The sequence below is a fragment of the Oncorhynchus mykiss genome, chromosome 8 (genome assembly GCF_057628025.1).
Source record: "Oncorhynchus mykiss isolate SJ-2025 chromosome 8, ASM5762802v1, whole genome shotgun sequence".
Lineage (NCBI taxonomy): Eukaryota > Metazoa > Chordata > Actinopteri > Salmoniformes > Salmonidae > Oncorhynchus > Oncorhynchus mykiss.
Genome location: NC_143029.1, coordinates 44,910,531 through 45,054,709, shown reverse-complemented (window position 1 = coordinate 45,054,709; position 144,179 = coordinate 44,910,531). Strand labels below are relative to the sequence as shown.

General features: G+C 43.8%; 1 protein-coding gene and 1 pseudogene across 4 annotated transcripts; both read right to left on the bottom strand.

The window, feature by feature from the left end:
* Positions 1 to 36,174: 36,174 nt before the first annotated feature.
* On the bottom strand, positions 36,175 to 112,185 carry dnaaf11 (dynein axonemal assembly factor 11). 4 transcript variants are annotated; one of them, XM_021612596.3, is made up of 12 exons: positions 112,030 to 112,185; positions 111,551 to 111,718; positions 111,300 to 111,377; positions 110,939 to 111,042; positions 109,163 to 109,407; positions 108,804 to 108,977; positions 85,240 to 85,317; positions 79,459 to 79,524; positions 79,273 to 79,342; positions 76,682 to 76,777; positions 74,684 to 74,763; positions 36,175 to 38,839 (listed from the first exon to the last, which is right to left on the bottom strand). In XM_021612596.3, exons 1-12 carry the CDS (start codon positions 112,037 to 112,039, stop codon positions 38,686 to 38,688), a joined length of 1,323 nt encoding a protein of 440 aa, XP_021468271.2. In that variant the 5' UTR covers positions 112,040 to 112,185; the 3' UTR covers positions 36,175 to 38,685. The 4 variants fall into 4 exon arrangements, with proteins under 4 accessions (XP_021468271.2, XP_021468270.2, XP_021468272.1 ...); XM_021612595.3 differs by having other exon boundaries at positions 110,870 to 111,042; positions 112,030 to 112,154; XM_021612597.3 differs by lacking the exon at positions 74,684 to 74,763 and having other exon boundaries at positions 110,870 to 111,042; positions 112,030 to 112,154.
* A 20,029-nt stretch (positions 112,186 to 132,214) lies between these two features.
* Positions 132,215 to 132,958, bottom strand: LOC110530922 (E3 ubiquitin-protein ligase RNF170 pseudogene; annotated as a pseudogene).
* Between the last annotated feature and the right edge of the window lie 11,221 nt (positions 132,959 to 144,179).

The window sequence follows — 144,179 nt, the reverse complement described above, 5'->3', positions numbered from 1 at the left end:
GAGATCTGGGGAAGGGTACCAAAACATGTCTTCTACATTGAAGGTCCCCAAGAACACAGTGGCCTCCATCATTCTTAAATGGAAGAAGTTTGTAACCACCAAAACTCTTCCAAGAGCTGGCCGCCCGGCCAAACTCTGACAGAGTACCAGAGTTCCTTTGTGGAGATGGGAGAACCTTCCAGAAGTACAATCATCACTGCAGCACTCCACCAATCAGGTCTTTATGGTAGAGTGGCCAGATGGAATCCCCTCCTCAGTAAAAGGCACATGACAGCCCGCTTGGAGTTTACCAAAAGGCACCTAAAGGCTTCTCAGACCATAAGAAACAAGATTTTCTGGTCTGATGAAACCAAGACTGAACTTTTTGTCTTGAATGCCAAGAGTCACGTCTGGAGGAAACCTGGCAACATCCCTACGGTGAAGAATTGTGGTGTCAGCATCATGCTGTGTGATGCTTTTCAGCAGCAGGGACTGGGAGACTAGTCAGGAAAGGGAAAGATGAATGGAGCAAAGTACAGAAAGATTCTTAATGAAAACCTGCTCCAGAGTGAAGGTTCAGCTTCCAACAAGACAACGACCCGAAGTACATAGCCAAGACAACACAGGAGTGGCTTCCGGACAAGTCTCTGAATGTCCTTGAGTGGCCCAGCCAGAGCCCGGACTTGAACCCGATCTAACTTCTCTGGAAAGACCTGAAAATAGCTGTGCATCGACACTCCCCATCCAACCTGACAGTGCTTGAGAGGATCTGCAGAGAAGAGTGGGAGAAACTCTCCAAATACAGATGTGCCAAGCTTGTAGCATCATACCCAAGAAGACTCAAGGCTGTAATCGCTGCCAAAGGTGCTTCAACAAAGTACTGAGTAAAGGGTCTGAATACTTATGTAAATGTGAATGGACTCCATTCAAGTTGTATAAACATTAGTCAAGGGTTCCGAATACTTTCCTAATGCATTGTACATACGTTTTCACACCTCTGAGTCAATACTTTGTAGAAGCACCTGTGGCAGCAATTACAGCTGTGAGTATTTATGGATAAGTCTCTAAGGGCTTTCCTGGATTTTGCAAAATTTTTTATAAATGTTTCAAGCTCTGTCAAATTGGTTGTTGATCATTGCTAGACAACCCCTTTCGTGTCTTGCCTTAGATTTTCAAGTAGATTTAAGTCAAAACTGTAACTCTGCCACTCAGCAAAATTCACTGTCTTCTTGGTAAACAACTACAGTGTAGATTTGGCCATGTGTTTTAGGTTATTTGCCAAATGGAGGGCGAAGGACCTTGTGTTCTGTTTCCTTGTGTTCTTGAAAGTAGCCCTGTCTTTCATTTTTGTTAATTGATTTCATCTGTTAGTTACTCACCTGGTCTCATCAGCTCCTTATTTAGTTCAGTTCATCCTGTTTGTGCCTTTGTGAGGTATTGTTTGTTTTGACTCTCTAAGCCTTTTCCTAGCTTGTTTGTCAGAACCAGTTTTAGCCTTCAGTCCTAGTTTTGATTCACCTGCCTGTTTGCCTACCTGTGTATGACCATTGCCTGCCTGTGATCACGATTCCTGCCTTCTGAGAAGGCAAATTAACCACCTGCCGCGCTCTGCACGTGAATCTACACATTTTTCTCCCTGCATATTTATTACAGTAATCTAGAGTTTTTTTTCCTCTAGTTGCACCTGTGACATGCTGGTAGGAATGAGCTAAAAACGTGTTTAAATTTTCCTGCATTAAAGTCCCAAACCACTGGATGAGCATTTTCTTATTTTCTTTTGGCCTTATACAACTCGTTGAGTGCAGTCTTAGTTGCCAGCATTGGTTTGTGGTGGTAAATAGACAGCTATGAAGAAGATAGATGACAACTCTCTAGGTAAATAGTGTGGTCTACATCTAATCATGAGGTAATCTAACTCAGGTGAGCAAAACCTTGAGACGTCCTTAATATTAGAGATTGTGCACTAGCTGTTGTTGACATAGAGACACACACCACTAACACCCCCACCCCCTAATCTAACCAGTGGCTGCTATTCTGTCTTGCCGATGAACAGAAAACCCAGCTAACTGTATATTATCCATGTCATTGATCAGCCAAGATTTTGCAGTTATTAATGCCCCGTTGATAGGATCATCTCAAACAGAGCTCCAGTTTATTCACCAATGACTACATGTTCGCCAGTAAAATGTAGGGTAAAGGCGAATTATCCACTTGACAACGCAGTCTCGCCAGGCACTCGGCTCATAGACCTCTGTAATGGCATCTCTTCTTCATATGAATGGAGGCTCTGACAATTGTCGGATGTGGCAGGGCTTGCAAACTAACACGGATTATAGGGAAACCCAGCCACGAGCTGCCCAGCGACGCAAGCCAACCAAATTACCTAAATGCCTTCTATGTAAGCAACACTGAACCATGCATGAGAGCACAAGCTGTTCCAGAAGACTGTGTGATCATGCTCTCCATAACTGATGTGAGTAAGACTAAACAGGTTAACATTCAGACTGATTACCAGGACGTGTACTCAGAGCATTTTCTGACCAACTGGCAAGTGTCTTCACTGATATTTTCAACTTCTCCCTGACTCAGTCTGTAATACCTACATGTTTCAAGCAGACCACCATAGTCCTGGTGCCCAAGAATGCCAAGGTAACCTGTCTAAATGCTTTGAAAGGCCGGTGTGGTAAACCATGGGGTGTTGGGTTGAGCGTGCAGAGATTAACACAGAGACAGAGGTTTTAGACCACAAACACAACTTTACTAGGCCATAAAATAAACGTAACAAAGAAAATCACGTAGGTTTGGCTCGGTCTTTCTTCTCAGCTTTGGCTATGTGTCGGTCTCTCCTGGTTCTCTCTCGCGGTGTCACAGTGCTCCTTTTATGTGGCCTCCACGGCTGGTTGGCACTTTCCCCTAATTACCTCCATTTGGAGCCATCCATGTCAGGGTGCCCAGCTCATGTACTCCTAGCAGAGGGAGCCAACGTCGCATCATGTACCTCCCCTCTATTACCACCCCCCGGGGTAGACCTCCTGGGATACCACACTGTTCATGGATCACATCAACACCATCAACCCAGAAACTCTGCACCTACTCCAATTCACATACCGCCCCAACAGATCCACCGATGACGCAATCTCTATTGCCCTCCACACTGCCCTTTCCCACCTGGACAAAAGGAACACCTTAGAGTTAACTCTCGTTCCATTGCTTTTCTACAGACAATGGAATTCTCCGGTTGAAACATTATTGAAGATTTATGTTAAAAACATCCTAAAGATTGATTCTCTACTTAGTTTGGCATGTTTCTACGACCTGTAATATAACTTTTTGAACTTTTCGTCCGACGTTCGGCTGGATCTGAACGCGCGTTTGGATTTGTTTACCAAACGCCCTAACAAAAGAGGCTATTTGGACATAAATTATGGACGTTATCGAACAAATCAAACATTTATGGTGGAACTGGGATTCCTGGGAGTGCATTCTGATGAAGATCATCAAAGATAAGTAAATATTTATAATGCTATTTCTGACTAATGTTGACTACCCAATATGGCAGATATCTTTTAGGCTGCTTTGTTGTCTGAACGCTGTACTCAGATTATTGCATGGTTTGCTTTTTCCGTAAAGCTTTTTTGAAATCTGACACAGCGGTTGCATTAACCTGTTGCGACGAGCAAACCCGTATCCGGGAGCGTAATTATAGCCTCAAGCTCATTACCATAACGCAACGTTAACTATTCATGAAAATTGCAAATGAAATGAAATAAATGTATTAGCTCACAAGCTTAGCCTTTTGTTAACAACACTGTCATCTCAGATTTTCAAAAAATGCTTTTCAACCAGCGCTACACAAGCATTTGTGTAAGAGTATTGATAGCTAGCATAGCATTAAGCCTAGCATTCAGCAGGCAACATTTTCACAAAAACAAGAAAAGCATTCAAATAAAATGATTTACCTTTGAAGAACTTCGGATGTTTTCAATGAGGAGACTCTCAGTTAGATAGCAAATGTTCAGTTTTTCCAAAAAGATTATTTGTTTAGGAGAAATCGCTCCGTTTTGTTCATCACGTTTGGCTGAGAAAAAAACCCGAAAATTCAGTCATTACAACGCATTACGCATTACAACATAGCAAACGTTGTTTAGAATCAATCCTCAAGGTGTTTTCACATATCTATTCGATGATAAATCACTCGAGGCAGTTTGGTTTCTCCTCTGAACCAAATTGAAAAATGCACGCACCTGGAGATTACGCAATAGTTTCGACGGAGGACACCGAGCGGACACCTGGTAAATGTAGTCTCTTATGGTCAATTTTCCAATGATATGCCTACAAATATGTCACAATGCTGCAGACACCTTGGGGAAACGACAGAAAGTGTAGGCTCATTCCTTGCGCATTCACAGCCATATAAGGAGACATTGGAACACAGCGCATTCAAAATCTGGCTCATTTCTCAATTATATGCATAGTCGAGCATCTTTTCGTGACAAAATATCTTGTTTAAAATGGGAACGTTTTTCATCCAAAAACGAAATACTGCCCCCAGAGGTTCAAGAGGTTAAGGAGAAGTATATCTCTAATTCCATGTGTAACACTTGAGTTTTTATCAACATTTATGATGAGTATTTCTGTAACTTGATGTGGCTCTCTGCAAAATCAATGCATGTTTCAGAACTACTGAACATAAAAGCGGCAATGTAAAATTACATTTTTTGATATAAATATGCACTTTAGCGAACAAAACATACATGTATTGTGTAACATGAAGTCCTATGAGTGTCATCTGATGAAGATCATCAAAGGTTAGTGAATCATTTTATCTCTATTTGTGCTTTTTGTGACTCTTTGGCTGGAAAAATGGCTGTTTTGTTCGATAATGTCCATCATCTATGTCCAGATAACTCATTTTTGTAACTAGCAGCAGACAAAAAGTTCCGTTACAGTCCATAGAAACATGTCAAACGATAAATAGAATCATTCTTTATGATGTTTTTAACATAAATTTTTAATAATGTTCCAACCGGAGAATTCCTTTGTCTGTAGAAAAGCAATGGAACAGAGCTCACTCTCACGTGAACGCGCGAGACTGAGCTTGTGGCTGCTGGCAGACTTCTGACTCATTCCCCTCTAATTCGGCCCCACTTCACAGCAGATGCATAAAACAAGGTTCTAAAGACTGTTGACATCTAGTGGAAGCCTTAGGAAGTGCAACATGACCCCATAGACACTGTGTATTTGATAGTGCAAGAGTTGAAAAACGACAAACCTCAGATTTCCCACTTCCTGGTTGGATTTTCTCTCGGGTTTTTGCCTGCCATATGAGTTCTGTTATACTCACAGACACCATTCAAACAGTTTTAGAAACTTCAGAGTGTTTTCTATCCAAATCGACTAATTATATGCATATTCTAGCTTTTATGGCTAAGTAGCAGGCAGTTTAATTTGGGCATGCTTTTCATCCAAAATTCCCAATGCTTCCCCGTACCCTAGAGAAGTTAAGGCACAGTCAACTTAGTGTATGTAAACTTCTGATCCACTGGAATTGTGATACAGTGAGTTATAAGTGAAATAATCTGTCTGTAAACAATTGTTGGAAAAATTACTTGTGTAATGCACAAAGTAAATGTCCTAACCGACTTGCCAAAACTATAGTTTGTTAACAGTAAATTTGTGAAGTGGCTGAAAAACTAGTTTTAATGATTCCAACCTAAGTGTATGTAAACTTCCGACTTCAACTGTAGATGAGAATGCTTTTCACTGACTACAGCTCAGTGTTCAACACCATACTGCCCTCCAAGCTCATCACTAAGCTAAGGACCCTGGGACTGAACACCTCCCCCTGAAACTGATCGCTGGACTTCCTGACGGGCCGCCCCCAGGTGGTGAGGGTAGGCAACAACACATCTGCAATGCTGACCCTCAGGGGTGCGTGCTTGTTCCCCTCCTGTACTCCCTGTTCACCTATGACTGCGTGGCTGCACACGACTCCAACACCATCATTAAGTTGGCAGATGACCACCAACGACTATGAAACAGCGTGTGGTGCCAGGACAATAACCTCTCCCTCAATGTGAAAAAGACAAAGGATCTGATTGTGGACTACAGGAAAAGGAGGGCCGAGCACGCCCTCCATTCACATCAACAGGGCTGCAGTGGAGCAAGTTTCTTGGTGTCCACATCACTAAGGAAGGACCTGTTATGGTCCAAACACACCAACACAGTCATGAAGAGGGCACAACAATGCCTACTCCCCCTCAGGAGGCTGAAAAGATTTGGCATGGGACCTCAGATCATCAAAAAGTTATACAGCTGCACAATCGAGGGCATCCTAACTGGTTGCATCACCGCTTGGTATGGCAACGTCTTGGCATCCAGGTGGCATCAGAGGAAGGCCATAAAACTAGTCAAAGACTCCAGCCACCCAAGTCCTAGACTGTTCTCTCTATGACCACGCGGTAAGCTGTACCGGAGCGCCTAGTCTGGGTCCAAAAGGCTCCAACATCTTAGCGCACAAATCCCGTTATCGGGATCAAACTCGAGAACATCCGATGAAGCTGAAGTGTGCCAAATTCAAACTACAAAATCATAACATTAAACATTCATGAGCATACAAGTGTCCTACATCATTTAAAAGCTTAACTTCTTGTTAATCCAGCCACTTTGTCAGATTTCAAAAAGGCTTTACGGCAAAAGCATACCATGCGATTATCTGACGACAGTGCCCACACACAAAAGCATTAAAAACATTTTCAAACCAGCACAGGTGTCACAAAAGTCAGAAATAGCGATAAAATAAATCACTTACCTTTGAAGATGTTTGCAATCCCAAGGGTACCAGCTACACATAAAATGGTTGTTTTGTTCGATAAAGTCCTTCTTTATAGCCTAAAGAAGTCAGTTTAGTTGCCGTGTTTGATTCAGTAATCCACCCGTTCCACTAGTTCAACATGCATACAAAGGAATCACAAAAGTTACCAATAAACCTCATCCAAACAAGTCAAACAACGTTTCTAATCAATCCTCAGGTACCCTAATATGTAAATAAACTATAAAATTTAAGACGGAGAATAGTGTGTTCATTACCGGAGATAAATAATGATGTGCACGCCCTCATCCACGCGCGCCACAAGACTACAGTCCAAATGACAGCCACTTTGAAAAACTACAAATTCTAGCTCATTTTTCAAAAAACAAGCCTGAAACCCTTTCGAAAGACTGTTGACATCTAGTGGAAGCCATAGGAACTGCAATCTGGGAGGTATTCCTTTGAATCTCCCATAAACAAGGATCTCAATGGGTGGTCACCTAAAAAACAAACATTCTGGATGGATATCCCTCGGGTTTATGCCTGCCATATCAGTTCTGTTATACTCACAGACATTATTGTAACAGTTTTAGAAACTTCAGAGTGTGTTCTACCAAGTAGCATATCCTAGCTTCTGGGCCTGAGTAACAGGCAGTTTACTTTGAGCACATCAGTCATCCGAATTTCTGAACACAGCCCCCAGCCCTTAAGAAGTTAACTGCTTCTATCTCCAAGCCATAAGACTGCTGAACAGTTAATCAAATGGCTTCCTGGACTATTTGCATTGACCACCCCTATTATATTTTATCTTATTTCTTGCACAGGCTCAATGTACACTCATCACACACTCACACATACTACACGGACACTCTAACACACACACACACGCAGGCACACACAAAAACACATACATGCCTATTGACACCACACTCACAGAGATTCACATTCCTTCACACTCTTTGCTCTCTGTTTATTATCTATGCATAGTCACTTTACCCCTATCTACATGTACTGTACATATTACCTGAATTACCTTGACTAACCTGTAATCCTGCAAATTGACTCGGTACCTGTACCCCTTATATATAGCCTTGTTATTGTTATTTTATCGCAATACAATTTTTCCTTTCAGTTTATTTAGCAAAGTTCTTACCTAATTTTTTAAACTCCATTTTAGCAAATGTTTACTTTAAAAAAAATGTATTGTTGGTTAAAGGCTTGTATTAAGCATTTCACAGTAAGGTCTACACCTGTATTCGGTGTATGTGACAAATACAATTTGATTATCCTGCTGAAAGGTGAATTCACCTCCCCGTGTCTGGTGGAAAGCAGATTCAATCAGGTTTTCCTCTAGGATTTTGCCTGTGATTAGCTCCATTCCATTTATTTTTTATCCTAGAAAACTCCCCAGTACTTATCAATTACAAGCATACCTATAACATGATGCAGCCACCACTATGCTTGGAAATATGGAGAATGGTACTCAGTAATGTGTTGTGTTAGACTTGAATTGTATTCAGGACAAAAAGTGAATTGCTTTGCCAAATTTTGTTGCAGTTGCAATATTTGTGAAGAGGCGACTCCGGGGTGCTGGCCTTCTAGGCAGAGTTGCAAAGAAAAATACAAATGATCAGACTGGCCAATAAAAATTAAAGATAAAGATGGGCAAAAGAACACAGACACTGGGCAGAGGAACTCTGCCTAGAAGGCCAGCATCCCGGAGTCGCCTCTTCACTGTTAACTTCTTGGTGACAGGGGGCAGTATTTTCACATCCGGATGAAATGCATGCCCAAATTCAACTGCCTGCTGCTCAATCCCAGAAGATAAGATTAGCATATTATTAGTAGATTTGGATAGAAAACACTCTGAAGTTTCTAACACTGTTTGAATCATGTCTGTGAGTATAACAGAACTTATTTAGCAGGCGAAACCCAGAGGACAAACTATTCAGATTTTTTCTGTCAAGGGGTTTCATTGGGAATCCAGATTTCTAAGGAATCCAGATTTCCTATCGCTTCCACTGGATGTCAGCAGTCTTTAGAAATTGGTTGAGGTTTTTCCTTTGTGTAATGAAGAAGTACGGCCATCTGGAACGAGGGTCACTTGAAGTGTACTGTTAGTTAGAGGCGCGTGACCAGAAAGCTAGCTACAGTTTGTTTTCCTCCTGTATTGAACACAGATCATCCCGTCTTCAATTTGATCGATTATTTACGTTAAAAAATACCTAAAGTTGTATTACAAAATTAGTTTGAAATGTTTTGGCAAAGTATACAGGTAACTTTTGAGATATTTTGTAGTCACGTTGCGCAAGTTGGAACCTGTGTTTTTCTGGATCAAATGCGCCAAATAAATGGACATTTTGGATATATATCGACGGAATTAATCGAACAAAAGGACCATTTGTGATATTTATGGGACATATTGGAGTGCCAACAAAAGAAGCTTGTCAAAGGTAAGGCATGAATTATACTTTTATTTCTGCGTTTTGTGTCGCGCCTGCAGGTTTGAAATATGCCTAACAGATAATTGTGTGTGGGGTACAGAGGTAGTAATTAAAAAATCATGTTCAACACAGAGTGAGTCCATGCAACTTATTATCTAACTTGTTAAGAATATTTTTACTGCTGAACATATTTAGGGTTGCCATAACAAAGGGGTTGAATACTTATTTATTCAAGACATTTCAGCTTTTCATTTTTAATAAATTTTCATAATTTATTTGGGAAAACATTATGGGGTATTGTGTGTTGGCGAGTGACGAAACATCTCAATTGAATACATTTTAAATTCAGGCTGTAACACAAGAAAATGTTTTGGAATACTTTCTGAAGGCATACAGGATGAAAAAGATTGGACTTTTATATGTGGAATTTTCAATGCAATCTCCACGTATCCATAGTTCTGATGATTATGTTTCAATTAGATTGATGTATCAACCTGTCAGTTTAACTCCAGGTATTTAAGTTGAAGTTTTACCCTATTTTCAATGTTTATAACGCTGGTGTAACGGTTGTCGTCGGGAGAAAGAGAGGACCAAGGTGCAGCGTGGTAAGTATTCATTGTAATTTAATAAAGAATGAATACTGAAACAAAAACAATACACGACAAACGGTGCAAAACACAGAACAGAAAATAAACACCCACAACTCAAAAGTGAAACCAGGCAACCTAAGTATGATTCTCAATCAGGGACAACGATTGACAGCTGCCTCTGATTGAGAACCATACCAGGCCGAACACAGAACATCCCAAATTATAGAAAAAATAACATAGACAACCCACCCAACTCACGCCCTGACCATACTAAAACAAAGACAAAACAAAGGAACTAAGGGCAGAACGTGACAGATGGTTAAAATGAGTTAAACAGTACTGGTTGATGACCTTTTTTAAATTGAATGTATATTCAACGTTGAGTCCACGTCACAATACGTTGACAAAATGACGTTGAAAAAACTTTGATTCAACCAGCGTGCGCCCAGTGGGCACTGTTTATCCAGTCGTGACTCATGTGTGCCTATATCTCTGAATGAGTAGACATGGCCTATGACAACATTTCTCATTTAGGCTAATTTACAAAATCTACATTCTTATATCATTATTTCCTTTGGTTGTGTAATTGTATTATACAAACGATATGAAATATGTTTTAAAATGTTTGTAGCCAATTAAACCCCATGGAATTCCCAAGCCAGTCCAAGTCCATACTATGCCTCTCTTTGAGTGAACGATTGAACTCTGGAGAGGAGCTCTCTCACAGTTTGTCCACCTCACATTAAATATAGTTCACTATGAGCACTTCATGGGTAGTCATTGAAGTCTGTTATGCAGGTGCACGACACAAACGGACTGGCCATTGGGCAGTACAGCTTTTCGGGCGAATGTCAGGTGAGCTGTTACATCTTTAGCCCAGTGGAACAGGTTGCTAGACAGATGAGTGACATAGGGACATGTTGCGATGGACCAGTGGTTTATATTTGAGTAATAGTAAGTACATGTTCTACTGCAGCTCTTATACAATAACATTTCTAACAGGCTTCTAAAGTAGAATTAAGATAAGTACCTGCACCTTTTTCATTCCACTTCATGCAATGGAGAAGGGTGTAACATGGCTCAGGTTTCTATGGACAGGGGTGTAACACAGGTCAGGTTGCTATGGATAATGGACTGATAAGGGACTGGTTGCTATGGAGTATACAGAATAAATTGGTCGGGATGGCAGGTTGCTATGACAGCACAAGTCTCAGACAGTGCATAAAAATGGCCAGGGCAGAACGGAGGAGTGGCAGAATGGGAAGGATAAGAATAGAAAAGATATCTATGTATCCATTTGCACAGAAATTCTATTACTATTGCTACATATTTTAGTGATAGTATACTGTATAGTAACATATATAATATTGCTGATATGGTACCCAACCTGACATGACATACACACACACGTAGGCTCGGCCCTAGTTTATGTGCTGTCTGACACCTGGAGTTGGAAGACAATGCCAAAGGACTAGTCAGCCCTTCCCCCCTCTGAGTTTTTCACTGTTACAGTATTCAGAGGACTGCCTATTTAATGTGATGGAATAATACTATTGTATCCATGTTTGGTACCTACAGTTCCAGTTAAATGTTTGGACACACCTAGGTTTGACTATTTTCTACATTGTAGAATAACAGTGAAGACATCAAAACTATGAAATAACACATGTAATAATCAAAAAATTGTTAAACAAATCAAAATATATTTGATATTAATAGACTCTTCAAAGTAGCCACCCTTTGCCTTGATGACAGTTTTGCACACTCTTACATGTGTGTGTGTATATCATGTCAGGTTTGGTACCGTATTCACTGAGGATAACTCTGATGCTATCTATGTATATGGATGTATTATCTCTGTGGTTACATTTATCTCTATAGGTTGAACTCCAAATTACTAAATACAAAAATATTTTATGGTTCTCTCAGGAATTAAGTCGTATTTATACTGGTCTCATCCCCCACACAAGCATTTAAATGCTGTGACACCCTGTTTAGATTGGGCCTTGTGGTCAGGTTACACTGTAAACTTGGTGTTGCTTGATTGGTCAAAGGTGGTATGTTTTGCGTTAAAAGGTTACACCTTCAGATGTTCTCTCTCTTATCCTGCTTCATTCTATAGCTAAAGGACTCCTGATATCGCCAGGAGTAAGAAGTATACTTCTTTTGTCTTAATCTGTTGTCGTCTAGTACTGTCTTTCTGCTAGCTAGGGAAATCTACTTTAGGTGCTGCCTGCCTTTCAAGTAGCCTACTTGGTGGGTGAACTGCTGACTGCTCATAATTTGCAGATAGTTGACACATTAATTAACCAGGATCAAGGAGGAGAGCAACTTGTGACTTGTGTTGGTAATCAGTGGCTGTATTAGAGGGGGAGTGGTTTCACCTCTCCTAGGCAATCAGCAATTAGTACAGGGAGGTGTGCTCTCCACCTCTGTTTGGCAATTAGAAATTTGTGTTAGTTCTTCAGTCTCCACTCGTTTCTTAGTCTCAGCTGTAAGCGAAGGTCTTGTTCGTTGGCGGTTTTGTCGCAAAACGAAGACTGCCGCCGAAACAGACGGTTCTGCGCAGTTGTTCGAGGAAGGGTCCACACCACTCTCTCACTTGAGTAACTTACCTAGTAATTTACAGATTCTCATTTTGCAGGTTTGTCAACTATGTCTGTGTTTTCTATACCTGTCCGCACCTCTCCCTGTACCCTTTACAGATGCTCCCCACCCCCTTCGCTGCAACCCTTCCAATTTAGTGTACCCTGCAGGCACAACCCATGTGGAATTCCAGGTCTCTGGCAGCGTTTGAATCTGCCGACCTGTGGTCAAGAACGACGTGTTCATTTCAGCCTATGCTGTCCTTCAATCCCTTGACTTTTTCGACTTGAAGGAGACATGAATCACCCCAGAGAACACCGCTACTCCAGCGGCTCTTTCTTCATCTGACTGTTTTCTCTCATAGTCTGAAAGCATCTGTTTGTTGTAATCACACCCTTTCCCAATCCCCTTCAAATCACAAGGCAGTCAATATGCTTGACCTCATCTTTATCTCATCTCCAAGTCTCTGACCAATACTTTGCTTCCCTTTCCTCCAACCCTAACCACTCAGCCCCTACCCAGATGGTCATGTGCCGTCGCAATATTCTCTCCTCTTCTATCCTATCATCTCCCCCTTCTTCTAAATCCCTCTCTCTCCTGATTCTTCCTCTTCAACCCTACTCTCCTCCCTTTCCGCATCCTATTGGGGCAGCAGGTAGCGTAGTGCTACCTGCTGTAGTGCTATCTGCTGGGCGTTGTTCTCAGATAATCGCATGGTATGCTTTCACCATAAAGCCTTTTTGAAATCTGACACCGTGGTTGGATTAACAAGAAGTTAATCTATGAAACCGATGTATAACACTTGTATGTTTTATGAATTTTTGAGTATTTCTGTTTTTCACTGGATGTTGGCCAGGTGGGACGCTAGCGTACCACGTACCCTAGTGAGGTTTTAACTGACTTGCCTAGTTAAATAAAATCTTATGACTTGCACTGAGCTGGCCGGGAGGAAAGGGGACAATCTTCCCCTCCTGCTGCGTGAATGAGTGACTCATTGCGAGCTTACAGAACGGGGCTGCAGGCAGCTGAGCAAAAATTGAGGAAAACTAAACTGATGGAGGACCTATCATCCTTTCACTCCCTCCTCTCTACCTTCTTTCTCTGTATCTGTTGCTAAAGCCACTTTCTATCACTCTAAATTTCAAGCTTCTGCCTCTAACCCTAGGAAACTATTTTCCACCTTCTCCCTCTCTGGACAACTTTGTCAACCAATATGAAAAAAAGGTTGACAACATCAACTACTCATTCACTCAGCCTATTGAGTCCACTGGTCTCAGTCACACAGAACCTCCCTACACCTTGACTTCTCTCTCCAGATGACATCCTGCGACTAGTGAAGTCTGGCCGCCCGGCAACCTGCCCTCTCGACCCCATTCCCTTCTCTAGACCATCTCCGGAGACCTTCTCACTTCCCTCAATTCATCCCTGCATGCCCTCTGACTTCAAAATGGCCAGACTTGCTACAATAAATGTGGCCTCAGGATTTGTGGTTTCCAGTGTAGTTCCTTGAGGGCTGTCATGGTATCAGCTTGAGGGGGAATGTACACGTCTGACTATAACCGAAAATAATTATCTTGGGAGGTAATACAGTCCAGACTTGATTGAGGTATTCTAGGTCGGGTGAAGAAAAGGACTTGATTTTCTGTTTATCACAATCACACCATGAGTAGTTAATCATGAAGCATACACCCCCACCTTTCTTATTCCTGGAGAGTTCTTTATTCCTGTCTGTGCCATGTACTGAGAACCCAGATGGCTGTATGGACAGGGAAAGTATATCGCGAGAGCACCTTCTCTGTGTCATGGAGGCTATACGCACTGCCAAGCAGACTCTTTCTCCTCTTATCATCCTCCTAGATTTGCTGCCTTTGACACCGTGAACCATCAGATCCTCCACTCCACCCTCCCAGGGCTGGACATCTCAGGCTATGCACACTCTTGGATTGCATCCTACCTGGCAGGCCGCTCCTACCAGGTGACGTCTGTCTGTTCCATGTACTTGCACTACTGGTGTCCCCCAAGGCTCGGTTCAAGGCCCTCTTCTCACTATACTATCACTTGGGTTTGTCATATCTTCACATGTTCTCTCCTATCATTGCTATGCAGATGACCCTCAACTAGTTCTCCCCCCCCCTTCTGACACCCAGGTGTTGACACGTATCACGGTGTGCCTGGCAGATATCTCAACTTGGATGTCGGCCCACCACCTCAAGCTAAACAAGTCGGAACTGCTCTTCCTCCTGGGGAAGGCCTGCCCACTCAAAGATCTTTCCATCACTGTTGACGAGTCCAGTGTCGCCCTCCCAGAGTACAAAGAACCTTGCCATGACCCTGGACAACACCCTGTTCTCTGCAAACATCAAAGCATTGTCCCACTCCTGCAGGTTCATGCTCTATAACATCCGTAGAGTACGACCCTACCTCACAGGAAGTGGCACAGTTCCTAATCCGGGAACTTGTTCTCTCCTGTCTGGACTACTGCAACTCACAGTTGGCTGGGCTCCCTGCTTGTGCCTTCAAACCCCTACAACTTATCCAGAACGCAGCAGCAGCCTGGTTTTCAACCTTCCCAAGCTCTCTCGTCACCGACTCCTCCGCACAATCCACTGGCTTCCAGTTTAAGCTCGCATCCACTACAAGACCATGGTGCTTACCTACTGAACAGCAAGAGGAACTGCCCCTTCCTACTTCAGGCTATGCTCAAACCCTACACCTCAACCCGAGCACTCTTATATCACTTTAGGTCTCTTGGCACTCCCACCTCTACCATTGTTCCTGTCCCAATAAAGCTAAGGAAACTGAGCTAAATTATCTATCGCCCCGAAGCACTCCTGTCATCATGAAGTGCTTTGAGAGACTAGTCAAGGATCATATCACCTCCACCCTACCTGATACCCTAGACCCACTTTGCCTACCACCCCATCAGGTCCACAGACGACGCAATCACAATCCCACTGCACACTGCCCTAACCCATCTGGACAAGAGGAATAGCTATGTAAGAATGCTGTTCATTGACTAGAGCTCAGCATTTAACACCATAGAACCCCCCGAACTCGTCATTACCCCGCCCTGTGAAATTGGGCTCTGGACATTCTGATAGGCCGCCCCCAGGTGGTGAGGGTAGGAAACAACATCTCCAGCCCGCTGATCCTCAACACTGGGGCCCCACAAGGGTGCGTTCTCAGCCCTCTCCTGTACTCCCTGTTCACCCATGACTGAGTGGCCATGCACGCCTCCAACTCAATTATCAAGTTTGCAGACGACACTACAGTGGTAGGCTTGATTACCAACAACGATGAGACTGTCTACAGGGAGTAGGTGAGTGCCCTCGGAGTGTGGTGTCGGGAAAATAACCTCTCCCTCAACGTCACCTAGACAAAGGAGATGAGTGGACTTCAGGAAACAGCAGAGGGAGCAATCCCCTATCCACATCAACGGGACATTGGTGGAGAAGGTGGAAAGCTACTCGGCGTACACATCACGGACAAACTGAAATGGTCCAACCACACAGACAGCGTGGTGAAGAAGGCGCAACAGCAACTCTTCAACCTTAGGAGGCTGAAGAAATTAGGCTTGTCACCAAAAACACTCACAAACTTTCACAGATGTACAATCGAGAGCATCCTGTCGGGCTGTATTACCGCCTGGTACGGCAACTGCTCCGCTCTCCAGAGGGTAGTGCGGTCTGCGTCCATGACACCTACAGCACCCAATGTCACAGGAAGGCCAAAAAGATCATCAAGGACAACAACCACCCGAGCCACTGCCTGTCCACCCCGCTATCATCCAGAAGGCGCGGTCAGTACAGGTGCGTCAGAGCTGGGACCGAGAGACTGAAAAACAGCTTCTATCTCAAGGCCATCAGACTGTTAAACAGCCATCACTAACTTTGAGTGGCTGCTGCCAACATACTGACTAAAATCTCTAGCCACTTTAATAGTTAATAATTGGATGTAATACATGTATCACTAGTCACTTTAAACAATGCCACTTTATATAATGATTACATACCCTAAATTACTCATCTAATATGTATATACTGTACTCTATACCATCTACTGCATCTTGCCTATGCCGCCCAGCCATCGCTTATCCATATATTTATACTATGTACATATTCTTATTCATCCCTTTACACTTTGTGTGTGTATGTATAAGGTAATTGTTGTGAAATTGTTAGATATTACCGCACTGTAGGAACTAGAAGCACACGCATTTTGCTAACCATGTGTATGTGACCATTAACATTTGATTTGAAGCTCTTCTCTATCCTGGCACCCCAATGGTGGAATCAGCTTCCCCCTGAAGCTAGGACAGCAGCCCTTGCTCATCTTCTGAAAACATCTGAAACCCTACCTTTTCAAGCAGTATTTTAAATAATCCTCCTCAACCCCCCCCCCCCCCCCCCCCCCAAAAAAAAGTTTAATAATGACTATAAAAATAACAGTTAAACAACACTTGCACTAAATTTGAACCAGCAACCCTCCAGTTATTCGCCCACCTCTCTCTCAGGCTACTGCCACCAAAATAGAAAAGACAGGGCAGGTGGCAGGCCCACATAACCTCAACCAAACGTTTTCTGTAGTGGATCAGACCTGCACCGCTATCAGGAGGAAGTTTGGACCATTCCCCTTGTAGCGGTATTTATTTGAGAGGGGTAAAGATAAAGATTTTGTTCGGGCGCCAGGCAGGTATTAAACATGCTGAAAGGAAAAGAGTAGAATAGAGAGAGTACCACTACCAGACCCACACACATCAGCAGAAGAGACTGCCTAGAGTGTAGCCTGTTTACCAGATAGCCAGTGTAGAGAAAAGAGAATACACACATCACAGCACAGGGGTAACCCCACCAAGAATACTACCTCATACAATAATAATAATAAATGGCAGTGCAATTGAACAGCAAATTCATACAAGAAAGAACCCAGTCAACAACAGAGGATTTACAATAATATGTATTATCTTCCAGTGGAGGAGTGCAGAGGGTATGAATGTGGGGGGTGTTCATAGCCACAACAAAGGCCTTAAAAATGTCCACAATCTTCTCGGCCATGTCATTAGTACACCCCACCTAAATACAGTTCAAATAACAATACACAACTTACAAGCAACCTCACTTTTAACTAAAATGTCCACCCAAGTACTTCTGGCAGGGCAATAATAGTCCAGCTCTAATGAACTTCAATGGGAAGTGCATTTGAAAAATAGAAAGTCTGGTTGCAGGGTAAAGCCTTCCCCAGGAGAACAAGAGAGATCTTCAGGCGTGCAGGTGTACTGTCTGACCATCCGATGGTTTGTTGGTTTGTATGTCAAAGCTTCGCAACAATGTTGCTACTAATCCATGCGATCCATAACCGGCGCGGTCCCAAACGATAACCACCACGACCTAGAACTGTCACACCGATGATTGACTTCATAAACTACACATGCTGAAAATAAACCAAACTTCTGCAGCATAGCACACACAATCAAACTGTCACGCCAACCAAGAGCTCCTCCCCAAAGAGCTGAAAAAGCGGTCTTTATTTCCTCCTTACTTAGTGCCAATGCTCTCTTAAAGTGGCAGCGCACGGTGAAGGCTCCGTGCAGGATTTCGCCACACCCTTAGCAAAACTGTTTCAGTTCCACAATATTCCTGGGATGTTGAGGTTATGCAACAGCATCTCAATCGGGTTGAGGTCAGGACTTTTCTTTTGAAGCCATTCTGTTGATTTACTTCTGTCTTTTGGGTTGTTGTCCTGTTGCATCACCTAACTTCTGTTGAGCTTCAATTGGCGGACACAGCCTTACATTCTCCTGCAAAATGTCTTGATAAACTTGGGAATTCATTTTTCTGTTGACGATAGCAAGCTGTCCAGGCCCTGAGGCAGCAAAGCAACCCCAAACCATGATGCTCCCTCCACCTGTCAACCCTGCTCTTTCCCCCCCTGGCGCTTGAGGGCGCCAGGCTGCCCTGCATTACGCACTCCTGCCACCATAATTTACACACATCTGCCTTCCCTCGTCACGCATGTCAGCGGTATTGGACTCACCTGGACTCACCAAATCACCTGTTTACCTCCCCTATATTTGTCTGTTCTCCACTGCTGCATTGTTTGTCATTTGTCTTTATGTTTCCCGGTTCTGACGTTGTTCCTGTCCTGTTGCATGTCCTTTACTAATTAATGTCAACTCCCCATACCTAATTCTCTTCTCCAGCGTCATTCCTTACACCACCTTAGTTTATAGTTGGGATGAGGTTTTGTTGATGGTGTGCTGTGACTTTTGTTTCTCCACACATAGTGTTGTGTGTTCCTTCCAAACAACAGAACTAGAGTTTCATCTTGCCAGAAGCGCTGTGGAACATCCAGATGCTATTTTTGCGAACTTCAGATGTGCAGCAATGGTTTTTTTTTGGACAGCAGTGGCTTCTTCCATGGTGTCCTCCCATTGAACACCATTCTTGTTTAGTGTTTTACGTATCGTAGACTCGTCAACAGAGATGTTAGCATCTTACAGAAATTTCTGGAAGTCTTTAGCTGACACTCTAGGACTCTTCTTAACCTCATTGAGCATTCTGCGCTGTGCTCTTGCAGTCATCTTTGCAGGACGGCCAGTCCTAGGGAGAGTAGCAACAGTGCTGAAATTTTCTCCATTTATAGACAATTTGTCTTACCTTGGACTGACTTTTAGCGATACTTTTGTAACCCTTTCCAGCTTTATGCAAGGCAAAAACATCTTAGGACTGCTGAGATCTCTTTTGTTCGAGGCATAGTTCACATCAGGCAATGCTTCTTGTGAATAGCACTCAAAAGCTCCAACCAACATCTCCAATCTCGTCTCAATGATTATCCTCCAGGTTAGCTGACTCCTGAAACCAATTAGCTTTTGGAGAAGTCATTAGCCTTGGGGTTCACATACTTTTTCTAACATAATGATGTATTCAATATAGAGAAATACAATGTGTTATTAGAATAGTGTGTTTGTCTATGTAAAATGTATGCAGGAATACAGGTAATTCCAAAGGGTTCACATACTTGCCACTGTAGATGAAGGACATCCACAAATTGACAGGTTTCATTAAAAGGAGGGTTTGAAAGGGAGACAAGGATTCTGAGAATTTATTCCAAGGCCAGTTATGTGCTTTACACTAGGCCATCTTCTCTGTTGACAGCTTAAAGAGCACAGGCTGTAACTTCTGTCTGCATGTCTGTCCAGGTCAAGGAACATTGTGTTCACACACAAGCACGCTTGCACACACTTAAGCCCCAGAGAATAGGGCAATTATCCTGCTGTCAAACAATGGAAGTGCTAATGAATTTACCTGCAAAAAAGCAGAGAACCATTCACACATTTTGGTTACAGGGTCTGTGAAAATGCAGGAATCATGACTAGGTGTTTTGTATGAAAGGGGTATTTAATTTCCCTGGATGCCCTCTTGAGTACAATAGATGCTGCACTAAAGTGTCGCAGAGGAAAAATACCCTCCATTTCTAACAATGTTAAATAGGCAGTGTTTAATTTCTGTGACCCTTTTCCTTAGTATTTTCTCAGTAGCCACTATATTATTGACAAAGGACAGAAATAATTATGAGCATCTAATTAGGTAAATATGAGATATTAATATGAATGTCATGGTTAATAGTTCTGGAAAAGTACTATGAAATAAAACAAACAGCTTGTATTCCCATAATTACAACACCATCCTATTCAATAAATGAAAAATGTAGGCTACAGAGAAGTAGGCTACTTCTTAATCAGTAGCATACTATAACCATTCGAGAGGTAATTACCTAACTATACTCCCTCATCTTCTAGCTATTAAACCATAATAGCAATAGTGTGATATAGAAGGATAATGAATAAGATGCATTTTTGTACTTGTCAGCTGGCTCCACTCAGCGGTAGTGTTTTCCGTCATTAATATTTTACCTGGAGGCAGCGCTGCAGAGTGGTCACTTGCTGGCACACACTTTGGCATTTGTTGTCATGAATCTTGTCCTGGACACAGAACCGAGCGATTTCCCCTTAGATAGGCCAGCTGCAAAGTCAAAATTGGCTATAATGTAACAATTAATGAAAACAAATTAGCTTTATTGTCTTAATTTAAGGTTACGGTTAGGCATTAGTGTTAGCAATGTGGTTAAGATTAGCTAAGGTTTCTAAAATCAGATGCGCCAGCTAGTGACCATTCTGCAAAGCTGCCTCCAGAAGAAGATTGATTTACAGGATAAATCTAAATGTGTGGAAAATCTTCTATCTGCCCATGGATCAACTATTACACACACACAGCCCTGGGGGTCCTCCAAACAGGATTTACTAAGAATAACATTAATCGTTCTAAGAATAAATTGATTCTGGCTCGATGCACTAATTATTTATACTTAATCATCGGCGGTGGGCGTATTTGACTAATCATTTGGATGAAAACTGTCACACCCTGATCTGTTTCACCTGTCTTTGTGCTTTTCTCCACCCTCCTCCAGGTGTTGTCCATTATCCCCAGTGTACTTTAACCTGTGTTCTCTGTCTGTTGCGAGTTCGGTTTGTTTCGTCAAGCCTTCAAGCAGTTTCCCCGTGCTCCTGTTTTGTCTCTTTCTTGTTTTTTAGTTTTTGACCATTCTGCCTGCCTTGACCCTGAGCCTGCCTGTCGTTCAGTACCTTGTTATACCACCCTGGATTACTGACCTCTGCCTGCCCTGACACTGAGCCTGCCTGCAATTCTGTACTTTTCGGACTCTGCTCTGGACTACTGATCTCTGCCTGCCCTTGACCTGTCGTTTGCCTGCTTGTTTTTGTAATAAACTTTTGTTACTTTGAAACTGCATCTGGGTCTTCTCCTGAGCCTTGACAGTACGACCTGGCAATGACAGAACCAGCAGACTCGGACCAGCTCCGCAACGACGTCTCCTCCCAAGGAGCCACGCCAAGTTGCCTCGTGGTCTTATGAAAGTGTTCCAGACCTTGGCTATTTGCTATGACCGAATTGCTGGAGCAATTCCGTGGGTTGTCTGTCAGACAGCCTACCACGACGGTAACCTCCCAGCCCCTCAGTAACCCAGCTGTTAGCAGTGCGGCCTCCCCGGCCACCCTGGTTTCCCAAGAGCCTGCTTCGCTGGAGAGTCGAGAACCTGTCGGAAGTTTCTCGAGCAGTATTTTCTCATCAATGAGCTGCAACCCTCTCCCTTCCCCTCGGACCGCTCGACGATAGCGTACCTCATCACGATGATGTCTGGGGGGGGAGGGGGGGCTTTCGCCTGGGCTACGGCCGTGTGGGAACAACAGTCGGTTGTATGCTTCAGGCTGGAGGAGTTTGTGGAGGCGAAGCCCGGAAGCCCGGAAGTTACTACAGCTTCGGCAAGCTTTCTGCACGTTGGCAGCTGAGTGCCTGGAACCCGGAATCACTGTTTCGACACGTTCCAAGTATTGGAGGTTAAGGACGAACTAGCAGCCCAGGAACTCCAGACGGATCTCGCTCATTCATTGCCTTGACCACCCAGATTGATGGGCGGCTACGGGAACGTAGGAAGGAGAGGTTCGATTCCACTCGCCCTCCCAAGGATTCCATTTCATCTCTGAGGAATCCCGGAAGCCCCCGACCTCTCCATTGCCAAGAGGACCCAAGGCTACCCGAAGTCTGCCGATTCACTTCAGCCGATGCAGCTAGGCAGAGCTAGGCTATCCCTAGCCAAACATCTACACCAGCTTCACATGAAGAGTTAGCTGTATTCCGGGACTACTGGTCATTTTGTGTCCTCCTGTCCACTAAAAGACCATGCTCACCAGTAGGGCTGAGTACTCTGGTAGGCCATACAGAGAACTTTTCCTCTCCTCTTACTCGCACCCCTTTTATATGCCATCCTGCTGTGGGGAAACCAGTCAATCTCTCCGAGTAGTCATCGACTCTGGTACCGATGAGAGCTTTATGGACGCTACCCTGCCGCTCGAACTGGGCATCCCCACTCAGCCCCTCTCCATTCCCATGGATGTTAGAGTGCTAGATGCGCGCTTTATAGGCTGGGTCACCAACAATACCACTCCCATCAACCTACGTGTGTCAAGGAACCACAGCTAGGCTATCCAATTCATGCTGATTAAGTCTCCTCAGGTTCCCGTGGTATTGGCATTCTCTTGGCTCCGTCGACATAATCCCCTTATTGGCTGGACTGCTGGTGCCCGTTCTGCCACGCACATTGCCTGAAGTCAGCGCAGCCTGCCCCGAGAATGTCGGAAGTTGCCCCGGACCTCTCCGCCATTCCCGTGGAGGACCAGGACCTCCGGGAGGATTTCAGTAAGGACCGGGCTACTTCACTTCAATTCTGGACCGGGCCACTTCACTGCGGGACCGACCTTCTCCCAAGTACCACACCGCTCTGGGGACCACTGTACTATCTGTCGGGTCCGGAGACCAAGGCTATGGAGACCTACATAGAGGACTCCCTAGCTGCAGGGCGTATCCGTACTTTCGCCGGCGCAGGGTTCTTCTTTGTGGAGAAAAACAAAACCATGTGCCCGTGTATCAACTACTGGGGCCTCAATGACATCCCTGTGAAAACCGCTACCTGTCATCACCTCAGCATTTGAGCCGCTCCAGGGGGCCACCGTTTTTCTCCAAGTTGGAGATGATGAACGCCTACCACCTGGTGTGGATACAGGACGGGGATGAGTAGAAGACTGCCTTCAACATGACCAGCGGTCACTTCAAATATCTGGTCATGCCTCGGCAAGCTCCGTTTGGTCTCCTTCAACCACTGCCTGTCCCTCACCGTCCCTGGTCTCACATATCCCTGGACTTTGTCACGGGTCTTCCCCTGTCTGATGGCAACACCGCCATCCTGACACTAGTGGACAGATTTTTTTTCTAAAGCCGCCCACTTTATTCTTCTCCCCAAGTTACCCTCTGCCAAAGAGCTGGCCCAGCTCATGGTGCAGTATGTCTTCCGGATCCATGGACTCCCGGTCGACATGGTCTCCGACTGGAGTCTTCAGTTCTCGTTCTGGAAGGCGTTTTGCACTCTTTGGGTCATCGGCCAGCCTGTCCTACGGGATCCACCCTCGGTCCAATGGTCAGTCGAAGAGAGCCAATCAAGACCTGGAGACGACTCTTTGCTGCCTTGTCTCTGCCAACCCCACCACCTGGAGCCATCTTCCCCATGATCTGTCTTTGCCGTTTTTTTTCGTCAGCATTTTATTTTATTTATTTCAAAAATAATGTTGCTCCTGCGTGTATATAGTTCCTGTTTTCCTGCTTTCCCGGTTTTTGACCATTCTGTCTGCCTTGACCCTGAGCCTGCCTGTCGTTCTATACCTTGTTACACCACCCTGGAATACTGACCTCTGCTTGCCCTTGACCTGTCATTTGCCTGCCTCCCTGTTTTTGTAATAAACTTTTGTTACTTCGAAACTGTCCCCATCCAGGTCTTCTCCTGGGCCTTGACAGAACTGTATGTACAACCCTGTAATTGAAAAGGCAATCATTTGACTTACCATGTCCACAGTACTATAGGCCCTCTCTCCCATTCACATTTGTGCTCTGCCAAAATTGGACAGTCTTATGGGAGTTGGCCCTACCATACATTTTCAAATGACTGTTTAAACCTTTTACTGCAGTGAGCTAAATCAGGGTAACACAGTGTTTCTTGGTAGTCTTAAACAAATCTACTTTGGAACAAAAGCATACACCACACACACATGATTATGGGCTTTAAAAACCTGTACCATGTTGAGTTGGTCTTCCAATAATACACCTTATATTTAACACATCAACACAGAAGACTGAAATATAACAAAACCGTTTGACATAGAAACAACAGATTTTCTGCAATAAAAGTTTATTAATGATGAAAAATATGAATAACATTCCACTAATGAGGCCACTAGAGGGCATGTTGGTCATTCGATTGCAGGAAAGGGGTACAGGAAGGATAGCAGATTTAGCTTTGATTCTTCAAACTAAAAGTACTATTAAGACATATGTTTGTATTTTAGGATTTTAAATTCTGATGGAAAAGCATTCGTAAAAGTGACAAAGAGGAGCACTACACGAGCAGGAGTGAAGCCATTGGCCACATAAAGGATATTTTTTCAGAAGAATCTACCAAAATGGATACCATTGCTACAAAGGGAGGAAGATTGAAATTCAACAAGCACACCAAATCTAGGGTGGCAATAATAACCGTGGCCATCCCTGCACCCTTATATTCTGCCTGTTAAGATACGAGGACCGAGTGGATATTCTGCGGGGAACCAGAGCCCTCGAGAACCTACCGAGACATGGGAGATCCAATCTGGCATTCTACCCAGACTACAGCAACGAAACCAGACTGAAGAGGAAATCCTTCGAACAAGTCAAACGACAGCAAGAGGACTTCCCACGTTCCTGATATACCCAGCCATCTTGAAGATCGGGAAAAATGGAACAGTCCAATAATTCCATACTGTGGAGGAAGCAAAGGCATGCCTTGCAGCTGAGGACAACTACAAGAGATGCCCAATCATCGCCCCCCATTCCTCCAGAGTCTCCCCACTGCAGACGGAAGAAACAGACAACTACGGCCCCCTTCTTTCCTTGGATACCCCATCGCATGAAGGCCCATCTTAATTAACTAGTGAGATGGACACAAATAATGCTAAGCTAACTAGCAAACGTCACACATGGATATTTGTTATTCAGCGACATAATGTAGTTAATTTGGTACGAGGGGCATGGTGAATGTGTTAACTTGGCGGTTAGCATTCTGGCTATATGACTAATATGCAGCTGGCTGGCACGTGGCTAGCTAGCCGATTTGGCTGGCTGGTTAGGTTAGCTGGCTGGATAAGTATTTGGGTCAGGCTGCAAATGTTAGCTGGCTAAAATATTTCGCTGTCAGTAAAGCAGTCCTGTGATAGGGCAAACACTATGAGGATTTACATACAGAGAGCTCAGCTTGCTATGAACGTGTTCTGTCAAAAGTAATGTTGCCACCTATTCATGTCATGTTGGATAAAAACAAGTGGGACTTGACGTGGGACGTGCGTCGCTGTTTGGGAGCCTCCTGATGTCAGTGAATTTGAGGTCCTACCAGCCAAAGAGAGGGGTTGAAGCTATAGACTTCCTCTCTTGCGGGTGGTTACTGTTTTTGTTTCTATTGTTAAAACCCACCTGTCAGAGTTTGTTCACAAATACGGTTGTAAATCACACTAAGATGTGTTTAGCCTCAATCTACTGTCTAAACCTACCTGATTCTAATTTCCTTAGTTCTATCTCAAAAAGACTATTAGATCATTCAGAATACCAACTTGTTGTGGGAGGAGATTTTAAATCAGGTAAGTAATTCTCAGATAGGTCTCATGTTTCATCGCACTCTCAAACTGATCAGGCCTCTGGTGATCTCATTTGCAGCAGAGCTTAATATTTTAGATGCCTGGAAGGAATTTGACCGTCAAAGACAATACTTTATTTTCTTCAAGACATAATAAATTTTCACGGATAGACTACATATTTGTCTCTCCATATATAAACAGGTGTATTCACACAACCGAGCTGCTCCCCATAGTCATATCTGACCATGGAGCGGTCATTTATAGTATCTGGCTTGACAGCTTCAAACAGAAAGGTGCCAGAAGATGGCGCTTTAACACAACATTGCTACTGAATATGGATTTTTTGACACAACTTTCATCAAATTTGAAATAATTTTAGTTTAATACAAAGACAGCTACATTCCCTCAGTCACTGTGGGAGGTGGCAAACTGTTTTTTTGAGGGGAAACTGTGCCTCGTTTGCCTCACATCTTAATTCAACTTGCAGTAAAAAAGTAGTAGACCTGGAAAAACAGATTGCTCTTGTTGAAAATGAGCAGAAACAAAAATGTACAGAGCAAAAGGGGAAGATTTTAACAGCATTAAAACATGAGTTTAACACTTCACTACAATATAAAGCAGAATTCATAATGCATCGCACAAGAGTAACATACCATTCTGAAGGGGAGAAAGCTAGTAGACTTTTGGCTGCAAGGCTTAAGCAAAATGAGGCCTTTTCTTGTATCAATACAATTCAAACACCATCTGGTAAGATATCACATGACCTGTCAGACATTAAAGATACGTTTAGGCAGTTTTATTCTCAATTACATACGACAGAGGCGAACCCTGGTCATAGTAAGATGACACACTTCTTATCATCATTGGACCTTCCAACATGACAATCTGGATTCCTTGGCTCCCAACTTACTTTTGAAAAACTCAGGAGTACATTAATAACATCTATGAAAAGAGGTAAATCACCAGGACTTGGTGGTTTCCCTCCTGAGCTGTTTCTTGAAATACGGGATATTGTCGTGCCACTAATTCATGGTTCTATCAATCATGCATTAAAACATGGAGAATTTCATAGAGACCAAAACACCTCACTGATTACAGTTTTGTTAAAGGGTAAATCTCCCCTGGAATTTAAAAGTCATAGGCCCTTAAGCCTTATTACAACAGAGCTCAAGCTGTTTGCAAAGGTACTTACCATCAAACTGGAACTGCTTGTCCGAAATCTATTTAGCGATGATCAAACTGGGTTTATAAAGGGTCGTTTAGCCTCAGACAATTTTAGATTGTTTATTCCATATCATAAATGAGTCCGAAAACGACTCAGACAGTTTACAATCCAAGTTAACACCAACTAACTTAATCTCCTCAACTTGTTCAACAGCCACACCATTCATTACCAGATTCAGCTGAGGTCTAGAACTTAGGGAATGATCTGTACCAAATTCAATGCTCTTAGTTTTAGAGATGTTCAGGACCAGTTTATTACTGGCCACCCAATCCAAAACAGACTGCAACTCTTTTTTAAGGGTTTCAGTGACTTCATTAGATGTGGTTGCTGATGCATATATGGTTTAATCATCAACATACATGGACACATATGCTTTGTTTAATGCCAGTGGCAAGTCATTGGTAAAAATAGAAAAGAGTAGAGGGCTTATAGAGTTGCCCTGTGGTACACCACACTTTACATGTTTGACATTAGAGAAGCTTCCATTAAAGAAAACCCTTTGAGTTCTATTAGATAGATAGCTCTGAATCCACAATATGGCAGAGGTTGGAAAGCCATAACACACAGGTTTTTTCAACAACAGGTTATGGTCAATAATATCAAAGCTGCACTAAAATCTAGCACTACCGCTCCCGCAATCTTCTCATTATCAATTTCTTTCAACCAATCAGTAATTTGTGTCAGTACAGCACATGTTGAGTGCCCTTCTCTAGAAGCATGCTGAAAGTCTGTTGTTTACAGGAAAGTAGCAATGTATTTGGTCAAACACAATTTTTTCCAACAGTTTGCTAAGAGCTGGCAGCAAGTTTATAGGTCTGCTGTTAGAACCAGTAAAGGCCGCTTTACCACTCTTGGGTAGCGGAATTACTTTGGCTTCCCTCCAGGCCCGAGGACAAAGACTTTCCTCTAGGCTCAGATTAAAAAATATGACAGGAGTGGCTATAGAGTCAGCCACCATCCTCAGTAGCTTTCCATCTAAGTTGTCAATGCCAGGAGGTTTGTCATTATTGATCGATAACAATAATTATTCCACCTCTCCTACACTAGCTTTAAAAAATTCTAACTAATGCTTTTCTTTCATTATTAGTTTTGTAATGCATGAATACAATTGCTCACTGTTCATTGTTGGCATTTCCTGCCTAAGTTCGTCCAATTTGCCAATGAAATAATTGGCAACATCAAATGGTTTTGCAATGAATAAGCCATCTGATTCGATGAAAGATGGAGTTGAATTCTTCTTTCTGCTCATAATGTCACTTAAAGTACTCAAGTTTTTTTGCCATCATTATTTATATCATTGATCTTGGCTTCATAATACAGTTTCTTCCTCTTTTTGTTGAGTTTAGTCACATAATTTCTCAATTTGCAGAAAGTCAGATGTGCAGCCAGACTTATTAGCCACTCCTTTTGCCCTATTTCTTTCAACCATACAGTTTTTAAATTCCTGTCACGCCCTGACCACAGTTTGCTTTGTATGTTTATATGTTTTGTTAGGTCAGGGTGTGATCTGAGTGGGCATTCTATGTTGTATGTCTAGTTTGTCTGTTTCTGTGTTTGGCCTGATATGGTTCTCAATCAGAGGCAGGTGTTAGTCATTGTCTCTGATTGGGAACCATATTTAGGTAGCCTGTTTTGTCATTGTGGGTGGTGGGTGATTATCTATGTCTACTTGCTTGTATGTACAGTGGTTCATTAGCTTGACGGTTGTCACTTTGTGATTCTGTCACTCTGCCGTGACAGAATCACCCACCAACCAAGGACCAAGCGGCGTGGTAACTGACAGCGGCAGCAGCAGCGGCCGAAATTTCAGGACTCCTGGACATGGGAGGAGATTTTAAACGGAGAAGGACCCTGGGCACAGGCTGGGGAATATCGCCGCCCCAAAGCAGAGCTGAGCGGCGGCGATATGAGGAGGCAGCACGACAGCGCAACAGGTACGAGAGGCAGCCCCAAACATTTTTTGGGGGGAAGCACACGGGGAGTGTGGCTAAGCCAGGTAGCAGACCTGAGCTCACTCCTCGTGCTTATTATAAGCAGCGCGTTACTGGTCAGGCACCGTGTTATGCGGTTAAGCGCACAGTGTCGCCAGTACGTGCCCATAGCCCGGTGCGCTATAGGGCAGCCCCCCGAGAGTGTGGGCACCCAGCCAGGGCGTATGGTGCCTGCTCAGCATGTCTGTTCGCTGGTACGCCGTTTCGGTCCAGGGTATCCTGCGCCGGCTCTGCGTGCTGTGTCTCCAGGGCGCTGGGAGGGTGCAGTGCGTCCTATGCCTGCGCTCCGCTCGTGCTGGGCAAATGTGGGAGTGGAGCCTAAGGGAGAGGTGCGCATAGTAGGCACTAGATCTCCAGTGCTTACCCACAGCCCGGTTCAACCTGTGCCTGCACTCTGGAGGGTCCGGGCTAGAGTAGTTATCCAGCCTGGGGGAGTGGTGCCAAGGCTGCGCTCCAGTGCTCCCCCACAGCCCGGTCCTTCAGGTGCCTCCTAACACCAAGCATCCTGGAGGTCTCCCCAGCCTGGTGGGTCCTGTGGCAGCCCCACGTACAAGGTTGTCTCTGTCTCCTCCCTACAGGTGCTCCCGTCTGTCCAGCGCCGCCAGAGCAGCCCGTCTGTCCAGAGCCGCCCGTCTGTCCAGCGCCGCCAGAGCCGCCCGTCTGTCCAGAGCCGTCAGCCAGTCCGGAGCTGCCCCACAGTCCGGAGCTGCCCCTCAGTCCGGAGCTGCCCCTCAGTCCGGAGCTGCCCCTCAGTCCAGTGGGGCCCTTTAGGGTTGCCAGTACTAGGTTGGCAGCGAGGGTCGCCGTTCCTAGGAGGCCACAGAAGCAGACTAAGACTATGGTGGAGTGGGGTCCACGTCCAGCGCCAGAGCCGCCACCGCGGACAGATACCCACCCAGACCCTCCCCTATAGGTTCAAGTTTTGTGGCCGGAGTCCGCACCTTGGGGGGGGAGGGGGGGTTACTGTCACGCCCTGACCATAGTTTGCTTTGTATGTTTTGTTTGGTCAGGGTGTGATCTGAGTGGGCATTCTATGTTGTATGTCTAGTTTGTCTGTTTCTGTGTTTGGCCTGATATGGTTCTCAATCAGAGGCAGATGTTAGTCATTGTCTCTGATTGGGAACCATATTTAGGTAGCCTGTTTTGTCATTGTGGGTGGTGGGTGATTGTCTATGTCTAGTTGCATGTTAGCTCTGTTTCATTAGCAGTCACGTTCGTTTGTTTTGTTAGTTAGTTCAGTTTACTTCGTGTTTTTCGTCATCCATTAAAATTATGCATTCACACCACGCTGCGCTTTGGTCCGCTTCTTACGACGATCGTGACAATTCCTCATCAATCCATGGAGCCTTAACAGTTCTAACAGTCAGTTTCTTAACAGGTGCATGTTTATCAATAATTGGAAGAAGCAATTTCATAAATTCATTAAGTGCAGCGTCTGGATGCTCCTCATTAATCACATCAGACCAACAAATATTTTTAACATCATCCACATAAGAGTCACAGCAAAATCCTTTCTATGATCTCTTATACACTATTTTAGGCCCAGCTGTTGGAACTTTGGCTTTCCTGAATATAGCCACTATATTGTGAACACTGAATCCAATGGGTCCAGTATACAGCTTCAGAACAAAGTTCAACAGTATTAGTAAATATGTGATCGATACATGTGGCTGGTCTTGTTCCTGTAGTGTTTGTAACATCCTGGTAGGTTGATTAATAACTTGAACCAGATTACAGGCACTGAGAAGCTTTGTCTTGAGCGGACATCTTGATGAAAACCAGTCAATATTCAGGTACCCAAGAAAGTAGACCTCTGTTTACATCACATACACAATCAAGCATTTCACACATATTATTTAGATTCTGACTGTTAGCACTTGGTGGCCTATAGCAACACCCCAAAAGAAAAGGCTTTAGATGTGCAAAGTGAACCTGCAACCACAACACTTCAATAACACTTGACATAAGATCTTCTCTAAGAATTACAGGGATATGGCTCTGAATATATATACAGTAACACCTCCCCCATAAGCATTTCTGTCTCTTCTATAGATGTTATATCCTTGTATTATTACTGCTGTATCATCAAATTAATTATCTAAGTGAGTCTCAGAAATGGCTAATATATGAATGTTATCTGATGTTAGCAAGTTATTGATTTCATTAACCTTGTTTCTAAGGCTACTTATATTAATATGGGCTATTTCCAGCCCTTTGCTGGGTAGCTGATCAGAGATAGACATAATACTGAAAAGAGCAAACAAAGCCAGATTAAAAAAATATACATTCAGCAGTCCATTAATCAATTGTTCCTCCAGACAGGTCAGGTCACAGGGAAGATTGAAAACAACAAACAGCAGGGATCTAGACAGCCACAAACCCGGGATAATCCGGGGTCCCAGCCACAATGGCTAACCGCGTCACAGGCTGCGCTCAAGAAAACCCAGCTAGCTTGATATGGGAGGGCCGAGCACAGGAAGTAGCTATTTCAGTAGTTTAGTTGGAATAGGGTCCAGTATGCAGCTTGACGGTTCAGAGGCCATGACTCTTTTCATGAATGTGTCAAAAGATACAGGATTTCAAAACTTGAGTGTCTCTGTTGATCCTGAAGTGAAAACTATCCTTCCTTGTTGAATGGGTGCTTTTAGTTAGCTTTGCAACAGTATAAAAAAAGTGGATTGTTCTTATTCTCCTCAGTTAGGTTGGAAAAATAGGATGATCGAGCAGCAGTGAGGGCTCTTTGATATTGCACGGTACTGTCTGTCCAAGCTAGTCGGAAGATTTCCAGTTTGGTGGAAGCTTACAATACTTTTTGTTTTTAGAGATGTGACTGCATCTAGAGTATTACGCAAGGGAAAATGTATATCCTCAGTTAGGTGGTTAACTGATTTTTGTGCTTTGACGTCCTTGGGTTGGTAGAGGGAGTCTGGAAGGGCATCTAGGAATCTTTGGGTTGCCCGAGAATTTATATTGCGGCTTTTAATGATCCTTGGTAGGGGTCTGAGCAGATTATTTTTTGTGATTGCCAACGTAATAAAATGGTGGTCCGATAGTCCAGGATTATGAGGAAAACCATTTTGATCCACAATATTTATTCCACGAGACAAAACTAGATCCAGGGTATGACTGTGGCAATGAGTAGGTCCAGAGACATGTTGGAGAAAACCCACTGAGTCAATGATGGCTCCGAAAGCCTTCTGTGCTTTTCCATCACCACCTGCCATGACTACAAGGTCCGATAGGAATTCAGGGTACTCCGTGAAGAAGGCTGTAGAGCTCATCACTCCCCCTAACTGAGAGGGCGCCAGATAATATTACTCGATGCCGACATCTTTTTAGCTGATTTACATGCTAGATTTACATGCGCTTGGTGACCTCTGACTGCTCATCCTAACATCATTGGTGCCGATGTGGATAACAACATCCCTGTACTCTCTACACTCGCTAGTTTTAGCCTTAGCCAGCACCATCTTCAGATTAGCCTATACGTCGGTAGCCCTGCCCCGTGGTAAAACAGTGTATGGTCGCTGGATGATTCTTTTTAAGTATAATATTGAGGGTAATGGAGTCGCCAATGACTAGGGTTCTCAATTTGTCAGAGCTAATGGTGGGAGGCTTCGGCGGCTCAGACCCAGGCAACAGCTCTGGTGGACATTTCTGCAGTCAGCATGCCAATTGCACGTTCCCTCAAAACTTGAGAATTCCATGGAATGTGTTGTGTGACAAAACTGCACATTTTAGAGTGGTCTTTTATTGTCCCCAGCACAAGGTGCACCTTTGTAATGATCATGCTATTTAATCAGCTTCTTGATATGCCCACACCTGTCAGGTAGATGGATTATCTTGGCAAAGGAGAAATGCTCACTAACAGGAATGTAAACAAATTTGTGCATTTTTTGAGAGTTAACCATTTTGTGCCTATGGAACATTTCAGGGATTTGTTTTTTCAGCTCATGAAACATTTTACAAGTTGCGTTTATTTTTTTTCATTATATGAAATTGTACCAAAACGTCCTTTTTCCATCACAGCTGTCATAATTTTTTTTATGGGGTATGACTTTACTCGCACAAAAACAGTGGAAGGAAACATGTTAAGTGACATAGTTTAAATTGTGATGGTGTGAAAAAAATGTTTTTGGATTCAACCTAATTTTAATATTCTGTCATAAAGAGCACATGTTGAAGTTCATACAAAACCTATTTTCCCATCTCAATATATATTTTTTACCTCTCTTCAGAAATCGGGCACTACGCTGTTCATTATTATATTTTATTTTTTATCGATTAAAACAAAAACATTGTTCAAAGCTCCCAATATGTCAAAGTGTAGGTCCATGTCTTGTGCTTCCATTGAGTGGTATTATACGGCAGATGGTTAGCGGTGTTATGGTGCATTCGTAAGCAAGTGGTAATTTACCACATATGGGAGAAAAATTCACTTGAATGGGCCTCCAACTGATAATTACTTGTCATCTATGAATCCCATTGTGAAAGGGTGAATGGAAGCTTGTTGTGTGCAACAGGGAGGGGCAATTGAATGCAAGATTCACAACAAATTTAAAATCTTAAAATATTTCTAGCCTGCTTAGTTTCTCACCACAAAACATCAGAAAATGTCCAAAAAGAGTAGAACCAGCTCACCCACGTTTACACTATGGTTTGACTATTAGATGTTCAATGTTTCTTTTGAAATTAATATGTAAAGGAAGAGTTTCACCACGTTAAAACGAGAGTTCAGTTCACATAACAGGGATGACCTTAAAATGAGTGACAGACGTAAATTAATCACAAAACATTTTGGGGTATTTTTGGGGGTTAGTGAATTAAAATCAGATGTATTGAATTCTCCATGTTGTCTATATTAAAAGGCACAGGCGTTAAAATTCTGTATTGAAGCATAATTTCTACTTTTCTACATATAATTTTGTGGAATGACCCAGTACACACAAGTTCTGCCCGTTGGATGTTGGTTGCAATGCTCTTGTCAAGTTCGTTTATATATTTGTCATATGCACATGAAAGACATGGAGTCACTACATGACCGATAATGCATTGTTTGTAGTTTAAAAAAAATATGCATGTGTCACGCCCTGACCTGAGTATTCTTTGTTTTCTTTATATATTTTGGTTAGGTCAGGGTGTGACATGGGTGATGTATGTGTTTTTGTACTGTCTAGGGGTTTTATAGGTTTATGGGGTTGTTTACCTACTAGGTATTTATGTATGTCTATGGTGGCCTAGATTGGTTCTCAATTAGAGGCAGCTGTTTATCGTTGTCTCTGATTGGGAACCATATTTAGGCAGCCATCTTCTTTGGGTATTTCGTTGGGATATTGTCTATGTGATGTTGCATGTTAGCACTCTGTTTCTATAGCGGTCACGTTCGTCTGGTTAGTTTGTTTGCTTGTTTTAGTGTATTTAGTGTTTTTTCCATCTTTCATTAAATAATGCATTCACACCACGCTGTGCTTTGGTCCGCTTCTTACGACGATCGTGACAGCATGTTAGTAATTTTGGTATGTGTCAAGTACAATAAAACATTATTTTGATAAAATATATTGTAGTGGCGGCTGCCTATTAGAAGACTTGGAGGCGTGGCTTGTTGGGGCATGGCTTTGTTTCAGTGCTTTATGGCCTCATGAGAAGGCCTGTCATGCCAGTTCATTTGTTCTGATGTGTTCTGTAATTAAACCAAAGAGTTAATTTGAACAAATGATCAAATAAAAATGTATATTTAAATATATATTTTACATGAATTGTTTTCCTGTATTGGTTCTGCGATACAGTTTGAGTCGAGCCCTTAGAGTAAATTAAATGGCAAAATGGAGTGAGTTGGGATGAAAACCTACTGTACATGGGGTTTTGAGTTGCCTTTGGGAGCCTTTGCTTAAAAACAATAGTCACTGAATCTTTTCCCAAAGTTGACAAAGTAGATGCAGCATAACACTTAGGGTTAAATTAGTTCCTAAATATCACTAATTAAGACGTGGGTGCCTTAGATAGCAAATGAAGCGGTGTGGGCATATTTCAAATGTAATCGTCATTGTTTTGTCTCCCTCATTAGATTGTAAACTATTTCAGGAAAATAACTACGTACAGGCAACACGTGCTATTTTAATAGACCTGCCATATCAAAAGAGGGTTCCCATTACTTAGAAATAAATAATATGGCTCCATTAAGCTCCATTTTGCAAAGGGCATGTTTTTTTCTTCATGAACAGCAGTTCAGAAATCAATTGTGGAAGTCTGGTGTTTTCAACAAACATTACAGACATTTTTCTGTTAAAGCTACAATCTGGGATTCAAACAATAACAAAACCGTCAACCCCGCTACTTGTTTTGGTAAACAGTTGCGGGTTGGGGATGGAGAAATATAACCACTCTCAAATTTAAAGACGGTGCTATAGATGCAAGGACAGACCATGAAATCTAAATTATAGTTATAACAATGTTTCTAAGCTAGACAGTGTTTGTTCACAACTACATTGTTTTATAGAATGGAGTAAAATAAGATTCTAATAGGGGTTCTGATAGAATAGTTGAACTAAGCTCATGAGGCATTTAAAAGTTGTATTCTTCAAGAATCAGTGGCTGAAATTCTAAAATGTTTACCCAATTTCAGTTTGACATTTAAAACCTTCAAAACCAATTAAATATATTTTCAATAACCAAAAAGATTGTATTTTCAGGGGTTTGATACTGGTATACATAACTGAAAGTAAAAAAGACGCAAAAGCTAAACTTGTAACGTGTAAACTTGTAAATATAACGTGTGCGCTGGAAGTCGAGAAGCAAGTTCAGGGAGTGAAGAATTTAATAAATAAACAAAACATAATATGAAACACGAACAACGCACAGACATGAAACAGAAACATCTGGAGAAGGTACCAAAGGGAGTGACATATAGGGAAGGTAATCAGGCAGGTGATGGAGTTCAGGTGAGTCTGATGAGGCACTGGTGCGCATAACGATGGTGACAGGTGTGTGTAATAATGAGCAGCCTGGTGACCTAGAGCACCAGAGGGAGTACGTGACACTTAAGGATAGGAAGAATAGAGCTACCATGTATCACACTTGTATTTCATGAGAATGACCGACCTATAACTCATATTTATTTCTATATCGTATCAGACTCGCTTTTGATAAGAATGAGAGATCTATAAGTCATATTTCTATCTGAATTATGTCAGGTCGCGCAAAACATAATTCAGCTTTAACAGTACAAAAATGAATGTACCAATTGAAGTAAAAGAAAAGAGGGACTTTATTGGGGTTACAGAGGAACAAAATAAATCCCCCGAAAATCTTTATTTAGTTTGGACAGCATTCACTGTGAAGAAAAATGTGCTTTGGTAGGCAACTGAGGGATGGATCACATGAAACAATACTATAGTGCAGTGCATTCGGAAAAGTATTCCGACCCCTTGACTTGTTCCACATTTTGTTACGTTACAGCCTTATTCTAAAATTGATTAAATTGTTTTACCCCCTCATCAATCTACACACAATACCCCATTATGACAAAGCAAAAACAGGTTTCTATACATTTTTACTCAGTACTTTGTTGAAGCACCTTTGGCAGCGATTACAGCTGCCAAAGGTGTGACACTATAAGCTTGGCACACCTGTATTTGGGGAGTTTCTCCCATTCTTCTCTGCAGATCCTCTCAAGCTCTGTCAGGTTGGATGGAGAGCGTTAATGCACAGCTATTTCCAGGTGTCTCCAGAGATGATCGATCAGGTTGAAGTCTGGGCTCTGGCTGGGCCACTCAAGGACATTCAGAGACTTGTCCCGAAGCCACTCCTGCATTGTCTTGGCTGTGTGCTTAGGGTTGTTGTACTGCTGGAAGGTGAACATTCGCCCCAGTCCGAGGTCCTGAATACTATGGAACAGGTTTTCATCAAGGATCTCTCTGTACTTTGCTCCATTCATCTTTCCCTCGATCCTGACTAGTCTCCCATTCCCTGCCGCTGAAAAACATCCTCACAGCATGATGCTGCCACCACCATGCTTCCCGGTAGGGATGTTGCCAGGTTTCCTCCAGACATGATGCTTGGAATTCAATCTTGATTTCGTCAAAACCAGAGAAGCTTGTTTCTCATGGTCTGAGAGTCCTTTAGGTGCCTTTTGGCTAACTCTAAGCGGGCTGTCATGTGCATTTTAGTTGCTTCCGTCTAACCACTACCAAAAAGGCCTGATTGGTGGAGTGCTGCAGAGATGGTTGTCCTTCTGGAAGATTCTCCCATCTCCACAGAGAAATTCTGAAACTCTGTCAGAATGACCATCGGGTTCTTGGTCACCTCCCTGACCAAGGCCCTTATCCCTCGATTGCTCAGTTTTGGCCAGGCGGCCAGCTCTAGGAAGAGTCTTGGTGGTTCCAATCTTCTTCCATTAAAGCATGATGGAGGTTACTGTGTTCTTGGGGACCTTCAATGCTGCAGAATTTTTTGGTACCCTTCTCCAGATCTGTGCCTTGACACAATACTATCTTGGAGCTCTACGGACAATTCCTTTGACCTCATGGCTTGGTTTTTGCTCTGACAAACTGTCAACGGTGGGACCTTTATATAGACAGGTGTGTGCCTTTCCCAAATAGAGTCCAATCAATTTAATTTACCACAGGTGGACTCAAATCAAGTTGTAGAAACAAGGATGATCAATGGATACAGGATGCACCTGATCTCAATTTCGAGTCTCATAGCAAAGGGCTTGAATACTTATGTAAATAAGGTATTTCTGATTTTATTTTTTATGGGGTATTGTGTGCAGACTGATGAGTTTTTAGAATAAGGCTTAAAAATGTTTTTTTTTTTAATGTAAAAAGTGAAGGGGTCTGAATACTTTTCCGAATGCACTGTGTACTATAGTATACTATGGTATAAATAATATAGTATTTACTATAGTGTTTTTGCTGACTTTACTGTAGTTTTCTATAGTATTTTCAGTTAACTATAGTATAAATACTGTAGTAAAAGAAAACTGTAGTATATACTATAGTAATTAATGTCATATTTTTGCAGATTGTAGTATACTGTAGTATTTACTGTAGTGTTTGTAAGGACTGTACTATTTACTGAAGTGTTTTTGTTTTATCTTTAACATACTGTAGAAGTAGAGGCTTTCTCCTTTAGAAAACCTACTGGAGAAATAATAAAAACACATTTTTGATAACATGTAACCTGTAAGTAAGACTGGACTCTGAACAGCACTTCTGCTCTTTTCTACAACCTGTCTGGAACACAATACTTGGTGTGTAGGTTTCTTACTCATGGGTGGCACAAATTGCAATATGGGGGACGGGAATGGGCAGGGTATATACAAACTAAATAATGTAGTATTTACTATAGTGTTTTTTTGTATGCAGATAATACTGTAGTATTTAATAAAGTATTCTACAGTATACAACACTATTCTATAGTAAGTACTACAAATAAATCGAGAGATACTACAGTGTGTACTAAACTATATAATTTTTTTATGTGGGGAACATCACCAATGTAAACAGGAAAGGATATAACTCAGTTCAAATAAAAATGGACTACAGAGTAAATAAACACACGTTCAGGAGGGTTTCTTGTACGACCACCATAACAATACACAATGATATACTGTACTGACATCTATGAGAATCTCTCACTTGCACAACATTCAAAAAGATCTGCTGGATAGACAAATCTTGCATTTACTGTATTAAATATGTTTTACATTGATGTCAGATGATATGAAGATTTATGTGTTCATAAATTTGTCAGACCGATTTTTGATTTTCACTCTCACATCAAAGGGGGAACGTCTGGGTCGTCCACAAAGTTATCATAAAAGATGGTCTGCTCTCCAGCCCTGTTCTCTCGTGGGACAATGTTGGCCAAGTCGACCCCCAAGTGTTTACTGGGATCCACCTCCAACCTCTGCCGGTTGTTACCTTTTCTATAATGGGAACAAATACCAAGTTAACCAAGCCATATGGAAAGGATTTATACAAATTGTATGTCACTTATATGATTATGGCTGGCTTCCTTAAAATAAATATTTCCTTCCTTCCAAATGAGTACATCAAATACTTTCATTATACTGCTGCTCTTGACTGGTACCAGGGAACCAAATGTAATAATCAGGGAAAGTGCTAAATAATGCATGTGTGTTATTTATAAAGTATGCACAGTTTATAATACTACACATAATCCATATTACAAACACAAAGACTACATTACACACACAGAAATACTCCACGGCAGGACACACATCACTTTATGGACAGCAGATAGCCTCAAGTTATTTGTATTTATTAAGGATCTCCATGGGGTCCACCAACATTAAGGCAGTTATATAAAATTACAAATATTACATTTCATAACACATTTCACAACACACTAAGTTGTGTTTTCCCTGAGGCCACTACCCTACTACCACATATCTACAATACAAAATCCATGTGTGTAGAGTGTGTGTGTTTAGCATGTGCATTTGTATGTGTGTCTGTGCCTTTGTGTGTGTCTCTTCACAGTCCCTGCTGTTCCATAAGTTGTATTTTTATTATTATTATTTTTGTATCTTTGTTTTTGTTGCATCAGTTACCTGATGTGGAATATAGTTCCATGTAGTCACAGCTCTATGTAGTACTATGCGCCTCCCATAGTCTGTTCTGGACTTGGGGACTGTGAAGAGACCTCTGGTGGCATGTCTAATGGGGTGCATATGCATGGGTGCTAGTAGTTTAAAAACAGACAGCTCGGTGCATTCAGCATGTTACTACTTCTTACAAAAACAAGTGGTGGTGATGAATTCAATCTCTCCTCTACTTTGAGCCATGAGAGATTGACATGCATACATTTAAGGGCCACCCTTACTGCCCTGCAATGTTCTGAGCAAATTGTTATTTTCCTTGATCCTTCTTTGTGGCACCTGACCAAATGACTGGACAGTAGTCCAATTGCGACAAAACTAGGGCCTGTAAGACCTGCCTTGTTGATAATGTTGCTAAGAAGGCAGAGGACGGCTTTATTATGGACAGACTTTTCCCCATCTTAGCTCCTACTGCATCGACATGTTTTTACCATGACAGTTTACAATCCAGGGTTACTCCAGCAGTTTAGTCACCACAACTTGCTCTATTCATTACAATATTTAGTTGAGGTTCAGGGTTTAGTGAATGATTTGTCCCAAAAACAATGCATTTAGTTTTTAAAATATTTAGTACTAATTTATTCCTTGCCACCCATTCTGAAACTAACTGCAGCTCTTTGTTAAGTGTTGCAGTAATTTCACTCACTGTAGTAGCTGACATGTATAGTGTTGAGTCATCCTCATACATAGACATACTGGCTTTACTCAAAGCTAGTGCCATGACATTAGTAAAGATTCTTTTTTTCAAAGGGCCTAGACAGCTGCTCTGGGGAATTCCTGATTCTACCTGGAATTTGTTGGTGAGGCTTCCATTAAAGTACACCCTCTGTGTTCTGTTAGACAGGTAACTCTTGTCATGATGTGCCCCGGGGGGCAGTTTTATGGTTTTCCGACGGGTCATACATACCTGGTAGAAACTTCCATGCCGTTTTGAGGGAGAGAGTCTAACAGAACAAAGAGCTTCTCTTAGTTCAAAACTCCTAATCCCATTTTGGGAGAACTAAACAATATTTCAACTTTTGAGAATGTGTGAATGGTCCGTGGACACTTAAGTGACAGTAATGTTGAGTGTGTTTCATTTGGTGATTTCATGAAAGACAGGAATAACACATAACTGTATCTCTTCAAGTGTACATTTCCCAGCTGTCAGGTTTACATGTAAATATTGTGAAACGTACAGTGCCTTGCGAAAGTATTCGGCCCCCTTGAACTTTGCGACCTTTTGCCACATTTCAGGCTTCAAACATAAAGATATAAAACTGTATTTTTTTGTGAAGAATCAACAACAAGTGGGACACAATCATTTATTGGATATTTCAAACTTTTTTAACAAATCAAAAACTGAAAAATTGGGCGTGCAAAATTATTCAGCCCCTTTACTTTCAGTGCAGCAAACTCTCTCCAGAAATTCAGTGAAGAGCGCGGAATGATCCAATGTTGACCTAAATGACTAATGATGATAAATACAATCCACCTGTGTGTAATCAAGTCTCCGTATAAATGCACCTGCACTGTGATAGTCTCAGAGGTCCGTTAAAAGCGCAGAGAGCATCATGAAGAACAAGGAACACACCAGGCAGGTCCGAGATACTGTTGTGAAGAAGTTTAAAGCCGGATTTGGATACAAAGAGATTTCCCAAGCTTTAAACATCCCAAGGAGCACTGTGCAAGCGATAATATTGAAATGGAAGGAGTATCAGACCACTGCAAATCTACCAAGACCTGGCCGTCCCTCTAAACTTTCAGCTCATACAAGGAGAAGACTGATCAGAGATGCAGCCAAGAGGCCCATGACCACTCTGGATGAACTGCAGAGATCTACAGCTGAGGTGGGAGACTCTGTCCATAGGACAACAATCAGTCGTATATTGCACAAATCTGGCCTTTATAGAAGAGTGGCAAGAAGAAAGCCATTTCTTAAAGATATCCATAAAAAGTGTTGTTTAAAGTTTGCCACAAGCCATCTGGGAGACACACCAAACATGTGGAAGAATGTGCTCTGGTCAGATGAAACCAAAATTGAACTTTTTGGCAACAATGCAAAACGTTATGTTTGGCATAAAAGCAACACAGCTCATCACCCTGAACACACCATACCCACTGTCAAACATGGTGATGGCAGCATCATGGTTTGGGCCTGCTTTTCTTCAGCAGGGACAGGGAAGATGGTTAAAATTGATGGGAAGATGGATGGAGCCAAATACAGGACCATTCTGGAAGAAAACCTGATGGAGTCTGCAAAAGACCTGAGACTGGGACGGAGATTTGTCTTCCAACAAGACAATGATCCAAAACATAAAGCAAAATCTACAATGGAATGGTTCAAAAATAAACATATCCAGGTGTTAGAATGGCCAAGTCAAAGTCCAGACCTGAATCCAATCGAGAATCTGTGGAAAGAACTGAAAACTGCTGTTCACAAATGCTCTCCATCCAACCTCACTGAGCTCGAGCTGTTTTGCAAGGAGGAATGGGGAAAAATTTCAGTCTCTCGATGTGCAAAACTGATAGAGACATACCCCAAGCGATTTACAGCTGTAATCGCAGCAAAGGGTGGCGCTACAAAGTATTAACTTAAGGGGGCTGAATAATTTTGCACACCCAATTTTTCAGTTTTTGATTTGTTAAAAAAGTTTGAAATATCCAATAAATGTCGTTCCACTTCATGATTGTGTCCCACTTGTTGTTGATTCTTCAAAAAAAAAATACAGTTTTATATCTTTATGTTTGAAGCCTGAAATGTGGCAAAAGGTCGCAAAGTTCAAGGGGGCCGAATACTTTCGCAAGGCACTGTACGTGATTAAATATGAAACTGTTCGTGAAAAGATGCCATGTGATGTTAACCTTCTAAATGAGAGTATGGATTTTCAAATAAAGATGACCTAGTCAGTGGCCACGCCCATGTGAGCATAGACATTACGTTGGGGTCATGTAACCCCCTTTTTTACTCCAGAGTATATAACCTCCCGTTACGAAATGTAAATTTCATGCCAAAGAGACCCACGGTAAGCCAGACATCTCGAATGGTTAAGAAGTCAGAGAATGATGGGACAGGAGTCCCCACATTGGAATGGCAACAATTCTATAGGCCACGGAGACCATACAGCTGTAGTTTTGGCTACATAGCTGGAAATGGTTAAACTCTGAGACTAATCGATCACTACAGAATAAGGGCAAATTCTTGACGACACAAATTATTAGTCTGCAGCTAGAAATTACATAAACCTAGAACAAGAATATCAATAACTGCCGAAGCATCTATTCTATTAGAACATTTCCGAATGGTACTCTGAAGTACAACCACGAAAGACATTGTGACTTCTGGGAAAGTTAACCAGAGACTCTGATGAAATCTACAGGAAGATCGAGGATTCCAACAGAGAAGACAATAACGACAAACAGGCGTAAATATATAAATTGCAATTATTCTCGAATGAGCGGTCATTCATGTGCAAAGGATTAGCAATTCAATGAATATAATTATAGACTATGTGTAGTGAATCCATTTAGTCTTTCCCGCTCTTTCTCAGTCCCCACCCCTTTTCTTTGTCTACCAAACAATCATATCGGCTTAGACCACTAGGGACTTTTCTATCATTGTTAGTAACCAACATCTACTGTTTGTTTTATGCATTTCTGTGATTATTTAGTTAGTTAGGAAATAAATAATTAAGCCAATTTGTATATTGTTGATTCATTATGGAAACTAGGGTTCGTGCAGATAACCAATAATTTTATGACGTTTGGAATGAGACTAATGAGGAAACACATTAAGAATTTGTTGATAGAGTTATATTTGGAAAATTATAACTTTGTAATCAACATTTTCCGTGGTGCCCCGACTTCTTAGTTAATTCATGTTTCCATGATTAGTTTAATCATGTAATAATTAAACCTAGAGAAATTATTTTATATAAATAAGTCTTCACATTTAACGATAGTCCAGACACAACACTCTTTATCCACACTATAGCAGGTGTGTAAAGCCATAGCACATACGTTTTTCCAGAAGCAGACTATGATCCATGATGTCAAAGGCCGCACTGAAGTTTAACCTGTTGAATCTATGGGGGCGCTATTTCATTATTGGATAAAAAAACGTGCCCGTTTTAAGCGCAATATTTTGTCACGAAAAGATGCTCGACTATGCATATAATTGACAGCTTTGTAAAGAAAACAGGCTAACGTTTCCAAAACTGCAAAGATATTATCTGTGAGTGCCACAGAACTCATGCTACATGCGAAACCAAGATGAAACTTCAAACAGGAAATGAGCAGAATTTCTGAAGCTCTGTTTTCCAATGTCTCCTTATATGGCTGTGAATGCAGCAGGAACGAGCCTGCGCTTTCTGTCGTTTCTTCAAGATGTCTGCAGCATTGTGACGTATTTGTAGGCATATCATTGGAAGATTGGCCATAAGAGACTACATTTTCCAGGGGTCCGCCCGGTGTCCTTTGTCTAAATTGGTGCGTAATCTTCAATTGCGGGCATTTTCTCCTGGGATTCAGGACAGAAAGCACACTTCCACGAAGGATATATCATCGAAGAGATATGTGAAAAACACCTTGAGGATTGGTTCTAAACAACGTTTGCCATGTTTCAGTCGATATTATGGAGTTCATTTGGAAAAAGGTTCGGCGTATTGATGACTGGATTTTCGGATTTTTTTGGTAGCCAAACGTGACGCACCAAACGGAGCGATTTCTCCTAAACAAATAATCTTTCAGGAAAAACTTAACATTTGCTATCTAACAGAGTCTCCTAATTGAAAATATCTGAAGTTCTTCAAAGGTAAATTATTTTATTTGAATGCTTTTCTGTTTTTTTTGTGAAAATGTTGCCTGCTAAATGCTAACACTAATGCTAATGCTAAATGCTACGCTAGCTAGCTACTGTTACACAAATGATTGTTTTCCTATGGTTGAGAAGCATATTTTGAAAATCTGAGATTACAGTGTTGTTAACAAAAGGCTAAGCTTGAGAGCTAGCATATTTATTTCATTTCATTTGCGATTTTCATGAATAGTTAATGTTGCGTTATGCTAATGAGCTTGCAGGGATAAATACACTCCTGGATACAGTTTTTTTTGGTAGCCAAACATGATGTACAAAACGGAGCGATTTCTAATACACAAAGAATCTTTTTGGAAAAACTGAACATTTGCTATCTAACTGAGAGTGTCCTCATTGAAAACATCTGAAGTTCTTCGAAGGTAAATTATTTTATTTGAAGGCTTTTCTTGTTTTTGTGAAAATGTTGCATGCTAAATGCTACGCTAAATGCTACGCTAAATGCTACGCTAGGTATCAATACTCTTACACAAATGCTTGTTTTGCTATGGTTGAAAAGCATATTTTGAAAATCTGAGATGACAGTGTTGTAAACAAAAGGCTAAGCTTGAGAGCTAGCATATTTATTTCATTTCATTTGCGATTTTCATGAATAGTTAACGTTGCGTTATGGTAATGAGCTTAGGTCTATAAATAGGATCCCGGATCCGGGTTTGCTCGCCGCAACTGGTTAACCTCTAGTGACACCCCATCCCGTGAACGGGACCGTTGTCATCATCTGACACTAATTAGCATAACGCAACGGACATAAATATTACTAGAAAATATTCCTATTCATGAAAATCACAAGTGAAATATATTGAGACACAGTTTAGCCTTTTGTAAATCACCCTGTCATCTCAGATTTTCAAAATATGTTTTACAGCCAAAGCTAGACAAGCATTTGTGTAAGTTTATCGATAGCCTAGCATAGCATTTTGTTCAGCTAGCAGCAGGTAACTTGGTCACGGAAATCAGAAAAACAATCAAATTAAATTGTTTACCTTTGGATGTTTTCACTCACAAGACTCCCAGTTAGATAGCAAATGTTCCTTTTTTCCCAAAATATTACTTTTGTAGGCGAAATAGCTCTGTTTGTTCTTCACGTTTGGCTGAGAAATCGCCCGGAAATTGCGGTTACGAAAATGGCAAAAAATATTCCAAATTAGCTTCATAATATCGACAGAAACATGGCAAACGTTGTTTATAATCAATCCTCAAGGTGTTTTTCAAATATCTATTCGATAATATATCCATTGGGACAATTAGTTTTTCAGTAGGACCGATTGGAGTATTGGCTACCTCTGTATTTTACGCGAGAATCTCTCTGGGAGCATCAGGTGACCACTTGCGCAATGTAGCCGCCTATGGGTATTCTTCAACATAAATGCGTAAAACTACGTCACAATGCTGTAGACACCTTCGGGAATACGGAGAAAGAGTAATCTGGTTGATAGCCCATTCACTGCTCAATAGGGACACATTGGAACGCAGCACTATTCAAAACATGAGGCACTTCCGGATTGGATTTTTCTCAGGCTTTAGCCTGCAACATAAGTTCTGTTATACTCACAGACAATATTTTTACAGTTTTGGAAACTTTAGAGTGTTTTCTATCCTAAGCTTTCAATTATATGCATATTCTAGCATCTTGTCCTGACAAAATATCTTGTTTACTACGGAAATGTTTTTTTTCCAAAAATGAAAATACTGCCCCTAGTCACAAAAGGTTAACAAAACAGCTCCAACAATCTTTTTATCATCAATTTCTCAGTCATTTATCTAAGTGTCGTGCATGTTGAATGTTCTTCCCTATAAGCGTGCTAAAAGTCTGTCAATTTGCTTACTGTGAAATAGCATTGTATCTGGTCAAACCATTTTTTCACAGAAATGTACTAAGGATTGCTAACGGGCTGATTGGTCGCCTATTTGAGCCAGTAAAGGGGGCTTTACTATTTTTGGGTAGCATAATGACTTTTCCTTTCCTCCAGGCCTGAGGGCACACACTTTCTAGTAGGCTTTGATTGAAGATATGGCAAATAGGAGTGGCAATATAGTCTGCTATTATCCTCAGTAATTTTCCATCCAAGTTGTCTGACCCATGTGGCTTGTCATTGTTGATAGACAACAATAATAATAATGACCTCTTATACACTATATTAGGCCCAGCCTTTTGAACTCTGGTTTTCCTAGATATGGCTACTATATTATGATCACTACAACCGGTGGATTTGGATACTGCTTTCAAGCACATTTCTGCAGCATTAGTAAAGATGTGATCAAAACATGTTGATGATTTCATTCCTGTGCTGTTTGTAACTACCATGGTAGTTACAAACCATGACTGATAACCTGAACCAGGTTCCAGGCACTGGTTACAGTTTGAAGCTTTTTCTTGATTAGGCAGCTTGATGAGAGCCAGTCAATTAGGTCCTCCAGAAAATATACCTCTCTGTTGATATCACATACATTATCAATATTTTCACACATATTATACAGATACTGATTGTTAGGACTTTGTGGTTTATAGCAGTTTCCCACAATAATGAGCGTTAGGTGAGGCAGGTGAACCTGTAGCCATATTACTTCAACAGTATTTAACATGGCATCCTCTCAAAGCTTTACAGGAATGTGGCTCTAAATATAGACCGCAACACTGCCCCCATTGGCTTTTCTGTAGATGTTATAACCATGTTTTGCTACCACTGTATCATTAAAGATATTATCTAAGTGAGTTTCAGAGTCAGAATATGAATGTAATTTGTCACTAGCAAGTTATTGATTTCATGAACTTTGTTTCTTAATAAGCTGATAATTTGTAGACAAGAGGTTCTTGGTCACCTCTCTGACCAAGGCCCTTCTCCCCCAATTGCTCAGTTTGGCCGGAAAGCCAGCTCTAGTAAGAGTATTGGTGCTTCTAAACTTCTTCCAATTAAGAATGATGGAGGCCACCGTGTTCTTGGGGAACTTCAATGCTGAAGACATGTTTTGGTAACCTTCCCCAGATCTGTGCCTTGACACAATCCTGTCTCGGAGCTCTTCGCACAATCCTTTCGATCTCATAGCTTGGTTTTTGCTCTGACATACATTGTCAACTGTGGGACCTTATATAGACAGCTGTGTGCCTTTCCAAATCATGTCCAATCAATTGACTTTACCACAGGTGGACTCCAATCAAGTTGTAGAAACATCTCAAGGATGATCAATGGAAACAGGATGCACCTGAGCTCAATTTCGAGTCTCATAGCAAAGGGTCTCAATACTTATGTAAATAAGGTACTTCTGTGTCAATTTTGGGATGCTTAAAAGGTAACATAGGTCCTTCAAAGTCTGCACAAAGAGTTAACCAAAGCATTTAAATAAAAAAGTAGCTTAGATATCATTGTTTTCCATCATAAAATAAATAACTTTACTTTTTCAAATTCAAATGAGCGCCTGCTTACATGATTGGTTTAAGAAAATACAGGTACTAGCATTATTTGCAACTCCCCTTAAAAACAGGGGTTCTTATCAGAGATAGGAGAGCTTACGACACATAATTTTAATAATATAACACACAAGGCTACCCATCGATAAACAACACACAAAACAGCTCTCAGAAACTAAAACAGGAAACGCCCGTGCTTAGGTCTGTTCAACGCTGGTCCGACCAATCTGATTCCACGCTTCAATTATGCTTCGATCACGAATATGATATGTTCCGGATAGCCTCAGACAACAACATTGATGTATATGCTGATTCGGTGAGCGAGTTTATTAGCAAGTGCATCGGTGATGTTGTACCCACGGGGACTATTAAAACCTTCCCCAACCAGAAACCGTGGATTGATGGCAGCATTCGCGCAAAACTGAACCACTGCTTTTAATCACGGCAAGGAGACCGGAACAATGACCGAATACAAACAATCAGTCACAATTCAACGTCTCAGACATGAGACGTATGTGGCAGAGTCTACAGTCAATCACGGATTACAAAAAGAAAAGCATCCCCATCGCAGACACCAACGTCTTGCTCCCAGACAAACTAAATAACTTTGAGGACAATACAGTGCCACCTTCACCGCAGCCAATGTGAGTAAAACATTTAAACGTGTTAACCCTTGCAAGGCTGCCGCCCCCAGGTGGTGAGGGTAGGAAACAACCTCTCAGCCCTCTCCTGTACTCCCTGTTCACCCATGACTGCGTGGCTATGCACACCTCCAACGTTTGCAGACGACACTACAGTGGTAGGCTTGATTACCAAAAACAACAAGACGGCCTACAGGGAGGAGATGAGGGCCCTCGGAGTGTGGTGTCAGGAAAATAACCTCACACTCAACGTAAACAAAACAAAGAATATGACCGTGGACTTCAGGAAACAGCAGAGGGAGCACCCCCCTATCCACATTGACGGGACAGTGGTGGAGAAGGTAGAAAGTTTTAAGTTCCTCGGTGTACACATCACGGACAAACTGAGATGGTCCACTCACACAGACAGCGTGGTGAAGAAGGCGCAACAGCACCTCTTCAACCTCAGGAGGCTTAAGAAATTTGGCTTGTCACCTAAAACACTCTCAAACTTTTACAGATGCACAATCGAGAGCATCCTGTCGGGCTGTATCACTGCTTGGTACAGCAACTGCTCCGCCCACAACCGTAAGGCTCTCCAGAGGGTAGTGAGGTCTGCACAACGCATCACCGGGGGCAAACTACCTGCCCTCCAGGACACCTACACCACACGATGTCACAGGAAGGCCAAAGAGGACAACAACCACCTGAGCCACTGCCTGTTCACCCCGCTATCATCCAGAAGGCGAGGTCAGTACAAGTGCATCAGAGCTGGGACCGAGAGACTGAAAAACAGCTTCTATCTCAAGGCCATCAGACTGTTAAACAGCCATCACTAACATTGAGTGGCTGCTGCCAACATACTGACTCAAATCTCTAGCCACTTTAATAATTAAAAAATGGATGTTATAAATATATCACTAGTCACTTTAAACAATGCCACTTTAAATAATGTTTACATGCCCTACATTACTCATCTCATATGTACAGTGGAGCAAAAAAGTATTTAGTAAGCCATCAATTGTGCAAGTTCTCCCACTTAAAAAGATGAGAGAGGCCTGTAATTTTCATCATAGGTACACTTCAACTATGACAGACAAAATGAGAAAAAAAATCCAGAAAATCACATTGTAGAATTTCTAATGAATTTATTTGCAAATTATGTTGGAAAATAAGTATTTGGTCACCTACAAACAAGCAAGATTTCTGGCTCTCACAGACCTGTAACTTCTTCTTTAAGAGGCTCCCCTGTCCTCCACTCGTTACCTGTATTAATGGCACCTGTTTGAACTTGTTATCAGTATAAAAGTACCTGTCCACAACCTAAAACAGTCACAATCCAAACTCCACTATAGCCAAGACCAAAGAGCTGTCAAAGGACACCAGAAACAAAATTGTAGACCTGCACCAGGCTGGGAAGACTGAATCTGCAATAGGTAAGCAGCTTGGTTTGAAGAAATCAACTGTGGGAGCAATTATTAGGAAATGGAAGACATACAAGACCACTGATAATCTCCCTCGATCTGGGGCTCCACGCAAGATCTCAACCCGTGGGGTCAAAATGATCACAAGAACGGTGAGCAAAAATCCCAGAACCACACGGGGGGACCTAGTGAATGACCTGCAGAGAGCTGGGACCAAAGTAACAAAGCCCACCATCAGTAACACACTACGCCGCCAGGGACTCAAATCCTGCAGTGCCAGACGTGTCCCCCTTCTGAAGTCAGTACATGTCCAGGCCCGTCTGAAGTTTGCTAGAGAGCATTTGGATCATCCAGAAGAAGATTGGGAGAATGTCATATGTTCAGATGAAACCAAAATATAACTTTTTGGTAAAAACTCAACTCGTCGTGTTTGGAGGACAAAGAATGCTGAGTTGCATCCAAAGAACACCATACCTACTGTGAAGCATGGGGGTGGAAACATCATGCTTTGGGGCTGTTTTTCTGCAAAGGGACCAGGACGACTGATCCGTGTAAAGGAAATAATGAATGGGGCCATGTATCGTGAGATTTTGAGTGAAAACCTCCTTCCATCAGCAAGGGCATTGAAGATGAAACGTGGCTGGGTCTTTCAGCATGACAATGATCCCAAACACACCGCCCGGGCAACGAAGGAATGGCTTCGTAAGAGGCATTTCAAGGTCCTGGAGTGGCCTAGCCAGTCTCCAGATCTCAACCCCATAGAAAATCTTTGGAAGGAGTTGAAAGTCCGTGTTGCCCAGCAACAGCCCCAAAACATCACTGCTCTAGAGGAGATCTGCATGGAGGAATGGGCCAAAATACCAGCAACAGTGTGTGAAAACCTTGTGAAGACTTACAGAAAACGTTTGACCTCTGCAATTGCCAACAAAGGGTATATAACAAAGTATTGAGATAAACTTTTGTTACTGACCAAATACTTATTTTCCACCATAATTTGCAAATAAATTCATTAAAAATCTTCTGGATTTTTTTTCTTCTCATTTTGTCTGTTATAGTTGAAGTGTACCTATGATGAAAATTAAAGGCCTCGCTCATCTTTTTAAGTGGGAGACCAAATACTTATTTTCCTAACATAATTTGCAAATAAATTCATAAAAAAATCCTACAATGTGATTTTCTGGATTTTTTTTCTCATTTTGTCTATCATAGTTGAAGTGTACCTATGATGAAAATTACATCATCATCTTTTTAAGTGGGAGAACTTGCATAATTGGTGGCTGACTAAATACTTTTTTGCCCCACTGTATATACTGTACTCTATATCATCTACTGCATCTTGCCTATGCCGCACAGCCATCGCTCATCCATATATTTATATGTACATATTCTTATTCCTCTACACTTGTGTGTATAAGGTAGTTGTTGTGAAATTGTTAGATTACTTGTTAGATATAACTGCACGGTCGGAACTAGAAGCACAAGCATTTCGCTACACTCGCATTAACATCTGCTAACCATGTGTATGTGACCAATAACATTTGATTTGATTCACTGAGGTGCATGTACTTTCTGCCAAAACCAGCAGTAGAAATCTTCTAGCCTGGAATCCAACATCTTCTGCCCTCATCCTCTCCCCATTTACACTTAATATTCATTTAACCCCCCCCCCCCCCCCCCCTCCACAGTGGTGGAGAAGGTAGAAAGTTTTAAGTTCCTCGGTGTACACATCACGGACAAACTGAGATGGTCCACTCACACAGACAGCGTGGTGAAGAAGGCGCAACAGCACCTCTTCAACCTCAGGAGGCTTAAGAAATTTGGCTTGTCACCTAAAACACTCTCAAACTTTTACAGATGCACAATCGAGAGCATCCTGTCGGGCTGTATCACTGCTTGGTACAGCAACTGCTCCGCCCACAACCGTAAGGCTCTCCAGAGGGTAGTGAGGTCTGCACAACGCATCACCGGGGGCAAACTACCTGCCCTCCAGGACACCTACACCACACGATGTCACAGGAAGGCCAAAGAGGACAACAACCACCTGAGCCACTGCCTGTTCACCCCGCTATCATCCAGAAGGCGAGGTCAGTACAAGTGCATCAGAGCTGGGACCGAGAGACTGAAAAACAGCTTCTATCTCAAGGCCATCAGACTGTTAAACAGCCATCACTAACATTGAGTGGCTGCTGCCAACATACTGACTCAAATCTCTAGCCACTTTAATAATTAAAAAATGGATGTTATAAATATATCACTAGTCACTTTAAACAATGCCACTTTAAATAATGTTTACATGCCCTACATTACTCATCTCATATGTACAGTGGAGCAAAAAAGTATTTAGTAAGCCATCAATTGTGCAAGTTCTCCCACTTAAAAAGATGAGAGAGGCCTGTAATTTTCATCATAGGTACACTTCAACTATGACAGACAAAATGAGAAAAAAAATCCAGAAAATCACATTGTAGAATTTCTAATGAATTTATTTGCAAATTATGTTGGAAAATAAGTATTTGGTCACCTACAAACAAGCAAGATTTCTGGCTCTCACAGACCTGTAACTTCTTCTTTAAGAGGCTCCCCTGTCCTCCACTCGTTACCTGTATTAATGGCACCTGTTTGAACTTGTTATCAGTATAAAAGTACCTGTCCACAACCTAAAACAGTCACAATCCAAACTCCACTATAGCCAAGACCAAAGAGCTGTCAAAGGACACCAGAAACAAAATTGTAGACCTGCACCAGGCTGGGAAGACTGAATCTGCAATAGGTAAGCAGCTTGGTTTGAAGAAATCAACTGTGGGAGCAATTATTAGGAAATGGAAGACATACAAGACCACTGATAATCTCCCTCGATCTGGGGCTCCACGCAAGATCTCAACCCGTGGGGTCAAAATGATCACAAGAACGGTGAGCAAAAATCCCAGAACCACACGGGGGGACCTAGTGAATGACCTGCAGAGAGCTGGGACCAAAGTAACAAAGCCCACCATCAGTAACACACTACGCCGCCAGGGACTCAAATCCTGCAGTGCCAGACGTGTCCCCCTTCTGAAGTCAGTACATGTCCAGGCCCGTCTGAAGTTTGCTAGAGAGCATTTGGATCATCCAGAAGAAGATTGGGAGAATGTCATATGTTCAGATGAAACCAAAATATAACTTTTTGGTAAAAACTCAACTCGTCGTGTTTGGAGGACAAAGAATGCTGAGTTGCATCCAAAGAACACCATACCTACTGTGAAGCATGGGGGTGGAAACATCATGCTTTGGGGCTGTTTTTCTGCAAAGGGACCAGGACGACTGATCCGTGTAAAGGAAATAATGAATGGGGCCATGTATCGTGAGATTTTGAGTGAAAACCTCCTTCCATCAGCAAGGGCATTGAAGATGAAACGTGGCTGGGTCTTTCAGCATGACAATGATCCCAAACACACCGCCCGGGCAACGAAGGAATGGCTTCGTAAGAGGCATTTCAAGGTCCTGGAGTGGCCTAGCCAGTCTCCAGATCTCAACCCCATAGAAAATCTTTGGAAGGAGTTGAAAGTCCGTGTTGCCCAGCAACAGCCCCAAAACATCACTGCTCTAGAGGAGATCTGCATGGAGGAATGGGCCAAAATACCAGCAACAGTGTGTGAAAACCTTGTGAAGACTTACAGAAAACGTTTGACCTCTGCAATTGCCAACAAAGGGTATATAACAAAGTATTGAGATAAACTTTTGTTACTGACCAAATACTTATTTTCCACCATAATTTGCAAATAAATTCATTAAAAATCTTCTGGATTTTTTTTCTTCTCATTTTGTCTGTTATAGTTGAAGTGTACCTATGATGAAAATTAAAGGCCTCGCTCATCTTTTTAAGTGGGAGACCAAATACTTATTTTCCTAACATAATTTGCAAATAAATTCATAAAAAAATCCTACAATGTGATTTTCTGGATTTTTTTTCTCATTTTGTCTATCATAGTTGAAGTGTACCTATGATGAAAATTACATCATCATCTTTTTAAGTGGGAGAACTTGCATAATTGGTGGCTGACTAAATACTTTTTTGCCCCACTGTATATACTGTACTCTATATCATCTACTGCATCTTGCCTATGCCGCACAGCCATCGCTCATCCATATATTTATATGTACATATTCTTATTCCTCTACACTTGTGTGTATAAGGTAGTTGTTGTGAAATTGTTAGATTACTTGTTAGATATAACTGCACGGTCGGAACTAGAAGCACAAGCATTTCGCTACACTCGCATTAACATCTGCTAACCATGTGTATGTGACCAATAACATTTGATTTGATTCACTGAGGTGCATGTACTTTCTGCCAAAACCAGCAGTAGAAATCTTCTAGCCTGGAATCCAACATCTTCTGCCCTCATCCTCTCCCCATTTACACTTAATATTCATTTAACCCCCCCCCCCCCCCCCTCCACAGTGGTGGAGAAGGTAGAAAGTTTTAAGTTCCTCGGTGTACACATCACGGACAAACTGAGATGGTCCACTCACACAGACAGCGTGGTGAAGAAGGCGCAACAGCACCTCTTCAACCTCAGGAGGCTTAAGAAATTTGGCTTGTCACCTAAAACACTCTCAAACTTTTACAGATGCACAATCGAGAGCATCCTGTCGGGCTGTATCACTGCTTGGTACAGCAACTGCTCCGCCCACAACCGTAAGGCTCTCCAGAGGGTAGTGAGGTCTGCACAACGCATCACCGGGGGCAAACTACCTGCCCTCCAGGACACCTACACCACACGATGTCACAGGAAGGCCAAAGAGGACAACAACCACCTGAGCCACTGCCTGTTCACCCCGCTATCATCCAGAAGGCGAGGTCAGTACAAGTGCATCAGAGCTGGGACCGAGAGACTGAAAAACAGCTTCTATCTCAAGGCCATCAGACTGTTAAACAGCCATCACTAACATTGAGTGGCTGCTGCCAACATACTGACTCTAATCTCTAGCCACTTTAATAATTAAAAAATGGATGTTATAAATATATCACTAGTCACTTTAAACAATGCCACTTTAAATAATGTTTACATGCCCTACATTACTCATCTCATATGTACAGTGGAGCAAAAAAGTATTTAGTAAGCCATCAATTGTGCAAGTTCTCCCACTTAAAAAGATGAGAGAGGCCTGTAATTTTCATCATAGGTACACTTCAACTATGACAGACAAAATGAGAAAAAAAATCCAGAAAATCACATTGTAGAATTTCTAATGAATTTATTTGCAAATTATGTTGGAAAATAAGTATTTGGTCACCTACAAACAAGCAAGATTTCTGGCTCTCACAGACCTGTAACTTCTTCTTTAAGAGGCTCCCCTGTCCTCCACTCGTTACCTGTATTAATGGCACCTGTTTGAACTTGTTATCAGTATAAAAGTACCTGTCCACAACCTAAAACAGTCACAATCCAAACTCCACTATAGCCAAGACCAAAGAGCTGTCAAAGGACACCAGAAACAAAATTGTAGACCTGCACCAGGCTGGGAAGACTGAATCTGCAATAGGTAAGCAGCTTGGTTTGAAGAAATCAACTGTGGGAGCAATTATTAGGAAATGGAAGACATACAAGACCACTGATAATCTCCCTCGATCTGGGGCTCCACGCAAGATCTCAACCCGTGGGGTCAAAATGATCACAAGAACGGTGAGCAAAAATCCCAGAACCACACGGGGGGACCTAGTGAATGACCTGCAGAGAGCTGGGACCAAAGTAACAAAGCCCACCATCAGTAACACACTACGCCGCCAGGGACTCAAATCCTGCAGTGCCAGACGTGTCCCCCTTCTGAAGTCAGTACATGTCCAGGCCCGTCTGAAGTTTGCTAGAGAGCATTTGGATCATCCAGAAGAAGATTGGGAGAATGTCATATGTTCAGATGAAACCAAAATATAACTTTTTGGTAAAAACTCAACTCGTCGTGTTTGGAGGACAAAGAATGCTGAGTTGCATCCAAAGAACACCATACCTACTGTGAAGCATGGGGGTGGAAACATCATGCTTTGGGGCTGTTTTTCTGCAAAGGGACCAGGACGACTGATCCGTGTAAAGGAAATAATGAATGGGGCCATGTATCGTGAGATTTTGAGTGAAAACCTCCTTCCATCAGCAAGGGCATTGAAGATGAAACGTGGCTGGGTCTTTCAGCATGACAATGATCCCAAACACACCGCCCGGGCAACGAAGGAATGGCTTCGTAAGAGGCATTTCAAGGTCCTGGAGTGGCCTAGCCAGTCTCCAGATCTCAACCCCATAGAAAATCTTTGGAAGGAGTTGAAAGTCCGTGTTGCCCAGCAACAGCCCCAAAACATCACTGCTCTAGAGGAGATCTGCATGGAGGAATGGGCCAAAATACCAGCAACAGTGTGTGAAAACCTTGTGAAGACTTACAGAAAACGTTTGACCTCTGCAATTGCCAACAAAGGGTATATAACAAAGTATTGAGATAAACTTTTGTTACTGACCAAATACTTATTTTCCACCATAATTTGCAAATAAATTCATTAAAAATCTTCTGGATTTTTTTTCTTCTCATTTTGTCTGTTATAGTTGAAGTGTACCTATGATGAAAATTAAAGGCCTCGCTCATCTTTTTAAGTGGGAGACCAAATACTTATTTTCCTAACATAATTTGCAAATAAATTCATAAAAAAATCCTACAATGTGATTTTCTGGATTTTTTTTCTCATTTTGTCTATCATAGTTGAAGTGTACCTATGATGAAAATTACATCATCATCTTTTTAAGTGGGAGAACTTGCATAATTGGTGGCTGACTAAATACTTTTTTGCCCCACTGTATATACTGTACTCTATATCATCTACTGCATCTTGCCTATGCCGCACAGCCATCGCTCATCCATATATTTATATGTACATATTCTTATTCCTCTACACTTGTGTGTATAAGGTAGTTGTTGTGAAATTGTTAGATTACTTGTTAGATATAACTGCACGGTCGGAACTAGAAGCACAAGCATTTCGCTACACTCGCATTAACATCTGCTAACCATGTGTATGTGACCAATAACATTTGATTTGATTCACTGAGGTGCATGTACTTTCTGCCAAAACCAGCAGTAGAAATCTTCTAGCCTGGAATCCAACATCTTCTGCCCTCATCCTCTCCCCATTTACACTTAATATTCATTTAACCCCCCCCCCGCCCCCCCCCCCCCCCCCCCCCTCCACAGTGGTGGAGAAGGTAGAAAGTTTTAAGTTCCTCGGTGTACACATCACGGACAAACTGAGATGGTCCACTCACACAGACAGCGTGGTGAAGAAGGCGCAACAGCACCTCTTCAACCTCAGGAGGCTTAAGAAATTTGGCTTGTCACCTAAAACACTCTCAAACTTTTACAGATGCACAATCGAGAGCATCCTGTCGGGCTGTATCACTGCTTGGTACAGCAACTGCTCCGCCCACAACCGTAAGGCTCTCCAGAGGGTAGTGAGGTCTGCACAACGCATCACCGGGGGCAAACTACCTGCCCTCCAGGACACCTACACCACACGATGTCACAGGAAGGCCAAAGAGGACAACAACCACCTGAGCCACTGCCTGTTCACCCCGCTATCATCCAGAAGGCGAGGTCAGTACAAGTGCATCAGAGCTGGGACCGAGAGACTGAAAAACAGCTTCTATCTCAAGGCCATCAGACTGTTAAACAGCCATCACTAACATTGAGTGGCTGCTGCCAACATACTGACTCAAATCTCTAGCCACTTTAATAATTAAAAAATGGATGTTATAAATATATCACTAGTCACTTTAAACAATGCCACTTTAAATAATGTTTACATGCCCTACATTACTCATCTCATATGTACAGTGGAGCAAAAAAGTATTTAGTAAGCCATCAATTGTGCAAGTTCTCCCACTTAAAAAGATGAGAGAGGCCTGTAATTTTCATCATAGGTACACTTCAACTATGACAGACAAAATGAGAAAAAAAATCCAGAAAATCACATTGTAGAATTTCTAATGAATTTATTTGCAAATTATGTTGGAAAATAAGTATTTGGTCACCTACAAACAAGCAAGATTTCTGGCTCTCACAGACCTGTAACTTCTTCTTTAAGAGGCTCCCCTGTCCTCCACTCGTTACCTGTATTAATGGCACCTGTTTGAACTTGTTATCAGTATAAAAGTACCTGTCCACAACCTAAAACAGTCACAATCCAAACTCCACTATAGCCAAGACCAAAGAGCTGTCAAAGGACACCAGAAACAAAATTGTAGACCTGCACCAGGCTGGGAAGACTGAATCTGCAATAGGTAAGCAGCTTGGTTCAGTAGAAATCTTCTAGCCTGGAATCCAACATCTTCTGCCCTCATCCTCTCCCCATTTACACTTAATATTCATTTAACCCCCCCCCCCCCCCCCCCCCCGATATATCAAATTAAATGCCAAGGCGGGCAGCATTTTGATTGGCCAGCTCAATACCGTGATAACAATGCAGACAGGACTTGACCTTTTCCCCCTCTGACAAAATTAAGCTGCTTTAAAGAAAGCCCCACCACATTCACTTACAACACATAATTGACCAATGTAGCAAGGGGTGGCAGTTAGGGTGGCCAATGCCAGTGGGACGCAGAGGAATGAAGGGGGACAGATTTACCAGGAAGAGCGAGGCAATTATAATTTAATCTCGCTGTGCAGCCGATGACATAAACGCCCCGGTGCTATGGTGGAGGAGGGGCCCCGTCACCACTTCATTACACCTTGCATTTCACAACTCAATTAATTGGCAGGCGAATGAAGCCAGTGGATAACAAAACCGGACCATGAGTTTCTAATTGCCTCTGCGCTCTCTGATATGAATGGCTGGTTTGTGGGTGCAGGAAAAGCACCAGGGTCACAATGTCGCTTAGGGTGAAGAAGGAATATGTGGCTTGAATGAGGACTTCGGAAGGTATCAATCTCTGCTTCGGTGATTGGCCGGCAAAATTGCATTGTCATCAAAATGGGTCTTGGTAATAGCATCACAAAGTTCTGGTTAGCCTCAGTACCTGCCAGGAATTTATACCGAATTGGATTTGAAGTAGATGTGGTTGCATGTGGGCCTGTTTGCGTGCTCTCAATCTCTTAAAATAACCCAATCAAATTACATCTAGATAAAAGAAGCCGAGAACAGAGAGGATCAAATGGAGTTACACCTGCATCAAAAAGGTGGTTGCGGTGCTCTTCCTCACTTTTAGTTTTCCTTAACTGACAGTTTACTTATTGGAAGAGTGTGAGCTAATCCGTGGTAAATTAATTATGAGGGATCAAGGCAAGATTAATGACACCTGTGAGCCTGGTCTAAGTTTAGCCAACACTTGTCTTTGTAACGCACAGGTAAACCCAGACGTCAGCCCTTTCCTGTGGGAGACGGATGGCGCCATTAGTTTGAGAGTGGTTTAATAATGCACTCCTAGTTAGGGAGCGTTCAAAATGGCTTCCTGTAATGGGCTGTGTAATAGGTAAACGCCGACACTCATATAATGAGCAAGTCTGAAGAATCGTCAACAGTGGAATACGGCCACTGCTGTTTACCCTTATAATCAGAATGAGGAAGTATTGAAATGTTATGATGTCCGCTGACTAAGACTAATGGTTTGAGAAACGCACGCTATTGGCAAAGAAATTAGATTCAACTTTCAACTGCTTGGGTCGTGATGATTGGGGTTAGGAGTTAGAGGAAAAGTAAACACTGTGAAAGAAACCAATCAAATGCACAGCACTTCAAGGTACAAAAAATGATGAAAATGTATGCACTCACTACTGTAGTCGCTCTGGATAAGAGACTAAAATGTAAAATGTAAGCTCTGGGGTCACGTTTCAATAAATTACCTCTATAGTCCTTTACCTCTATAATTCTAAATGGCCAACTGATCAAAATGGTATATTCTTACAAGTACCTAGGCATCTGGTTAGATGAAATGCTAAATTTTAAACAGCACTGTGAAAATTTGACTAAGAAACTGAAGTTGAAATTTGACTTCTATTTTAGTGTCACAAACCTCGCCGAAGATGGTGCCTCTTCCTGTTCGGGCGGTGCTCGGCGGTCGTCGGCCGCCGGCCTATTAGCTGCCATCGATTCCCTTTCCATTTGTTTTTGGTTATTGGGTAATTGGGTACATCTGTTTTGTGTTTGGGTTTGTTTGTAGGCTATTTAAGGGCACTAGGCCCGCTGGGTATTTGTGCGGGCTTGTTTCTTGTTACTCTGTTGGATGGTGTTATTTTGTTCGTGTCTTTATTCTCCAGACTATTTTTGTCCTGTTGTTTGGACTGGTAACTTGTATACGCCCTGTGTGTTGGCGTGACCGTTTTTGTTGCGCCGGTGAATAAATTTGACAAACGACTGAACCCTGCTCTCTGGGCCTGATTCCACCCACCACTCCTAGTTTATCGTAACATTTAGGAACAAATCTTATATTTCTATGTCAGTTAGGATCTTGTGCAAGGGGCATTTTGATCCGTATTGGATTGTGGTAACATTTTAATTACATGCGATCCTCCGCCAGTAACCTTAAGGTGCTGGATGCTGTGTATCACAGAGCACTTAGGTTCATAACTAATGCAAGACCACTCACCCATCACTGTGCACTATACAACATGGTGAAGTGGCCCTCCTTTCATACTAGAAGACTTAAAGGGTAGGTAGCATAAACATAACCACATGTAACATATGGATTTGCATAAGAATCCACATCAAAAGTCACAATGCAAAGTTACACCTCACTTTTACATTTTTCTAGTTATTACATAAAACTGATCAGAATTCGGAAGAATGCCAAAGTCATGCCGGAAAAACATTTGTGGGGTGTGATGTAATATGGAGGACCTAGCAAGCCAGCCTATTCCCTATAATGTAAATTCCAACAGAAATAACTTAAAATGTATAACTTGAACTCATGACTACTGGTTTCAATACAATATTCAGCCAACTTACAAGCAAATCATTTATGAATGTATTGTTACAAATCAGCTTGCAAGGTTGCTAGCCAACTAGCTTGCTAACGTTAGCTTCAGTCCTTGCTTGCAACACTCACTGCCGAGGAAAACGCTACCTGCCTGAATGCATAGTGCCAACTGTAAAGTCTGGTGGAAGAGGAATAATGGTCTGGGGCTGTTTTTCATGGTTCGGGCTAGGCCCCTTAGTTCAAGTGAAGAGAAATTTTAACGCTACAGCATACAATGACATTCTACAAGATTCTGTGCTTCCAACTTCGTGGCAAAAGTTTGGGGAAGGACCTTTCCTGTTTCAAAATGATAATGCCCCGTGCTAAAAGTGTATAAAGTAGAGAGAGCGGAGACTCACCGTTTGACGGCTGAGTTAGCTACCAAAGTCAAAGAAGAGATTTTAGAGGGAGAGGCCAATTCACTGGCAGAGGGAGTCAGATAATCCAATACCAATATAGTGAGGTAAATCCACATTGAATTTACCAGGTTTATCTCCATCACTGCTGACACTTGTGATGTACCAGCAGGTCGGTAACATTCACGCTCGACACATCACCTGATTTCAGTCGGAGTGTCATTCTGAATCCTGCCTTTCACTTGTTATTCTAAGCCATCGAAGTCTTCTGGGCTGGAATAAGCACTGCATACAGTAGACATGCGCACAATCCAATACTCCAAACCACACACTTCAACCGGAAAAAAAACATCCCACTTCAAAGCTAGAGTCTTGTTTTTGGGCCACAAATGAGTCGTAACCCTGTCCTTGTGGGTATTACTGCACTAGCGACAAACAACCGAAAACTACGGCAACATTCACTCACTCGCTCGACTACCACTAACAAACACACAAAGTTTTTTGCATGAATTTATATGGTTTCTCATTTGTGGATGTACATAGTAGCTCACCATCGCCCACACGTGGTTTGGAATGTAATTACATGCTAGCATGGCTACTAGTGAATTTTAGTCGGTTGGAACTAGCTAGGTAGCTAGCATATTTCGTTGAGAAATAGTGCATTGTGGATAGGGCTCTGGTGGTCATAAAATTGGGTCAGCTGGTTATTGGTTATTGTCATGCAAAAGACTGCCGGTCTCACAGTAACTGAACGTTAATTAACATAAACACATTTAGCATCTCCAGGCCTCCATGCATACAAGCAACATATAAAGAAAATGTATTTCAGAAGACAGAATATGAATTGACCTACTGTACGTTACCTGGCGATGCGCCATGCCATAGGCTGTAGGTTTGTTCATTTAACAGACACAATATGTTCATAAGTCCTGTGCCATTATTTTATATTATATGATTTTATAGTAAGAAGAATATAATTCAACTTGGCTAAATCAAATAGAAAGCATATTTTTCCCATTCCGGAGCAAGTGCGCATATGAAGTGGCTATGCTGAGCGTAAAAGTGATCATTTGAAACAGGTACTATAGTTATTTGGCAACTTTGTGAATTGTGAATGAAAGTTGTGAATGATACAAACCTTAGAAATCAAATACAGTATGGGCTGCATGATGCGACTTTAGGCTATTGATTTGAAAAGGTTGCGAAAAAAGCTTGCGCCTTGTCTCAGGCTGCACACTCTGTTCACCCTTCAAATTATCATATTTTCACCCATCAGACTATTCTCAATTTAATCTCGTCTGTACTAATATGTACAATTTGTTTCGATTTATAATGGCACATTATCAAAGGGGCAGGGGAAAAAATAATATGCAATCTGTATGCACTCGAATAGGAAGCGAATGGAGGCCTCTTACCCGCCTGTTTGTTTTTCACTAAGTAGGCTACTCCAGTTATTTCACCCCACACATCAACCGCTGTTAAAAGAGCATGCAGCTGCTTGCTGAGCGACAGGTGATATTCCACACAAACTCTGTATGCCACGGGCTCTCCAATCCTATTCCTGAAGCTACCCAGTGCTTAATTTGGGAAACCAAGTCAAATCTGTTCAGGAACATTGATAGTAACATGTTTTCACAACGAAAACATATTTAATAAAACTGTTGACAGCCCAGCACTCTGCGAGCTCGAGAAAGGAATGAAGGAGAGAGGGTAGGAGATGGAAACGCACGGTGGTGAGATACTGTAGCTAAAGGTAATGTGTCAGCTTATTAATTATGAAAATATAAAATTCCCTATTACTAGGCTATTCAAAATCAAAAACAAATTCACTGTAATTGTAGACTACCTCTGTAAGCCGCCCTGCACAATCAATGAACCAACAGCATCACCTAGGCCTATACATTCTCTCCCAGACTCATGGATAGAACGTTTGGAACGTAGCATAAGGTAACCCGTCCATCTAGTATGCATAATAATACAATCCACACTCAAAGGCGATTACTATAAATTGTTTAACTTTGGAGTATACTGTAGGCTATACCAATTATCTTAATTATTCTATATTTTCTTAAAATGTTATTCTGCCATGCATAAAATGTGGTAGGCTATGTATTGTATAATGACACAATCATTATTTTAAATAAATTACTTTTTTTCTTGTCTTGGGCTCATATATACAGTAGGCCTATTCATAAGCTCTAATATGCATGAGTGTTTGAAATTAATCATCACCTTAGAAAACACTGTCCAATTCATTGTGTCAGGCTTTGAAAATACATGTTTTCCACTCAGTTTCAACCTGTTGTTTAACTTCTTTCTTCAAATTGATCAATTACAATGAGGTGAGTTTTAAAAGCACATACTCTTTTGATTAGAATTTTTGATTGCATTTGCATTGATGTCAGAGTGGTTAGAAGGACAATATATTTATAAAGGCAGACTAACTAAACGGAGCACAGAGATATATACACACCTGACTTATAAAGGCAGACTAACTAAACGGAGCACAGAGATATATACACACCTGACGATCATTAGCGAGTTGGGTGATACCAACGCATGTCCAGTGCATAAGAGAATATTACTTGTGAGTCAACGGTCTTGCGGAATTTTACTGCGGTTAGGGCTGTTACGGTGACCATATTACCGACACACCTGTGGTCACGAGTCATGATGGCAGTCAATTAGGGTTCTCCCAGCTCTGATGCTGCTGATGGTCATTAGCAGCCTACCAAGCTTGCTAACTGCCTGGTACTCAGCACTCTATTGTCCCTCTAATCACTCTGACATCAAATGTAAATGTAATGGAATATCTAATCAAACACTTCATATGAGCTCATGTTGTGCAACATTTCTATAGGCTATGTATTTGCGTGAGAAAACAAGAGTGATGGCCTCTATTAAAAAGAAGAGGTTCCCACCAGCTTTCTATAGGCTAGGCCTACTTGATTTATTTCTCAACTTTCCTAATATTAAGCAAATTGCTTTTCTTTACAACAAGAGTATAGCCTACCTGGCTGGCATGAAAATGAACCACAGGAAAAGCTTCCTCCATTTGCTATTTAGGTGCATAGACGAAATGTATTTTTCCCCCTGCCCCTGTTGAGACAGGTGCATGATAATGGTGCACTCTAAATCAAAACACATTTCACACATTTATTATTTAGTATATGTAAAGGAAAGATTAAATCAAGAATAATCTGATGATCAAACATGATCAATGGCTCAGGCAAGAGACGTAACATTACCGTTCTAAAGTTTTACAACACCTACCTACTCATTCAAGGGTTTTTCATTATTTTTTACTATGTTCTACTTTGTAGAATAATAGTGAAGACATCAACACTATGAAATACCACATATGGAATCATGTAGTAACCAAAAAAGTGTTAAACAAATCAAAGTATATTTTCTATTTGAGACTCTTCAAATAGCCACCCTTTGCCTTGATGACAGCTTTGCACCTCTTGGCATTCTCTCAACCAGCTTCACCTGGAATGCTTTTCCAACAGTCTTGAAGGAGTTCCCACATATGCTGAGCACTTGTTGGCTGCTTTTCCTTCACTTTGCGGTCCGACTCATCCCAAACTATCTCAATTGGGTTTAGGTTGGGTGATTGTGGAGGCCAGGTCATCTGATGCAGCACTGCATCACACTTCTCTTTTGGTCAAATACCCCTTACACAGCCTGGAGCTGTGTCCTGTTGAAAAACAAATGATAGTCCCACTAAGCCCAAACCAGATGGGATGGTGTATCGCTGCAGAATGCTGTGGTAGCCATGCTGGTTAAGTGTGCCTTGAATTCTAAATAAATCACAGACAATGTCACCAGCAAAGCACCCCAACACTTCTTCCTCCATTCTTTACGGTGGGAAATACACATGCCGAGATCATCCGTTCACCCACACCGCGTCCCACAAAGACATGGAGGTTAGAACCAACATTTTAAAATTTAGACTCCAGACCAAAGGACATATTTCCACCGGTCTAATGTCCATTGCTCATGTTTCTTGGCCCAAGCAAGTCTCTTCTTCTTATTGGTGTCCTTTAGTAGTGGTTTCTTTGCAGCAATCCGACCATGAAGACCTGACTCAACAGTTTCCTCTGAACAGTTGATGTTGAGATGTGTCTGTTACTTGAACTCTGTGAAGCACTTATCTGGGCTGCAATTGCTGAGGGTGGTAACTCTAATGAACTTCTCCTCCGCAGCAGAGGTAACTCTGGGTCTTCTTTCCCTGTGGCCGTCCTCATGAGAGCCAGTTTCATCATAGCGCTTGATGGTTTCTGGGACTACACTTGAAGAAACATTCAAAGTTTTTGAAATGTTCCATATTGACTGACCACCAGGTCTTGAAGTAATGATGGACTGTCATTTCTTTTTGCTTATTTGAGCTGTTCTTACCATAATATGGACTTGGTCTTTTACCAAATAGGCTATCTTCTGTACCCCCCCCCCCCCCCCTTTTTTTTTGTTACTACATGATTCCATATGTGTTATGTCATAGTTTTGATGTCTTCACTGTTATTCTACAATGTAGAACATTTTACAAATGAAGAAAAACCCTTGAATGAGTAGGTGTTTTAAAACTTTTGACCGGTACTGTATGTGCCAGGGTCTACAGACAATCAAGGATTACAAAAGGAAAACCAGCCACTTCGGAAACCGACGTCTTGCTTCCGGACAAGCTAAACACCTTCTTCGCCCGTTTTGAGGATAGCACAGTGTGACTGACGCAGCCCGCTACCAAGGACTGTGGGCTCTCCTTCCCCGTGGCCGACGTGAGTAAGACATTTAAGCATGTTAACACTCGCATGCACAGACCAGCTGAGCATGCACAGACCAGCTGGCTGGAGTGTTTACAAACATATTCAATCTCTCCCTATCCCAGTCTGCTGTCCTCACTTGCTTCAAGATGTCCACCATTGTTCCTGTACCTAAGAAAGCCAAGGTAACTGAACTAAATAAACTATCGCCCCGTAGCACTTACTTCTGTCATCATGAAGTGCTTTGAGAGGCTAGATAAGGATCTAGCACCTCCACCTTACCTGACACCCACTTCAATTTGCCTACCGACCCAATAGATCCACAGACGATGCAATCGCCATCGCACTGCCCTATCCTATCTGGACAAGAGGAATACCTATGTAAGAATGTTGTTCATTGACTACAGCTCAGCATTTAACACCATAGTACCCTCCATACTCATCATTAAGCTTGGGCCCTGGGTCTTAACCCCGCCCTGTGCAACTGGGTCCTGGACTTCCTGATGGGCTGCCCCCAGGTGGTGATGGTAGGAAACAACACCTACACTTCGCTGATCCTCAACAAAGGGGCCCAACAAGAGTGCGTGCTCTGCCCCCTCATATGTACTCCCTGTTCACCCACGACTGCGTAGCCATGCACGCCTTCAACTCAATCATCAATTTTGCAGACGACACAACAGTAGTAGGCCTGATTACCAACAATGACGAGACAGCCTACAGGGAGGAGGTGAGGGCCCTGGTGTAGTGGTGCCAGGAAAATAATCTCTCACTCAACGTCAACAAAAGAAAGGAGCTGATTGTGGACTTCAGGAAACAGCAGAGGGAGCACGCCCCTATCCACATCGACGGGACCGCAGTGGAGAAGGTGAAAAGCTTGAAGTTCCTCGGTGTACGCATCACTGACGATCTTAAACGGTCCACCCACTCAGCGCCTCTTCAATCAAAGTATCCTGTCGGGCTGTTTCACCGCCTGGTATGGCAACTGCACCGGCCATCAGACTGGTCTGCCCAACCCATCACCGCAGGCAAACTACCTGCCGTCCAGGTCACCTACAGCACCCGATGTCACAGGAAGGGCAAGATTCCAAGAACACAGGATGAGATGTTACTATCCTTTGTGCAAGCACTTCCAAGAGTTAATGAACAGTGAGCCTGGTGAAATTTGGGGAGCGCATCGTCAGTAGTATACCTTTGGTTCCTAGGGTGTTTCGGCCTTTCACACTATACACCCTCCCCAAAGGCGGCCAGCGACAGGGTGATCAATCCTACGCTTGCGTCCCATTCCCAATTAGTCATAGGAGTTGCCTTGTTGTTGATAGCCAACATCCCATGGGACTATGCATGACAGGGGCGTCCTCCTCCCTGAGTCAAGCATTGTTGACCGCATACCTCCTGGCCCTCTGACTTCGGGACCCAGCTGGGGTCTTTCCTCTTCATCCAGAGCCACTGACTGCTGCCTTCTGCCGCCTCCGATACAGCTTTGATTGCCGAACGCTGGCTCTGGCCCTTAATTCCAAGGTCTCTAAGCAGTCTGGTTGTAGATGTTGCCACAAAACCTCTGCAGCCCACCTCCACTGGTCGGACTTCTGTGTTCCAGCCATGATGCCGTGCTTCGGCAGCTAGATCGGCATAGCGCAGACGCTTTCGCTCATAAGCCTCATCTACTGAGTCCTCCCAGGGTACTGTGAGCTCAATGATGAAGACCTTCTTGAGCGAATGGGACCAGAGCACCATGTCAGGTCTCAGGGTGGTGGTTGCGATCTCCGGAGGAAACACAAGTTGCCGGCCAATGTCAGCTAGCATTTTCCAGTCGCGGGCCAAGCGCAGCTGGTCTCGCTCTAATGGTGTCGAGCTGCTCTTCGGTGGTTTAGCCCCTTCGCGGACAAAGTTAGTCCATAAGGGGTGTGATGCTGCTGGGGGTGGTAGGGAGTTGGTGGCAGCTCGCTTGTCCTCCAGGGCGGACGCAAGGTTTTTAAGGACTTGGTTGTGACGCCTAGTGTAGCGTCCTTGGGTGAGGCTTGTTTTACACCCTGTGAGAATGTGCCTAAGGTTGGCTGGCATGGAACAGAGGGCACAGTCCGGATTCACCATACCATTGGTGAAGATTAACTGGAGTTGGAAGGACGTCATATGTTGCTCTGATGGAAAAGCTCAACCGCCTCGCTTCCATGGCCCACAGATCCTTCCAGCTGATCTTCCTCTTCTCCACACTGTCCCATCGGGTCCACTGTCCCTGTTTGGAAAGAGAGACTGCCTTGGCCCACCTTGCAGCCTCCTCCTGATGGCGTACTTCCTGCACTACCATCTTCCGCCGCTCTGGTGCAGTGGCCTTACTCCAAGCAGCACGGCTAGTTAGCCCAAGGCCTCCTCTCCCTTGCTGAACATGACCCACAATGCCAGCATGTCTGAGGGCTGCTGTTGCCTCCTGGACTGCTTTTCCTGGCCTCCATTTGCGCCCAGTTGCCAAGGTCGGCGCGTTGTTGCTCACCACTGGGTCTCGAGATCCATTCAGTGTCATCTGGAGCCTGGTTTTTGAACACTTGAATTCCTCTGTTAGACTGGTGAGGGGCAGCTTGAGGACACCATCTCCATAGAGGCCTATGGTGGTAAGGCATCGTGGAACTCCAAGCCACTTCTTTAAGTAGCCTGTGACTCCTCTTTCCACCTTCTCCACTGTTGAGATTGGAACCTTATACACTGCTAAGGGCCACAACACCTGGGGTTGGAGACCAAACACCAGGCCTTTAACTTTCCAGGTAGCTGGGTGTTGTCGATGGATTGTAGGCTACTACTGATGTCTTTGCGCAGCTGTTGCACCTGGTCTTTGTCCTTCAGGCTTGCATCATACCACCTTCCAAGGCTTTTTACCGGCTGCTCAGACACTGTTGGGATTTGGTCATCTCCGATGAAGAATTTCAGGTCAGAGAGTACTCCCTTCACAATCGAGATGCTGCCTTTCTTGGATGGTTTAATCTTCATACGGGCCCAGCTGATGTTCTCCTCAAGTTTTCTGAGCAGTCTCCTGGTGCATGGGACAGTGGTGGTCAATGTTGTAATGTTGTCCATGTAGGCTCTGAGTGGAGGGAGGCGGAAACCAGAGTCGACTCGCTGTCCACCAGCAACCCATTTTGAGGATCTGATGATAACCTCCATTGCCATTATGAATGCCAATGGAGAAATGGTACATCCCGCCATTATACATACATTCAGGCACTGCCATGAGGTGGTGAACTCTGAGGTGGTGAAGCAGAACTGCAGATCCTGGAAGTACGACTTCACCAGGGTTGTGATGGTGTCCGGTATGTGGAAAAATCAGACCACAGGAGTTCATGGGGCACAGAGCCAAATGCATTGGCGAGGTCGAGAAAGACTACATGGAGGTCCCTTTTCTCCACCTTGGCCATTTGGATCTGGTGCCAGATCATGCTGGAATGTTCCAAGCAGCCAGAGCCTGCCCTATGCCACACTTTGGGTATTATCTTATTTTGCCAAGCTGTTCTCATAAGCCTCCAGAGGAACCTCAGGACGTCTGGTGCGTTCTTATACACTTTGTACGGGACTCCATTTGGCCTTGGGGCTGATGCTGTTCTTGCCCGTCGAACTGTGTTTTCCACCTCTTTCCATGTCTGAGGGCTGGTCTCAATATGATGTTCCGGGTGTTCAATGGGTGGGATATCTGATGGGATGGCCAGATGTTCATGTCGCTTTGAGTCAAAGTTTGTTGTTCTCAGGTGCTCCTCTAGGTCTTTCTTTGTTGTTTTTAGAGCTCCACTTTTTTCCTTTGTGAAGAGACTTTTAAGGAACTTGAAGGGATCTTTATAGAATCGAGTTCTAGTTTGTTCTTTCTTCCTCTGTTCTCTGCTCTACGGAGGGATGCCAACCGGGTTTTGATATCAGCCTGAAGTGCCTCTATGCCCTCCTATTCCACTTCCGAGGCCTTCTTCTACTGTTTCTTAAGCTGTCGCCTTTCTTGAACGAGGCGCTTGATTTCTTGTTGCCTCCTGGAAACTGGTGGGGTTGGAACCTTTCTCCCGCCTTTTGCCTCTTCCACTCCAAAGCTTTCTGTCCCGTACTCATAGATGATGTCCCCCATCCTCTCCAACTTCTTCTCCACTGTGCCTCAAAGTTTCTCGAGGGTCAAGGTAAGATCAGTATTCACTGTTTCCCACACCTTCTTGTCACTGGCGCCAGGCCACTTCACATACGGTCTGTGCCCTGGTAGTCTCCTCTCGACTGCAGGTCTGGGAGGCTGGGTGAGTTCCACTCCTGTTGTTGGTTCCACCTCAGTTGTTACTTCGGTGCTTGAGTTTACATCCTCCAAACTATGGTTTGCGTCCAGTTGCTGTGCTTCATTCGACTGATTTGATCGCTTTCGCAGAAAGTAATCAATGCGAGGCCTCTGTCTCTCTTTACCCAAACACCCCTTCTTCCCCTGGTGGATCCTCAACCCATGGTGTGATGTAACTTTCCTCCAACCACAGACACATACCTGCATCTGTTTGTGGCCCGCTGTTGCAGCAGAACTTGTGACAGTTGCTGTGGTGTTCTCTTGTGCTGTGCTCTCATTACTCGTAGTCGCAAAAAGATAATCAAGGACATCAACCACCTGAGCCACTGCCTGCTCACCCCACTATATTCCAGAAGGCAAGGTCAGTAATGGTGCATCGAAGCTGGGACCAAGAGACTGAAAACCAGCTTCTACTGTATCTCAAGGCCATCAGACTGTTAAATTGCCATGACTAGGCGGCTTCCACCCAGTTACACAACCCTGCACCCTAGAGGCTGCTGTCCTATAAACATAGACTTGGAATCACTGGCTACTTTAATAATGGAACACTAGTCACTTTAATAATGTTTACATACTGCTTTACTCATCTCATATGTATATACTGTCTTATTTTCTACTGTATTTTAGTCAATACCACTCCAACACTGCTCAATCTAATATTTATATATTTCTTAACTCCATTATTTTACTTTTGTGTGTATTGTTGTGAATTGTTATATACTACTGCACTGTTGGAGCTAGGAACACAAGCATTTCACTACACCCACAATAACATCTGGGAAATATGTGTATGTGACCAATAAAATTATATTTGATGTTTGTTGTAATAGGTAACCAGACCGTGACTACAAATAATTTACTAAGTCTTTGACCACACTGTGTTGTTACTTTGGTGAGTAAAAACTCATGCTTCCTAACCTTCAAGTACGGGTACATCTTTTTGTACAAGGCAGTGCTTGGACTACTCCCTACATAACTTTGCTCCCAACTACTGCAACAACATCACAATCCTACAGCCTCCGCCCGCTCTCAGTCAGTGCTCTCATTCACAGTTCCTAGGGCAAGGACTACAATGGGGAAATAATCCTTCTCCTACAATGCTCCTGGGTCTTGGAACAAACTTTAATAAATACTTCAAACTGGAGGATAGGGTGTCGCTGTCTGAGTTTAAAGCTGTAATAGAAGAAAATGTCATTGTATTCTTGTGCTATGTGTACACGCTGACTACTTTTTGCTGACATCTTTCCAGGTCCCCCTCGAAAAAGAGGTTTCTAACATCAAGGGTATTTTCTTGGTTAAATAAAGTTGAAATAAAACAATCATAATTAATGTAATTGACTGCAGTGACATGGTTAAACAACTCAAGTGAGTGCTAAATTGAAAGTATGTATTTTTGGGTGGACATTTACTATTTTTCTCTAAATTCATACACAATCAAACTTGTGTTTCGATGGAAAGTGCTGTTCATCGCTTTTTAAGGTAACATCCTCACATACCTACTTTTTCCATTGCTGACTATTACCTTTAATGTGAATTAGAATCTTGCCTTGCCCTGCTTAGTGAAACCAAAGCTATTGCAACACAATCATGGCCCTCAGTTCCTCTCGAGCTGACTGTCTCCTTTGCTGCCTCAACCTCAGTGTGGGTCAAATGTCAGATATAATCAGGTCCAAATAGGGCAATAACTCAGTGCCAAGCAGCACTCATTCACCTATCACCCTGCAATGTTAGTGCCTAAGTCACTTACACATTCAACAAAATGTTAATTTAAACGCATGGAATTAGCCCGCACTCCCGTGGCTTCTGATGGGACCAGCTGAAGGACAAGGACTGGGGAACCAGTTGTAAAATGGAAATGTGGCAGTTAGCCAGTTAAAGAGGCAGCATACCTCAAGGCAAGGTGAGGAAGCCAAACTAGTCGTTGACTGCAGATCAGCCAAGGACAATTGACGTTTTTGGTTTCAACCAATTATGTATATAAACCCTGAATTGTTGATGCTATGTATTGGCCATTGTGAGGCTTTAAAGCCACTGGTCGGCCATACATTACATGTATTTAAGTATTTTTGTTGTTGTCGTGGGGACAGTAGGAGGTTAAAAAGGTTTGGCATGGGCCCTGAAATCCTCAAAAAGTTCTACAGCTGTACCATTGAGAGCATCTTGACTGGCTGCATCACTGCTTGGTATGGCAGTAGAACCGCCCTCAATCATATGGCGCTACAGAGGCTGGTGCGGACAGCCCAGTTCATCACTGGGGCCGAGCTCCCTGCTATCCAGGACCTCTATATCAGGCGGTGTGAAAGGAAGGCCCGGAAAATTGTTAAAAACTCCAGCCACCCAAGCCATAGACTGTTCTCTCTACTTCCGCACGACAAGTGGAACTGGTGCATCAAGTCTGACACCAACATTCTCCTGAACAGCTTCTATCCACAAGCCATAAGATTGCTAAATAGCTAACAAAATGGCTACACAAACTATCTGATTTGACCTTTGTATTTTATTTTTGCACTGTCACAAGGGGCCTACACACTCACACACACACAAACACTCACTTCATAATTTGTTGATAACGCACATAATATGCACATACATTTATATACTGACTTTACACACATCCACATACCTACTTCTATCCCTCCAGTATCCCTGCACATTGTAAATATGCTACTGGAACTGACTGACCCTGTATATAGTATGCTTATTTACTTTCTCGTGTTCTTCTTATTTCTTATTTTAATTTCTCGTGTTTTTGTTTTACCTTACATTTGTTTTTGTATTAAATTATTGATTACTGCATTGTTGGGTTTAGAGCTAGCAAGAAAGGCTGTAAAGAAAAATGAATTTCACACTACACACTACTGCACTGGCCTGGATAAGCATTCATCATAGTTGCTGGAACCGTGCTGGGTTCAAATACTTAAGTCTTAAATCATTTCAAAGACTTTTGCTACTCTGATGTAGCTTATCTGTTACAATGGAACCATTAGAAAAGTCCAAGAAGTGCAAACACCGCCCAAACACTTTCAAACATTTCAAATAGTATTTGTACCCAGGTCTGGACAGCTCCTGTGTCAGTTTTCCGAACCCGCGTCCAAACTTCAACCCTTTTGGAGTTGAGAAATAAAACTGTCCTTGGACCAGAGCTTAGGGGCAATTTCGAACCACTCTGTATAAAGTGTATAAAAGTATAAAGCCTACCCTTGTGACAGGCTAACCTGGTCAAGGTAACCTGTGCCTGTAGGAAATGCACTCATTAATATGAAGCCCAGGGCTCTGTTAAAAAGTACTGCACTATATAGGGAATATGGTGCCATTTGGAAAGTAATATGGTGCCATTTGGTTGGCGCACCCCCTTGGGTTGTGCCGTGGCGGAGATCTTTGTGGGCTATACTCGGCCTTGTCTCAGGATGGTAAGTTGGTGGTTGAAGATATCCCTCTAGTGGTGTGGGGGCTGTGCTTTGACAAAGTGGGTGGGGTTATATCCTTCCTGTTTGGCCCTGTCCGGGGGTGTCATCGGATGGGGCCACAGTGTCTTGGCCATGTTCTGTTATAATCTCCACCCGGCACAGCCAGAAGAGGACTGGCCACCCCACATAGCCTGGTTCCTCTCTAGGTTTCTTCCTAGGTTTTGGCCTTTCTAGGGAGTTTTTCCTAGCCACCGTGCTTCTACACCTGCATTGCTTGCTGTTTGGGGTTTTAGGCTGGGTTTCTGTACAGCACTTTGAGATATCAGCTGATGTACGAAGGGCTACATGAATACATTTGATTTTATTTGATTTCATCTTAACAGTGGCTCAGGCGAAGCTTTGTGGGTGTTTAATATACAGCTAGCTGGCATCAACAAGGGGGACAATGGCACCTTATTCCTTATATAACTACTTTGGACCAGAATCCAATGGACTCTGGTCAAAAGTAGTGCACCATAAAGAGAATAGGGTGCCATTTAGGACACAGTAAATGTGGAAGATTGAGAGCCATAACACTAGCAGATGTGTGCATTCTAAATGCGGGGTGAAGACAGTGGTCATGAAAAGTATGCTTACTTTTAGCATAGCATTGCTGGATTGTTTGGTGCTTATTCAATACCAGAGTAGTGGGAATTTGAGTCAATGCTTTGGCAAGGTCAGTCTTTACATCAGCTACTTCACATCCAATGGATTAACCCTGTAAATTCTTCCCCTTATGGGATTTTTTGCTCTCACTTTGCAGTATTTGCACAAAAAGCCGCCTACACTTACTAATCAGAAAATTATATTTTAATACATATGCCATTTAACAGACACTTTTATACAAAGCAACCTAACAGTAGCAGGTGGCAAGCCCCATGTTCTGAGCTACACAGGACCATAGTGTACACTGTTACAAGTTTAAACAATGGTATTTATTAATTACCCTGGCATAATGTCACCTTTAAAGGGTAACATCTGGCATTAAAACAAAGGAAGATCATCTAAATAAATGGGAGTGATTACCTTGTCTTCTCTTCAGGTGTGTTGCTGCTTTGAGAAACTTTGGGAGGGTGAGGGGTTGTCATTTTGATTTCACCCTGAGCCTACAAAAATATGTATTTCCATCAGAACATATCATAGATGCAGAAATCGTGCTTGACTTCTGCAAATAAGGGCAGAGTTTCCAAAAACATTAAGACCCTCTTCAGCGTTAAGGTCATTGTTCGTTCATTGCTTACCAATCAACTTAAAATTATTTTAGTGCTAAAGATGATCTTTGGGATACTCACCTCTTATTTGCAGAAGATCCTTTGCTAATTCCATTGATACTGGTGAAAGACTACATTGTGATCTGTCCTCTAGCTTTGTATAGTGCAAGTTAACTGTATGGGGATTTATAGAAAGGGAGAGATGCTCAACAACAACAACACCTGCCCTCTTTATTTGGATGTAATTTAATCAAGATCCTAACCTCAACAATGCAGAACAAGTTGTGTTTACTGAAAAAGGTCAGTGCTTTTCAAAGACCTTAAGTGTATTTACAATGCATGTTCTCTTAAGGTGATATATTAACTTATATTAGTCTCTATCTGGCCTCCCGATTGGCACAGAGGTCTAAGGCACTGCATCGCAGTGCATGATGCGTCACTACAGACCCTGGATCAATCCCAGGCTGTGTCGTAGCAGGCCGCAAAACGGGAGACCCATGAGGCAGCGCACAATTGGCCCAGCGTCGTCCGGGCTGGGATGTCCTTGTCCCATCGTGCTCTAGCGACTCCTACTAGTCCAACTCTCTAACCACTAGGCTACCCTGCCGCTACCCAGAAGCTGGTGTATGTTTCAAACTAACCACGACACACGAGGGTGATGGATGTCTATCAGTGAAGGGTATCTATCTTTGTATCAATATGCACTCTCATTTAACTCCTGCAAATATTCATGCACAAAACATGAATTGAAGTAACTGTATAAGGAATTTAAAAGTCTCCATGTGGATGCATTGGGTTCAAATTGAGGTCAATGCCACTTCACATTTGAGGTGTACGTGATTAAAATGCTGGGTTAATAATACACATGCTGTTTCCAAAGAGATTACTTCATCGGTGTACTGTATCTCTTAAATATATTATAGTATCATGCACACATACGAGGAATACAGAACCTACTTTTGGCATTGTGAGGACCAGAATAAGTTTGACTACATACTTTAGGCATTGTGAGGAGCAGGATAGGTGTGACGACATTTATTTATTTTTTATCCTTATTTTACCAGGTAAATTGACTGAGAACACATTCTCATTTAAAGCAACGACATGGGGAATAGTTACAGGGGAGAGGAGGCGGAAGGAATGAGCCAATTGTAAACTGGGGATGATTAGGTGGCCATGATGGTATCAAGGCCAGATTGGGAATGTAGCCAGGACACCGGGGTTAACACCCCTACTCTTACAATGAGTGTCATGGGATCTTTAGTGACCACAGAGTCAGGACACTCGTTTAATGTCCCATCCGAAAGACAGCACCCTACTGTACATACCTTTAGCTTTGTGAGGACCAGGATAGGTTTTACTACATACCCTAGGAATTGTGAGGACCAGGATAGGTTTTACTACATACCCTTGGCATTGTGAGGACCAGGATAGGTTTTACTACATACCCATGGCATTGTGAGGACCAGGATAGGTTTTACTACATACCCTTGTCATTGTGAGGACCAGGATAGGTTTTACTACATACCCTTGTCATTGTGAGGACCAGGATAGGTTTTACTACATACCCTTGGCATTGTGAGGACCAGGATAGGTTTTACTACATACCCTTGGCATTGTGAGGACCAGGATAGGTTTTACTACATACCCTTGGCATTGTGAGGACCAGGATAGGTTTTACTACATAACCTTGGCATTGTGAGGACCAGGATAGGTTTTACTACATACCCTTGGCATTGTGAGGACCAGGATAGGTTTTACTACATACCCTTGGCATTGTGAGGACCAGGATAGGTTTTACTACATACAGTACCTTTGGCATTGTGAGGACCAAGTGGCCGGTGATTTGGGACCTCTTCGCTGTCGAGCTGTCAGGCCTCACTTCTGCGGGCAGCACCAGCTGAAAAATCTGTGGTGTAAATTATTCACAAGTTTAATTACTAAGATTAATGCCCTGTTCCTACACCGACAAAGTTACAGTATGTCAAATGACTTTAATCATTAGTGGGGCTTTTTATAGACAGAGTTACAGGAAGAGTTGAAAAAGTTTGCTGAATATCTCACTGTGCAACACTTGAATTCATCAATCACTCCTAATTCCACCAAAACTAGACCACATAGAAAAAAACGTCTAACTTAAAACTAGAGTCCCTGTAACAGACAGAGAGTAACAGGTCGTCGAAATGTAAAGTGAACTTGATATACACACTCCGAATGACTCTTCAGATACATTTCCTCCGATCCTTAAATGAGTTCATTTTAATAACAGATTTTAAAGGCCTCCGTCATTCGGTGATGTGATGTGTCATCGGATAAATCCCCTGGGGTCCAATCAGACCAACAATACTTGGCATAAAACATTGATCCATAAATAGGCTAACAGCTTGAAGTGCACCTGAGCTGGAGAGCAAGAACCCCAAACTCAGGAAAACTGCCAACATTTCATCACCCTCATTTGTATCCTCCAAGATTTAAAAAGAAATCTAACAAAAACAAAATTACAGTCCTGGAATTTATTGATCACCAAACAGCTGTTTAATCAGGCTTAAAGTTCACTCTGGCCTGGTTGTGTGAGATTTTCTGACTGCACCTCTCCGAATGTGCTGAAAGCAATTATGACCATGACCGGACACAAAGATAAACATTCACTCCCTGTGATGGCACACTACTCCCCCTTATGGAAATTAGATGTCAGTCCGATGTATGGCAAAAATGGCAGTTCGCTAACTAACATTGGATGGATGATGTTTCTAAAAACGTAAAAGTTCATAGGCAGAAAATGACCTCACGCTGAGGTGCCATAACTTACTTTCCTCTTAAAGGTACACTACTTAATCTCTATTTCCGCCCACAGTGAGGCACGTAAAATGTAAAAAGGAGGGTAGTTTGTGGCAAATGTAACGGCCGCTGAGTTACACTGTGGCTGTTTTAGTGGCGGTTACCACAATATTCAAATAACTCAGTGGCATTTACATTTGCCAAAGCCGACCCATTTGTTTACAATCAGACTCTTTAGGACCTCACTGCACCTTTAAAAGTTTGCAGTGCTCTAACAGAGACTATCAGATACTGGGTCATACAAAATGAGTGCCTTTTGCATCCCTTTAATATTTTAAGTAGAAATTGTACACCAATATTGAATATTAAAAGCCTGTTATATTAAATCAAGTGCCCTGTAATATAGGGACTTCATGGACAATTCAATAAATCTGGATGTTCTATATGAATAATGGCTTGATAAAGTGCCAAAATGTAGCATTTTGACATGTGCTCTCTGATAGAATGTTAATTATTATGAACTTAAAGATGTGCTCTTTCTGATAGAATGTTAATTAGATTAAATCAAATTTTTGGGGGTGGAACGACCCTACTGACCATAGTTGAACAAATGTTTGGAGATCCAATATCTTCCGAACGCATTGATTTGCGGTTCCTTTCATCATCATTTTAGTGGCATGTTTAACATTTTGATGAATTAACTAATCACGCATTTGTGATTTAGTGTGATTATGTCGTACAAGCATGAGGTAACGAGAGACCAGAATGACACTGGAGGGACTTCACACGTGTTTTTACACTTCTAGAATTAAGAGAGTGAGGGGAAAAAAGCCTGTTGCATCTCACAAATGTACCGCCTGCGAAAAATACTGCCAGGCTGCCATAACTCAGAGTGTAATCGCAGCACTGGAACGGCTGCCTGCAGTTTGCCTGGCGACTTTCCCACTGTTACCCAATGCAGTGTGTAGGAGGACTAGCTGTTGGAATCGTAGGCGCCCATCAACACTCTTTGTAAAAAGTGCGAATTCTACCCTGCATATTTCCGTGTGCTTCCACTAAAAGAGCATGCGTTATTATGCCACATATGTAAACATATGACATGAAGATGCGCTAAGCAACACAGTCTGTGGAACGGCAAATGAAGAACAACAGCCTATGTTATAGCAGCAAAGAAAGTAAAAGGGGAATAGCTTTGACAGACACAGATTGGTGAGGAAGAACGGAGCAGTTTAGAAAGTATTTAGGTCAATTGAACTACGATACTAAATCCTTATCTGTGACATACATTTGTCATTTGAAAAGTGTATCAATAGTCATGTTAGATGGGCCACAGGTCGATCCCCCAGTTCACCTCTTCACCATTCATCCCTCTCAACAGTCTCCCCATCTCAAATCCTGTCAATAGGCCCTTTCACTTGATTTATGCAAGCCACAGTGCTTGCTGGGTTCGCTCTCACTCCGTTGAAAGACAATGGCTTCCCCTGCACAAAGTTATTCTTGCACGAGTCATGTGAATGTGCCTTACGCCTGTACAACAATGAAATAGGAAAGGACAGCAGAATTCCATTCTCCTAAAAACACATCTTCATGATAAACAGAAGTTAGCTAGCTGATGTGAGGGAGTACCTTTCCTTTGACAGTCACTCGGGCGTACGTTGGTTGAACATCAACATCCATCAGGGAAGTGTCCATATGCCTGCATACAAAACCGTGGGAAAGGGAATTCCATTTTGACACGGGGATACTGTATATAAGGTAAGTCTATTTGGACATGAAAATTGTTCATGTTTTGTTTCAAACAATTTTACCAACCTGTAGACTTCCAGATCCAAGACAATGGTGTTATTGTCCCCATCTTCTGTGAGATTGAAATCCAGCCTACGGATCATATTATTATTAGATAGACCATTGATGTATTACTTACCAAAGTGACTCGTGTGGGCCAAGTCACAAACATCTCTTTGAAACAAATGCCACTACACCATGTTATCTGATCTGCATTGGTCTCAATGCTTAGACCAAATGTTACTGTACATGCTACTGACCCATCAGTGTGGAACTCATATCACTCATCATGAAGACTCAGGTCAACTCAAGTACATATACAAACTCCAGAGCACTCTGATCCAGTAAGGAGACAATTACAAATCTTTATTAACTTGGTATATCCTTATCTCAGCAACCCAAAACCAAATCTCGCCTGAGTGCTGGTCTCCGACCAGCTTTCAATTTGGTTTTAGGGGGAGAGGTTGAGATGTTTGGCCTAGTGTGAGTGGCGGAATCAAGGCGGATACTCTTTGGCAGCAGACCAAAGTCCACAAACCCTCCCCTCTGAATGCCTCCAAGTCTATGGGTCAAATAAACTCTTCCCCTTCCAAAATGTTAAAGATCTCAGGTGTAGGTGCACCCACACAGATTGTGATTAAGTGGTAAGACCAGAGACATACACTTTATTAGGTACACCCATCTAGTACTGAGTTGGACCCCCCTTTGCCTACAGAACAGCCTGAATTCTCAGGGGCATGGAAACGTTACTCAATTGGTGTTGCCGGAAAAATTTCCCCCATACCATTACACCACCACCACCAGCCTGTACCGTTGAGATCAGGTAGGAAGGGGGATTTAGCTGATAGGAGAGGAACCCGGTGTGGTTGTTTGCTGCAATAGCCCATCCGTGACAAGGACCGACGAGTTGTGTGTTCCGAGATGCCGTTCTGCACACCACTGTTGTACTGTGACATTATTTGCCTGTTTGTGGCCCGCCCATTAGCTTGCCATTCTCCTTGGACCTCTCATTAACGAGCTGTTATCGCCCACAGGACTGCCGCTGACTGGATGTATTTTGTTTGACGCACCATTCTCGATAAAGCCCAGGAGGCTGGCCGTTCTGAGATACTGGAACCGGCAAGCCTGGAACCGACGATCATACCACACTCGAAGTCGCTTAGGTAACTAATTTTTTCCATTCTAACGTTCATTTAAACAGTAACTGAATGAATGCCTTGCTGCTTGTCTGCCTGCTTTATTTGGCAAGCCACGGCCACGTGACTCACTGTCTGTAGGCGTAAACCATTTTTGTGAACAGGGTGGTGGACCTAATAAACTGGCCACTGAGTGAATAATATGCATGGATCTGAATAATATACCTGGATCTACCACCCACATCACCATAAACTACACTGCCCATCTCACAACATCATACCATAGCTAAATGTATAAAGACAAATTAGAAATAAAATCAGCTACGTTTTAGAACCTTGACCTCTTGCATTCCCCATCCGCCACCCCCATCCACCTAGATAAACTCAAAGCTAATGGAAGCAACCAGCGCGTTCTGTGAAAGACAGAGTCGGCCCAAATGATCAACAACGACGGCCGAGCTAATGTACCAATCACCGCCAACCAGCAGTTTTCGACTGGTTAATGACCAAGCAGTTCCTCGTCGGAGGTAGTCAAGAGTTACACAAAGCAATCGAGGTACTCAAATAAAAACACAACGCATTTTATGAGATATAAGGTATGGTGTAAGGAAACTGAGGAGGGTACCCCGTGACTCTTTTTTTTGAACATGATGGATCTACTGATGGGTTATGTTTGAATTTTTTGGGGTGGCGCTGCTCTCATGTGGCAGAGTCAATTACATTATATTACAGCGCACGCTCAGCTACAGCTGGACAGAATGCTCCTTTGTCCTTAATGCCTATTATGGTCACAAACACCATTGCAGTGTCCCCTTGGGGTGACAGAGGTTGAGACTCGGGTCCAATGTGTGAGGTGGAATACAGAGCGGAAGATAACCTGCCTTCATCGATGGCCTTGGTCTGTACAATAGTGGTAGGCTGTAGTTAGTCCTGCTTAGTCAACTCTACAAGCAACACTAAACTCTATTATTATTATAGCGGGAGGATTTTAATATGGTTTTACACACCTCTATGGACCGTAAAGGAAATCACACTACAAACTATCACCCTCAGGCACTTAAGGAAATAATGAATTTCATGGAATATTGGAATTCGTGGATATATGCAAGCTTAAATTCCCTTACCTAGTGAGATATACATGGCGGAGGCTTAATCAAGTTAGTCGTCTTGATTACTTTCTTATGTAAATCTCTCTGGCACCAAAAGTTTAAAAAGTGTTGATTGGGGACAGAATGCCGTCGGATCATCACATACTTCGCATATACTGTACATTACTCTTACAGAACTTCCACGTGGGCGAGGATATTGGAAATTGAATCAAAGCCTAGTGGATGATAATTTGTTTTTAACTAGAGCAGAATAATTTATAACATACTATTTTTTAGGACACATTTAAATGTGCCTTTAGAGGCCACACAATTCAGTACTCATCTATAAAACAAAAGCAATTTAGGTCAAAAAAGTTCATATTAACAAAGGAAATAGGGGCACAGAATAAGTTACAGGAAAAACAAAAATAAATGGAGGAACTTAAGAAAGATTGCCCCAAATTCTTTAACATAGAAATGCTACCAATTTATTTGATTGAAACTTGTTACAAATTAATGGGCAAAATTGATTCACTCATGATTCACCAAACTATATTTTCAAATAGGAAGTAAAGTACTTTATGAATATGTTTTCATTTCAGTCTCCTCCATCTCCACTAACCAAAGCTAGTTGTATGGATTGTTTTACTATTAATAATATAAAATGAACATCTGTACAGAAAGACTCATGTGAAGGCCAAATTACAGAGGATGAACTTCCTGATGCAATTTAAGCCTTTAAGTCTGGGAAAACTCCAGGGCTGAATGACCAGTGGATGTATACCAACGGTAGATTATAATGGTAGATTATCGGACACGCAACAAGAAGGTCTGATTTCATTATTACTGAAACAGGATCCAAGTGGTAAATATAAAGATCCAGTCCTTTAAAAAAAATGGAGGCCTCTTACTCTTCAGTGTTGTGATGCAAAAATTATAGCTAAATGCTTGGCGCATAGAATTAGAGACTTGTCCCGAAGCCACTCCTGCGTTGTCTTGGCTGTGTGCTTAGGGACGTTGTCCTGTTGGAAGGTGAACCTTCACCCCAGTCTGAGGTCCTGAGCGCTCTAGAGGTTTTCATCAAAGAGCTCTCTGTACTTTGCTCCGTTCATCTATCCATCGATCCTGACTAGCCTGCCTGTCCCTGCCCCTGAAAAATATCCCCACAGCATGCCACCATGCTTGACTGTAGGGATGGTGCCAGGTTTCCTCCAGTTGTGACGCTTTGCATTCACATGACCGTCTGGTCATAAAGGCCTGATTGGGGAGTGCTGCAGAGACGGTTGTCCTACTGGAAGATCATCCCTTCTCCACAGAAGAACTCTGGAGCTCTGTCAGAGTGACCATCGGGTCTTGGTCACCTCCCTGACCAAGGCCCTTCTCATTCGATTGCTCAGTTTGGCCGGGTGGACAGCTCTAGGAAGAGTCTTGGTAGTTACAAACTTCTTCCATTTAAAAATAATGGAGGCCACTGTGTTCTTGGGGACCTTCAATGCTGCATACATTTTTTGGGACCCTTTCCCAGATCTGTGCTTTGACCCAATTCTGCCTCAGAGATCTATGGACAATTCCTTTGACCTGGCTTGGCTTTTGCTCTGACATGCACTGTCAACTGTGTGACCTTATATAGACAGGTGTGGGCCTTTCCAAATCATGTCCAATTAATTGAATTTTACCACAGGTGGACTCCAATCAAGTTGTAGAAAGGATGATCAATGGAAACAGGATGCACCGGAGCTCAATTTCGAGTCCTATAGCAAAGGGTCTGAATACTTAAATAAATAAATAAGGTATCTGTTTTTTATTTTTGATAAATTAGCAAAAATGTCTAAAAACCTGTTTTCGCTTTGTCATTATGGAGTATTGTGCGTAGATTGATAAAGTTATTCTAATATTGATAAAATAAAATAAAAGACTAACGTAACAAAATGTGGAAAAAGGGAAGTGGTCTGAATACTTTCCGAATGCACTGTACATGCAATGACTTGTTCAACTACAGATCTGTCTATTTATTGAGGATACCAGACAACCCCTTTCATTATTTTGTCTACAAAACATTTTGATTGTAAAATAGGGACCTTGTAGCAGTCTGTAAGGGCAGGAAATCAGCAGAAGGCAAGGCAGGTTAACATGCTCAGAGTGTACATTTATTTACAGATCTTGGTGATCCAATGGTGATAGCACCATATAATACAAAATATACAAGTAGATTTACCAAATATACACAGGCAATAGCCCAAAAGAACTAGCCTCTGCATCAGCCTTTAACTTGTCCTATTTGAAAGGAGACAGGTAGCGGGCCAGATTGCACAGTCTTCCCTTGAGAAACCAAATCGGTTTAACAGGACCTCAAACAAGTACATATAAGCACATGCGCCCACTCAGAGGGTAAGAAATGGTTGGCTAAATTAAAATGTATCGTATCAAACATGAAACAGAAATAGAGTTGTAATAAACGTTGTGGGGATGGAATGTTGAAATGTTAGCAATTATTGTAGGATTAGAAGGAATATAGATTTACCACATATGCATTTAAACATGTGAAAGAAAGCAAGAGCAAGCATTTCAACAAGAGAACAAAGTGCTCTCCACTGGCGGGAGTTTGGAGAGTGCACAGTAATGATACATTTTAACAACAAATTCCAAATGCTAACTTTATATACTTTGTAAATTATCAATTGTAAGCAAATTTGACATACCAAAAGACCAGTAGCCTAGTAATTGTTGCTTGATGCCCCATTGCTAGTGAGCTTGCAAAGTAAACAGTTAGTATTCTTGATCACTGAACTATTTTTGGAGTTACATATTTATCCATTATGGCAATCCTCTCTCCCTACAATTTGACATTTGTCGTACACAGCAAATTGGCAATCTGTTCGCTAGCTCACCCGACCTGTGTTGTTTGATAGTTAGCTGGCCCAATCAGAGGGCTGAGTGTGTGTGTTTCACTAGCCAATCTGTTGAAATTTGTTTGCAAGGGCGATGTTGCGGCTACTGTCTGGCTGCGTGGAGAGTAATCCACGGACTCAAAATTTGTGACAAAACATGGCCAGATAATTTCAAGTCATCAGTTTCAAAGTCGAGTCCCGAGGCTCAAGTCCGAGTTAAGTCTCAAGTGATTTTATTTTCTATCAAGCCAAGTCTCAAGTCCAACTCATGTGACTCGAGTCCACAACTCTGCTAACTTGATTATAAAGGCAACAATGTCAACACTGACCTGAACAGGAGAACCATTTATTTATGACTGTCACATGTTGGCTATGTCTGCTGTGTTTGACTTTAGTTGCAGTAGTAGCAGCTAGAGAGGCTTCCTCTCACTCCACTGGCTCCCAGAGCGAGGCACGATGAAGGTCATTTAAGTGGGTGGGATTTAGTGCAAAGACACACCTTTCCCCAAGGCCAGCCCAGCAGCTATGGCTGAGCCAAATCCCCATGTTTTCGTTCAAACTATATTTTCTCTCTTTTTCAAGCAACTGCGGATCCAGGCATTAACGCCAGCCGAAAATAGAGCCCTTTGTGTGTTAATGCATCAAACGTGTGTATGTGTGTGTACTGTATCCCCCTGCCATTCCCCACATACGTACTTGGGTTCATTGACATTCATCACCCGTCCATGGGGTGTGATCAGAGTCCTCGGGGCCTTGGGCGTCTTCACAGCCTTCCTGCAGGGAGAAGCAAAGCATGAACCAGGGTGGGAGGGAGCTCTCTGGGCTGACTGAATACAAATGACACCTTCAGAGTTATGGAGCCGTCGAGATGAAGGTGAGACCCAATATCCGAGAACTAGGAATGGGACATTCATGAAGTGAGTTGTGGAGACAGATGTTTCAAAAAGCATTACTGGCGAACACACTCTATGCAGACACGCACAGTACAGATGGAAGGCAAGCAAACTCTGCAGTGGGCAGACATTTGGCATGGTTGTAAACTGGCTTTCTGCTGGTGATGTCAAATCAAAACCAGGTAAAGACGTCTTATTTTCATGGCCGACACATCATTGAAACATCTTGCAAATGTGTCATATTTTCCTGTGGGGCTCTACATCAACCTTTTACCAGGTCATTTCAGAGGTCATTTCAGAGGTCATCCAGTTCTGCCCGCTGGACCCAGCTGTAACTGATAATATCACTGATGAAATTACCTGCTACCCTATACTGTGGCAGATCTGTTTGTATAACCAATCATCGAATGAACAGAATATACAGTGTCAAAACCCTAGGTAGAAAAGCAACCCCCCTGGCTCTATTAGACAAACATCAGCACGCACGCACGCACGCACGCACGCACACACACACACACATTAGGCTAGCCCAGCAGTGGTTTATTCATGAGAGTTGCTGGTCAAGGAGAGCTAGCTCTGGTCCTTTAGCACCCTGCGGGGAGTTGACCGTTAAGGGGCATTACTGCAGTATATCACCGTGCAGAAGAACTGCAGGATACACACAGCTGACAGCTTCGTCAGACGGGGACGTCCCCTCAATCCTCTGCCCTCTCGGTTCTCAAACTGACAACTCAGGTCTTCATCAGAACACCGGGTTTGTGGATGACCCAGGGTCCCAACTTTTTTTTTTAGGGAGAAATGTTGAGGCGTGGAGAGAGAGAGAGAAGAGAGAGAGAGAGAGAGAGAGAGAGAGAGAGAGAGAGAGAGAACAGAAAGGAGGAAGAAGGAGTGTACAGTTGGAAAGATTCAAAGACTGAACTATGAAAGACAGCACAAAGAGCACTTTGTCAAGACAGCAGTGGAGGAGCTCTAACTCAAAATGCCCTTTATCGTTACATTCCACCATCATATTTCTCTTTCTTTCTCCCTTTTCTGTCTTCCTGTTTTTCACAGCATGTTGACTTCTCAAAGTTAAAGGATGAGGTCCTGTTGTCCTCGCTATAAAACTTTGGGCCAGAGAATCAGTCAAACAGCTGAGTCAGCAGCACATCAGTGTTGACAGCTCCACTGGCAGGTTATGTGAGCACAATGTGTTCAGACAGCTACTTAGCAAGCGCCTTTGCATTCAGCCATGCACACACCAAACACTATACTGACTAAGCATGCAATTGTTTCTTCGCTAAGTGGAAAAAAATCTACATCTAGATCATTTATATTTGACTCCTTGTCTGGGGTGTTTCCTGAGTAAATGCAGGAAGAAAGTAGGTGTTCTGAATTCCAAATCCGCTACTTCTCTCTAGTCAGTAGCTGCTCCTGTAGATCTGAGACGATTGAATAGCATGCATATCTATGTGGCGTTCAACAAGGTTAAATTTTGGGTCCGGTACTGTTCAGTTTATATGTTATCCCTTGGCAGCATTATCAGAAAGCACAGCATTGATTTTCACTGCTACCCAGATGATACACAACTTTACATTTCTGTGTCACGAGAGGATTTTAGCTCTACGGATAAATTATTACATTGTATTAGTGATTTCAATAATTGGATGGCTCACAACTTCCTCCAGCTAAATCAAGACAAGACTGAATAACTTATTGTCGGTGCCAAAGCACAGAGAGAGAATCTAGCTGCACATTTTCATTCAAGCTGCAATAAAGAAGAAAAAACCTTGGTGTCATCTTAGATTCTGAACTAAATTTCAAATCACACATTAGGAATGTGACCAAAATAGCTTTTTACCACCAGTGGAGCATTGCCACGGTGTGGCCATTTCTCCCTCAGGCTGATACAGAGAGACTCATCCATGCTTTTATTATAAGCAGGCTTGACTACTGTAATGCTCTCCTGTCTGGTCTACCAATGAAAGTCATTGGTCAGATGCAAAACATACAGAATGCTGCAGCGTGGGTACTGACCAAGACCAAATGGAGGGCTCACATTACATCGGTTTTATGTCAGTTTTAGAATACATTTGAAGATTCTTCTATTGGTTTTTAAATCAATCCACGATTGATGTCGGACATGCTTTTAAGTGACCCACCCAGTAGGTCCCTCAGGTCCTCTGGCCTTTTAACTATCCCAAAGCTTAGAACCAAGAGGCAGCCTTTAGTTATGCCCCCAGCCTTTGGGATAGCCTGCCAGAGAACCTGAGGGGGGCTGAAACTGTAGACATATTTAAAAGATCATAAAAAAAAAAAATTCTGCTTTGCTTTTTCCTTAGGGTGTTTTGAGTTGTTCAGTTTGTGTCATTTTCTTATGTCTGTTGTGTAGTAAATATTCATGCTTTTATTTTTATAGTTTTTTTTATGACTTTTTTCCCCTGAAAATAATATTGTGTTGCATTCCATGTCTGAAATGTGCTGTATAAATAAAGCTTTATTATTGGTCATTGGTGTGCCCGAGCATTAGCAACGAGGTCTTAATCCTGACTTGAAAACTTATGGCCAGTTTTGCCAGCTGGGAAGTCAGGTCCTTTTGCATGGCAACCCATTCCCTACATAGTGCACTACTTTGACCAGAGCCCTATGGACCATATCCTGGTCTAAAGTAGTGGACTGGGGTAGGAATGGGGTGCAATTTGGGATGCACACCCATAATCCCCCTAAAGAGGCAGGAAATGAATCTTTCCTGACAATACACTGACAGGATGACTACATGGATCAAGTCAGTGCACCGTGACATATTCGGAAGTTAATCCGTGTGTAGTCATGTTTTCATGGTAAGCGTCATGCATTGGAAAATTTACAAAGCCAGGGAACACCAGATAAGAGGTTGGGACAATAATTGGTAGCAATGTTGATACAAAAAAAGGTAATTGAAATTAAAGTCATTTGTGGTTTCTACAGCGTGTAAAAGTACTACCTATTGATACATTACGTTTAACATTTTACACTGTCTCTTTAAGTTTGAAGTTTCACAGTGATTACATGCAATATATAATTTATTCATTGCTATGATCATTGACCTTCTGAAGAAGTTATCCCTTTTCTTTTTGTGCCCCCAAATGTTTGGATATACTGTAAAGTAACCAAAACTAGCAAACGAGGTAACATGACTGAACAAGGTGCAAACAAAATGTCAGACAGTGATTTTGGAAAGGCCCATGGCACCAATACACAGTATAAAAAATATAAATAACTAATATATATGTGCAGTAAAAAAGTATTTGCCCCCTTTCTGATTTTCTCTATTTTTACATATTTTTGATAGTGAATGTTATCAGATCTTGTAAGAACCTCATACCAACGGTCAAGCATGGTGGTGGTAGTGTGATGGTTTGGGAAAGCTTTGCTGCCTCAGGACCTGGACGACTTGCCTTAATAGAAAGAACCATGAATTATGCTCTGCATCAGAGAATTCTACAGGAGAATGCCAGGCCATGTCTGTAAGCTGAAGCACAGCAAGACAAATTATCCAAAACACACAATCAAGTGTATATGAAAATAGCTAAAAAGCAACAAATTTGAAGTTTTGGAATGGCCTAGTCAAAGTCCAGACCTAATCCCAATTGAGATGTTGTGGCAAGACTTGAAATGAGCAGTTCATGCTTGAAAACCCACAAATGTCGCTGAGTTACAGCAGTTCTGCATGGAAGACTGGGCCAAAATTCCTCCACAGCTACACTGATCAACAACTACAGGAAGTTTTTTGACATTTTATTTAACCAGGTAAGTCAATTAAGAACAAATTCTTATTTACAATGACGCCCTACCGGGAAACAATGGGTTAACTTCCTTGTTCAGATGCAGAACAACATATTTCGTTAGATCTAGTGCTCAATCGTAGCCTTGATTGTTAAGAGTATATTCTGTCCTCTCGTGCTGCGTTTGTGGGGTTGCGACTATCTTAGATCACGCTGCGGTCCGTTTTTGTCTGATATGTAAATTCTTAACTCAAATGTTTTATACCCCCGTGTCACAAAGGGGCGTTTCCGTCTTTATGGTAAGTTCTCTGGGGCGTATCTAGTTACGAGGCAAGTTATCACAATGTACTCTTTAGACAACTAAAATCATAGTTCATTGTTACAAAAACACTATTTTTGATCTGGATATTTTCTACACAACACACAGCATGAAAACAGGTACATATTATGAAAACTGTTCAAGTTACAATGTTTTTGTTATAACATCGTCATTGAACATACATACATTTAGTATGTAATTGTTGTGTTATTTGTTCACTCAAGTTCCCTTTATCTAATATTAGGTATAGGTTGAAGATCTGATAACATTCAGAATAAACATTTTGAAAGGGGCAAATACTTTTTCATGGTATATACTGTAAATATATTATTTTGTGTTATTGTTAATACATTTTTGGGGGCGCACAGCATAATATTTAGGAGCATATGTGACCAAAATGGTCAGACTGTAGAGCCCTGCTTAGGCCTATATCTTGATCTTTTAAAATCTACAAATTAACATATGATGCAAGAAAATGGCATGATTACAAACATCATCAAATACCAAGTCTCATCAGCAAAAGCGTATCACACCTGCAACTCAACAAGTCCTGACAAAGTAAACATGTATGCTATCTATGATCTTCCCTCAGCCTTTCAGATAGTGATTTTTGGTGCTATCTTTTAAATACCTTCCCTGTAATTAAATGAGTACATGTAAAACTGAAATTAATAGCTTGGGCATTAATTTACTTTAAATCACTGAACACAACAGCTGCTTATTAGAGACAGGCTTCTGTTTGAGCCAGGCGTCTATTTCCTTAACGCACACAGCCTTTGCTCAATAAAATGTTGAAAAGACTACCACATTGTTTATAATAAAATATTGGAAAAAAAACTACCAGACTGTTTATACCAGTATAAACATTATAATATCAAATCCATCACAGATCAGACTAGGCTGCCTATCATACTCCCTTCTTCAGCACCTTGGAGAGCGGTACAAGTAGCTTGAATTTGATATAGTGTTTTCCTTTTGGCGACGCCATGGCTGGGAACGATGACAGATTTTAAAAAAAATACATTAAAACACGTGTCCATGGTAACCTCGTAAACAATGCATTTACACTCACCGTTTATTTGAAACATGCGTTTATTTCCTGAAATGTATGCCAATGCCCGGCTATCTAAAAAAGGGACAGGCTGTCACGCCCTGACCTTAGTATTCTTTGTTTTCTTTATTGTTTTGGTTAGGTCAAGGTGTGACATGGGTGATGTATGTGTTTTTCTACTGTCTAGGGGTTTTGTAGGTTTATGGGGTTGTTTACTATCGAGGTGTTTATGTATGTCTATGGCTGCCTAGATTGGTTCTCAATTAGAGGCAGCTGTTTATCATTGTCTCTGATTGGGAACCATATTTAGGCAGCCATCTTCTTTGGGTATTTCGTGGGTTATTATCTATGTCTAGTTGCATGTGTCTGCACTTTTGTATGATAGCTTCACGTTCGTTTTGGTAATTTGTATAGTTTGTTTAGTGTCTATCTTTATTAAAAGTAATATCTATTCACATCACGCTGCGCCTTGGTCTCCTCCATTCGACGAACGTGACAGAATAACCCACCATAAAAGGACCAAGCAGCGTGATAAGGAGGAACAGCGCTTTGTGGAATCAAGGACTCGGGACGAAATACTGGACGGTAAAACATCCTGGACCTGGGAGGAGGTAATGGCAGGGGACAAGACCCTGCCATGGAAGCAGGTGGAGAGAGCACAGGAGGAACGGCGACGATATATGGGTACAAGGCTAGCATGGAAGCCCGAGAGGCAGCCCCAATAAAAATAATTGGGTGGACACACGAGGAGTTTGGCTAAGACAGGTAGGAGACCTGAGCCAACTCCTTGTGCTTACCGTGGCGGGCGTCATACTGGTCAGGCACCGTGTTATGTGGTGGAGCGCACGGTGGCCCCAGTACGCGTGCTTAGCCCGGTGTGCTACATCCCAGCTCCCCGCATCTGCCGGGCTAGGGTAAGGATCCAACCAGGGCAGATGGTGCCAGCCCTGCTCTCCAGACAGCCAGTGTGTCTCCTCGGGCCAGAATATCCTGCGCTGGCGTTGCGCACTGTGTCTCCCGTATGTCTGCAAAGCCCAGTGCGTCCTGTGCCTGCGCCCCGCACGTGCCGGGCTAGAGTCACCATCCAGCCAGGACGGGTTGTGCAGGCCATTAGCTCGAGACCTCCAGTGCGTCTTCACGGTCCGGTCTATCCAGTACCACCAGTGCCAACACCACGCACCAGATCTCCAGTACGCCTCCACAGCCCAGTACATCCTGTTCCTCCTCCCCGCACTCGACCTGAGGTGCGTGTCTCCAGCCCGGTACCACCAGTGCCGGCACCACGCACCAGGCCTATAGTGCACCTCGGCAGTCCAGTATGCCCTGTTCCTCCTCCCCGCACTCACCCTGAGGTGCGTGTCCTCGACCCAGTACCACCAGTACCGGCCCCACGCACCAGGCATACAGTGCGCCTCGTCAGTCCAGAGCGTCCGGCAACAGTACCCAGTCCAGAGCGTCCGGCAACAGTACCCAGTCCAGAGCGTCCGGCTACAGTACCCAGTCCAGAGCGTCCGGCTACAGTACCCAGTCCAGAGCGTCCGGCTACAGTACCCAGTCCAGAGCGTCCGGCTACAGTACCCAGTCCAGAGCGTCCGGCTACAGTACCCAGTCCAGAGCGTACGGCAACAGTCTACAGACCGGAACCTCCTACGACGGGCCGCAGACCGGAACCTCCTACGACGGGCCGCAGTCCTGAACATACCACGACGGGTCGCAGTCTGGAACCTACCACGACGGGTCGCAGTCTGGAACCTACCACGACGGGTCGCATTCCGGAACCTACAGTCCGGATCCGCCAGTCGCCCTCCAGTCCGGATCCGGCAGAGTCTCCCTCCAATCCAGAGGCGCCACTCACTCCAGACTCGACCATCAGTCCAGTGGCGTCCTCTAGTCCGTGGTCGGCGGTGAGGGTTCCCGCTCCAGAGACATTAAGTAAGGGTGAAGTGGAGCGGGGTCCACGTCCTGAGCCAGAACCGCCACCTCGGAGTCATGCCCACCCACACCCCCCATATAGGTTTAGGTGTGCGGCCGGGAGTCCACGTCCTTTTTTTGGGGGGGGGGGGGTCACGCCCTGACCTTAGTATTCTTTGTTTTCTTTATTGATTTGTCAGGGTGTGACATGGGTGATGTATGTGTTTTTGTACTGTCTAGGGGTTTTGTAGGTTTATGGGGTTGTTTACTATCGAGGTGTTTATGTATGTCTATGGTTGCCTAGATTGGTTCTCAATTAGAGGCAGCTGTTTATTGTTGTCTCTGATTTGGAACCATATTTAGGCAGCCATCTTCTTTGGGTATTTCGTGGGTTATTATCTATGTCTAGTTGCCCGTGTCTGCACTTTTGTATGATAGCTTCACGTTCGTTTTGTTATTTTGTATAGTTTGTTTAGTGTCTATCTTTATTAAAAGTAATATGTATTCACATCACGCTGCGCCTTGGTCTCCTCCATTCGACGAATGTGACACAGGCGGCTACTTGAGACTGTGTTTAATTTAAGTTTTAAGGTAACTCAACAAATTTCTTGACTCTGCCCTATTAAATAAAGCTAGGCTGACTGTAGGCCTGACTCTGTTGTGTGTTTTGGGCCTATGGTTGTGGCAGCAGCCTGTGGCAAGGTTAGAGGTTGCATCCCAAATGGCACCCTATTCCCTATATGGTGAACTACTTTTGAACAGAGCTCTATAGGCCCTGCATAGTAGTGCACTATAAAGGAAATAAGGTGCCATTTGGGACACTGTCAAAGCAATTAAAATATGCTGTAATAACAGAGAGAGAGAGCAGCAGGGAGAAATACAGACCTACAGCACACACACCCAATTAAAACCACAGCAAATGGGTCACCTCTAGGGTGAGTGGGCCACCATTAATTAACAACATGGCGGGCAAATTAATTAAGCTTGATTTAACCCGTACACGAGAAACAGGAAGTTATGAGGGCTTATCATGATGCTACCTCTGTGTGAAGAGTCTGAATAACACACGCAGTAGGTCAGGGTCATCAACTAGATTCAGCCGCAAGCCACTTTTTTTCTTGCGCGAATGGTCAGGGGGAAGAAAAACACACTTCACAACCAAAGTATGTGCACACCTGCTCATCGAACATCTCATTCCAAAATCATTGGCATTAATGGAGTTGGTTCCTCCCTTTGCAGCTATAACAGCCTCCATTCTTCTGGGAAGGCTTTCCACTAGATGTTGGAACATTGCTGTGGGGACTTGCTTCCATTCAGCCACAAAAGCAGTGGTGAGGTCGGGCACGGATGTTGGGCGATTAGGCCTTGCTCGCAGTCGGCGTTCCAATTCGTCCCAAAGGGCTCTGTGCAGGCAGATCAAGTTATTCTACACCGATCTCAACAATCCATTTCTTGATGGACCTCACTTTGTGCATGGGGGCATTGTCAGGGTGAAACAGGAAAGGGCCTAACCCCAAACTGTTGCTACAATGTTGGAAGCACAGAATAGTTTGGAATGACACTGTATGTGTCATGTACTGTCATGTTGTGTCTTGTCTCTGTCCTTTCCCTTCACCCTGTCTCCCTCTGCTGGTCGTTGTTAGGTTACCTTTTCTCCCCCGCTTTCCCCCAGCTGTTCCTTGTCTCCTCTGACTACCCATTCACCCCGTTTCCCACCTGTTCCCTTTTTCCCTCTGATTAGGTCCCTATATCTCTCTCTGTTTCTGTTCCTGTCCTTGTCGGATTCTTGTTTGTTGTGTTTCATGCCTGAGCCAGACTATCGTCATGTTTGCTGTAACCTTGTCCTGTCCTGTCGGAATCTGCCGGTCTATCTGAGCCTACCTATGTTTGGTTATTAAAGAAGCTCTGTTTAAGTTAGTTCGCTTTTGGGTCCTCATTCACTCACCATAACAGAAGAATCCGACCAAGAATGGACCCAGCGACTTCGGATCCTCTCCACTCAGCCGTCGGGATCCAGGGAGCGATGCTAGGCAGACACGAGCAGGAAGTGTCTGCTGCTCGACATGCCGTTGAGACCCTGGCCACCCAAGTCTCCAACCTCACAGAACAGGTTCACCATCTCCGCCTCGATCCACCGGCCACTTCCAGGGCTTTCGAATCTCCGGAGCCCAGAATCAATAACCCGCCGTGTTACTCTGGGGAGCCCACTGAATGCCGCTCGTTCCTCACCCAGTGTGATATTGTGTTTTCTCTCCAGCCCAACACTTACTCCAGGAGCACTGCTCGTGTCGCCTACGTCATATCTCTCCTTATTGGACGGGCTCGTGAGTGGGGCACGGCAATCTGGGAGGCAAGGGCTGAGTGTACTAACCAGTATCAGGACTTTAAGGAGGAGATGATACGGGTTTTTGATCGATCTGTTTTTGGGGAGGAGGCTTCCAGGGCCCTGTCTTCCCTATGTCAAGGCAATCGATCCATAACAGACTACTCTATTGAGTTTCGCACTCTTGCTGTCTCCAGTGGCTGGAACGAGCCGGCCTTGCTCGCTCGTCTTCTGGAGGGTTTCCGCGCAGAGGTAAAGGATGAGATTCTCTCCCGGGAGGTTCCTTCCAGCGTGGATTCCTTGATTGAACTCGCTATTCGCATTGAGCGACGGGTTGATCTTCGTCACCGAGCTCGTGGAAAGGAGCTCGCGCTCTCCGTCGCCTCCCTCTCCGCATCACTACCATCTTCCTCTGCCGGCTCGGGTGCTGAGCCCATGCAGCTGGGAGGTATCCGCATCTCGACTAAGGAGAGGGAACGGAGAATCACCAACCGCCTCTGTCTCTATTGCGGTTCCGCTGGTCATTTTGTCACTTCATGTCCAGTAAAAGGCCAGAGCTCGTCAGTAAGCGGAGGGCTACTGGTGAGCGCTACTACTCCTGTCTCTCCTTCAAGATCCTGCACTACCTTGTCGGTCCATCTACGCTGGACCGGTTCGTCAGCTTCCTGCAGTGCCTTAATAGACTCTGGGGCGGAGGGCTGTTTTATGGACGAGACCTGGGCTCGGGAACATGACATTCCTCTCAGACAGTTAAAGGAGCCCACGGCCTTGTTCGCCCTGGATGGTAGTCCTCTCCCCAGGATTCAGCGTGAGACGCTACCTTTAACCCTCACTGTTTCTGGTAATCATAGTGAAACCATTTCTTTTTTAATTTTTCGTTCACCTTTTACACCTGTTGTTTTGGGCCATCCCTGGCTAGTTTGTCATAATCCTTCCATTAATTGGTCTAGTAATTCTATCCTCTCCTGGAACGTCTCTTGTCATGTGAAATGTTTAATGTCTGCTATCCCTCCTGTTTCCTCTGTCTCTTCTTCACAGGAGGAGCCTGGTGATTTGACAGGGGTGCCGGAGGAATATCACGATCTGCGCACGGTGTTCAGTCGGTCCAGGGCCACCTCTCTTCCTCCACACCGGTCGTATGATTGTAGTATTGATCTCCTTCCGGGAACCACCCCCCCCCGGGGTAGACTATACTCTCTGTCGGCTCCCGAACGTAAGGCTCTCGAAGATTATTTGTCTGTAGCTCTTGACGCCGGTACCATAGTCCCCTCCTCCTCTCCCGCCGGAGCGGGGTTTTTTTTTGTCAAGAAGAAGGACGGGTCTCTGCGCCCCTGCATAGATTATCGAGGGCTGAATGACATAACAGTGAAGAATCGTTATCCGCTTCCTCTTATGTCTTCAGCCTTCGAGATCCTGCAGGGAGCCAGGTTTTTCACTAAGTTGGACCTTCGTAACGCTTACCATCTCGTGCGCATCAGGGAGGGGGACGAGTGGAAGACGGCGTTTAACACTCCGTTAGGGCACTTTGAATACCGGGTTCTTCCTTTCGGCCTCGCTAACGCTCCAGCTGTCTTTCAGGCATTAGTCAATGATGTCCTGAGAGACATGCTGAACATCTTTGTTTTCGTTTACCTTGACGATATCCTGATTTTTTCACCGTCACTCCAGATTCATGTTCAGCACGTTCGACGTGTCCTCCAGCGCCTTTTAGAGAATTGTCTTTTTGTGAAGGCTGAGAAGTGCACTTTTCATGCCTCCTCCGTCACATTTCTCGGTTCTGTTATTTCCGCTGAAGGCATTAAGATGGATCCCGCTAAGGTCCAAGCTGTCATTGATTGGCCCGTCCCTAAGTCACGCGTCGAGCTGCAGCGCTTTCTCGGCTTCGCGAACTTCTATCGTCGTTTCATCCGTAATTTCGGTCAGGTGGCAGCTCCTCTCACAGCCCTTACTTCTGTCAAGACGTGCTTTAAGTGGTCCGTTTCCGCCCAGGGAGCTTTTGATCTCCTCAAGAATCGTTTTACATCCGCTCCTATCCTTGTTACACCTGACGTCTCTAGACAGTTCGTTGTCGAGGTTGACGCGTCAGAGGTGGGCGTGGGAGCCATCCTTTCTCAGCGCTCCCTCTCTGACGACAAGGTCCACCCATGCGCGTATTTTTCTCATCGCCTGTCGCCGTCGGAACGTAACTATGATGTGGGTAACCGCGAACTGCTCGCCATCCGGTTAGCCCTAGGCGAATGGCGACAGTGGTTGGAGGGGGCGACCGTTCCTTTTGTCGTTTGGACTGACCATAGGAACCTTGAGTACATCCGTTCTGCCAAACGACTTAATGCGCGTCAGGCGCGTTGGGCGCTGTTTTTCGCTCGTTTCGAGTTCGTGATTTCTTATCGTCCGGGCTCTAAGAACACCAAGCCTGATGCTTTGTCTCGTCTCTTCAGTTCTTCAGTAGCCTCCACTGACCCCGAGGGGATTCTCCCTGAGGGGCGTGTTGTCGGGTTGATTGTCTGGGGAATTGAGAGGCAGGTAAAACAAGCGCTCACTCACACTCCGTCGCCGCGCGCTTGTCCTAGGAACCTTCTTTTCGTTCCCGTTCCTACTCGTCTGGCCGTTCTTCAGTGGGCTCACTCTGCCAAGTTAGCCGGCCACCCTGGCGTTCGGGGTACGCTTGCTTCCATTCGCCAGCGTTTTTGGTGGCCCACCCGGGAGCATGACACGCGTCGTTTCGTGGCTGCTTGTTCGGTCTGCGCGCAGACTAAGTCCGGTAACTCTCCTCCTGCCGGCCGTCTCAGGCCGCTTCCTATTCCCTCTCGACCGTGGTCTCACATCGCCTTAGATTTTGTCACCGGACTGCCTTCGTCAGCGGGGAAGACTGTTATTCTTACGGTTGTCGATAGGTTCTCTAAGGCGGCTCATTTCATTCCCCTTGCTAAGCTTCCTTCTGCTAAAGAGACGGCACAAATCATCATCGAGAATGTTTTCAGAATTCATGGCCTTCCGTCAGACGTCGTTTCGGACAGAGGTCCGCAATTCACGTCTCAATTTTGGAGGGAATTTTGCCGTTTGATTGGGGCTTCCGTCAGTCTCTCTTCCGGCTTTCACCCCCAGTCTAACGGTCAAGCAGAACGGGCCAATCAGACTATTGGTCGCATCTTACGCAGTCTTTCTTTTCGTAACCCTGCGTCTTGGTCAGAACAGCTCCCCTGGGCAGAATACGCCCACAACTCGCTTCCTTCGTCTGCGACTGGGCTATCTCCTTTTCAGAGTAGCCTCGGGTACCAGCCTCCGCTGTTCTCATCTCAGTTCGCCGAGTCCAGCGTCCCCTCCGCTCAGGCTTTTGTCCAACGGTGCGAGCGCACCTGGAAGAGGGTCAGGTCTGCACTTTGCCGTTATAGGACGCAGACTGTGAGGGCTGCTAATAAGCGTAGAACTAAGAGTCCTAGATATTGTCGCGGTCAGAGAGTTTGGCTCTCCACTCAGAACCTTCCCCTTAAGACGGCTTCTCGCAAGTTGACCCCGCGGTTCATTGGTCCGTTCCGTATTTCTCGGGTCATTAATCCTGTCGCAGTTCGACTTCTTCTTCCGCGATACCTTCGTCGCGTCCACCCGGTCTTCCATGTCTCCTGCATCAAGCCCGTCCTTCGCGCCCCCGCTCGTCTTCCCCCCCCCCCCCCCATCCTTGTCGAGGGCGCACCCATCTACAGGGTCCGTAGAATTTTGGACATGCGTCCTCGGGGCCGTGGTCACCAGTACCTCGTAGATTGGGAGGGGTACGGTCCTGAGGAGAGGAGTTGGGTTCCCTCTCGGGACGTGCTGGACCGTGCGCTGATCGAGGATTTCCTCCGTTGCCGCCAGGTTTCCTCCTCGAGTGCGCCAGGAGGCGCTCGGTGAGTGGGGGGGTACTGTCATGTACTGTCATGTTGTGTCTTGTCTCTGTCCTTTCCCTTCACCCTGTCTCCCTCTGCTGGTCGTTGTTAGGTTACCTTTTCTCCCCCGCTTTCCCCCAGCTGTTCCTTGTCTCCTCTGACTACCCATTCACCCCGTTTCCCACCTGTTCCCTTTTTCCCTCTGATTAGGTCCCTATATCTCTCTCTGTTTCTGTTCCTGTCCTTGTCGGATTCTTGTTTGTTGTGTTTCATGCCTGAGCCAGACTATCGTCATGTTTGCTGTAACCTTGTCCTGTCCTGTCGGAATCTGCCGGTCTATCTGAGCCTACCTATGTTTGGTTATTAAAGAAGCTCTGTTTAAGTTAGTTCGCTTTTGGGTCCTCATTCACTCACCATAACAGTATGCTGCAGCATTAAGATTTCCCTTCACTGGGTCTAAGGGGCCTAGCACAAACCATTCACGCAGGTAGTGTTCACCTGGCATCCGCCTAACCCAGATTTGTCCGTCGGACTGCCAGATGGTGAAGCATGATTCGTCACTCCAGAGAACGAGTTTCCATAGTTTCAGAGTCCAATGGCGGTGAGCTTTACACCAATCCAGCCGACGCTTGGCATTGTGCATGATGATCTTAGGCTTTTGTGAGGCTGTTCGGTCATGGAAACTCATTTCATGAAGTTCTCAAGGAACAGTTCTTGTACTGACATTGCTTCCCAGAGGCAGTTCAGAACTCGGTAGTGAGTGTTGCAACCGAGGACAGACGATTTTTACTCGCTATACGCTTCAGCACTCGGCGGTCCCGTTCTGTGAGCTTGTGTGGCCTACCACTTTATGGCTGACGTTTCCACTTCACAACTTACAGTTGACTAGGTCAGCTCGAGCAGGGCAGAAATTTGACTAGCTGAATTGTTGGAAAGGTGGCACATTGAAAGCTGAGCTCTTCAGTAAGGCCATTCTACTGCCAATGTTTGTCTAAGGAGATTGCATGGATGTGTGATTGATTTCATACACCTATCAGAAAAAGGTGTGGCTGAAATAGCCTAATCCACTAATTTGAAGATTCCACATACACACAGACACACATACACTGCTCAAAAAAATAAAGGGAACACTTAAACAAAACAATGTAACTCCAAGTCAATTCCACTTCTGTGAAATCAAACTGACCACTTAGGAAGCAACACTGATTGACAATACATTTCACATGCTGTTGTGCAAATGGAATAGACAACAGGTGGAAATTATAGGCAATTAGCAAGACACCCCCAAGAAAGGAGTGGTTCTGCAGGTGGGGACCACAGACCACTTCTCAGTTCCTATGCTTCCTGGCTGATGTTTTGGTCACTTTTGAATGCTGGCGGTGCTTTCACTCTAGTGGTAACATGAGATGGAGTCTACAACCCACACAAGTGGCTCAGGTAGTGCAGCTCATCCAGGATGGCACATCAATGCGAGCTGTGGCAAGAAGGTTTACTGTGTCTGTCAGGGTAGTGTCCAGAGCATGGAGGCGCTACCAGGAGACAGGCCAGTACATCAGGAGACGTGGAGGAGGCCGTAGGAGGGCAAACCCAGCAGCAGGACCGCTACCTCTGCCTTTGTGCAAGGAGGAACAGGAGGAACACTGCCAGAGCCCTGCAAAATGACCTCCAGCAGGCCACAAATGTGCATGTGTCTGCTCAAACGGTCAGAAACAGACTCCATCAGGGTGGTATGAGGGCCCGACGTCCACAGGTGGGGGTTGTGCTTACAGCCCAACACCGTGCACAACGTTTTTCATTTGCCAGAGAACACCAAGATTGGCAAATTCGCCACTGGCGCCCTGTGCTCTTCATAGATGAAAGCAGGTTCACACTGAGCACATGTGACAGTCTGGAGACGCCGTGAAGAACGTTCTGCTGCCTGCAACATCCTCCAGCATGACCGGTTTGGCGGTGGGTCAGTCATGGTGTGGGGTGGCATTTCTTTAGGGGGCCGCACAGCCCTTCCATGTGCTCGCCAGAGGTAGCCTGACTGTCATTAGGTACCGAGATGAGATCCTCAGACCCCTTGTGAGACCATATGCTGGTGCGGCTGGCCCTGGGTTCCTCCTAATGCAAGACAATGCTAGACCTCATGTGGCTGGAGTGTGTCAGCAGTTCCTGCAAGAGGAAGGCATTGATGCTATGGACTGGCCCGCCCGTTCCCCAGACCTGAATCCAATTGAGCACATCTGGGACATCATGTCTCGCTCCATCCACCAATGTCCGCCACGTTGCACCACAGACTGTCCAGGAGTTGGCGGATGCTTTAGTCCAGGTCTGGGAGGAGATCCCTCAGGAGACCATCCGCCACCTCATCAGGAGCATGCCCAGGCGTTGTAGGGAGGTCATACAGGCACGTGGAGGCCACACACACTACTGAGCCTCATTTTGACTTGTTTTAAGGACATTACATCAAAGTTGGATCAGCCTGTAGTGTGGTTTTCCACTTTAATTTTGAATGTGACTCCAAATCCAGACCTCCATGGGTTGATAAATTTGATTTCCATTGATACTTTTTGTGTGATTTTGTTGTCAGCACATTCAACTATGTGAAGAAAAAAGTATTTAATAAGAATATTTCATTCATTCAGATCTAGGATGTGTTATTTTAGTGTTCCCTTTATTTTTTTGAGCAGTGTATATTTAAATATACAGTTGAAGTTGGAAGTTTACATACACCTTAGCCAAATACATTGAAACTCATTTTTTCCACAATTCCTGACATTTAATCCTAGTAAAAATTCCCTTAGGTCTTAGGTCAGTTAGGATCACAGCTTAATCTTAAGAATGTGAAATGTCAGAATAGATTGTAGAGAGAATTATTTCTTTCAGCTTTTATTTCTTTCATCACATTCCCAGTGGGTCAGAAGTTTACATACACTCAATTAGTATTTGGTAGCATTGCCTTTAAATTGTTTAACTTGGGTCAAACGTTTCGGGTAGCCTTTCACAAGCTTCCCACAATAAGTTGGGTGAATTCTGGCCCATTCCTCCTGACAGAGCTGGTGTAACTCAGTCAGGTTTGTAGACCTCCTTGCTCGCACACACTTTTTCAGTTCTGCCCACAAATTGTCTATAGGTTTAAGGTCAGGGCTTTGTGATGGCCACTCCAAGACCTTGACTTTGTTGTCCTTAAGCCATTTTGCCACAACTTTGGAAGTATGCTTGGGGTCTTGGTCCATTTGGAAGACCCATTTGTTCTATTCACTGCTTTAGCACACTCTGCCAACCCGGATGTTCTAGCTGTGTCTGAATCCTGGCTTAGGAAGACCACCAAAAATTCAGACATTTTAATTCCAAACTACAACATTTTCAGACAAGATAGAACTGCCAAAGGGGGCGGTGTTGCAATCTACTGTAAAGATAGCCTGCAGAGTTCTGTCCTACTATCCAGGTCTGTACCCAAACAATTTGAACTTCTACTTTTAAAAATCCACCTCTCTAAAAACAAGTCTCTCACCGTTGCCGCCTGCTATAGACCACCCTCTGCCCCCAGCTGTGCTCTGGACACCATATGTGAACTGATTGCCCCCCATCTATCTTCAGAGCTCGTGCTGCTAGGCGACCTAAACTGGAACATGCTTAACACCCCAGCCATCCTACAATCTAAACTTGATGCCCTCAATCTCACACAAATTATCAATGAACCTACCAGGTACCTCCCCAAAGCCTTAAACATGGGCACCCTCATAGATATCATCCTAACCAACTTCCCCTCTAAATACACCTCTGCTGTCTTCAACCAAGATCTCAGCGATCACTGCCTCATTGCCTGCATCCGTAATGGGTCAGCGGTCAAACGACCTCCTCTCATCACTGTAAAACGCTCCCTGAAACACTTCAGCGAGCAGGCCTTTCTAATCGACCTGGCCGGGGTATCCTGGAAGGATATTGACCTCATCCCGTCAGTAGAGGATGCCTGGATATTTTTTAAAAATGCCTTCCTAACCATCTTAAATAAACATGCCCCATTCAAGAAATTTAGAACCAGGAACAGATATAGCCCTTGGTTCTCCCCAGACCTGACTGCCCTTAACCAACACAAAAACATCCTATGGCGTTCTGCATTAGCATCGAACAGCCCCCGTGATATGCAGCTGTTCAGGGAAGCTAGAAACCATTATACACAGGCAGTTAGAAAAGCCAAGGCTAGCTTTTTCAAGCAGAAATTTGCTTCTTGCAACACTAACTCAAAAAAGTTCTGGGACACTGTAAAGTCCATGGAGAATAAGAACACCTCCTCCCAGCTGCCCACTGCACTGAGACTAGGAAACACTGTCACCACTGATAAATCCACCATAATTGAACATTTCAATAAGCATTTTTCTACTGCTGGCCATGCTTTCCACCTGGCTACTCCTACCCCTGTCAACAGCACTGCACCCCCAACAGCAACTCGCCCAAGCCTTCCCCATTTCTCCTTCTCCCAAATCCATTCAGCTGATGTTCTGAAAGAGCTGCAAAATCTGGACCCCTACAAATCAGCCGGGCTAGACAATCTGGACCCTTTCTTTCTAAAATTATCTGCCGAAATTGTTGCCACCCCTATTACTAGCCTGTTCAACCTCTCTTTCGTGTCGTCTGAGATTCCCAAAGATTGGAAAGCAGCTGCGGTCATCCCCCTCTTCAAAGGGGGGGACACTCTTGACCCAAACTGCTACAGACCTATATCTATCCTACCATGCCTTTCTAAGGTCTTCGAAAGCCAAGTCAACAAACAGATTACCGACCATTTTGAATCTCACCATACCTTCTCTGCTATGCAATCTGGTTTCAGAGCTGGTCATGGGTGCACCTCAGCCACGCTCAAGGTCCTAAACGATATCTTAACCGCCATCGATAAGAAACATTACTGTGCAGCCGTATTCATTGATCTGGCCAAGGCTTTCGACTCTGTCAGTCACCACATCCTCATCGGCAGACTCAACAGCCTTGGTTTCTCAAATGATTGCCTCGCCTGGTTCACCAACTACTTCTCTGATAGAGTTCAGTGTGTCAAATCGGAGGGTCTGTTGTCCGGACCTCTGGCAGTCTCTATGGGGGTGCCACAGGGTTCAATTCTTGGACCGACTCTCTTCTCTGTATACATCAATGAGGTCGCTCTTGCTGCTGGTGAGTCTCTGATCCACCTCTACGCAGACGACACCATTCTGTATACTTCCGGCCCTTCTTTGGACACTGTGTTAACAACCCTCCAGGCAAGCTTCAATGCCATACAACTCTCCTTCCGTGGCCTCCAATTGCTCTTAAATACAAGTAAAACTAAATGCATGCTCTTCAACCGATCCCTACCTGCACCTACCCGCCTGTCCAACATCACTACTCTGGACGGCTCTGACTTAGAATACGTGGACAACTACAAATACTTAGGTGTCTGGTTAGACTGTAAACTCTCCTTCCAGACCCATATCAAACATCTCCAATCCAAAGTTAAATCTAGAATTGGCTTCCTATTTCGCAACAAAGCATCCTTCACTCATGCTGCCAAACATACCCTTGTAAAACTGACCATCCTACCAATCCTCGACTTTGGCGATGTAATTTACAAAATAGCCTCCAATACCCTACTCAACAAATTGGATGCAGTCTATCACAGTGCAATCCGTTTTGTCACCAAAGCCCCATATACTACCCACCATTGCGACCTGTACGCTCTCGTTGGCTGGCCCTCGCTTCATACTCGTCGCCAAACCCACTGGCTCCATGTCATCTACAAGACCCTGCTAGGTAAAGTCCCCCCTTATCTCAGCTCGCTGGTCACCATAGCATCTCCCACCTGTAGCACACGCTCCAGCAGGTATATCTCTCTAGTCACCCCCAAAACCAATTCATTCTTTGGCCGCCTCTCTTTCCAGTTCTCTGCTGCCAATGACTGGAACGAACTACAAAAATCTCTGAAACTGGAAACACTTATCTCCCTCACTAGCTTTAAGCAACAACTGTCAGAGCAGCTCACAGATTACTGCACCTGTACATAGCCCACCTATAATTTAGCCCTATCAACTACCTCTTTCCCAACTGTATTTAATTTATTTTGCTCCTTTGCACCCCATTATTTTTATTTCTACTTTGCACATTCTTCCATTGCAAAACTACCATTCCAGTGTTTTACTTGCTATATTGTATTTACCTTGCCACCAAGGCCTTTTTTGCCTTTACCTCCCTTCTCACCTCATTTGCTCACATTGTATATAGACTTGTTTATACTTTATTATTGACTGTATGTTTGTTTTACTCCATGTGTAACTCTGTGTTGTTGTATCTGTCGAACTGCTTTGCTTTATCTTGGCCAGGTCGCAATTGTAAATGAGAACTTGTTCTCAACTTGCCTACCTGGTTAAATAAAGGTAAAATAAAAAAATAAAAATAAAAATTTGTGACCAAGCTTTAACTTCCTGACTGATGTCTTCATATCTTGCTGTTTGGTGTTTATACTTGCGTACTATTGTTTGTACAGATGAACGTGGTACCTTCAGGCGTTTGGAAATTGCTCCCAAGGATGAACGTGAGGTCTTGGCTGATTTCTTTTGATTTTCTCATGATGTCAGGCAAAGAGGCACTGATTTTGAAGGTAGACCTTGAAATACATCCACAGGTACACCTCCAATTGACTCAAATTATGTAAATTAGCCTATCAGAAGCTTCTAAAGCCATGACATAATTTTCTGGAATTTTCCAAGCTGTTTAAAGGCACAGTCAACTTAGTGTATGTAAACTTCTGACCCAATGGAATTGTGATACAGTGAATTATACGTGAAATAATCTGTCTGTAAACAATTGTTGGAAAGATTACTTGTGTCACGCACAAAGTAGATGTTCTAACCAACTTGCCAAAACTATAGTTTGTTAACAAGAAATTTGTGGAGTGGTTGAAAAGCGAGTTTAATTGACTCCAACCTAAGTGTATGTAAACTTCCGACTTCAACTGTACATTGATCATCTAAGCAAGGTTTTACCTGTGGTCGTGGAACTGGGTGGAAGTGCGACTAAAATGTAGTTTATCTACAGTGCCTTGCGAAAATATTCGGCCCCCTTGAACTTTGCGACCTTTTGCCACATTTCAGGCTTCAAACATAAAGATATAAAACTATATTTTTTGGTGAAGAATCAACAACAAGTGGGACACAATCATGAAGTGGAACGACAATCATTGGATATTTCAAACTTTTTTAACAAATCAAAAACTGAAAAATTGGGCGTGCAAATTATTCAGCCCCTTTACTTTCAGTGCAGCAAACTCTCTCCAGAAGTTCAGTGAGGATCTCTGAATGATCCAATGTTGACCTAAATGACTAATGATGATAAATACAATCCACCTGTGTGTAATCAAGTCTCCGTATAAATGCACCTGCACTGTGATAGTCTCAGAGGTCCGTCAAATGCGCAGAGAGCATCATGAAGAACAAGGAACACACCAGGCAGGTCCGAGATACTGTTGTGAAGAAGTTTAAAGCCGGATTTGGATACAAAAATATTTCCCAAGCTTTAAACATCCCAAGGAGCACTGTGCAAGCGATAATATTGAAATGGAAGGAGTATCAGACCACTGCAAATCTACCAAGACCTGGCCGTCCCTCTAAACTTTCAGCTCATACAAGGAGAAGACTGATCAGAGATGCAGCCAAGAGGCCCATGATCACTCTGGATGAACTGCAGAGATCTACAGCTGAGGTGGGAGACTCTGTCCATAGGACAACAATCAGTCGTATATTGCACAAATCTGGCATTTATGGAAGAGTGGCAAGAAGAAAGCCATTTCTTAAAGATATCCATAAAAAGTGTTGTTTAAAGTTTGCCACAAGCCACCTGGGAGACACACCAAACATGTGGAAGAAGGTGCTCTGGTCAGATGAAACCAAAATGGAACTTTTTGGCAACAATGCAAAACGTTATGTTTGGCGTAAAAGCAACACAGCTGAACACACCATCCCCACTGTCAAACATGGTGGTGGCAGCATCATGGTTTGGGCCTGCTTTTCTTCAGCAGGGACAGGGAAGATGGTTAAAATTGATGGGAAGATGGATGGAGCCAAATACAGGACCATTCTGGAAGAAAACCTGATGGAATCTGCAAAAGACCTGAGACTGGGACGGAGATTTGTCTTCCAACAAGACAATGATCCAAAACATAAAGCAAAATCTACAATGGAATGGTTCAAAAATAAACATATCCAGGTGTTAGAATGGCCAAGTCAAAGTCCAGACCTGAATCGAGAATCTGTGGAAAGAACTGAAAACTGCTGTTCACAAATGCTCTCCATCCAACCTCACTGAGCTCGAGCTGTTTTGCAAGGAGGAATGGGAAAAAAGTATCTCGATGTGCAAAACTGATAGAGACATACCCCAAGCGACTTACAGCTGTAATCACAGCAAAAGGTGGCGCTACAAAGTATTAACTTAAGGGGGCTGAATAATTTTGCACGCCCAATTTTTCAGTTTTTGAATTGTTAAAAAAGTTTGAAATATCCAATAAATGTCGTTCCACTTCATGATTGTGTCCCACTTGTTGTTGATTCTTCACAAAAAAATACAGTTTTATATCTTTATGTTTGAAGCCTGAAATGTGGCAAAGGTCGCAAAGTTCAAGGGGGCCGAATACTTTCGCAAGGCACTGTATGTTCATAATTCATGCTCAAGAGAAATCCTACAGATTCCCATCTTTCAATGATAAACTCATTTTAATTCGATCAGATAGGTGTGTTGTGGTGCTGCATTCACATGCTAGTTAGAACTGGGAAACTCGGAAATGTACAACTTGTTAATTTGTTGAACGCGGCACATGTATAACTAGAACTAGTTATCAAGTCGAACATTTCTGAGTTTCCTAGTTCCAACTAGCAGGTGAACGTGGCATAACTGTAACATATATTGCGAAGAATGTGAGAGTAGGGTGACTCCCCTAGCGGGTCTCGAACCCAGGCAGGCCAACATCACCAGTGACAAAAGCTCTCGCCACTGTACCAATAAGGGATATCTCTAGGGCAGCGTTTCCCAATCCCAGCCCTCAGGACCCCAAGAGGTGCACAATTTGGTTTTTGCTAACACTACATAGCTGTTTCAAATGATCAAAACTTGATGATTAGTTTTTATTTGACTCAGCTGCGTAGCGAAAAAAACAAAAACTCCTTGGGGTCCAGAGGACCGAGTTTGGGAAACCCTGCTCTGGGGCATGTGCTTATTGGGCAATTATAGTTAGGCCCTATCCAGAAGCAAACTCTAAACCCTCCTCCCTAGGCACTTGTGTAGATCTGAAACAACTTGATAGGTGTAAGGCTGTAAGCAATAGGGGGAATGCACTTCGAAGTAAATCTGAGCTCTGTTAAAAGTACACTCAACAAAAACTTGTATTGATCATTGTGATTCAGGAGTATCATTAAAACAGGTTACTGTGTCCCAACCAACATTAGACAACTGTACAGAAATCCCTCAAATTTGGTGTAACCCATGTTGAATAATAATTAGTGTATAAATGAACATGCACAATGTAATCATGTATATCAAAGTGTGTAAAATATTTAAGTTGAAAACACTGTGTTGAAAGCACTGTGTGTGAGAGTATCCCAAACCTTCCCAACAGACAAAAAGCTATCAGTGGTTCACCAATCAGGGCCTTGACTGGCTCAGCAACAGTAACAAGGTGTGATGTAAAATGAATATTTTTTTGTGGGGGAGAACGACTCTTTGGGACTGTCGACATCCTGACAACTGATACAGACACATTTTCCTACGTTCTCATGAAACGTGTCTAGAACATGAATATCTTATATTCTGAGAATATGTCAACCATGTTCTGTACATGTTTGGTGGGATGTTGATGGAATATTCTCCTAGCCCTCAGAAAACTGGACACATGCTACAAACCCATAAAACGCATCTAGAACATTAATGTTGTATATTCTGAGTACATTGGAACCACATTGTAACCACATTCTAGATAAGTTCTGCTTGATATGAAGGGAATGGTCTCCTAACTTTAACAGCAAAACATTCTAAAGTTTTCGATAATATAGATAGGGGAACATTCTAAGCGAAAACTGTACACTCAAACAGTCGGGGAGCATTACGAGTAACATTACAAAAACATTCGCTCTCCCTAGAATTGTTGGCTGTTTACCTACCTTTCTTTTGCCTTTTTCTTCTCGTCAAGGTGGCGGTGAGCCTCCAGGCGTGACTCTGGAGTATAGGCACAAGGTTTCTCCCAAAACTCCCTCTCCTGGTCTTCTGAAGAAAGGCAGCTTGTCTTCTCTTTCTCCTCTCTCCCTTGGGTCTCCTTGTTTTCTTCATGCACAGGGCTATAGATCAATAAACAAAAAACTCTTCAGAGTTATTAAAAACATTTCATTAAACGGAGTGATTGATAGCGAACTGAAATACAGTATCGGGCCAACTGAATTCAATAACTTCAGATGAGGTTAGGGTTACTCCACACCTTGCTGTTCTACATAAAATAAAATCAAGGTGGAAAGCTTGAACATACATGATGTTGTTGATGTCAGTGTACCAGCGAGCATCAAAGCCAGGATTCTTCGCTTTAACAGAGGAGCGGCTTTCCCTTTTCGGCCCCCGCTGCACCTCTCCTCCCTCTCTCTGGGCCTCCTCTTTCTCACTCGCTCTCTTCTGCAGGTAATCCTGCTCCTGCTGCCGAATCCGCCTCCTTACCTCATCTAGGCCTTGTCTGGCTCGGATCCTTTCCGACCTGCCAATCTCTTTCCCATCCAGATACTGCAAAAAAATAAAAAATATTTCCCCTACCATGCTAGGCTATCTCCAGGCGAGCAAGTACATGCTAGACTAGCGATTGTGTGTGTGTGTTTTTGCGCATATCTTTTAAGAAAATGCATGGACACTACTGTGAGTCGCTTTGCATAAAAGTATCTGTTAAAGGCATACACCGAGTGTACTAAACTTTTTATAAAAAAATGTATTTCACCTTTATTTAACCAGGTAGGCAAGTTGAGAACAAGTTCTCATTTACAATTACAACTTTAAGGACATCTGCTTTTTCCATGACAGACTTACCAGATGAATGCAGGTTTCAATGTCACATGCACAAGTACAGTGAAATGCCTTTCTTGCAAGTGCTAACCCCAACAGCACAGTAATCAATAACAATGTAATACAACAAAAATGTTAAAGGTAGAACAAAAACACACAAGATGTAAAAATAAGAAGATGATGAACAGGATAAAGTAAGTAAGCATACTATATACTGGGTCAGTTCAAGTACCATATATACAATGTGCAGGGATACTATGACGTCGCTTGCTAAATCCACTTCAATCAGTGTAGATGAAGGGGAAGAGACAGGTTAAAACATTATTTTTAAGCCTTGAGACAACTGAGACATTGATTGTGCATGTGTGTCATTCATAGGGTGAATGGACAAGACAAAAGATGTAAGTGCCTTTGAACGGGGTATGGTAGTAGGTGCCAGAACTGCAACGCTCATGGGTTCTTCCACTTCAATATTTTCCCGTGTATATCACCCCAAAGGCCATCTAGCCAACTTGACAACTGTGGGAAGCATTGGAGTGAACATGGGCCAGCATCCCTGTGTAACGCTTTCAACACCTTGTAGAGTCCACACCCCAACGAATTGAGGCTATTCTGAGGGCAAAAGGGGGGGGGGTAACTCAAATTTAGTAAGGTGTTCCTAATGTTTAGTGTACTCAGTGTATATTTGAAGCCCAGTTAGCACATTTGCTTCCTTGGAAGTTTTTGGTTTCCAATTGGTTCTGGGAACGAAGCCATAAGTTTCCTGACTTGTAAAACTGAATGTTTTTTTTAAGAGAAAGGAAGTGAACATTTCACCTGTTCTGGAAATGTTACTTTTTAGGTTGTTGGGAGGTTCTGAGAACATTTTACGATGGTTACCTGAAAATTGTCCTGAGAGTTTTTATTAACGTTCTGAGTACGGAAATGATAGGTTATTTGAAGGTAATTAAATAAAGTACTGAGAACTTGTTTTAATAACACTGCTAGCTTAGTTTGGGTTAATTGTTTTGAACTCCAAGCATAGATAGGACACGTGGAAATGTATTTGCTTAAGCATTAATAATGCAAGCATCTATTTTTTTATTGTGGCACGGCATCAGTGAGATTTGAACTTATGATCTTAATTTCACTGTACTTGTGCAAAGTGACATTAAAACTTGACATTTCTGTTTTATAACCCTCCTGATACCTTCAGTTGGGGCAGTGAAGCCACAACATATTGCCTGTAGCCCTCAAACTCAGTGCAGGGGTTCCCCACCAGGAAAAGCTCTCGGAGATGGAGGTTGTTCTTCAATGACTCCACACTGCTCAACCGGCCCACAAAATTCACTGTCAGGTCCAGCTTCTGGAGACTCTCACATCCTGTTGTAACGGGTTGAGAAGGCAAGAATAGTATGAGTAAAGCTCTATTTGGCCTATTTCAGTCTCTAAAGCCAGAATGGAATTGCTATTTTTAGAGTCAAAGCACAGGTGGATTTGTTTTATGTCAATTTAAACTATGGTTGAGGGGAAATACTATTAAAAACAGACTTTTGGTCATTTCCTTAGCCTACATTAATACAAACAGATGGGACAATGTTGTAAAATAGTAGAAGTGGCTATGTGCACAAAATACTAACCTTCCAGGTTTTCGATCAGTTCAACGTTGTTCAAAGCAAGGTTTAGATACTCCAACTTTTTCAATCTATATACATTTTCTGTGGAGAGCAAATTAATACATATTTCTAAATATTTAAATTACATTTATGGTCAATGAAATACAAATATAAAATATAGGGTAGTTAGATTAGGCCCAAATTAAATGAAACAATGTCAAGTTAATTTAATTGCAATTCTATAAAAAGAGGAAGGGTAAAGAAATTAGAATCACCTATTCTGGGAATGAGATTGTTTTGAAGATACAGAATTTTGAGGTCCCTGCACCACTTATCAATGTGTTCTATTTTCTCAATATCTTGTTGATGCAAAGACACCTCCTCTAAGGAAAGGATCTCGCAGTTGTTATGCTCTGCCCGACGTCGTACCATGTCTTCTGTGACTGTAGATTATGGACAAAGGATGTGAGGCAAATGGTATAGCTACGTTACTGTAGTAGACCAAAGTAGAAACAACAAGTGACACGTTGATGCTATCTAGGCTACCTATCTAGCTAGCTAGCTTATTCGGTTGCTTGTATCACTGAAGTGAACAAGTTAAGTAGCTAACTTAGCTAGTTGAAGAATACCAAATAAGACAGCACCATAATGTCATTCCATTTTGTCTAATAACGACTCGCTAGCCATATTTATTTTGTGCATTGGTGACAAAATGGTTAAATTATCGGGATTAGCCAACCAACTTTGTACTTACTCAGGACCATCTTTCTTCTCTTATGTTTGGCAGGCGTTGCTACTAGAAACCAACACTGTTTGGAAGATGTCAGCGGGTGCGCTCGGTATGCACAGTCAGGGAATTCCTTTCAATTGGCCCGCGGTCAGCCCCCTTCAATTGTAGTCCGAATGCAGCAAGGGTCCAGGGGCGTTCCCTGACAAGTGGGCGGTCCATGACAAGGGTTAATTCCTAGACAAGCCCTTCTTTCTTCTCATTGGCACCTCGCTAGCTGTCGTGTCTTTGCCGCTTTCTTCTTAAATCCACACTATGCCCCCATTACAGATCATCCTCATAAGTGTTTGACTTTACTTATAGTCCTAAAAAACGGAAATTGAGTTACGTCTCGTTCGTTCAGCCATTGCTATGGGGAAAATGTATGTGGAAAGAATAGGGTTTTGGGATTAACATCGAAAATAAGGTCTGAGGTTAACAGAGGTTTAAGATATTTTATACGTTTAGTTCTATGAGATAATATCAGTCAGTTAACACAACCCTTATGAATTATCAAGCCTTTTATGTGCTTTTAAAAATTACATAAATTGTTCAAAATTCACATAGTGACATTAGCTGATTAATATTATCTCATAGAACAAAACGTATAAGAGCAACTAAGCCTGTGTTTACCACCGGCCTTATTAAAAAAATATATACGTTAACTATTTTCTGGCCCATAGGCTTTACCCAACGAAAAATGGCGGAGTTAGTGCCTACAAAAAGATGCCATTACTATTTCTCTCTATCAGCGGGAGCTTGAGTACATAATTGACATTAGTTACCACAAACGCAAAGTCGTATTTTTTTTTTTTGTGGGGGGGGGTGTCCAAAATAGGGGAGGATTCTCAAACTTTTTTTTTTGTTGCTTTGGGGAGGGTTGTGTTAGGGTTGCGTAAATTCAAATCTGGTATCAGGATAAATATAACAATGAGTCACCGATTTTATACTATGTATTTTTTATTAGCTAAGTAATAAATGGCAAATGCAACTTTCGTATATACGGGCTCACTGTAATACCACGCAGGGCAGAACAGAGAACTGACAGGATGTATGTAAACAGTATTCTTTATACTGTGATAGACATAGTTCCAACCCGTCTGTTGGCCTATCACAGTAGAGACTGGGCGTGGTTTAAACTTGCCCAGCCTATTGCAGGCGCTCAGGCGGGTCCCCGCCTCTTGGCGCTTCTTGGAGTTCTCCCTCCTCGATGTATAGATCCTTACTGTTCTGGTATCGCAGCCTAGTTAGAACAGTTGCTCAGTTCCTGCTATTGTGTTGTTCAGTATTTTTCCATCTCAGTTAAACCTCGTGATGACCACCCCTCCCTATCACAACTTTGTAAGATACAGCAAGTCATACCATGTGCTCAATATTGTTACATACAAACACAAGGACAAAGCATCTGCTGGGCTGTTATCTACACTTTTGCAACATCCAGGTCACACCATGTTACTCAGTTCTTGTCACACACAAACAGGCAAGTAGCAAGCAGTTGTTAAATCTCATAATGATGCTCCAGTGCACAAATGCAGACACCTCACACAACCAACATCAGATGATATTGAATCATATACAGTGCCTTGTGAAAGTATTTGGCCACCTTGAACTTTGCGACCTTTTGCCACATTTCAGGCTTCAAACATAAAGATATAAAACTGTAGTTTTTTGTGAACATTGGATCATTCAGAGATCCTCACTGAACTTCTGGAGAGAGTTTGCTGCACTGAAAGTAAAGGGGCTGAATAATTTTGCACCCCCAATTTTTCAGTTTTTGATTTGTTAAAAAAGTTTGGAATATCCAATAAATGTCGTTCCACTTCATGATTGTGTCCCACTTGTTGTTGATTCTTCACCAAAAAATACAGTTTTATATCTTTATGTTTGAAGCCTGAAATGTGGCAAAAGGTCGCAAAGTTCAAGAGGGCCGAATACTTTCGCAAGGCACTGTATATACTAATGGCTATAATGTAAAACACAGGATCCAACAGTTGTATGGTTTATTATTGGGAACAGGGGAGGGTAATGTGTTTTTTTCCTTGAATTGCTTCTAATATTACCCTAATAAAGATTAGAAAGGTTTGTGAAGGTTTGGTATGGTGAGGCTATTATTAAGCTTTACCTACTGCAGGCCTATGATAAGGCAGTGCGCTCCGGTGCTCCCACTGACTCCGACAGTTGAACTTGAGGTGAGGAAGTCTGTTTCAGGCCTACCAGAGTTCCTGCTATAATCTATCAAGATAACGCTGATCTTAAAACAAAATATTCTGATTGAACATTTATGAATTTAGCCTCCTTCTGTATGTCTATATCTGTATAGTAGCCATCTGACATAAATAAACGCATGTCGGTGTCGCAGCATGCCACTGGCATATTTCTATCAATCTCAGTTAGGCCTAAGCTTCTCTTCCTTTATATATATCAAACCAAATTTCATTTGTCACACGCGCCAAATAAAACATGTGTAGAACTTACAGTGAAATGCTTACTTACAAGACCTTAACCAACAATGCATTTTTTTTTAAATACATTAAGAAATAAAAGTAACAAATAATTAAAGAGCAGCAGTAAAATAAAAATAGTGAGGTTATATACAGGGTCAATGTAATATGTACATGTAGGTAGAGTTATTAAAGGGACTATGCATAGATAATAACAGAGAGTAGCAGCAGCGTAAAAGAGAGAGAGGGGGGGGGTCAATGCAAATAGTCTGGGTAGCCATTTGATTAAACGTTCAGGAGTGGGGGTAGAAGCTGTTTAGAAGCCTCTTGGACCTAGACTTGGCACTCCGGTACCGCTTACCATGTGGTAGCAGAGAGAACAGTGCCTGGGGTCGTTGACCATTTTTATATATACAGTAGGGCAAAAAAGTATTTAGTCAGCCACCAATTGTGCAGGTTCTCCCACGTAAAAAGATGAGAGGCCTGTAATTTTCATCATAGGTACACTTCAACTATGACAGACAAAATGAGAAAATAAAATCCAGAAAATCACATTGTAGGATTTTTAATGAATTTATTTGCAAATTATGATGGAAAATAAGTATTTGGTCACCTACAAACAAGCAAGATTTCTGGCTCTCACAGACCTGTAACTTCTTCTTTAAGAGGCTCCTCTGTCCTCCACTCGTTACCTGTATTAATGATACCTGTTTGAACTTGTTATCAGTATAAAATACACCTGTCCACAACCTAAAACAGTCACACTCCAAACTCCACTATGGCCAAGACCAAAGTGCTGTCAAAGGACACCAGAAACAAAATTGTAGAGCTGCACCAGGCTGGGAAGACTGAATCTGCAATAGGTAAGCAGCTTGGTTTGAAGAAATCAACTGTGGGAGCAATTATTAGGAAATGGAAGACATACAAGACTACTGATAATCTCCCTCGGTCTGGGGCTCCACGCAAGATCTCACCCCGTGGCGTCGAAATGATCACAAGAACGGTGAGCAAAAATCCCAGAACCACACGGAGGGACCTAGTGAATGACCTGCAGAGAGCTGGGACCAAAGTAACAAAGCCTACCATCAGTAACACACTACGCCGCCAGGGACTCAAATCCTGCAGTGCCGGACGTGTCCCCCCCTTAAGCCAGTACATGTCCAGGCCCGTCTGAAGGTTGCTAGAGAGCATTTGGATGATCCAGAGGAATATTGGGAGAATGTCATATGGTCAGATGAAACCAAAATATAACTTTTTGGTAAAAACTCAACTCGTCGTGTTTGGAGGACAAAGAATGCTGAGTTGCAACCAAAGAACACCATACCTACTGTGAAGCATGGGGGTGGAAACATCATGCTTTGGGGCTGTTTTTCTGCAAAGGGACCAGGACGACTGATCCGTGTAAAGGAAAGAATGAATGGGGCCATGTATCGTGAGATTTTGAGTGAAAACCTCCTTCCATCAGCAAGGGCATTGAAGATGAAACGTGGCTGGGTCTTTCAGCATGACAATGATCCCAAACACACCGCCCGGGCAACGAAGGAGTGGCTTCGTAAGAAGCATTTCAAGGTCCTGGAGTGGCCTAGCCAGTCTCCAGATCTCAACCCCATAGAAAATCTTTGGAGGGAGTTGAAAGTCCGTGTTGCCCAGCAACAGCCCCAAAACATCACTGCTCTAGAGGAGATCTTCATGGAGGAATCGGCCAAAATACCAGCAACAGTGTGTGAAAAAAATGTGCAAATAAATTCATTAAAAATCTTCTGGATTTTTTTTCTTCTCATTTTGTCTGTTATAGTTGAAGTGTACCTATGATGAAAATTAAAGGCCTCGCTGTGATAACATGCGTCTTGGTGAGAGGTGTAGGAGTCAGGCGCAGGAGAGCAGGGATGTCTGAGGAGCGTGTTTAATAATAGTCCAGCAATTCAAATGGCACAGAACAAAAATCCCAAAACTACGCTCTCGAATAATCGTGCAAACACACGGAGGAACTAACACAGTTCCGACACTTTACATACACGTGCGTAAATGCGAAAAAAACAACAAACATCAAATACCATCGAACGCAATACACACAAGTCTAATCCTGCACGAATTACGGCAGGTAACAGCTGCCCTATATACCCACAGAAATCAAAGCAATTGAAAACCAGGTGTGAAAAGGAACACAGACAAAACAACCAGAAAAAGAAAAAGGGATCGGTAGTGGCTAGTAGACCGGCGACGCCGAGCGCCGCCCGAACAGGGAGAGAAGTTACCCTCGGTAGAAGTCGTGACAGTACCCCCCCCCCCCTGACGCGCGGCTCCCGCAGCGCGACGACGCCGGCCTCGAGGACGACCCGGAGGACGAGGCGCAGGGCGATCCGGATGGAGGCGGTGAAACTCCCTTAGCATAGGAGGATCCAGTACGTCTTCCACCGGCACCCAGCATCTCTCCTCCGGACCGTACCCCTCCCAGTCCACGAGGTACTGAAGACCCCCCACCCGACGCCTCGAGTCCAGTATGGACCGAACTGCATACGCCGGCGCCCCCCCGATGTCCAGGGGGGGCGGAGGGACCTCCCGCACCTCATCTTCTTGAAGCGGACCAGCCACCACCGGCCTGAGGAGAGACACATGAAACGAGGGGTTAATACGGTAATACGGGGGGAGCTGTAACCTATAACACACCTCGTTTATTCTCCTCAGGACTTTGAATGGCCCCACAAACCGCGGACCCAGCTTCCGGCAGGGCAGGTGGAGGGGCAGGTTTCGGGTCGAGAGCCAGACCCGGTCCCCCGGTGTGTACACCGGGGCCTCGCTGCGATGGCGGTCGGCACTGGCCTTCTGCCGTGCTTCGGCCCATTTAAGGTACCCATGGGCGGCCTCCCAGGTTTCCCTTGAGCGTTTCACCCAATCGTCCACCGCAGGAGCCTCGGTCTGGCTCTGATGCCATGGTACCAGGACCGGCTGATAGCCCAACACACATTGGAAGGGCGACAGGTTCGTAGAGGAGTGGGGGAGTGAGTTCTGGGCCATCTCCGCCCAGGGGATGTACTTCGCCCACTCCCCTGGCCGGTCCTGGCAATACGACCGCAGAAACCTACCCACATCCTGGTTCACTCTTTCCACCTGCCCATTACTCTCGGGGTGAAACCCAGAGGTCAGGCTGACCGAGACCCCCAAACGTTCCATGAATGCCTTCCACACCCTGGACGTGAACTGGGGACCCCGATCAGAAACAATATCCTCAGGCACCCCGTAGTGCCGGAAGACGTGAGTAAACAGGGCCTCCGCCGTCTGTAGGGCCGTAGGGAGACCGGGCAAAGGGAGGAGACGACAGGACTTAGAAAACCGATCCACAACGACCAGGATTGTGGTGTTGCCCTGTGACGGTGGCAGATCGGTCAAGAAGTCAACCGACAGGTGTGACCAAGGCCGCTGTGGAACGGGAAGGGGTTGTAACTTCCCTCTGGGCAGGTGCCTAGGAGCCTTGCACTGAGCGCACACTGAGCAGGAGGACACATAAACCCTCACGTCCTTGGCTAAAGTGGTCCACCAGTACTTCCCACTAAGACATCGCACCGTCCTCCCAATCCCCGGATGACCAGAGGAGGGGGATGTGTGAGCCCACCAAATTAACCTGTCTCTAACCTCCAGCGGAACATACACCCGTCCCGCTGGACATTGTGGTGGAGTGGGCTCAACACGCGATGCTCGCTCAATGTCTGCGTCCACCTCCCACCTTACAGGTGCCACTAGACAAGAAGCCGGGAGGATGGGCGCAGGATCAATGGCCCGCTCCTCCGTATCATATAGTCGGGACAGTGCGTCTGCCTTAGTGTTCTGGGAGCCTGGTCTATAGGAGATGGTAAACCTAAATCGGGTGAAAAACATGGCCCACCTTGCCTGACGAGGGTTCAGTCTCCTCGCTGCCCGAATGTACTCTAGATTACGGTGGTCAGTCCAGATGAGGAAAGGGTGCTGGGCCCCCTCAAGCCAATGTCTCCACACCTTCAGGGCTCTGACAACAGCTAGCAGCTCCCGATCCCCCACGTCATAGTTTCGCTCCGCCGGGCTGAGCTTCTGAGAAAAGAAAGCACAGGGGCGGAGCTTCGGTGGCGCACCCGAGCGCTGGGAGAGCACGGCTCCAACCCCAGCCTCGGATGCGTCCACCTCCACTATAAATGCCAAAGAGGGGTCCGGATGCGCCAGCACGGGAGCCGAGGTAAAAAGAGCCTTCAGGCGACCAAAAGCCCTGTCCGCCTCAGCCGACCACCCCAGACGCGTCGGCCCCCCCTTCAGCAGTGACGTAATGGGCGCAGCCACCTGCCCAAAACCCCGGATAAACCTCCGGTAGTAGTTGGCAAACCCTAAGAACCGCTGCACCTCCTTTACCGTGGTTGGAGTCGGCCAATTACTCACGGCTGCAATGCGGTCATCCTCCATCACCAACCCCGATGTGGAAATGCGATATCCAAGGAAGGAGACGGCCTGTTGGAAGAACAAGCATTTCTCAGCCTTGACGTACAGGTCATGCTCCAACAGTCTCCCAAGTACCCTGCGCACCAGAGACACATGCGCGGCCCGTGTAGCGGAATAGACCAGAATATCATCGATGTAAACCACCACACCCTGACCGTGCAGATCCCTGAGAATCTCATCCACAAAAGATTGGAAGACTGCTGGAGCATTCTTCAAACCGTACGGCATGACGAGGTACTCATAATGGCCGGATGTGGTACTAAACGCCGTCTTCCACTCATCTCCCTTCCGGATACGCACCAAGTTATATGCACTCCTGAGATCCAGTTTTGTGAAAAACCGTGCTCCGTGAAATGACTCAATCGCCGTGGCAATGAGAGGTAGCGGGTAACTATACCCCACCGTGATGGAATTTAGACCTCTATAGTCAATGCACGGACGCAGACCACCCTCCTTCTTCTTCACAAAAAAGAAACTCGAGGAGGCAGGTGAGATGGAGGGCTGAATGAACCCCTGCCCCAGAGATTCCGAAATGTATGTCTCCATAGCCACCGTCTCCTCCTGTGACAGGGGATACACGTGACTCCTGGGAAGTGCAGCGCCTACCAGGAGATTTATCGCACAATCCCCTCGTCGATGAGGTGGTAATTGGGTCGCCTTCTTTTTACAGAAGGCGATAGCCAAATCGGCATATTCTGAGGGAATGTGCACGGTGGAGACTTGGTCTGGACTCTCCACCGTTGTAGCACCGATGGAAACTCCTACACACCTGCCTGAGCACTCCTCCGACCACCCCTGTAGAGCCCTCTGTTGCCACGAAATCCTGGGGTTGTGACGGGCCAACCAGGGGATCCCCAACACCACCGGAAACGCAGGAGAATCAATGAGGAAGAGACTAATTCTCTCCTCATGACCCTCCTGCGTAACCATATCCAGTGGAGCCGTGGCCTCCCTGACTAGCCCTGACCCTAATGGTCGGCTATCTAAGGCGTGCACTGGGAAGGGTTTATCCAGCTGAACAAGGGGAATCCCTAACCTATTCGCTAAACCGCGGTCAATAAAATTCCCCGCCGCGCCTGAATCTACTAGCGCCTTATGCCGGGAAAGAGGGGAAAATTTAGGAAAAACAATCCATACATACACGTGACCAACAGGGGGCTCTGGGTGAGCCTGGTGCCGACTCACCTGAGGTGTCCGGGCAGTGCTCGGCCTGGCGTCTCGACTCCCGGGGGGACCCCCCCAGCACCGGTCAGCAGTGTGCCCTCTGCGACCACAGCTGGCACAGGAAAGGCCCTCTCCTCCGGTCGCCCTCGCTGAAGCACCTCCTAGCTCCATGGGTGTTGGAGTGGTGGAGCTGGGAGATGGAACTGACAGAGCCCGATCTGGACGTCCGCGGGTCGCCAGCAAGTTGTCCAACCGAATGGACATGTCGATCAATTGGTCCAAGGACAGGGTGGTGTCTCTACAGGCCAGCTCCCTACGGACGTCCTCACGCAAACTACACCTATAGTGATCGATCAAGGCCCTGTCGTTCCATCCCGCGCCAGCGGCCAAGGTCCGGAACTCTAGAGCAAAGTCCTGAGCACTCCTCTCCTGCCTCAGATGGAAAAGCCGTTCACCCGCCGCTCGACCCTCAGGTGGGTGATCAAACACGGCCCGAAAGCGGCGGGTGAACTCTGGGTAGTGGTCCCTCACCGAGTCAGGATCGTTCCACACCGCGTTGGCCCACTCCAGGGCTTTACCTGCGAGGCAGGAGACGAAGGCGTTCACGCTCTCACCCCCCGAAGGAGCCGGACGAACGGTCGCCAGGTATAGGTCCATCTGGAGTAAGAAGCCCTGGCACCCGGCCGCCGTCCCATCATACTCCCTCGGGAGGGCGAGTCGAATTCCACTGTGCTCAGGCAATGAAGGAGAGGGTAGTGGTACTGGTTGGGGTGTAGCTGATAACGGTGTGGGAAGGCCACCTCTCTCCCATCTCTCCATCGTCGCCATCACCTGATCCATGGCGGTCCCCAGTCGGTGTAACACTGCCGTGTGGTGTTGAACTCGCTCCTCCACGGACCCTGGAAGTGCGTCCCCTCCTGCTGACTCCATAATTATATTGGTGCAGGATTCTGTGATAACATGCGTCTTGGTGAGAGGTGTAGGAGTCAGGCGCAGGAGAGCAGGGATGTCTGAGGAGCGTGTTTAATAATAGTCCAGCAATGCAAATGGCACAGAACAAAAATCCCAAAACTACGCTCTCGAATAATCGTGCAAACACACGGAGGAACTAACACAGTTCCGACACTTTACATACACGTGCGTAAATGCGAAAAAAACAACAAACATCAAATACCATCGAACGCAATACACACAAGTCTAATCCTGCACGAATTACGGCAGGTAACAGCTGCCCTATATACCCACAGAAATCAAAGCAATTGAAAACCAGGTGTGAAAAGGAACACAGACAAAACAACCAGAAAAAGAAAAAGGGATCGGTAGTGGCTAGTAGACCGGCGACGCCGAGCGCCGCCCGAACAGGGAGAGAAGTTACCCTCGGTAGAAGTCGTGACACTCGCTCATCTTTTTAAGTGGGAGAACTTGCACAATTGGTGTCTGACTAAATACTTTTTTGCGGTTGAATCTGAATACATATGGATGTCCATTACTTTTCTCAAATATCCAATAAATTAAAAACCTTCCCTTTCATGTTGTCCGGCAACAAATTTTCCTAAATGAAACATTGAAATGGCATATTGTTTTTATGAAGAATTTAGTATATTCGCATGAAAATCTGTCACCAATTGGATGGACATGCTAAAGACTCGCTAGTCTAGTGTGACAGTTATGCCTGCACATTATGGTTTACCAGCAGCTCCAAACGTCTAAAGAATAAGCTACCAGCTAAACAAGCCTGTAAGAATTGTACGTTAACTCCCCCCTCATACTCATCTGGAGGTTGAGCATTTTTTACAGTTTGTACAGTATGTTATTGTATATGTATTTATGTAAAACAATAGGGAACACAATGGAAATAAGTCCCACACTTTATTGTGCAATCACTACACACAATACACCATAATGACAAATTGTTGGTAAAGTAGGGGTATAGCTTTAAAACACTAAAGTGCATTATGGGTAACTTAGTAAATTAACTTTTGGTTTTGAATGCAATTGTGTGTGATGGGGATGGAGCTGGACTGTGAGCCATACTCTTTTTACTCGGTTAGCCCACTATTTTATTTTGTCATTCGGACTACTTCAAATGATGTACAAGTTTTAATAAAAGCTAACTACTTCAGTGGAATTCCAGACTAGCTCGTCATTAGCAGCGGATAAGATGCCCAAATGTGGGAATTACCCCAGAGCATCTGTACAATTCTCTGGCCCTGGAGCCAGCAAGTCAAGGCTCCCCTGAGCCGTGTGAAGACGGTCTGGAGGTGAGGCAAGAAATGTAACATTGTGGACTCGTCCGGGATTTATCGTGCCCTCATCAGTGAGTTATTCACATTCTACCTGGAATATCAAAGAGAAAATAAATAAGAGAATTGGACTTTCACAAGCTAAGGGCTAACGAAGTTAATCATCATTGTCTGAGTAGTGTCTGACATTCTAGCTAAAGCAGTGAATTGGCGGCTACACACAGGAAATATGTTATTACGAGAAATAATTTGCCTTAGGATTCGACGTGCTACTCAAACCCATCCATGCAGCTAAATACAGTGAATGAAGAAAGGTAATCACAAATCTCATTTGCCGACTGGATGAACAAATTTGATGTTGCAAATGCTAACAGTAACTGCAATCCATTTATGCAAAGTTCAGAGGTAGCTAATATGAAGGCCACCGCAGCTAATATGGCTGACTCATGCCGTGAGGCAAAGACGTCTCCTAACGGCCAAAGGGAGAAACAAATCCATTTAAGTACAGTGCCTTGCGAAAGTATTCGGCCCCCTTGAACTTTGCGACCTTTTGCAACATTTCAGGCTTCAAACATAAAGATATAAAACTGTATTTTTTTGTGAAGAATCAACAACAAGTGGGACACAATCATGAAGTGGAACGACATTTATTGGATATTTCAAACTTTTTTAACAAATCAAAAACTGAAAAATTGGGCGTGCAAAATTATTCAGCCCCTTTACTTTCAGTGCAGCAAACTCTCTCCAGAAGTTCAGTGAGGATCTCTGAATGATCCAATGTTGACCTAAATGACTAATGATGATAAATACAATCCACCTGTGTGTAATCAAGTCTCCGTATAAATGCACCTGCACTGTGATAGTCTCAGAGGTCCGTTAAAAGCGCAGAGAGCATCATGAAGAACAAGGAACACACCAGGCAGGTCCGAGATACTGTTGTGAAGAAGTTTAAAGCCGGATTTGGATACAAAAAGATTTCCCAAGCTTTAAACATCCCAAGGAGCACTGTGCAAGCGATAATATTGAAATGGAAGGAGTATCAGACCACTGCAAATCTACCAAGACCTGGCCGTCCCTCTAAACTTTCAGCTCATACAAGGAGAAGACTGATCAGAGATGCAGCCAAGAGGCCCATGATCACTCTGGATGAACTGCAGAGATCTACAGCTGAGGTGGGAGACTCTGTCCATAGGGCAACAATCAGTCGTATATTGCACAAATCTGGCCTTTATGGAAGAGTGGCAAGAAGAAAGCCATTTCTTAAAGATATCCATAAAAAGTGTTGTTTAAAGTTTGCCACAAGCCACCTGGGAGACACACCAAACATGTGGAAGAAGGTGCTCTGGTCAGATGAAACCAAAATTTAACTTTTTGGCAACAATGCAAAATGTTATGTTTGGGGTAAAAGCAACACAGCTGAACACACCATCCCCACTGTCAAACATGGTGGTGGCAGCATCATGGTTTGGGCCTGCTTTTCTTCAGCAGGGACAGGGAAGATGGTTAAAATTGATGGGAAGATGGATGGAGCCAAATGCAGGACCATTCTGGAAGAAAACCTGATGGAGTCTGCAAAAGACCTGAGACTGGGACGGAGATTTATCTTCCAACAAGACAATGATCCAAAACATAAAGCAAAATCTACAATGGAATGGTTCAAAAATAAACATATCCAGGTGTTAGAATGGCCAAGTCAAAGTCCAGACCTGAATCCAATCGAGAATCTGTGGAAAGAACTGAAAACTGCTGTTCACAAATGCTCTCCATCCAACCTCACTGAGCTCGAGCTGTTTTGCAAGGAGGAATGGTAAAAAATGTCAGTCTCTCGATGTGCAAAACTAATAGAGACATACCCCAAGCGACTTACAGCTGTAATCGCAGCAAAAGGTGGCGCTACAAACTATTAACTTAAGGGGGCTGAATAATTTTGCACGCCCAATTTTTCAGTTTTTGATTTGTTAAAAAAGTTTGAAATATCCAATAAATGTCGTTCCACTTCATGATTGTGTCCCACTTGTTGTTAATTCTTCACAAAAAAATACAGTTTTATATCTTTATGTTTGAAGCCTGAAATGTGGCAAAAGGTCGCAAAGTTCAAGGGGGCCGAATACTTTCGCAAGGCACTGTACGTAGTGAAAAATGGAAATGTGGGTGACAGTGGGATCGAATCACAGCTAAGTCACAACCAAAACAATGCCAGCTGGCATGATAGATGCTCACCTAAAAATGCTATCACTGGAAATGTGTTTCAACCAACTACTGAAATGCTGCATACTCCATGCACTAACCCTTTCAACTCTGCCAACCACAGACTCTATGCAGCGAGTACCCCTGTAGATGCTGTTTACTCCCACACAGGATACTCCCACACATCACCCACACAGGATCACAGCAGCTCTGCCCTCCCCTCCAGTTATGCCTCCTGTGGAAAATCACCGCTCACAGTCGCAGGACAGGCATGGATGTATTCGGAGTGATGCTCTGCCCAGTGAAGGTAATGAAATGTACTGTTCTGAAAACATACAGTCTCACCCCAGGCGAGCAAGATCCAGTTCCCATGGCAGGCAGCCCTGGCGTGTACATTATGATATCTCATCTGACAGTGAGGACGAATACACTACTCAGAAGGAGAGGATCCCCACACTATGACCAGGTCAATTTGATGTTTTGGGCTCATGGAGAGAGTTCTTACATCGCTTTGAGAGCTGTGATAGAGCTAATCACTGGTCAGAAAGGACAATATTAGTCCAGCTGAGATTCTGTTTAGTGGGTGCTGCAGGGGCTGTGGTCCACAAGAACCCTAAGTCTTCCCGTTGGGACTACTCACGCATAATGGGGGAGGTGGACTCGGCCTACGGGCCAGCATCGGAGCTTGCAGCTAACATTGGCGTTGAGTTGAGGCAGAGAGTGCATAAACCAGGTGAATCACTGCATGTATTGAGAGGTGACATTTATGAGAAAGTATCCATTGTGTATGCAGATCGCCCCGAGCCAGAACAGGATTCTATCAGTGTGGAGGTATTCACTAATGCCATGGGAGACGCCGGCATTGTGCAGAAGCTACTGGAGAAGGGCACACCCTCATTGGCACGAGGATACGAGGTCGCCCACAGGTACAAAACCACCATGCGAGCAGCTAACAGTGTTACAACTAATGCAGTCTGGTGTGCAGACTACAGAGCGGAGAGCCAGAGCAGCTACCTAATGGGAATTCATCGACCACAGTGAAGATTAAGGCAAGAGTTGAAATACACCACCTGTAGAGTGGAGTCAGAAACCTCCAAAGTCCAGCTTCAAGCCACACAAACCAAAGACTGGTGAGTGCAAAAATACAAATTGGAACGAAATCAGATGCCACAACTTCCAAGGCATTGGACACATGAAACGGAGCTGTCGATCACCAAGGACGCCAGCTAAGCTGCGGGCATGCCCCGAGTCGCCCAATTCCACCAAGAGCCAAAACACACCTGCTCAGTGTCAAGGGTACAGGTCCTGAAATGTGTATCCACCTACTAATGTACAATATAGGGGTATGTGCTCTTTTGGACAGCGGGGCATGGATAAATGCGCTGCCTTGGTGCTGTTACGACAGGGCATTGGTCTGTAAATGTCAAAGTCTTTGGAGAAGTGAATCTGCCCATTCAGGTTGGTACGGTCACAGTGAGTGTCAACTTCATCGTTGCAGGGCAGAGAACGCCAAATCCATCCTCGGTCATCCATTCCTGGAGCAGTCACGGGCACGCCTTGATTTCGCCTTGATTGTGCTGTTGGTGAACAGGTGCCGTACTTCAACCTGAAGAACAGACCGAAAGTGCGTGTTGTAAGAATAGCACTCACAGCCATTCTCGAATTGGGGTGTGAGTGCATTGTGCCGTGGAACGCCTACTTCCCATGATCCTGTCAGAGGTGGTGCTAAGCGACATGGTGCTAAGCCCAACTAAAGGATTCATTGAGAAGCACTGTCTACTGGTGCCACGGGTTGTGGTTGACACACAGGCCAAGAATCAAGTCCCCAACCCAGGAACAGAGTCAGTGAAAGTAAAAAAGGCCGATATCACCAGATTCCTCCAGGCAGCAGATGTTGTTCAGCCCACTGATACTTCTTCCATTTCACCACAAACTAGTCTCATCTCCCCAGCGGTTCCTGATCACTTACAGTTGGTGTATACGGAAAGCTCTACTGCGCTAAGTGCGGACAAACGTTGTGGGCAGGCTCAACTCCTTAGTTCCTACGGGGATGTCTTCTCTATTGGACCCACTGATCTTGCTCGCACTAGTCTTGTACAGCATGACATTCAGACGTGGGGCTCTTGTGAAGCAGCAACCACGACGGATGGCATTCGAAAAGCAGCTCAATGCAGACGAGCAGATCCAGCAAAGTCTTGAAACTGGAGTAGCCTCTCCAAGTCACAGCAGCTGGGCTCCACCGATAGGCATGGTACGCAAAAAGGACCAGACATACCGTCTATGAGTGGACTACAGTGCTCTAAATGAGCATACTGATGAGGATGCATATCCTCTTCCTCGTATCCAAGACACTCTCGATACCCTGTCGACGGCCAAATGGTTTAGCACTTTGGACTTAGCGTCAGGCTACTGGCAGGTAGAGCTTACTCCCAGGGCCCGTAAGGCTTTCTGCAGCAGGAAGGGCCTCTTTGAGTTGAATGTGATGCCTTTTGGGCTCTGCAATGCACCTGCGACGTGTTCAATCGGCTACACCAAGCCAACCTAGAATTGAAACCCTCCAAGTGCTGTCTCTTCCGCCGACAGGTAACCTACCTTGGGCACATCGTTTCCGAACACGGCATAGCCACAGATCACCAGAAAATTCTTAAAGTCCAAGAATGGCCCCAGCCTACCTGCATTTCAGAAGTCCGTCAGTTCATCGGCCTGGCCTCCTACTACCGACGATTTGTCAAAGATTTCGCTACTGTAGCCAAGCCCCTTCATGAGCTTACAAAGAAGCACGCTTGTTTCCGTTGGATGCCAGAGTGCCAGGAGGCATTCAAACAAACATTCAAACAATTAAAGAAGCTACTCACCACTGCTCCCATCTTGGGATATCCACTCGACAGCGGCGACCTCATCCTCGATACAGATGCCAGCAACTTCGTCATTGGAGCCGTCTTTTCGCAAAATGCAGGATGGTGAGGAACACGTACTAGCGTATGGGAGCCGGCGGTTGTCCCCCCCCCGAGCAAAACTATTATACCACACGGAGGGAGCTAATGGCAGTAGTGGAGTTCACTACACACCTCCGTCAATACCTGCTCAGAAGACCCTTCATCGTGTGCACCCACCACAGCAGCCTTCGGTGGCACATAAGGATGAAGGAACCAGAAGGTCAACTGGCAAGGTGGCTCGAGAAGTTTGGGGAGTATAACTTCAAGGTCATACATCGTCCAGGACGCCACCACAAAAATGCTGACATCCTGTCCAGGAGGTCATGCCGCCAGACTTACCCCTGCACTATACAGGACTCTAACCAGAACAATGATCGTTTCAGGCACCAGGAATTGCAGGGTGACTTCGGCTCCAGCATAGCTGATTACACTGTAGAAGCTACTTCTATGGAGCTCTGTTCAGTGAGGGTAGGGGAAGACTCCAGCCTACAGGCTGCACTCCCTGGAGCTTCTAGAGCTTTCGTCAACGTGGAGTTCGGTCATCGGGCGAGTGAAGATAACACGTCGGACGTGGAAAAGATTTGCCTCACCGACGCAAGTGACATTGTTCTGTTCCATGGATGGACTACTGAGGAATTACGTCAAGCTCAGATGGCTGACTCTGATATAGGCCCCATCAAGAGATGGCTCAAGGAAGGACAGGAAAACCCATCGTGGGGAGATGTGTTGCCTTTTGGACCAGCGTCTAAGGCCTATTCGAGCCAGTGGAAGAGACTGTATGTCAAGGACAGCATTCTCTGAGTTTTACCCACAGATACTCCGACCTCAAGTGTTCCCGAACGGACATCATGAAGCAGATGCAGGATGGCCCAGTAGCTGGTCACTTTGGCATGGAACAGACACTTGCCTGGCTGCAGACAAGATACTACTGGTACCGAATGAGAGAGGATGTCACACTATGGTGTCGTACATGTGCGAGCTGTGCCGCTAAAGCCAGACCTTCGAGGAAGCCCCAAGCACCTTTGGGCACTGTCCGTGTGGGAGTACCCATGGAGAGGATAGCCATTGATCTCATGGGCCCCATGAATTAGACAGAACACTACAATCGCTACATATTGGTGGTTCAAGATTATTTCACAAAGTGGATGGAAGCCTACCCTCTGCCAAACGATCAAGTGGCTGAAGTTCTGACAGCTGAATGGGTATGCTGCTATTGAGCCCCACAGACACTCCACAGCGATCAAGGCTCCAACTTCGTGTCTGAAGGAATCGAACAGACTCACACAACCCATTTCAGGCCGCAATCGTCATTGGGACTGGGACCTCATGATTCCATTCACTGTGATGGCCTATAGAGCAACAAAGCACAGCTCAACAAGGTTCACTCCAAACATGATGCTCCTTGGAAGAGAAGTAACAGAACCCATCGAGCTGGTGGCTGGCTTGCCACTCGATCACGCCAAGACGCATCCACAGTGTGTGGCACAGCTACGAGACATATTGGAACTTGCTCACCAGATTGCAAGGGAAGTGCTGAATCAGTCTGTGGAGCATGCCAAAAAACAGTATGACAAGAATGTCGCAAGGACACACTACAACGTTAGTGACACAGTATGTACTTAAATAAAGGAATAAATGTATGTACGTAAATAAAGGAAGTTCCTACCATCCTATGGGGGATCAGCTGGATGATCATCCTATCAGCTGGATGACTTGGTTTACCGGATTCAGAAGAGTCCGAGAACAAAGGGGAAGGTTTTCATCACAACAAAGTCAACAACTTCCGCACCACTCTAGACAACAGCTGGGTGTCAACACACGCTGAATCATGGCAACCTGCAGAGGTCTTGTCGCCTGATCTGGATGCAGGCCTCCACGATTCTGATCTGGATCTACCCACCCTTTTCATGGACGAACAAAACAGTGACAATGGTAGTGAGAAGGACGCAGAGCTTGCTTCTGATACCACTTATTTTGTGAGTTGGTCGGCGACACCAGATGGAGTTCAGTCTAGTGGGGGTAGCATAATGCATCAAGGCCAAGCATGGACTGTTACACGCCCTGCTTTCGGTTAAACTCCCACAGGGAGGCCAAAGAGGAACAAAAGACCACCTAACCAGTTTGGTGATTGTGTGTTGATGTTGAACTGAACGGTTACATACGAACTGTTCTGGGACGTTAAACATTTTTATTGCTGCATTATTATAGCCCCCCCCCCCCCCCAAAAAAGAACAAAACACACTGATATAGGTGGGACTGTAAATTGTGACAGTTTTACAAGTTTTAATAAAAGCTAACTATTTCAGTGGAATTCCAGACTTGCTCGTCATTAGCAGCGGATAAGATCCCCAAATGTGGGAATTACCACAGAGCATCTGTAAATTGCTCTGGCCCTGGAGCTAGCAAGTGCAGGCTCCCCTGAGCCATCCCGACTACGGTCTGGCGGCAAGGCAAGAAAGGTAACAAAATCAAAAACTGTTTTTTATACATTTTAGCAAAAAAATAAATATTATTTACATAAGTATTCAGACCCTTTGCTATGAGACTCAATATTGAGCTCAGGTGCATCCTGTTTCCATTGATCATCCCTGAGATGTTTTTACAACTTGATTGGAGTCCACCTGTGGTAAAGTCAATTGATTTGACATGATTTGGAAAGGCACACAATTGCCTATATAAGGTCCCACCAGTTGACACTGCATGTCAGAGCAAAACCCAAGCCATGAGGTCGAAGGAATTGTTCGTATAGCTCCGAGACAGGATTGAGTCAAGGCACAGATCTGGGAAAGGGTACCAAAAAATGCAGCATTGAAGGTCCCCAAGAACAGGGGCCTCCATCATTCTTAAAAGGAAGAAGTTTGGAACCACCATTACGCTTCCTAGAGCTGGCCGTCCAGCCAAACTGAGGCCGATGGTCACTCTGACAGAGCTCCAGAGTTCCTCTGCAGAGATGAGAGAACCTTCCAGACGGACAACCATCTCTGTAGCACTCCGGTCACGTTGGCATAAAGGGCCAGGAGGCAGGCACAAGAATGCGTAATAGGGGTTTTTATTTACCAAAATTACAGCGTGCCATGTACAGGCACAAAGACCAAACAACCACTATACAAAACACAACAAAAGAGCAAGGAGTACCTTGAATAAATACACAATCGCACAATGATTATCACCCGGGACGAGCCCCTTAATCATTAGAACAATACATGTGTCACGTAGGGGCCAGGTGTGGGCCAGGTGTGGGGCCAGGTGTGCACAAGGAAAGTTCCAGAGGGATCCGTGACAGTACCCCAGCGCAACGACACCGGTCTCGAGGATGATCACAGGAACGCAGTGCAGGTCGATCAGGACCCGATGCAGCTGCCGAAGTTGCGTCGTTGTCGGACGGGCCAGTTGACAATGCCGAAGTAGCGGCGGCGTCGGACGGACCAGTAGCAGTGGCGTCAGACGGGTCAGTTGTGGCTACTGAAGTAGAGTTGTCGGACGGACACGTTGTGGCGACGTCGGACGACCCAGTTGCAGCTGCCGAAGTTGCGGCGGTGCCGGACGGACCAGTCACAGCGTAGTCGGATGGGCCATTCCCGCTGTCTCCCTTAATGGTCGATTATTCTGTCACTTTGGCATGAAGGATTTGGGAGACAGACGCAGGAATGCGTAAATTACGGCGTGCCGTGTAAGGGCACAGGGAAGAACGCCAAACAAACACGTAACAAAAACACAGAGTTGAAACCCAAACAAAAGAGCGAGGAGTACCTTGAATGAATAAACATGCACACGATGATTAAGACACGGGACGAGGCCGGTAATCATCTGCGCAATCCACAAGGGCACGAAAGCCCAAAACACACCACACAGGTATTCACACGCACCAACGGACATTGTAACAATAATCGACCCCCAACAGAAACCAAAGGGCACATATATACAAATACTAATCCGTGGGAATAGGGGACAGGTGTGCGTGATGAAAGTTCCAGAGGGATCTGTGACACCACCAATCAGGCCCTTATGGTAGAATAGCCAGACTGAAGCCACTCTTCAGTAAAAGGCACATGACAGTCCCCCTGGAGTTTTCCAAAAGTCACCCAAAGGACTCTAGGGGCTAGGCCCCTTGCTGTAGCAATATTAATGCTATAGCATACAATGACATTCTACATGATTCTATGCTTCCAACTTTGTGGCAACAGTTTGGAGAATGCCTTTTCCTGTATCACCATGACAATGCCCCCGTACACACAGCGAGGTCCATACAGAAATGGTTTGTCGAGATCGTTGTGGAAGAACTTGACCGGCCTGCACAGAGCTCTGATCTCAACCCCATTGAACACCTTTGGGATGAATTGGAACACCGACTGCGAGTCAGGCCTAATCGCGCAACATCAGTGCCAGACCTCACTAATGCTCTTGTGGCTGAATGGAAGCAATGTTCCAACATCTAGTGGAAAGCCTTCCCAGAAGAGTGGAGGGTGGTTTAGCAGCAATGGGGGACCAACTCCATATTAATGCCCATGATTTTGGAATGAGATTAACAACAAGCAGGTGTCCACATACTTTTGTTCATGTAGTGTATGTTCCTTTCTCAGGTCCAGCCATTGTCCAGACAGGCAATACAAAAGACTGTTATCGGGGCCCCATGGAAGTCCAAAGTAATAGAAAAAGAGCACTGACCCTCACAGTGTATTTGACCTGACATGATATAAAGAGGTATGGGATTGATTGCATACTCGTGCCCCGTGGCTGTTCATCAACCTGCCAGTCTCTGAGTCATCACTTTGTGGTACATGACGAAGATGAAGAGGAGCAAGATGACAAAGGAGTCGTCCATGAAGCCTAGCAGGCTGAACAAGGCCTTGGGGATGAAGTCCAGCAGGGAGGCCCCACCAGATACAGAACATCCAGAAGGGGCCGCTCACGGAGAACATCTCCCCGAAGGCGTGGCGCAGCAGAGTGGGGACGTCCCACAGGCAATCCATGAGCAATCTGGGCTGGCCAGAGAATCACCGGTTGTAGTCGTTGAGATCCTACAAGATGAGTATTGGCTCAGCTTACCCATCCTGGACCTGCTGCAGTGAGGCGTGGTCTTGGAAGAGCAGGAAAAGCAATGTAGCCATTTGTCTACAGATGGGACAGTTAATAGCACCAAGCCAAGTCCCAGACCTCCCAAATGCAACTATACAGGAACCACAGAAGAGGTGGCCACAGTTGGTTTCTACCGGCAGTGCAGCCTAATGTAAGCACACTGGACAGGACATATCAGTGTAGTAATGCGACCTGGGCTTGCCGGGAGCAGCTTCAGCAAACCCCCGAACAGCGTATGTGCTTCTGGGTCTCTGGGTGGAGGTTTTGTTGATAATGTCTGCAGAGCAGTGTAAGTCAATAATGTGACACTCAGAACTACCACAATCAGGACTGGGTTGCTCACCCCTTCTATTAATTAATTTTCATCTTGTAGTAAATAGTACACATCCCCACACGGGTTTTCATCCATTACACCCACTCATATCCTGCACTCCATGTCCATTGGAATTATGGTCGTTTGAGAGGGAGAGCTTGTAAATCACAGAACCCATCCACAGTCGTGCAAAATGGATTGCAGAATCCCGGATGAGGGTTGTCCGAGTAGAATCCCATTAGGTGCTCCCTTCTCCCAATCCCAGAGTAACCTGGGGGAAACAAAATAAGCACAATTTTAATGAATGTCAGTCTTTCTGCTTCAGTTTAATAAGATTGAATCTAATAGACATTTATTTCATATCAATTTAATTAAATAATTTTAGAATTGTGTACAATTATTTAAATCTTGTGTTGAAATGTATAGACAGTGGGGAAAATTGTAAGTAACGTCTGATTCCAACTCACACTCTCAAACATGTAGATCCCCTGAACGCAACTCACTTTCCAACCCACTTTCCAGCTCACACTCTCAAACACATAGATCCCCTGAACGCAGCTCACTCTCCAGATCCCACTCACCTGAATTCTGATCACACACTATTTAGTTCAGTTCTTTGCACCCCATCATTGTGAAGTATTGTTTTTCTTTCAGACACACTTTTCCCGTAATTTACTCCTTCCCTGCATGATAGTTTTTGCCTGCTCACTAACTACGCCGTTTGCTTACTCCCTGCCTGTACTTTCCCTGCCTCTATTCCCTGCCTGTATTTCCTATTATCAACCTATTGCCTGATCTCACGGACAACGTTACTATCCTTTTCCCTGCCTGTACTGTTGTCTTTTTGGACCCCCTGTGTATGACCTTCTGCCTGTCCCTGGACCCAGCTACCTGTCTCCTCCTGTGTATGATCTTCTGCCTGTCCCTGGACCCAGCTACCTGCCTCCTCCTGTGTATGACCTTCTGCCTGTCCCTGGACCCAGCTACCTGCCTCCTCCTGTGTATGACCTTCTGCCTGCCCCTGGACCCAGCTACCTGCCTCTCCTGTGTATGACCTTCTGCCTGCCCCTGGACCCAGCCACCTGCCTCCTCCTGTGGTCCTTTACAATAAACACCTGCTTCGCCCTACACTTCAAACCAGCTCTCTGTCTCCCATCGTGTTCATTACACTGTGTAGGTTAGAAGAGCATGGCTTCCCCCACTAATCCGTTTCTGGGATGATGAAGAAAGTGAAATAATGAACAACACTACATTTCATAATGGTGGGAGCAAGTTTGGCAGACAAATATTTCATCTCACTATTACTGCTCCCAACTTACATGATCGATACAGCTGAAAAGGAGGCAAGGAGATATGATTAAAGAAAATGTTAATTGAGTTTGCATGTCCTTTCTCTCCCTCTCTTCCAATTACTTCTCCCTTCCTTACCTGGTGTTGAGGTTCACTGTGAATAAAATTTGAATGACATTGTGGGAAACATGGATGATTATACACATAGTAACACAAAAATAACGGCCGTCATTTTGTCTCACAGGCTTACATGCAAAGCAAGCCAGCAGCTAGACTGGCTTCATTCAGTAAGTTTTTCACCGGTTATATACGCTGCAAACTTCTGCACTACTGCATGATTATGCGAAACACAAGTAAGACATAGCACATCTTATTGATTATCTAACTAAATTTGACCTTCTGATTATGTCAGAGCACTAGATCTGTTGATCGCTGGAGTCAGGTAGGAGATGTGTTTAGTATAAAGGCCTTCTTTTTCTACTTCTTTGGTTTTTAAATGGCAGTTGGCAATGCAGAAAGGCTTTCAAAGGCTCCGAAAAATATGCCTTTTTTTTCTTCATTGAGGTTTATTGGCAGACTACAACCTATAAGGTGTATTTCCCCCACCTACTGTACGGGGTAGTTCGTGGGACTAAAATAAGAAAAAAGAAGGGGCGTCAGGGAATGCCCCCTTGTCAGACCCTTCTCGCCCCCTTGGACTGAGTTCTCACTTTTGACCAATGGTAGCATGCAATCAAAAAGTGTGTACTGTATGGTAGCAGCCAGTTCAACCCCAAAAATGTTGGTAACAACACACTAGAAACTGACTGAAGAGCTACAGTAACTGTAAGGTAGCTAAATGCTTCTTATTTCAGAAGTGCATATCCCAATTTTTAAAGAAAGTGTAGAAGAATAAAAAATATGCTATCATATAGCTAACCAGCTAACATTGTACTACGGATTAATAGTTATCAGTGTCTTTATTGTATTAACTAATTTGCATAGCTAGCGAGCTATTTTTCCTGTGTAAGGACTAGAGAGCTGTCCTTGCACCTCCTTTCTCTTTTTATCAGCACTTGCCTTCAAATGGTTGCCTGGCTACCCATCTACATCGCTCAGGCAAACACCACGCTGGATTTGCTTCCTCCCAAAATCTTTTAGAATCCAAACACATTCTGACCTTTCTGATTGGTCCCAGAAACCGATGGGTTGGGCCAAAGCCGGCATTGTCACGACTTGGGTCGGGCGGCATTTGGCGGTCGACGTCACCGGCTTTCTGGCCATCGCCGCTCCATTTTTCATTTATCCATTTGTTTTGCCTTGTTCCCTGGACATCTGGTTTTCATTCCAAATCAAATCAAATTTTGTCACATACACATTCCCAATCACACATCATGTATTTATTCCTCTGTTCCCCCTCATCTTTGTGTGAAATTGTTTGTTTGTTACGTGTAGCCCGTATTCGGCTGGTTAGCACCGGGTCTGTGTTTGGCCCATGTGTGTTGGTTATTTTGTACCATTTTGTGTACTTTGGGCGTATATTGCTACTTTTCATTGGATATGAATAAAGTGCGCCTATTATCACCCATCTCTGCTCTCCTGCACCTGACTTACCTTCAACCAGTAACGCACACCGTGACAGGCATACACAAATCATAAATCATGCCAGCACAAATTACTTCTAGGATGGCAGGTTGACTGATGTATGGAGAATTAACCATTGTGACCTTTGCCATTTACAATGTCAGCTAAGATGCCCTCTTTCCATTGGCTCTGTGAAAGCAGGCTCTCCACGTCATTGCCATGCCAAAGTGGGATCTCTGAAACATAAGAGTACATGCACTGTACTCGGCCCGAGCAGCACTGACACTTGGCAGTTGTCAAACGTTTCCAACATCAACAAGCCAACCAAATACCTGTCCTGCCCTCTCTATGAAGGTCAAATAAACACACCACACACCAGACACACACACACAACAAAAACACTACACCTACACAAAACAAAAAACACTTAGGGGCGATGTCTCAGAGAATCTGTTGAAAAATCTTTTTAGTCCAGGATTAGGGTTAATCTGTGTCCGGGAAACCATCCCTATAGGCTTGAACTGTGACAAACTGTGACTTGAGCTATGTTCTATGTCTTTATTATAACTTTTCCTGTGGGTCTGAGACGCACACAGAAAGATATCAAAGGTGGATCATCAGCTACTGCATTGTATCTCGTTTGTTCCACAGTCGAAACACTCGATTGTCACGACTTCTGTTGAAGTCGAAGCCTCTCCTTGTTCGGGCGGTGCTCTGCGGTCGACATCACCGGTCTTCTAGCCATCATTGATCCATTTTTCATTTTCCATTGGTTTTGTCTTCCTACACACCTGGTTTCAAACCCATTCATTACCTGTTGTGTATTTAACCCTCTGTTTCCCCTCATGTCTTTGTCAGAGATTGTTTGTATTGGTGCGCGACGGGTCCTCACGTACTCACTTTGTTTTATTGTTACATTTAGTGTTGGAGTTATGTTTCGTTTGTTGTTATTAAATAACTCAATTACACTCAGTTTGATTCTACTGCGCCTGACTTCCCTGCCACCTATGCACATGACTCTGACAAGGTATCCATGCAGTTTTTTTTCTCACATTTGTACTAACACTTTATCACATTTGCCTTATGGCAAGGTGCTCCATCATGCTGGAAAAGGCATTGTTCGTCACCAAACTGTTCCTGGATGGTGGGGAGAAGTTGATCTCGTAGGATGTGTTGGTACCATTCTTTATTCATGGCTGTGTTCTTAGGCAAAATTGTGAGTGAGCCCACTCCCTTGGCTGAGAAGCAACCCGACACGTGACTGGTCTCAGGATGCTTTAATGTTGGCATGACACAGAACCGATGGTAGCGCTCACCTTGTCTTCTCCGGACAAGCTTTTTTTCCAGATGCCCCAAACAATCGGAAAGGGGATTCAGAGAAAATGACTTTACCCCAGTCCTCAGCAGTCCAATCCCTGTACCTTTTGCAAAATATCAGTCTGTCCCTGATGTTTTTCCTGGAGAGAAGTGGCTTCTTTGCCGCCCTTCTTGACACCAGGCGATCCTCCAAAAGTCTTCGCCTCACTGTGCGTGCAGATGCACTCACACCTGCCTGCTGCCATTCCTGAGCAAGCTCTGTACTGGTGGTGCCCCGATCCCGCAGCTGAATCAACTTTAGACGGTCCTGGCGCTTGCTGGACTTTCTTGGGCGCCCTGAAGCTTTCTTCACAACAATTGAACCGCTCTCCTTGAAGTTTTTGATGATCCGATAAATGGTTGATTTAGGTGCAATCTTACTGGCAGCAATATCCTTGCCTGTGAAGCCCTTTTTGTACAAAGCAATGACGACGGCACGTATTTCATTGCAAGTAACCATGTTTTACAGAGGAAGAACAATGATTCCAAGCACCACCCTCCTTTTGAAGCTTCCAGTCTGTTATTCGAACTCAATCAGCATGACAGAGTGATCTCCAGCCTTGTCCTCGTCAACACTCACACCTGTGTTAACGAGAGAATCACTGACATGATGTCAGCTGGTCCTTTTGTGGCAGGGCTGAAATGCAGTGTAAATGTTGGTTGAGGATTCAGTCCATTTGCATGGCAAAGAGGGACTTCTGATCATCTGATCAGTCTTCATAATATTCTGGAGTATATGCAAATTGCCACCATACAAACGGAGCAGACTTTGTGAAAATTTATATTTGTGTCATTCTCAAAACTTTTGGCCACGACTGTAGATGGTGGGCACAAGGACGTAGTAGAGCAGCTTGTCAAAAAGGGTGCAAAGGTCAATGGAATACACACTGACAACATGGTGACTTGTTTTCATCAAGCTACTCATGATGTACGCGTGTCCACACACACATTCATTATTTTTCCTAATTAATCAGGAATTCCGGTTATTCTGACCATCCTCCAATCATATATAATTTAAACTGACCTACCCCGTAGCCAAACCCCTAATTTCCCTGATTTAAAAAAAAAAAAATGTATGTTGTCCATATCACTTCCCTGAATTTCCTATTTCTGCTAGGCAAGAAAGTTTTGAAATAGGTCAATAGTTATTTAGATCACAAGGGTCAAGACCTTTGTGGAGCGGGAGCACGTGTGCAGCCTTTTTAAACCTTGGGGAAGCCAGTTATGATCGTCCGATAAAATTAAGAGTTTACTGTTTGATTTGCCACCTTCAACATAAACGAGCCGTACAAGCTAGCTTGAGACAATGGCGGTTGCATGATCAACATTCCTGTTCGGAACATCGATGAAGCCTGAGCTGGAATTTGAAGCTAACTGAAGCTGACTAGCCTCAGAAAATCCTGAAAATATCTACCTAGCGTGGTAATATATCCCTCTGTTTTGTTTTTTTGAGACGCATTGATCACGATGTGAGTCAGGTGTCCAAAGGGGTTATTACCTGTCCCTTGGGGCCTTTTGGTAAATATGCAAATTATTTTTATTCACATGCCTGCCTGTACAATGAAAAAATAAATGTTAGTAATGGTTGATAGTTTCTCCAAATGGATTGACGTTTTCACCACCTCGAGTGATATATGTGACCCGTTTCAGGAAACTAGGCATATGTCGCAGGAGAGCCATTTGAACATAAACTTTTTATTAAATCTAAATGTGATTTTTTGGAGAAATGTCTTCTCTAACATGTGAACTTTAATGTACCTTAACAAACTTGTCTGCCATCTGTAAATATGAATAAAATTGTTAAATTACGAGCCTAGTTAGTTTAGCCACATAAAAAGACACCAACGTTACCGCTAGCCATGACTGGCTGAGATAATGAGTGGGCTGGACATACCGAGAGCTGAGTTTGGATTGGTCTGCCATATAGCACACTTCTGTCTATTTGAGCTGGTCAGTATGTCTAGGTAATCCTGTCTAATGTATATATTTTTAAATGCACTCTGTATTAAAACTGCATTAGTGTTACTCTCCACTTTCTGGAGGACAGAGTTTTGAAATCAGTGAAATTTGAGTATGATAGCTAAGGACATGGAGAAAACACCTGTCTCCAGGTTACATTTACGTTGCAGTCATCAACGCTCTGGATAACATAACAGCCTAACCAGCTCGGCTAGGGTGAGTAATGTTGAGTGAGCTGTTCTGTCATTTGTCTGGAAGTAGCTAGCAAGTTAATGTTAGTACAGAATGGTCTGATCAACCTTTTAAGAGATGAGTGGAGCTAAATTCTAAGAGGGTGTAAACAATGCTGAATGGGTGTAGACAAAAAGGGCTCTCCAGTAGTAGTACCAAAAGATTCAAAGGACATTTTTTCAGAAGTGAGTTTACAAGTTTATCAACTTTCAAAGCAGAATTACTTTCCCATTGTTCCTCAACTGTAGTGTATGATATACCATTTTGTAGCTCTGAGTCTCTACTTTCAGCCAATGGAAAAAACACAAAATGTTTTGTTACATAAGATGGTCGGTCGGTCCCATATGTGTATTGCTGTTGTCGTTTTGGTTGGTCTTGTTTTTGTCTTTGCTTCAATAACGAATCTCACCAGATTGGGTCTGCTGTATGGTCGGGATGTCTCCCTAAGGATTGTCCCTCTAACTCCCTGACCCGGTATCTCTGCGGTGAGGTCACCAGATACGTAATAGGGGAGTATAAAAAAATGTGTAGTTATTCTCGTAGACATTTGTTTTAGAAATTGTATTAAGAATGTTGGTAGTAGTAATCATTTGTTTTACAGTAAATCATTTGTCTGGATTTCCTGAATCAGAAATATCCTAAACTGTTCTGGTCTGTCCTCTCTCAAGGTTATGGTGATGGTGTCTAGATGGAAGGAATAATTTGACCAAGGACAGTGTGAACCTCAACCCCCCCCCCCCCCCCCCCCCTAACTGGCTGAAGTAATTGTGAAAATGGCGTTCACTACGGCCCTGTCTTGCACCACTTCTACTGAGACCTGAGTCCGAGCCAGCAACCTGTAGACAGCATCCAGTCAAAGCTATCAACTGCCTTTTCTCTCATGCCTTTTCTCTCAGGAGTGCGACATGAGTCCACGTGAAGTGAGCATGGAGAGAGATCCCATCCAAACTTGCTGGTGCACTGGTAGGAAAATGGACAAAACGTAAAGGACAGTGGTGGCTCAGGTGAGACATTATCTAGGGTCATCCACTTTGAACATGTGCCATTAAAACCATGTCTACGATTGGCAGGAATGTAGGTATGTGGGAGTTGCAATGAGAAACAGAGAATGGTAGAGATATCAGCTATCTTGATCTGCAAAGAAGAGCTAAATTACATTTTACAACTCTGTTCCCAGGCCCTGCACATCTGCTAACTGACACAGATAAGAGGATGTACTTTCTATAAAAGGAGAGAGCCAACTCTTGTTCGTTGGACTTTCAGCATTGAACTAATTGAATGAAGTTAATTGCTCAATTGTTGCACATCTTATAATAAAGTATTATTGGAAGAATCTACAGTCCCTCTCATCCTTAGAATTTCACGTCACACAATCTAGACAAACTTCCTGCAACCAACATTCCTCTCTCCAAAATGAGTAAAGCACTTAAGAATAGCTGTGTTGAGGCTGGATTGGTGGATATCTGGCACCATGAGCATCCTAGGGAGAAGGACTTAACATTTTATTCTAACCCATACAACACTTATTCTAGAATTGACTACTTTTCACATACAAATCTGAGGCTCATAGCATAACTAAGTGCAACATACAACCCATCACTCTGTCTGACCATGGACAAGTGAGTTGCCAATGGGACATAGGTAATCAAATAATGTCTAAAAGATCGCTCTTGAACATTAGATTACTGAATGATATAGAATTTACTCAAGGTCAAGAGCATGGATTTTGGAGCCCAGAGTGGACCAACTTAAACGTCATTATATGTTTGACATCTTAAATGATCGTGCCCCAGGTTATATGAAAAACCACATTGATGGGGTCAGCACAGTTACAATACCAGAGTGAGTGTTATGTCTTGTAAAATCCCAAGAGTAAACAGTACTGCGAGGGGCACCTTTTCCTATACAGGCATTTGTCTATGGAATAGCCTCCCCTTGGAGATCAAGAAAATATATGTTGATGTATATATTGTTGTGTCTCACAAAGGTAAAACAGTTCAAGCTAAGCTGTATGCTGCACTTAATGGTGAATGTCTGATTCAACGAGCTCTCCTACAGGCACTGAGCCTTCATCTGGCTCAGGGAGACCCTACAATTGCACCCCCACCGCCTGCTCTTCAGATTGCAAATAAAAGCAGGCAAATGTTTTCATTTGGACAGGGTTGTCTAAGTAAGAGAAACCACTCCACTGCCCGTTGTGCCCCCTACTGCTGGTCAGGTGTATTTATTTGAATGATGTGCAATGAATAGATTTTTTTTTTTTAAGGTCGAAATGGGAAATAAATATGGTTCATTTTTAAGGTTAGGGAAAAGTGCAGTGCAGTGCACTTTCTAGGATGTCAATATAAATTAATGTATTTATGGTTGTTTGTAATTTTGTCTTGCCTTTTAATCATTATATGTGTTATTGTTTTTACCAGAGGACCACTTTGGAAACAAGTGTTTTAATTAATGATATCCTCTGGGTCCACATTGTACATTTTGTTTATGTCTCTGACCCAAAATAAATTCAATTCAATAGAGCAGAACATTCAAGGTCAAAGACAAGAAGTTGTTCATGGAGATGTGCCAGAAGCAAGAGCACAAGAAGAACATCAAGCAGAACCACGACCAGCTTGTGAAAGAAGGCTAACTGCTGACTACATAGTTCATTGGTAATTGTAGTCCTACAACTAACGGAAGTAACGTTAAGATCTGAACTAAGACGGATAGGCTAGTTAATAGATACAGTGCCTTGCGAAAGTATTCGGCCCCCTTGAACTTTGCGACCTTTTGCCACATTTCAGGCTTCTAACATAAAGATATAAAACTGTATTTTTTTTGTGAAGAATCAACAACAAGTGGGACACAATCATGAAGTGGAACGACATTTATTGGATATTTCAAACTTTTTTAACAAATCAAAAACTGAAAAATTGGGCGTGCAAAATTATTCAGCCCCTTTACTTTCAGTGCAGCAAACTCTCTCCAGAAGTTCAGTGAGGATCTCTGAATGATCCAATGTTGACCTAAATGACTAATGATGATAAATACAATCCACCTGTGTGTAATCAAGTCTCCGTATAAATGCACCTGCACTGTGATAGTCTCAGAGGTCCGTCAAATGCGCAGAGAGCATCATGAAGAACAAGGAACACACCAGGCAGGTCAGAGATACTTTTGTGAAGAAGTTTAAAGCTGGATTTGGATACAAAAAGATTTCCCAAGCTTTAAACATCCCAAGGAGCACTGTGCAAGCGATAATATTGAAATGGAAGGAGTATCAGACCACTGTAAATCTACCAAGACCTGGCCGTCCCTCTAAACGTTCAGCTCATACAAGGAGAAGACTGATCAGAGATGCAGCCAAGAGGTCCATGATCACTCTGGATGAACTGCAGAGATCTACAGCTGAGGTGGGAGACTCTGTCCATAGGACAACAATCAGTCGTATAATGCACAAATCTGGCCTTTATGGAAGAGTGGCAAGAAGAAAGCCATTTCTTAAAGATATCCATAAAAAGTGTTGTTTAAAGTTTGCCACAAGCCACCTGGGAGACACACCAAACATGTGGAAGAAGGTGCTCTGGTCAGATGAAACCAAAATTGAACTTTTTGGCAACAATGCAAAAGCAAAAGCAACACAGCTCATCACCCTGAACATACCATCCCCACTGTCAAACATGGTGGTGGCAGCATCATGGTTTGGGCCTGCTTTTCTTCAGCAGGGACAGGGAAGATGGTTAAAATTGATGGGAAGATGGATGGAGCCAAATACAGGACCATTCTGGAAGAAAACCTGATGGAGTCTGCAAAAGACCTGAGACTGGGACGGAGATTTGTCTTCCAACAAGACAATGATCCAAAACATAAAGCAAAATCTACAATGGAATGGTTCAAAAATAAACATATCCAGGCCAAGTCAAATGGCCAAGTCAAAGTCCAGACCTGAATCCAATCGAGAATCTGTGGAAAGAACTGAAAACTGCTATTCACAAATGCTCTCCATCCAACCTCACTGAGCTCGAGCTGTTTTGCAAGGAGGAATGGGGAAAAATTTCAGTCTCTCGATGTGCAAAACTGATAGAGACATACCCCAAGCGACTTACAGCTGTAATCGCAGCAAAAGGTGGCGCTACAAAGTATTAACTTAAGGGGGCTGAATAATTTTGCACGCCCAATTTTTCAGTTTTTGAACTGTTAAAAAAGTTTGAAATATCCAATAAATGTCGTTCCACTTCATGATTGTGTCCCACTTGTTGTTGATTCTTTACAAAAAAATACAGTTTTATATCTTTATGTTTGAAGCCTGAAATGTGGCAAAAGGTCGCAAAGTTCAAGGGGGCCGAATACTTTCGCAAGGCACTGTAGCTTAGCTGACAGCTATGGGAACTAACTAACCATGTAACTTTCTAATTCTTATTAAACCTTGTTAAATGATAATAGAAGTTGTGATCATTAGCCTGAGACACTCCTATAACATTTGTTTGGTCATTATTTTCTCATAGTAAGCCTAAAGTTTTATGGTTCACAAAGCTAAAGGCCTACGGTGTTGCAATTCTATTTAGAATGCCGGCTGGCGGCAAAAATGTATTAGTAATTAAAGTGTGAAATTCAAAACATTGCATATTATTTTTTTTGATGCAACAGCATACTAATCAGATTTGTTTTTATATACAACTGTCCTGTAGGCCTGTAGCCTACCTTAGCCGTCCTCACGCTCTCTCCCAACTTGGATATAATGTTTGTGCTGCGTAAAACCAGTCTATTAATGCAAAATAATACAACCAGTCCACTGTCAAAAAAAAAGCTTTCTAGGGATTGTTTTGTTATGCAGACAATGCAATCTAGCCTACTATATATAGCTATAGTGCCTTCAGGAATTATTCACACCCCTGGACTTTTTCCACATTTTGTTGAGCTACAGCCTGCATTTAAA

Bases quoted from the DNA above. Each gene is read 5' to 3' on its own strand.
- dnaaf11 (XM_021612595.3), bottom strand. The intron at 108,978-109,162 runs GTATGTTCAAGC...ATTGATCTATAG, and splicing joins ACTGACATCAACAACATCAT to CCCTGTGCATGAAGAAAACA. The intron at 74,764-76,681 runs GTACTGTATGTA...ATATTTTTGTAG, and splicing joins TGGTCCTCACAATGCCAAAG to GCTCAGGGTGAAATCAAAAT.